Source organism: Epinephelus lanceolatus, chromosome 14 (assembly GCF_041903045.1).
Source record: "Epinephelus lanceolatus isolate andai-2023 chromosome 14, ASM4190304v1, whole genome shotgun sequence".
NCBI lineage: Eukaryota > Metazoa > Chordata > Actinopteri > Perciformes > Serranidae > Epinephelus > Epinephelus lanceolatus.
This window is the reverse complement of record NC_135747.1, coordinates 45,314,900-45,444,736: the sequence shown is the minus strand read 5'-3', so window position 1 is coordinate 45,444,736 and position 129,837 is coordinate 45,314,900. Positions and strand designations below refer to the sequence as shown.

Here is a 129,837-nt window from a genome sequence, read left to right as displayed (position 1 = left end):
AAGAAACACAAGTAGAGCAAGAAAATACACAAAGAGTGAAGAATAAGAAGTCAAGAAAAGACTAGAGAAACACAAAGCAAGATGAAAACAGAGCAAGAAGAAACACAAGGACTGAATAGAAGAAAATTAAGAGAAGTCAAGAAAAGACAAGAATAGAAACACAAAGAAGATGAAAACAGACTAAAGAAAAAAACACAAAGACTGAATCCAAGTATAAAGAAAATGAATAAAAGTCAAGAAAGACAAATAGAGTAAGCACAAGAAGAGTGAAAGACAGGGGGGAAGAACAAACAGTGTACCGGACCTGATGAAGACACAATAAAAGGTCGAAACGTTGTCAACGGTACACTTAATACTTGATATAACAAAGGCTGCACAGAGAAGACAAACAGATCACAGATGGAAGACAAATAGATAGCAGAATAGGAAAAACAGAGGGACAAACACTAAATAGAGAAAGAAGAGTCACATAAAGTACAAATAATGAAGGATGGACAGAAACACAAAGACATAGAGGTCAAGGAAGACAAACACAGCAAGCACAAAGCAAACAACAAAGAGATAGATAACAAGAAGGACGAACAGGGAGAAGAAGACAGTAGGAAGGAAGAACAGAAGACTAGAGGCACAAAGAAAGCAAGTACAAGCACAAAGAAGGAAAGAAGGCAAGGGGGTCCGGTCTAGCGGGGAGTCCTACGGGGTGATGGACAGTGCACCAGTCCTGTCCCCCTAGTTCGGGGGACAGGACTTTCAGTTCCCTAATCCTAACCCTAACCCTAACCCTAACCCTAACCCTAACCCTAACTCCTTTCGTCCTTACCCTAACCATTCCCCTTCCACTGCCTAATCCTAACTCCCTCTTCTCCTTTTCTCGCCCCTTACCCTTTCCTCCCCTCTCTCTACCCCTCTCTCGCCCTTTCGCCCCTTCCCCCCTTCCCATCCTCAACGCCTCTTCACTCTCTCTCCCCCCTCCACAGCAACCACACCCAAAGCTGACCACAAGGACACTGTCATCAACAACAATAAACTGTTTTTCAACCACCTTGCCCCTTTCATGCCATTTCAAATCAGGCACTTCATACAATAGCATTCTTTGTCAAAATTCACTGAATGAGCCCTTAAAGTATGTGTTTTAATTGTTTTATTTATTTTGCTGTTCACCTTATTATTGCCATTACTGCCTTCTATTCCAATTTATTAATTCTGAAAAAATCCTCTGGGTCTACTTCTCATTTTTATTTCTTTATTCCTTCTTTTACATTTTTCCCCCCTTTCTTTGTTGTTATCAGCCCCCCTGTTTTTTTCTCTCTCCCTCCCGCTCACACATATACACCTCATGAACTGTTCCTCCCATAAACCCAGACACACTGGGTCCATCATTATTTGTATTACTATTTTCCACCATTTTTTTTTTTTTTTTTTTTTTTTTTTATTATACTTTTATTAATCCATTTATTTACCCATCCACTGATTTATCGGACACTCACCTCACTACATACCCTCACTTGCCATGGACCCAGGTAAACACAAAAAGTGTAGAAAGGACAGATGTGGTTCCTGGGCCCTTGCGCTGGAAGCTGCTCCGCTGGGATTCGAACCCGGGCCCCCTGGGTGAGGTGCTGGGTCTTGCCAACTGAGCTAAACATATCTGACAGCTTGGTTGGCACATCACAGAGTTGATCCTGGCTCCTATATTGCCCCAACATAAAGGAGCGACTGCTCCTGGCGGGGATCGAACCCGGCTCCCCCGCGTGACAGGCGCTTGCCCTCTCCACCACACTATCCACACAGTTCATTTCATCCACTTCTTCACTTCACTTTTTATTACAGTCTGGGCAACCCAGTCGGTAGGCCAGTGCTTTATAGGTCTACATTTGACCCCTGAACCCCAACCCTAACCCAATCCTAACCCTAACCCTAACCCCAAGACCCCTAAGCCCTATCCCTGTACATTTATAAATTAAGCTAAAAAAGGCGCACTAAATTAAAAACACTGAAGGACAAATAATGAAAACCTAAAACAAGGTAAACAAAAATAATACTAATGCAGGAACAACAACATGTACAAGGGAGAAGGTGAGGGGGCAGCATGGGACAAAGGACAATAGCATAACACAAGAGGGAGAAGTCAAGAAAGACAAGATATAGACAAAGATAGAAGTCAAGAAAGACAAAGGGAAGAAACAGAAACATAGAGAAAGATAGAAGTCAAGAAAGACAAGACAAATAAAGAGAACAAATAGAAATGTAAAGGACAAAGAGAATAAGAAGAAACATAGAGAAAGACAGGGGAAAGAGAAAATAACAGTGTACCAGACCTGATGAAGACAAAATGTATGGTCAAAACGTTGTCAACAGGTACACTGTTTTATACTTCATATAACAAAGGCTGCACAAATAGAAAGGGACTAAACAAGAAAGAAGAAAGTACAAACACTAAAGACAGAAAGGGATATAAAAAGCACAAACAGGGGGAAGGAAGAACAGAGCGAAATAAGCACAAATACAGCAAGCACGTAAGTAAGAGCACAAATAGAGCAGACATACAGAGAGTATAAAAGGGACAAACAGGATGAAGGAAGAACAGAACGAAATAAGCACAGATACAGCAAGCAAGCGAGTAAAGAGCACAAATAGGGAGAGAAGGCAAGGGGGTCCGGTCTGGCAGGGTATCCATCGGGGTGATGGACCGTGCACCTCGTCTCGTCCCCTATTCCAGGGGACGGGACGTTCAGTCCCCTACTCCTAACCCTGATTAATCAATTAATTGACCAAAAATACATTCTCTAAAAATATTAAAAAATATTAAATATGGATGGCATTGATTAAAAATACACTCAATTCAGGGGACACAATTAACCCTAACCACTTTAAATCCTAACATATTGATCTAATTAGCATCACCACAAATTAATTAATTAGTTGACTAAAAGTACATTCTCTAAAAATATTTAAAAGATAATAAAAAGATTAAATATGGATGGCGTTGATTAAAAAAAACACACTCAATTCATGGGACACAATTAACCATAGCCACTTTAAACCCTAACACATGGACCTAATTGGCATTACCACAAATTAATGAATTAATTGACTAAAAATACATTCTCTAAAATTCTTAAAAATATTAAATAGGAATGGCATTAATTAAAAACACACACAATTCATGGGACACAATCAAACAACAGAGGACAAGCAGGATTCATACACAGGAACACAAGCAATTTTATTCAGGATAAATTAAAAACATGATTGGCAACACTAAAAACATAAATAGGAATCAAAACATTAGACAGATAGTTCATTTGGCATTATTCATAGAGGGCAAATCATTAATTAGGGGATTAAAATTAATTAAACTCATCCAGGGATATGTAAACATAATTGATCATACTTAAAAACATAAATAGGGATCCATAAATCAGACACATAATTAATTAGACACTATCTAAAACTGGGAAATCATTAATCAGAGGGTTTACACCTGTAAAACTCATTATTTGGCTACATTAAAAACAAGGGAAGGGAAGCGGGGACTCACAAGGGGTTAAAAAATCTTGGCAGAGCACATGACTGATCATTGGTGACTTTATTGTTATACAATAAAATTAATTTCAGCAGGTTTTACTGTAATTTTCATTCGGAACAAGCTCAGGCTTATTCCTCCATTAGTGTGTGTGTGCTCAAACCACGTGGGAGGAGCCTGGACACTCACTCACTCTCTCACAGAGCTCACTTCTACTGCAGCAGCCAGAGGAGAAACAGCTCACTGTCTCAGCTCCAGTAGTGGGTCCAAACTTTGCAAGAGTGCTGGTCCTGAGGAAGATCCATATGGATCGAAACGTCGACAGACAGCACTAGATTCATTAGGACTAATTAAGGCTCAGCAACAGTTTTTTTCCCCTTGAGGGCAAACTTTTTCTCCCTCCCTTTGTCTCCTCTCTTGCCTTTTCTCCTCACTTCTCCCTTGAGGAAAATCCTTCCCTTTTGGAGTTTTTTTCAGTATTTCTCCCTCTTTCTGACTGCTTTTTGATTACTTTTAACCTTTAACCTTACCCCTTTTCTTTTTATTTTAGACATCTTCCTTTCCCCTTTTGGGAAAGCGCTTTTTGTTATTCATTAATTTTTTATAATTTCTATTTTCATTTCCACTATTGTTTTCTTTACTTTGTTTATATTTTTTATATAACAAAGGCTGCCCCAGGGGAACATTAAACACAAAAACAGTAAAGGACACTTACACACAAAACACAAACATTAAAGGACACTTACACACAAAACACAAACATTAAAGGACACACACACACACCAAACACAACATTAAAGGACACCTACACACAAAACACAATATTAAAGGACACATACACACAAAATAAAAACAGTACACACGTGCACACACATCTACATTAAACATAAAAAAACAAGAAAAATAATAAAAAAATACACCAAATAAACAAAAAACGTACAACAAAACACCACAAACACGTACACAACCATGGCTGATGGTGCCTGGACAACAGTCCAATATGGCAGAAAGCGCCACAACAAATACAGGGGGGGGCAGCATGGCTGGGGTGCCCCTAGGAGGATGGACAGTGCACCACCCTTCCCCTCTAGCAGGGGATGGGGTACAGTCCCCTATCCTAACCCCCTAACCCTGAAAACATAAATATCATGCATTTCATTTCATCAGGGCAATATGAGGTTAAAATTGAATAAGAAGAGTTTAAAAAGTATGTCAAATTCATTGTTTAAATTAGAACACTATAAAAACTAGGAGGGAACAGAGGTTATAAATTGGGAGGAGCAACAGAGCTAGCTCATTTCTGCTCTGATGCTCGAAGGAGACACATCTCTCTGCACAGCCAGATCCATTGCTTTTTTTTTATATAGCTAGCTTAGTGTGCCTGACCTGAGAAAGACCCTTACAGGGTCGAAACGTTGTTCCGAGGCACACCTTTTTTCTTTTTGAACTCTTTTTGAACTCTTTTGATTTCTTTTTGAACTCTTTTGACTTCATTTAACATAATTACATTTCATTTTTTGCTTTAAAAACAGTTTATTCTTTCCAAACATTAGAAAAGCACTTTCAGTTCATAATTTCAAAAGAAATTCATTTACTTTATATTATTTCAGTTTAAAACCAGTTAAAAACAAAGACATTTTCCTCTTCTAAAATTTGGAGAGCACTTTTAGTTTATATTATTTTAAAACAAATAAATAAATAAATAAATAAGGCTTCTTTATTTCATTACACATAAATAAAGAAATAAATAAATACACAACAATAAAAATAGCAAAGCCTACATTAAAATCAAAAACACAACGAACATGGACGAGGGGTGGACTGAGGTCCGTTACGGCAGGAGACGCCAACCCACCCGCCAAGTTGCAAGGGACCAGGGGTATGGGGGGGGTCCTTCGGGTGGAAGGACCGTGCACCTCCCTTCCCTCGCAAGGGGAGAAGGGCTCAATTCCCCTATCCTAACCTTCCTTGAGGGAGAGTGTCTTGTCATAAGTGGTCGAAACACTCGTTGATCCCAAGGCACACAACTGACGATGTGTCCCAGGGGTGGGTGAGTACTTTGCAGCGTCTTATTCCAGACTGACACTCATTCGGAAAGCGCCACCCGTTTTTCGCCTTTGGGGCCTCGCAGGAACAAACTGCCTTCGTGCCCTTAAATCCAGTCTGTTGCAGTAGTTGGCCTTCACTGGTGCAGACCACATGGGGGCATCTGCTGTCACCACATGTCAGCATGGATGTGGCGTTGTGCTCTGTTCACGCTCACTCAGCTACAAATGTCAAACTCTACCCTTGGCGGTTTATATCATTCTTAATGCTATGCCTAACCTGGTAGTTTTTTTCCCCCCCTTTGTTTCAGCTTTACAGCTCACTTGAGTGCAACTGACTCAAATAGTTCAAAATATCAAATACTTCAACTTTCCCATAAAAACATTACCAATATATCACTTACACTGTACATGGCACTTCCATATTAAAATTATCCTTACCCGTCATAGCTGGCTATTCCTCTGGGGGTACACTTGGCCCCTAACCTTTTGTTTGGCAAATATCTTTAGGGAATTAGGCTGTGTGCTGTCATGCCAAGTGGCACCGTGGTGACCTCGCATTCCCATCCTCCTCCCCCTCCTCTCCCCCCTCCCCCTCTCTCCTCTTCTTTCTTCTTTTCTCTTCTAATATGGCTCAGGACAGCAAGTGGGAGGTGGCTGGGGACTAACCTGCGCCGGCCAGTGCCTTGCCTCTGTCTCCCCACACAACTATGTTGTCGTTGGTCAACATAGGGAGAGACTCTGCGTATATCCCTTCTTTCCTAACCCTAAATTATATTAAAAGAAAGTCAAAAAAGACACTCAAAAAGGACAAACAAGTCAAAAGAAGGTCAAGAAAGACATTTAATAAGGACAAATAAGTCAAACAAAGAACAAATATAACAAAGACAGACTAAAAACAAAAACACAACAGAAAGAAAGTCAAAGAAGACATACGTGAGAACAAGTAAGAAAGAAGAAAACTTAAACAAAGAAATCAAAGAAGACACACATACGAACAAAGCACGTACGAAGAAAACTTAAAGACACAGGGACTATAAATACAGGGTAGGAAGATACAGGGAGGCAGATGGGGAGAAGGAAAGACAGGGACAGGGTAGAAAGGAGAAAGGAAGGGGAAAATAAAATACAAAAATACAAAAATTAAGCCTAAAAAAAGTGAAAAAAAGTAAACCTAAAAAAAGTGACAAATTAAGACTAAACAAAGTGACAAAATAAGACTAAACAAAGTGACAAATCAAAACTAAACAAACGGGAAGAGTGTGAGAAGAGGCCAAATGAGGCCCTCCCCATTATTAACAGTCGGTTCGCCTGATGAAGGTCAAACTCAACTGAAATATTGCGCAAAGGCCGACTTTACTAAGGCTACAAGCCTAATTTTTTGAAAACCCACCACCTTAGGGTGGTTGTACCAGGGGGTCAGCATGGAAGGGAATGTCCTGGAAGTGATGGACCGTGCACCATCCTCTCTCCAGTTACAGAGGGGATTTCTATCCCCCACTCCTAACAACGAACTGAGAGGGATCTCAGTTTGGCTTAATACCTACCTACCAAGCTAGGGCTGGAGCCATCTACGGCTGGAACCACCTAGGGCCTGCTCAAGCTAGGGCTTTAGCCACTTAAGGGAAGGCTTCGACTGGGCTTAAAGTGCTTAGGCTTAGGGAAAGGGGCGGGGGGTGGGCTTTGGCCAAAACGTGTCTCCAAAATAGGTACCATTCAACTCCAAATGTTAGGATTGCACCTGGTTTTTCCTTTCCCTCTTCCCTTCCCCCCTCCTTTCTGTGTGAGTGTGAGCAGGTGAAGCACACTGCAGCAATCATCTCCACATCTACAATCATTCAGCAATCTACCTGGAGTATTTGACACCGGCTCTTCTCTGCAGTCGTCGCCAGTTCATTGTCAACCTTCGTATGTTTGCATCTCCGGAACTTCAGCTGCTGACCTGCCTCACCTGCTGTTGTCTGTGCCCACTGCAGTCCAGCCTCAAGCTGCATCCTCCTCAGCCTGCTCTGCTCCACTGCCTGCCCCACTCCTCTGACACCCAATCCTGGATCTCCCCCCACCCTGCGTCGCTCCAGCTCCGGCCTCTCCCCTGTCCTTGTTATCTGTGGTATCAGCCAGTGAGTACTACCTGTCCATGTGATCCAACAGCAGTGTTGCCGCCTTCAATGCAGAAGACCCAGGTTCAAAACCCACTCTGTACAACTAGTATAATTCTCTCAGTGGAGCAAATAAACCCTTTTTGAACTGAGCTCTGTGGTTGTCTGCATTATTGAGTCCACCTGTCGTTCTTTAACTCAACACCAAATGGCCTGAAACGTGCTCCCAGTGACTTTCTGGAGGGAGGATTTTGCCCTCTACACTTTGTAATTTTGGACTACTATGGAATTTTATTCATTTACATTGGAAACGTTTTTTTCCCAATAACTCCCAAACGCTACGTCCTAGAGACTCGGAAGTGGGTGGTGTCAGACCTAATTTGGGGCCACTCAACACGCCTGTCGTGTCCGCATCGTTCTACGACCTTCCGTTCCCGAGGTACAACCAATTTAAAAATAAAAACGCCCATATCTCGGCAACAGAAAGTCCTAGAGACTCGTGGGTGGTCTCGTTGGAAAGCAGGTACATGAAGATGGAAGGGTTCATTCAGTTTTCAAGACAATCAACCCTTCCCTTGATTTTTTTTATGATTTTTTCAAAACATCTTGAACCAGGGGTTCAAGGGTGGCAATCATCCCCTTAACCCTAATTATGTTCTTTGTGTGCAACCCTCACACTTTCATATCATTTCATTTAACATCTATGTTTTCTTCACAATATTACACAAACACAACAATAAATACATCAATTCATAACTTATCAAGTTACAGACAATTCCTGTTCAAAGATTTTGACTTCATTCTCATAAACATTTCCATTTACACATTAAAGTCAATACACACATCACCGTGAAATGCACAACATTCATATGACAAAACACATTTAACTTTGACCATCTTGTACTTTTGACATGCAAAAAGTACATTATTTACAAACCAATATTATCACATTTAAGGTATTTGGTATCCTCATAATAGATGTGACCCTTCCCATCTTTAGTGACAATGTGCAAACTACAACTTCTCATACCCACACATTATCATCACAAAATGGACACTATCTCTCGGTAAACATTCAGACAATTAACATGTAATAAACACATACAGAACAATCCTGAACTCTAATAACTTCCTACAACTTCAATATAGGACTGAAACACTGACTGAATGACGGAGGAAAAGGTAGCTAAAAGTTTGCTAATCTTCATCACTATCCATCCTCACCATAACTACATGCATATTGTCCTCTACGCATCAGGTTCTGATTATCAGCAAAGCAGTATACTCTTTACACCACCTATGTGTAGCATCACAGCAAATGCACACACCTACGTCACATTATATTGTACTTGCCCTAACGATTACCTCTTTGTACAACTCCTAACGGGTCCACCCTCAACATGTAAACGTGATGCGTTATAGCCAATCACAGCACACAATAGGATCCGTGACAATGCATCATAAAGATGGGTGTGGCCAAATACCTGCAGTTTCACTCATCTCACCCAGGTGCAAAGACATACTCTATAAAATTGTGTATTCCTGTTCTGTATCAGGAACAAATCTGTTTGTCTGAAGTCTGAACCACCTGACTGCACAAAGTCTGAAATTCACTGTGCAAACTGCCACTGAGCAAGACAGCCAGTCTGGTTTGTCCACAGTTAACATAATGTCACATTACTCAGGTGATAATAGATCTGAAAAAGATAATCAAGAATGTCAACAAGTATATTTACAGGAAATATGTCTGAATGTCCTGAAATTAAAAAATATCTCCATTACATCCCATCTGTGAAACTTGGTTTAGACAAAAGTCTGGAGTGTGCCTGCAGGAACTGACGGCATGTGGTACCTCAGATTCTTCCAGAAATTTCTGTTTGAGCTCACTCTGGATAGTTTGTGACTTTCAACAGAGGGTTTCTTCCACGTAAGAGCTCCTTGTTTCCTCTTGATATATCGCAGAGACTCAGACAGACAGCTGTAATCCACCGTGCTATCTCCTAGAAAACAACACAATATTGACCAAATGTTCAAATAAACATGTTTTGACTTCTTAATTCTAACAAGCCCTCACATATTTGTTCATGTTTCTCAGTGACAGTTTTCAGAACTCCTGCCTCCCAGTTGTCAATGATTTTCTCAACTTTCATTGTAGCATAACAACTCCAGAAATTTGGACCCTAACTTGAAGACCAATGTGGCTCATTACACACCAAAAAACAACACTGTTAGATGAATAACATAGTCCAACATTTTAGGAGAAACATTTCCTCACCCATTTCCACCAGAATCACTTGAGGTTCATTCTGGATCAAAGCATCATACAGCCCAACTTTCTGCTCGTAGCACAACTGATTTTGATTCTCATACAAGGGCTCTTCCTCTGATTTGCCATCAGCTGACGACTTTATCTCAGGTGATAGGATGATTATCAGTCTGCGGCACTGGCGCACTCTAGCAGCAATGACGTCATGCACCGCTGGAAAACATTAAACACAGAAAATGATTACAGTCTTAAAAATGGATTATTAAGGAGATTACTTCATTTGTTTTTGCTTTTGTTTGTTTTACCATTTCCTAACAGAATGTGATGTGAACAACCATCACTTTAATTATATAGTTTTCTGATAGAATGTTCTGAATAGCCTCAAGCAGCACAGCACTGAGATTTGGAGATGAGCATTTGTCAGACAACATAATTCTATTTACTCCTGTCAATCTAATGGAATATTTAACTCTCCCAACACTGCACATATACCAAACAAATTTAGTTTCTGGCTTTCTCAGCCCACTGAATATGGGAAGTACTGTTCCATCATGCCTGTAATCCAGCTCTGCTATGTCAACATGTGTACCACCTTCTACACATGGATGCACTATTTACAACTGCACACAGCAACACCGCTCAGCATGGCAAAAGGAGAAATTAGAATTATACTATGGAGGAATTATAGCTTACTGTGTATAAACAGCATCACTTGCAAAAGTGAAAGCCAACCCCAGATTCATTTCACTTGGACTTTCACCTCGCTATTTGTCTTTTTTTTTTGTTGTTGTTGTTGTTGTTGTTGTTGTTGTTGTGGTGGTGGTGTCCATGATTTTTGAGGCATCCTCTTGAATGTGTTCTACTTGTGATCTTCAACATGGTCACTACCAAACTGAACTGCACTGTGACCACAAAACTTCTGCACACAGTAAAATAGGTGGACATGAAGAATATAGAGTCAGAGAGCCTCTGGTCAGTTTTTGTGATGGGCTGAAATTGTGCCACACTGACAGTTTTTATTGTTGCAATGCCACAAGTTTATTGTACCTCTAAATGTGAAGCACCTGAGTGTCGCTCACCTTCTCCAGGGCAGTCGTCCCGTCCTCTGATGTACAGTGAGTAGCCATGTTTTTTCTCCAGCTCCTCAGGCAGAATCTGCAGGGCCAACATTGCTGTCTCCGCTGAACTCAGGCTGTCAGGATGGAGAAAGCTCACATAGGCATCATAGAGCTTCCCATCTGGAGCTGTAGAGAAGACAGTATTGTCTGCATAAAGCTTCAAACAAGCTGACAGTCACCAGTCTGTCATTTATTGCCCTTTTAGATTCCTGTTGATTTTACTATCTATGGAACTTGTTTTGTGTTCATTCAATGTTGCTGACAACCGTGTTTGCTTGTTTTATCCTCCCTTTTCATCGACAGTTTACAGTGAAGTTTGTTGTTTCCTGGCAGTATCTCGTCACAAGATTCCAAAACACCTCATATAAATACAACATGTACCTTGTTGTTTGGAAAAACGTCTCAACAGTTTCCTGTAAGCCAACACCAGGTCTACTTTAAAGAAGAGGAAGGCAGCCATCACAGCCAGGACAGCCAGGGAGGCAACAAGGCAGAGAGCCAAGCTGGTGTAGAGAGCACTGCGATCAGCTGCAGACAGAAGGAGACAGACAACTTTAAACATTTGATTTGTGAACACATATTTACAACTACAATAAACAAAGACTCTGAGAAGACTTTCAGGGATGATCCATCATGTGGGACCCCTGAGGCTGCTGCTCTGTGCACTTATTGACATCATGACAGGAAAAAGTCATTTTCTCCTGATAAAAAATGGAGTCTCCCCAGCGCTAATGACAAACCACCAAGTGGCAACTTCCAGGGCTGAAAATTGAAGCCAACTGGGAAATCCCAAAACCGGTAGTTCCTCTAATGGCCAACTGAGACTGGCTCCAAGAGTGAGTCAGCCCCCAACCCCCCGCCCCCTCCCCCCATGTTAAAACACCCAACTTAACAGCTGAAATAAACATGTAAACATGTTGACAGCCTAGTACAAAAACACTGTTCTGGCCCCTGTAGATAATTTCAACATTCATAATGACTGTACGCAGTGAAATTTTCATTTATGTAGCCTGTATAAATGTTAATTAGACCTAATGTTCCGCATTATTAAGGGCATGGCTGTATTAAGTGACAGGTGGGTGCTGACTGTTGACAAGTTGCCACCGCAGTCACAGTATTTGTTAGGGAACACAGCCATGGTGTAACTCCAGATGCACACAGTGTGTGCCCCTAGCAGTCACTATTTCAGTGAATAGAATAGAATAGAATAGATCTTTATTGTCATTGTACATTGTACAACAAAATTGCAGAGCAAACCCGTTAGTGCAAATTTATAGATAAAACATAAAAACATAAGAACATTGGTACTAAGATAAAAATAAATAAAAAACACATAAATACCAAGCACACAGCTCACACGCACAGACACAGCTCACAGACACATAGTCATGAGATTATTGCACAGCCACTCTTTTTATGCCTTGATTGTGTTCAGCGACACTATTGCTCTTGGGTAAAAACTGTTCTTGAACCTGTTTGTCCGGCATTTTATCGTCCTTTATCTCCTGCCCGAGGGTGTTTTCAGTTCATCAATCTTGGTCGCCTAAAAAGTTCTTCTTCAGTGTCTAATTGTACTAAAAGACCCACTACAAAGTCGGATATTCATTTTGTTTTAATGGTTTTAAGCCTTTTCACCAACAATAAAAATTAGCATTAACATTATCAAAAGTGACCATAGCTATAAATGCATCCAGCCAAAGTTAGCAGCTAGCGTTAGCATTATCTTGACCCTCTCAAACAAATACTTGTCACTTCTGGCTCCGAGAATTGAAGCTGGTGACGGCCAAAATGGCAATTCAAGGCTTTAAAATGGGTAACGTCATGGTGGCTACATGTCCATTATTTTATGCTGTCTGTGCCAAAAATCAGCCAAAGAGATCCTGCAGTAAAATGTGGTGTTGCTCAGGCTACCTTGTGACTACTCAAACAATGAGAAACAGTCATGGCAACTGATGATAGAGACAGGAAAGAAACACACATGGGAAACACCTGTCATTGAAGCAGCCCTCGTCAAGTGCATTGATAAATACTGCTCACATAATGCCCCTCATTACTTGATATTATATTGTAATATACAAATATCAATTAAATAGTAACGAGCATGAGAAATAAAGTAAAAGAAAACGTGATCACTGTCAGAGGGTCCCACTGTATTTATTTGTAACCAACTCTGCGTTACAAATGACCTGATGAATGTAGGAATGTTTGACAAAACACTCTAACCTGACTGGTTACTCAAGATAATCCACACACTCTGACCTCCTGTCCATGGGTACATGCACACCTCCTTCTGCATGGTAATACGGTTGGTGGGTGTAGTTCAATAGAAAGAAAATAGTTCCTACATGAAACTGCTCACAGTAAGGTCTTTGGATTATTTTGAACAATCGGGTCATTTGGCTAAGTCCAAACCATGAAAAAACAATGCAACCTGCATTGTTTGCTAAAATGTCTGTATGATATTAGTTCAAAACCATTTTTGTTCTTTGAGTTGATGTTGGACTCCTCCGAGAACCGTCACCTTATCGTGGTTGAGGAGTTTGAGTGCCCTAATGACCCTAGGAGCTGTACTGTCGGGGGCATTTCGCCCCTGGTAGGGTTTCCCATGACAGATTGGTTCTGGGCGAAGGGTCAGACAAAGAACGGTTCAGAAGACCCTTCATGATGGAAGATAATGAGAGTTGGTGTACCCGGCCCAGAGGGTTACCGGGGCCCTGCCCTGGAGCCAGGCCTGGTGCTGGGGCCCATGGGCGAGTGCCTGGTGGCTGGGCCTTCGCCCATGGGGTCCGGCCGGGCCCAGCCTGAACCGGCTACATGGGCTCGTCCCCCTGCAGGCCCACCACCCACAGAGGGATCCAGAAGGGTTCGGTGCAGTGTGGATCGGGCAGCAGACCAAGGTGGGGGCCTTGGCGGTCCGATCCTTGGCTACGGAAGTTGGCTCTTGGGACATGGAACGTCACCTCTCTGGTGGGGAAGGAGCCGGAGCTCGTGGAAGAGGTTGAGCGCTACCCGCTAGATATAATTGGCCTCACCTCGACACATAGTTCTGGCTCTGGAACCTAAGTCCTTGAGAGGGGTTGGACTCTCTCCTTTGCTGGAGTTGCTCCGGGTGAGAGGCGGAGGGCCGGGGTGGGCTTTCTGATAGCCCCCAGACTCTCTGTCTGTATGTTGGGGTTTACCCCAGTGGACGAAAGGGTTGCGTCCCTGCGCCTTCGGGTCGGGGAACGGGTCCTGACTGTTGTCTGCGCTTATGTGCCAAACAGCAGTTCAGAGTACCCACCCTTTTTGGAGTCCCTGGGACGGGTGCTGGACAGTGCCCCAACAGGGGACTCCATTGTTCTGCTGGGGGACTTCAACGCTCACGTGGGCAATGACAGCGGGACCTGGAGGGGCGTGATTGGGAGGAACGGCCTGCCCGATCTGAACCCGAGTGGTGTGCAGTTATTGGACTTCTGTGCGGGTCGCAGTTTGGCCATAACTAACACCATGTTCAAACATAAGGATGTCCATTGGTGTACGTGGCACCAGGACAGCCTAGGTCGCAGGTCAATGATTGACTTTGTAGTCGTATCATTTGACCTGCGACCATATGTTCTGGACACTTGGGTGAAGAGAGGAGCAGAGCTGTCAACTGATCACCACCTGGTGGTGAGTTGGATCAGGTGGCAGGGGAGGATGCCGCGCAGACCTGGCAGGCCCAAACAAGCAGTGAGGGTCTGCTGGGAACACCTGGCGGAAGAACCTGTCAGGATGATCTTCAACTCCCACCTCCGGGAGAGCTTCGACCGCGTCCCGAGGGCGGAGGGGGACATTGAGTCCGAATGGGCCTTGTTCCGCTCTGCCATTGTCGAGACGGCTGTTGCGAGCTGTGGCTGCAAGGCCGCGGGGGCCAGTCGCGGTGGTAACCGAACCCGCTGGTGAACACCAGAGGTGAGGGGAGCCGTGAGGCTGACGAAGAAGGCCTACAGGGCATGGTTGGTCTGTGGGTCTCCAGAAGCAGCTGACAGGTACCGGCAGGCCAAGTGGAGCGCAGCAGCGGCATTCGCGGAGGCAAAAACTCGGGTGTGGGAGGAGTTCGGTGAGGCCATGGAGAAAGACTATCGATCGGCTCCAAAGAGGTTCTGGCAAACTGTCCAGCGCCTCAGGGGGGGAAGGTGGCAACTTGCTCACACTGTTTACAGTGGGGGCGGGGAGCTGCTGACGTCAACTGGGGACATTGTCGGGCGGTGGAAGGAATACTTTGAGGAGCTCCTCAATCCCACCAACACGTATTCCAGTGAGGAAACAGAGTCGGGGGTCTCATTGGCGGGTCGTCCAATTTTGGGGGCAGAAGTCGCCGAGGTAGTGAAGGAACTGCGCGGCAGCGGGGCCCCGGGGGTGGACGAGATTTGCCCTGGATATCTCAAGGCTCTGGATGTTGTAGGGCTGTCCTGGCTGACACGCCTCTGCAACATTGCGTGGTCATCGGGGGCAGTGCCTCTGGAGTGGCAGACTGGGGTGGTGGTCCCCATCTTCAAGAAGGAGGACCAGAGGGTGTGTTCCAACTATAGGGGGATCACACTCCTCAGCCTACCCGGTAAGGTCTACGCCAGGGTGCTGGAGAAGAGGGTCTGCTCGATAGTTGAACCTCGGATTGAGGAGGAGCAATGTGGTTTTCATCCTGGACACGGAACCGTGGACCAGCTCTTTACCCTTGCCAGGGTGCTGGAGGGGGCATGGGAGTTCGCCCAACCAGTCCACATGTGTTTTGTGGATTTGGAGAAGGCTTACAACCGTGTCGCCAGGGGCATCCTGTGGGGGGTGCTCCAGGAGTATGGGGTTGGTGGCCCTTTGCTAAGGGCCATCCAGTCCCTGTACCGAAGGAGCACGAGTCTGGTTCGCGTGGCTGGCAGTAAGTCGGACCTGTTCCCGGTAAGGGTTGGACTCCGCCAGGGCTGCCCTTTGTCACCGGTTCTGTTCATAACTTTCATGGACAGAATTTCTAGGCACAGCCAAGGGGTGGAGGGTGTCAGGTTTGGAGACAGGAGGATCTCGTCCCTGCTATTTGCGGATGATGTGGTCCTCCTAGCTCCATCGAACAGTGACCTCCAGCTCTCGCTGGGACGGTTCGCAGCCGAGTGTGAAGCGGCTGGGATGAGAATCAGCACCTCCAAGTCTGAGGCCATGGTCCTCAGCCGGAAAAGGGTGGATTGCCCACTCCAGGTCGGGGGGGAGTTCCTGCCTCAGGTGGAGGAGTTTAAGTACCTCGGGATCTTGTTCACGAGTGAGGGTAGGATGGAGCGGGAGATTGACAGGCGGATTGAGGTGGCGTCAGCAGTGATGCGGTCGCTTAACCGGTCCGTTGTGGTGAAAAGGGAGCTTAGCCAGAAAGCGAAGCTCTCGATTTACCGGTTGATCTACGTTCCAACCCTCACCTATGGTCATGAGCTCTGGGTAGTGACCGAAAGAACAAGATCGCGTGTACAAGCGGCCGAAATGAGCTTCCTCCGCAGGGTGGCTGGGCTCAGCCATAGAGATAGGGTGAGGAGCTCGGACATCCGGGAGGGACTAGGAGTACAGCCGCTGCTCCTCCACATCGAGAGGAGCCAGTTGAGGTGGTTCGGGCATCTGGTAAGGATGCCTCCCGGACACCTCCCTTGGGAGGTATTTCAGGCATGTCCAACCGGGAGGAGACCTCGGGGCCGCCCCAGGACACGCTGGAGGGATTACATCGCCCGGCTGGCCTGGGAACGCCTCGGGGTTCCCTCAGAAGAGCTGACGGAGGTGGCTGGGGAGAGGACTGTATGGGCTTCTTTGCTGAGGCTGCTGCCCCCGCGACCTGGATCCGGATAAGCGGAGGACGACGAGACGAGACGAGTTGATGTTGCACATCACAGTAATATTTAAAGATCCAGTACGTAGGATTTACAACCAGACATGGAAGAAAATATAATAAGTCTGTTTTCTTTATAATCACCATAGAATAATCATTTTGTTCTGGTTCCCTCAGAATGAGACGTTTGTATCTACATAGGCAGCAGGTACAGAGATCACCATGTTGCACCACTATGTTTCTACAGCAGCCCAGAACAGACAAACCAAACACTGACTCTAGGTAAAGACATTTGCATTTTTTTGAGTCAGCCATAGTAGTTAGCAGCCCCTTCACAACGAGAGCGTTGGGGTAGCACTTTTTTTATGTGAAACTATTACAGCATTTTACTGGTTTAAGTCAATGGTTCTGTTTGACTTGAAAAGGAGGGGACCTGTGAGGAAAATTTGGCTCACGTTAAAAAACCTCCTGGACATCTGGATCAGAAAAATGGTGAGCACTAGTTAAGTTATAAGGGAAAAAGGCTGAGTATATGATAGCATCTAGTAGGAAAGATGCCAAACAGCATCAGAGATACTTTGATTTGTACCGTGAAACTGCTTTATTCAGTGTTTTTACCTATTTAAATCACCAGGTCTGTTTGTTTTATTTGGCTCACGGTGAAAACCTGCTGAACAATGAAGGCATTCTGACCGAAAAACTTTTCGATGGTTGCAATCTATAATTTAATGTTATGCCACCAAATTCTCCCAGATGTTTCACACTTCACCTTTGACAGAAAGAAAAAATAAAAGAAGACAATACCTTCCTTAAGCCACATCACGCCGACTTTATGTCCAACTAAGTTTGATACATAACAAGAAATGGGGACATTCAGGAACTGGCGACGAACTTTAGAGATGGACAAAGTGGACCGACCAAACACCTTGCCGCTGACACGAGTACTAAAAGAGAAAAGACCAGTCAATCAGTTTATCAGTCAGTGAGTCAAGTCAAATGATAAATCATTCAACCAAAAAAGCATAAACATTTTTTCCTCATGCTTTTTATAAATGATACTTTAATTCATTCTCAACAACCAATCACCTCCTGTTTACTTTTTTAACCCAAACATTAAATGTTGATTTTCAGACCTCTTTGATGTCTGACAAATGCAGTGTGGTGATTTTTTTTTTCCACCAGTTCAACTTCCACTATTATCAAGCAGCGTTTATCTTCTTTTGCCCCCTCCACGTCTATGTGCAAGCTGAAACAACATGACAGGAAACAGGAACTCACTAGTTCCAAGACTCGCTGAGTTCCTCGTAATCTTCAGTGTCAGCCCCATCAACAGTCCAATACATGAAAGTCTCATTGTCCTCACTGTAGCCTACGTAGGCTAAACACTCCAGCTGCACTCTCGTATCTGGTAAACAGGAAGAAAACAAAGCAGCTGTGACTTCACACATCACTGTGAGTGGAAAATCTCTCTAACTTCACTGTGAATCGATTGCAGATGTAAGTCCTATTAAAACTTCTGAAAAACAGGATTAAAAAGTACATTAAATTAATTATATATTTTAACACCACAACCCAGCATTGCACACAAACAGCCTGTTTACACCTGATATTAATATCTATCTTGGATTGGTTAGGGTGTAGCGGTTTGACACATGAAACAAATATTGTCTCTACTCAGTCAAACCCCACAAAAGAATCATAAATACAAATACAACAGTGATCAGTTTCAAGGAAGTATTTTATTGTTTTTTTTTTCACCAAAGAAAAGAAATGTTCTGTTTGGTTCAGTCAGTTCAATCCAGTTCAAACAAAAAACTCCACTCCGGGATATCCAAATAACATATTACCATTCAATTCAGTTCAATCCACACAGTTCGCTAAACAAAAGAAAACTCCACCCAGTTTTTCCCGTAAACAAGGAAGTAAAGAAAATCCACTGTTTGCTCTGACTCAGTTCAGTTTTTAAAAAAATCAACCCAGTCCGAAGGTAGCAAGTAAGGAATAATGAACCGAACAGTAATCCCCGGCTTTTGCCAACTCAAGGGACTGCGGGTGAATGCCGTAATGCTCCAGCGTTCCCTTGATATCCGTGGCAGGTAATCTGACGTGAGGCCAGTGGCCAGATGGATGATATTCCACAAGGAAGCGCACCTATTTCGCGGACTTTGACCAGTGTAAAGAACTGTGGTAGACCGAATGTGCAGAGGACTTCTGGCTCATTATTCACTTGCCGGCGTCTCTCGCCATACTGCCAGGAGCGGCATAATGTAGGGGCCGGTCTACCTGGGCTCAGCTGATTGGAGCCATCTCACTGGCCGATAGCACCAGTGGGTGTGTCTGGAGGTGAGAAAGCCATCAGCCAGTAACCACCACCTTATAAAAAAATATATTCGTAAAATAAACAGGATCGCCACAAGGCTTAGGATTGCCTTCACCACACGACCTGCCAAGTTCGAGCCAGGCTGGGCTGTATAATTTCAATGTATTTCCCCCGGGTTTGAATAGAGTCAGGCTCTCACCAATTTAGCAGGATTGTTTGTTTTTTTTTGTTTGTTTGTTTGTTTAAACTGGTGGTGGAGGTGAACCAACAGAGTAATACGGTGGAGAACCAGGAGAGAGGGCTGGAGAACAAGGTAACTTAGTTGGTTGGCAGCGTCTTCTTCTGCCTCCCCAGCTGTGGGACAGATTGGCATAAAATGCAGTGAATAGTGGTGATCATCATGTGCACGCCACATCGCCGTGGACTGTTGTGTGCATTATGCACTGGAGGGCGCAGCTCACTTTGCCAAATCTGTTCTACACGACACAACACAACAGACTATTGAAATAAAGAAGAGAAGGAGAAGAAGTGGCGCCATTAGCTTGTATTAAATGTTTTAGTATTAAAAAATATATAATTCTTTTACAGTAGAAATTTGGGTTTTTAATCGGGTTTGGGCCTTGACCACACCTACTTGGCTCAGGTTGGGCTTGGACAGGAACTATGTGGGTTCATGTCAGGACTGATTTCCGTGGGCGCAATCAAAGCTGCAGTGTCTCTTCACACCTTGCATTAGAATTCATCTGGAATGACCACTGATCGCATCATCCTTCACTGCTCAACTTGCAAATAAATTGTAAATCATTTCTATTTGCAAAGACTGAATGGGTTGGGGGGTTTTTTTGGTAATCATAACACAAGGTTGAACATCCTGACGTCCTTCAACCTCTGCCGCTAAGAGACTACTGCTCTGGTAGTTGACAATTATTGACAGTCCGCCCACCTGCACACACCAATATGATCTCACTCCCAGCTTATCAAATACTGCAGCTTCATCAGTGGCTGTACACTTCAAACTCTCTTCGAGCATCAGTTTCAGTTGTGTCACTTTGCATGTTGATTTTCATTAGTTACCAGCTACAGTGTCTTTTAAGATAAACCATCTTCACAAGAAAGACTACTTTAGGTTCAAGAAACAATAGTACTTGGTTAGGCATATAAAACAATCTTGGTCTGGGGAAAAAAACTGTTTCTTACAGTAACTAACAAGTGTGTAACTTGACAAACAGTTACATACTTTTCAAAAGCTTGACTTTTGCTTTCACAAAAGAAACAAACAGCAGTCTCCTGCGTAAAAGTCCAGTTTGTTTTTGACCAATCCAGAATGATCCCTCTCCCACCCTACTCAGACTTTTTCACTCTTTGTACTATGTTATTTCCGCAGACAGGATTACACCAAAGTTCGCCTATAGCCTGATGCGTCTCATAAAGATGCCATAAGGTGCCTCATGCGTCAGTAACAGAAGCCATATTTGACACCCCAGTAATGCTGTACGTACACAGTAACAGGGCTAGCTGTTAGCATCACACAGCTACCCCACCAGCTATTAATGGGTTGAATGGCAGACTTAAACTCTGCTCAGATTATTCTGCATGAGCTGAGTGGCAGTTTGTTATGTGGTCTCCATCTACTTCCATTAATGAAGAATGTTCACCATTTTTGGATTCTCCGTTCATTGTGTAAGTGTTCAAGTAAAAAAAAAGTTTTCTTCTTTACGTTACACACAGATATACAAATAGTAAAGTATTCCTTTAACCTGGAAGACTACTTTTTCTTGACTGATAGGAACTACAGTAGGATATGATCCAACACATTTTTTATATGATCACACAGAACAAGCTGAACAATACTACAACTTGTTCTTTTTACTTCTGAGGACTAAATAGAAAACACGACACAAATAAACCTGCAGCGATTCAAACCTGACACACACGGTTTGTGACAGACACACAGTTTGTGTGTCTGTCACAATGACAGTGGTTATAATTTGTTAGAGACTGTTACTTACCCTCTTCAACCACGACCACTTTCCCTTTAGGGAACATCACCTCAGGCTTTGCAATAAATGTATCTGCAAGCACAACATGCATATATAATCATTGAGACAGAAAATAATACAACATAATACAATCTACTGAATCTGTATCAGAGGGGAAACCCAAGTACACAAAGATGATCCTGTGGGGGTGTTAAAGTCTCTGTGGGGATGGCCCACTGGTAAATCAGAGAAAACACAGTGGGAGTTTGTGTTACTCTTTATTTTCACAACCTGCACCTTCCTAATAATAGCCCTAAAATAACTTTTACAATCAGTGTTTCTTTTACTTCAACTGCATTAAAGTTAATATAACAAATTCTGTAAGAACTAAAGAGGTCTTTTAATTAAATGGAAAAAAAATGTATGTTATGGTGGAAAATTTAACACAAAATCATAAAATAATAAATAATTATCCCTCAGACTACAGTGACCTACAGTACATACTATTTTTAATATTCAGCTGGATGCTGCGTGCAGCTGTGTACTTCTTTCCGCCCAAGTTAATGTCCACCAGGCAGGTGTACGTCCCAGCATCCTGTTCTGAGGCTGCAGACAGTCTCATTAAACCGTTCTCATCCACAGAGACCCTCTTCCTCTGCCCCTCCACTGGGTGGCACTCCTGAACACACAAACACAGACTAATTATTTTTTACAGTGCGATGATAACAACAAATTTTATTTATTTCATTATTAAGCACTAATAACTAAGATGTGTGCTTCACTTTATGTCACTACTTAAAAGCCAACAAAGGTAAAGGACAATAAATTAAAACTTAAAACTTAAAACATAAGCCAGTAAAATAAAATAAAAATAAATAAATGAAACAACTCATGTAAAAGCAAAAAGGAAATCAAATTCAAATCAGGACAAGCTCTCTAATAAAAGTTTGTTTTAGTTTATAGGACCTTTTCATTATGTAGAACCCAATCAGATCAACGTTTCTAAAGTGACGTAGTATCTGAGCTGATATCATCATCAGAAGGTGGAGGGGACAGTGGGTGTGTGTCACCTTGGAGAGATGAGCTGCAGGTCAAAGTTCAACACCAAGAACAAAGCTGTTTTTTAAAGTTATGTGGATGTTTTTTAGCAACCTGTTGCTGCGTTTTCAGCCGAGGAAGCATCACCAAAACCTTTTCTTTTTTTTTAAGCCTAAACATGATTTTTCTTGACCACAACCAAGAGAGCAGAGATGACCCAGCTCGCTAACATTAGCTTACCATTATTAGCCTCCTCTGTACATTAACTGTTAGATCACATTTATTTTGAACACTTCAGGACCAACAACGACAGATTAAACTGACCTCAACTGACCTTAGGTAACCTCAGTAGACCTCAGTTGACCTCAGGTAACCTGAGGTGACCTCAGGTAAAGGTGTTAAACTCACAGTTTAGCAATTCTAGGACATAGAAAAACAAACATCAACATGTCATCAGAAATTAAACATGAACAGCAGGTTGTTCTCCAGCTGTTGTCTGTCCTCTCATCCATCTCTGCCTCCGTCCCATACAGTCCGTCCATTCCTTTATTGCAATGCATGATGGGATATATTGCTCAGTCAGTGACCATCAGTTGCTCACTACTTTTCATGGTTCATTGTGGGATACTTTGAGTCGACTATAGTTCAAATAAACACAAGAAATGTGTTCTCTAGATAAAGAATCACTGTTCGGTGAATAACTAAGCCCTATGATAAGCTATTATGGCAAGGCTTAACTATACAGATCAGTGAGCAGTGATAACCTCCTTTACCTTACTTACAAATGGCTTTATCAGCCCAAAGAGCACTGCCTACTTCAACAAACCCAGGCTCCGTACATGTGAGCTCCAGGTAGAAGCAATGCTGACACTACCTTTCCTAGCACATTCACCATACTCTATTTCACAAGCTACATAGCATAACTCCAATATAAGCTAAAGTTAAAGGAGATAGATAAACTCACAGGATCAGCAAACACACTCACCTTGTAGCATGGTCTCAAACAAAATGGATTCAAATAGGCCACTCCCACACTTAAATAACCTTCCTCTTCCTGGATTTTCTCCTGACAGGAAGTGGATCTCTCCACCTGATCTCAAGGAGTTATGTACCCTGCTTAGTAGTTCCCCCTGCTGGCCCCCAACTGACATTATTCCTCCTCATCCAAATCCACTGACTAGATCTAGCTGCTTCATCTGACATTTCCTTCACTGTCTTCCTCAAACTCTGTCCCTGCACTCCGAGTTCCCCCAGGAGCCAGACAGCTGATCTTGCTATGAATCTCCTACACCCCACATCCATCTCATGCTCTATCCTTCCTAATGGAGGGATATCTGGTGGGAAACCTACTATCCTATTCTTCTCTAAATCTGAATAGGTATTTCTCAAATATTCTTGCTGCCCTCCCTTTTCCTGGCTAAACAATCCTTTAACGAACTTAAAAGGGTCCCTGAAAAAACCTGTCCTTGCATATTCCTTCTTCCTCCTCTTTTTCCCGAGATGCTCTGCCCTTCTAAGAACTGCTAGCCTGCTTCTCAACTCCTCTTGCAACACATTAATTCCCTCCCTTTCTTCTTCTGTAGCCTTTTTCCACTGCTTTCTTAACTGTCTCCTTTCCTTGACTAGCTCCTCTATTTCTCTTTGCCGCCTAGATTTACCTGACTGTGCCCTCTCACCCCTCTTTCTCTCATGCAACCCAAACCTCTCTGCACCATATGAGTAAATTTTATCTCCCATCTTTTCTAACCTTTCTATTGCATTTGCATCTCTAAGCCTGCTTAAGATTACTGACAAATCTCTATTAACTATCTCCCATTCTTTACTGTCATTTGCCCTAGGCCATCTAATTCTAAGCTTTTGCTCCATGGTTCTCTCTCTGACTGGCATACTGACCTCAGTGTCACCTGCATCCTCTCTTACTACCCCCTCCTCCTCCTCCTCCTCCTCCTCAGTGGCAGCGTTACTGATATCCTGCGAACTGTGGTTTTCTACCTGTCGCTGGACTTCATCCGACTGACTCAACTGACTTCTGATATAGGGTATAATGATTCTGATTATACATTCAGACAGCAACACAAAATGGCAAAGTCACAATATGGTGAACCATGGCAAGAGTAGTGAGTGATTTCGGACCAGACAAAGTTTCAGCGTTTCTGCTACATGATATTGCACAAATTAAATATAACTGTGGTTTGTAGACATGTACGATACCGACATTTCATCTGGTGATTGGGATGTAATCAACGACAGTTAGAATAATAGTCAGGCTAGTTTCCCCGTGCTTTCACTGTATGCTTACCGTTAGCTTAATTTCAAGCAGACCGATGTGACCGTAGTATCCAGTTTTTTCATCTGCTATAATTCTCAGCAAGAAAGCAACTAAGTATATTTCCAAAAATGTCTTGCCAATGAAGAGTTACAAATCATTGTTTAGTTTTTGGAATTTGCAGAGAACATTGTCTTAATTTTAAAGGATGAGGCTGGCTTTATTTTACTTTTGTAAACAACATCCATCACTCAGAGCTCCCCGTCATGTCTGTGGTGCTCAGCTCCAAACATTTTCAACTCTACTGAAGACTTAAATCTTTAAAACAGCTTACAAATATACAGTTTTATTTTTACCAGCTCAATAATTTCCTTAAACACTGTGACACCGCGGTTTTGTAAAATAGTTTAATAAATAGTTCAATAGTGCATTTGTTGGGTACAAGTTTGAGATTTAAACACTTCTGTTGTTTGTGAGGTTTAACACAAACTGCAGTGACTGGCACTACAGTGTGACTCAGTCATGTGTTTGTAACAGGTTTTGGCAATCACCAGAATGAATGTTTCCAAACCACAGATACGTTATATTTGTATGTTATTATGTAGTGAATGTGCTGAAACTTTACATTTTCAACAATGCTGTGGTGTGGTTTGATTAAGGCATGAAAACCATTTGGTTAAGGTTAAAGAAAATATCATCTTTTTCCTTAAAATATCTGCTTTTCATGGCACTATCCCAACAGGAAACACAGTGACATCTCTGTCGAAAACAAACACTTTTTGTGGCACTATCCTGACAGGTAACGCAGCAACAGGTTGCTAAAACACACACACGTTTGATGGCTAAAAGGCTGCAGGAAATACAGCAGTTTTGTCTGTCTTGAACAGCGGTCTGAAGCTTGGCAGGCATCTCGCCTCTCTGTCATCCCCTACCAATGAAAAAGTCAGCTTATATTCTAAGTCAATCTAGAATTGTTGATATGATTCATGAAATGCACAAATGTAATGTATCAGGTGTTTGCAGAAATGTACAATGCCAACATTACCTTCTGTCCACTGGGCTGTTATTAAACAACGATTGAGCTTTGTGGCACTGAGGAAAAAGGTGAGGGGAAAACACCTACACGCAGACGTTCCTAACGAATGAACATGACTAACAGCTGAAGGTTTTCTGTTGCAGCTGAAAATAAAGTATGCATCATGTACAGGTAATGTTTAGACATACACCCTTCATCTTTCCACTGTTTCATGTCTAACACTGTAAGGGCCTCTTAAAGACGCAGATGTGTACTCACTTATCATGTCCACAGACTTTGACATATTCCTGATGTGAACAGCAGAGGGCAGTGTTGCATTTATCAAGCCAGAACTTACAGAACATGATGCAGAAATCTCAAAACTAAAATCCATTTTCAAGAATAAATGAGGAATAAATCTTAAACTGTGAAAATGAATTAAATAAACTGACCTAATTCCATTTCTTTGCTTTCACTGATTGTTTCTCTGTTCTGAACGGCAGCTTAATAAAGTAAAAGACATACAATATCCCACATGTGTCTGTTTGGAGCCGCGTATACCTTCATCCATCGTATTTTCCTTGTGTTTTTCAGTCTGAAGATCTCTTTCTGTTTGCAAGGAAGACCCTCATTGACTCCCCGAATGATGGATATGGTTTCAGGTGGATCAGGACACTCTTTATTGGACACTGACACCCCAAACGTCATCCTCAATAATCCAGTCGTGCCCCTGCAGAGGAGATGAGCTATGAGACAGTTGAAGGACAGGCCAACCAGAGCTCCAGAAATGTATGACTTTATAATGTAACGGTCCTTTTTAATTGAATTGCTAAGATATTCACTTTGGGGAAAAATTTAATACTTTTACATATTTATCTACTACATCATTATTCTTTCAGTTTAAATTATTGATATAAATAGGGTGACTAAAATATTAGTTCCCCCCCCACCCTTTGGGCTCTTAATGCAGTCACAATCAGATGTAGTCAAACCTACAGGAGTTTCTATACCTTTTCTCACAGGTGTAGGATCCATTATGAGACACCTGCACAGGTAGAAACCACAGTAACCCATCCCTGACTTCCACTCCGGTGGGCAGGCTCTGATCGTGCCTCCCCTCTCTGCTCCAGGTCACATTAGTGTGAGCATCAGCGAAGAGGCACCTCAGCAAAAAGAGGCGGCCAACGCTTACATGGTAGGTGTCTGTCTCCCCACTGTGGTCTGGATGTGACAGTGCAAAGAGAAACCAGTCGTTAAGCGCCAGAGGTAAAAACTACCTAACCTCACCCTAACCCAATGCCAGAGGAAAAAACTTACAGACATGTCTGGTAGAGAAGAGAACAACATTTCAAAGGCTTCAAGTGTCCTTAAATGAGCACTTTGCATACATGAAAAGGGTAAAGGAACCATAAACAGGGATGCTGGCGTCCTCAGCCAACATTACCCTCTTTCAGGGGCTGTGGTGGCCAGAGTTTTACAACCAGAGTTCTCCAAACAGTGTTTCTAAGTTAGGCTAAATTTTGTTGAGGGAAAAACTGACATGTCCTTTTTTTTTTACAGAAGTCCATTCACCTCAAGATATCTGAATAAAAATGGGCTCTATGGGTAACTCCCCTGTACAGACACACCCACTTTATGCTAATCTCATGCAGTAAAAATGTGTATTATTTTTGTCTATTGTATTTGAGTATTTCTGCACACTGGGGTCCGTAACAGTGTTAGAATGGGTCTGCCTGGAAAGTTGACTTTTACAGATTGAATGAGTTGAAGTTTATTCATGTGTGATGACACCAGACCCCACAGTGGTCGTTTCATTGTAGTGAGACCATTTTATTAAGCATCAGCCACTGAAACTCTCTTTACACACAAAGGTTTATTTTCCAAAACTCAAACTGCAGTTAAACACGAGGTGAAGAGCAAACACACACACGCACACACATTTGAATCTGAAACACAAAAATATAAAATCAGAACTTGAGTCAAATCAAACAAATGTCCATCTGAATAAGGAGAAAAAATGATTTCCATTCATTCATCTTCTAACCGCTTCACCCTCTTGAGGGTCGCGGGGGGCTGGAGCCTATCCCAGCTGACATTGGGTAAGAGGCAGGGTTCACCCTGGACAGGTCGTCAGACTATCGCAGGGCTGACACATAGAGACAAACAACCATTCATACCTATGGACAATTTAGAGTCACCAATTAATCCATCCCCAATCTGCATGTCTTTGGACTGTGGGGGGGGAAGCTGGAGCACCTGCAGAAAACCCACACTAACACGGGGAGAACATGCAAACAGGAACCCTCTTGTTGCGAGGCGACAGTGCTAACCACCACACCACCGTGCCGCATTCATTAGGATTATTAGCATTAGTGGAGGTACACTCTCTGACTGCTTTCATACACTGACACACATGCTGCTTCCATATGTTTATGATTTTCTGCTTTTCAAAAAAGCACTGGCAAAAAGTTGACAACATGAAATAAACTGCCGGACATTTTTTCATGAATAATCAGCTACATTAACTGAAAATTTAAAAAATAAATAAAACACATTTCTGCTGTTTCACTTCAGCACACCTCCCAAGTACTTATGATTTCAGAAATCAGGTGTATTCACTTTTTAACTTAAAGTTGACGGCGACACCTGGATTCAACAGCAGAGTTTATATCCAGCCCTCGGGTGGACCATCTGTTTATTTGTTTGTTTGTTTGTTTATTATTTGAAAATGAATCACAACAAACAGAAGAAGTGTAATGTTAAAAAACAAAACCATCCAGTGAAGGCAGAAAACAAGGGATCAAACTGCCTTACTCTCAAAATGACTGGAAACATTTATTCACATAAAAGTTTCACTTGGTCGATATTGCCTCAAGATAATTTTTTAAATAACGAATTACTTACAAAAGACAAATAAAAGGTTCTTGTTGGGTTTTTTAGAGGTACTGTAGCCTTTTTAATTAATAAAGATTATTATGATTATTTTAGGGTTAGGGCTACTCTGACCCCCGCACGGTGGCCCTGCTGCACACTGCTGTTACTCTGACCGCCACACGGTGGCCCTGCTGCACACTGTTGTTATTCTGACCGCCACACGGTGGCCCTGCTGCACACTGTTGTTATTCTGACCGCCACACGGTGGCCCTGCTGCACACTGTTGTTATTCTGACTCCCGCACGGTGGCCCTGCTGCACACTGCTGTTACTAATGCTGCATTCACAACAAATCGGCTTAATGGGAAGATCAACCTGCCTCCTTTAAATAAAAAAAAACACAAACTGCATCCTGGGTATTTTTGTGATCCTTACATTTCACAGCTGTCATACATCTACCACATTTAATAATTATATTATTTACAACTAGTAAACGGAACTGGATTCAACGATCGGATTCTCCGATTTACAGACTCACTTGAACACAGTGTGACCCAGATCTCAGATGGCGGGTTAAAGAACCAATGGACACAACGACACAGAGACTCAGAGACTGTGAGGACACATTCTGGGGACATATAGTAAGGACATGTTGTGAGGACATCACTGAGAACTGAAGCAGCAGAGTCAGGGGCGGAAATCCCGGGGGGGACAGGGGGGACATGACTCCCCCTTCAGTAAAGCTGTCCCCCCCTAGAATAATTTGATACACAATTAATAATTTTTGAACAATGCAGTAGTATTTATTGAAAGCACAATGTAAGTGGTGCTCATTATAAAAGCGCAATAATGTGCTATCTAAGTCTTAAGATTTAGTTCCCCCCTCCCATTCCTAGTAGTGGTAGGCCTATATCCCACACTCTTTCCAATGGGCAGGGCTGCTTGGCAGCAGTGGCTGGACCCGGCTGTCCACATCGCGCATCGCAGGGTAAGATGCTCACTCACACAGACACAGTTTAACTTACACAAGTTACAACACATCCCATTTACTGTTACAACAAGCCCCAGGCCCAGGCTGATGATATAAACTGTCTGCAACATTTCTCCTGCATTGTTCAAAAGCCTACTCAATTACGAGTGCTGCTAAGCTAAAAGCTAATGATTAAGCTCAGAGTTTAGTGATAGAGAGGACAGGAGAGAAAGAAGAGGGAGAGGACAGGACAAGAGCAGTCAGTGGCAGAGCGGCTCGTAGCTAATGGGTACCTGTCTATAGGCTCTCCACCTGTCAGTGAGACATGAAAGACGTGCAGTCTAACAGATGAGGAGTGGTCATTACGTGCGACTATTACGCACGGTTTTGACGGAGCATAGCTAATGGGTTCCTGTCTGTAGGCTCTCAACCTGTCAGTGAGACAAACATGAAAGACGTGCAGCAGTCTAACCAACGAGGAGCGGTCATTACGCGCGACTATTACGCACGGTTGTGGCGGAGCGGCTCGTATGGGTACCTGTGTGTAGGCTCTCCTCCTGTCAGTGAGACAAACATCAAAGACATGCAGACGAGGTGCGGTCATTACGTGTGACTGTTACGCACGGTTGTGAGGTGCGCAGCGGCAGATCTCACAGCACACTGTTTATAAACCAGTTTACCAGTTTAATTGCAGGAAATGTTTAGTTGTTAAGCCATTTCTCATAAGTATAGACATTCACTCTGCTTGTTGGAGAGATAGAGAGAAGACTTAGCAGTCAAATTGCGGTAAAAGATGCTGTATAAAAGACAGGCTACAACTTTTTTTCCTTGTCCCCCCCTGAAATTATTCTGTAAAATTTTACTGTTTATTGTCCCCCCCAACTATGAAATGGGATTTTCACCCCTGAGCAGAGTTGTTGTCACTGACCCGGCTGTTGGAGCTGAAATAATGTGAATCTTATTTTCATGTTGGAGATAAAAAGAAGAGCGGAGAGGGTCAGGGTTTAGGGGTAAGGGTTAGGGTTTAGGGGTCAGGGTTTAGGGGTCAGGGTTTAGGTGTCAGAGTTCATGGGTTACCTCTCAGCTCTTGTTAAAACTGAACCGTTGAATACAAAGTGTTCGGATCTTTTTAAATTTTAGCCCTCCGAAAAGGCTCGACAGGCAGCACACAAAGTTATAACTCGTGTTTTTTCTTTTTGTCTTCTTTATTTTGATAACAAAATCACCACAGGTCATAAACCAACGGGCTGTGTGCTCCTGCCGAAGGTCTTAATACAATGAGCCGTCACTGTGAAAACAAGAATACTTACGTATGCAACCACTATTAACCCCTTAAAGGGTCTCAGGCATACAACACAACAAAATGAATGTTTTAACCAAACAATTTACATGGCAGGTATCTCTGTTAAAGGAAGAGAGTGGCTGCAGCAGCTCAATAAATTATTTACATTTCTTATCAGTAAACATAATTTAGTCCCAATAATTTTACCAAGTGACCAAAGTCTTGACACAAAGGTTGTTTGTACTGAGAGAACCACTTCCTGTGTGATGCAGCACTGTGACGTGTTTCCTGTCAGAGACTTCCTGAAGACATTATGTGTTCGACCTGTTTAATGAACTGAGGAGTCAGAAACCTGCTGACCTCACAGACGACTGTTAAAACTCTTTGATGTTATGAGTCTGAACGACGCCCGGCTATGTCTGACCTTTACACTGTCGGGGGGGGGGGTTGTCTTATCTGTTGAGACATGCTGAACTTTATCTGTACCTCTGCATGTGAGTGGACAGGGCACAGCAGAGACTGTGGGAAACTAACGAAGGACATGTTGTATATATTGTTTGTTAGAAATCAAACATGTCCATGAAAGATGTCCATTAAACATGTCCATGGTGTGATTATGACATGACCTGCTCTCAGAGAACAAACGGAAGGAGAAGACAGGTCACAGCACTGGTACATTAACTAGTAAAACATGTTTGTCTCTGGACGATGGAGAGACATTGGGTGAGAAAAAAATACAGACAGACGGAGACCATCTTTGATTCTGTTAATCAGATTCATTTATTTGTTTGTGTTGTTGATGGGCTGATTTATGTTATTGTTTTTAATTCACGAAGGTTCAGTGTGTTCGGGGTCGGACACCAGCACCAGCCAGATGACTAAATATGCTAATTAGCTCAGTTCATTAATGAATTAAAAACAAAGGTGATGTGTTGATATGGTGGGTTTGGGTTAGAGCTTGGGTCAGAGTTTGGGTCAGAGCTTGGGTCAGAGTTTAGAATCCACTGTTCACAGGGTTTGGGGTTTTAGTGGCATTTAGCCGTGAGTTTCAAGGCAGAACTGAAACTGAGAACGATGGCAGCCTACGTGAAACTGCCAGTGGCCTTTTCTGGAGCCAGTGTGTGGTTTGTCCGTTCTGGGCTACCATAGGAGGACATGGTGGATTCACTCTGTATGTAGACATAAACTGAAGGTGGACCAGGTTTGCCTGATCGATCTGCGCCAATAGGTAGTTTAATAAATTGTCATTATGGGCAGAGCTTGGCTCTGACAGTAATCCGCGCAGCCTCCATCAGTGACGTGATGATGTCACATTCTGGAGCTGAAGACGTGAGGTTGTGTTAAATGATCAGTGCATCCCTTCTGCTCCATGAGTCTGTATAAATGTAATGTTCTGAATTTTAACATGTATTCACATGAAGTTTTTGGTCAAACCAGGACAGCTGGTCCAGAGCTGAGGTACTGTGAGCACTGGAGCGACCACCCATCAGTTATTGGTCACTGGCTTTTTCCTGTTCCAAACTATCAGAATTATATTGGCCTTTTAAAATACAATATCAGTCAGCTTTTAATAGAAATAACTCATTCTGACTCTTTCAAGTTATTATGAATAAATAAAAACATAGTTATGAATATTATTTACCATTTAGGTGCTCCTCAATCCTATAAACTGGACCTTTAAGAGATATCTTTTATCTTATATAATAATTATTTGGTCTGTTATAGAGCGCATATGCTGTCTTTTCTGGACGTCTCACTTTTGGAGGAAACCCCTGAGAAGTAAAGCTGAAAGTTACAACTGTTACTTTCAGTTTATTATTTCAGATATAAATCTGTCCCTGTCTGATGAACTTTATATCTTTATACCTTATACTTATCTGCTGCTCAGGTTAACGGCAGCCATCTATGTGTAATTCTGTCTTTACCCAACAGAGGTTCAGTAGTTAGGTTTTTGTTTTGTTTTTTTCAGCCCACAAAAACCATATTCATTGTTTTTAGGAAGAATACTGAAACCTTTGAGTCAGCTAATATTTCAAATCAACAACTGTACAACAGCTTCATGTTATACATTTCCTGTCTAGTTTTATAAGTGATTTCTAAAAGCAGAATCTTTTTAAGCTGTAAAGACAAGAAGAATTAAAAAGAGAGAAAACACAATACTCACTGTGTCCCACAGTAAATCCCAGAGACATCAGAGCAGCCATCAAGACAAAACAACCTGCCGCTGTCATTGTCCTCGTCTGTGGGAAAACACAGGTTACATTTCATTATAGTCCTCTGTGATGTCTCAGACATGGCTCATGTTCTCAGCCACAATGATTTTCTGCAATAACAAAGGTCTCTTAAGACATTTCCTGACAGGCGTCCGACTTTAACAACCCCCAATAAGGGAAGTGAGACATTCCGTTTACAGAGTGACACAAGGAAGGCAGGGCCGAACACTCCCAGTAAAGTCCCAGGAAGTTCACTTTACAGAGCAGACAATAGGAAGAAGGGAACAAACACTCCCAGTAAGGTCCCAGGAAGTTCCACTGATTGATGTTTGTTGGGAAAAGGTCCACTCTCTGTTTCTCTGTTTTAACAAACACAATCAGCTGAATTTATTAAACCTTTGGACTTTAGGCATTTTTGGGGTATTTTTCCTGCCTTTACTTTTAAGCTCATATTACAGCCATTTCATGTCCTTCTATGTGCCTGTATTTTATATTCATTTTTATATCAATGAAAAAAAATCAGTGTTACTAAATTCTTACATTTTTACATGTATCTCACCACAGCAAGTTGGAAAATGACATATTCTGCCATATATGAAGAGGGGAGACTCTCTGGAATCTGGCAATATAAGAACCATGATGCTGGGACATTCTGTCACTTCACAGTTGTCCAAAACATGTGGTTTGTGCCAGGCGGACATGATTGCCAGTATTTTTTCATTATTGCAAGAAATTCCATTGACTCATTCACAAGTCAAAAATGTGTTTTATCTGACAGAAACATGCAATATTTACATCTAAGATAGTAATAATATTATTCCTCACTATATGAAGTGACTGATAACAAGATCTGTATAATGGATTGTAAAGAAATTCGTCAGGTTTTTATTTTGTAGACAATTGATCTGTATTTATAGCATGATGGGATCACAGCACAATAATGTGTTCGGTATCATCGGAAAGCTCCGGTCCTGCACTTTCATGTGATATGTGTGGCATTCCTGTGCGACCCTACATTCACGAGTAATCCATCCAAGAGTAATGTGTGTGCAAAGCTGTATGAAAGATTTGCACACACATCTTTGAGTGTAACTTTATCTTTTTTTTTCGCTGTGAAAACATTGGACTTGCTATGACGAATGGTCGCAGAGAAAATCCGTAGAGAAGAACAGGTGTGAATTTGGATGCACTATGCGTCGTTCGGGCCCATAGGGTTAAAGTACTTTTGTTCTGGATTTGCAGTTTAGTATCTTTATAATACTGTGTAGAAACATACAGTGGGGATGGACTGTACGCTACTGACACTCGTGGCCAGCTGTGTCACCATCAGATCCTCGACCCTCGGAGGGGGATGGACTGTACGCTACTGACACTCATGGTCGGCCGTGTCACCATCAGATCCTTGAGCCTCGGAGGGGGATGGACTGTACGCTACTGATACTCGTGGTCGGCCGTGTCACCATCAGATCCTCGACCCTCGGAGGGGGATGGACTATACACTACTGACACTCGTGGTCGGCCGTGTCACCATCAGATCCTTGAGCCTTGGAGGGGGATGGACTGGACGCTACTGACACGCGTGGTCGGCTGTGTCACCATCAGATCCTTGAGCCTTGGAGGGGGATGGACTGGACGCTACTGACACTCGTGATTGGCTGTGTCACCATCAGATCCTTGAGCCTTGGAGGCTGATGGACTGGACGCTACTGACACTCGTGATTGGCTGTTGAAATGAGAGGCTGCCTCCTCCAGTCACCTTACCCAGCACAACTTCACCACCTGCACTCGTGGATTATGTAAATAGTCAAAGATGGCGGGCTGCACTTTTTTATAATTTCAGACCGGCTGCCGCAGCCACCAAACAATATGTGCTTTCTAACCTCCACCTCATCAACAAGTACCTTGATTTCTGCATCAGATAAATTGCTTTTCTTGGTTTTCTGTGATTCATAAAAAGAAACTTTGATCATTTGTATGCATCAACAGGCATCTTACGATATGATTTGATTCAGAGAGCAACAATCTGATGATTAAACGATTAGTGATGAGTCAAAACTTTGGAACTCAGGGTTTTTCCTGCACAGAGAATTAGGAGACGGCCGTCTCTGTCAAATTTTGTCCCACCTCCAGCTCTCGAAAGTTCTCTGACATATCATATTGGAAAACATTATTTTCTAACAAGGGTTGCACTTGATGGATATCTGTCTTTTGTAACTGCAGTTACGGCGATGAGGTGACGCTGTCATACCAAACAGTGCAAAGAGAAAGCTGCTGCCAAAACTATCAAAGAGAATGAAAAGAGTTGTCTGCAGCAGAATGTTCTTCAAACAAACCAACGTTAACATTCACTTTAAACCTGCTAACACAAGATCTGTGTTTTTAGGTACATATATAATTACTGAGAAAAAAACAATAAATTATTTTTGGTTTCCTTGTGTTTTATTTGACAGGTTTTTTTTTGCCCTAAGTGGAAAGTCACAAAGCATTGTGAAGTCACTGAAAACGTTAATTCATAGACACAGGAAGACTCTGAGTCCCTCAAAAATAAAACTCCTGAAACAAACCTCAGCTTTAATCTAATAAATGTTGGAGCTTTATAACAACAATTTAATGATTCCAGTGGATTTAAAAACTGTCGGATATAGATTCAGTGTTCAGCACCAGATGGCACAAAAATATTTTCAATATTAGATTTTTTTCACATAATAAGAGATGAGAAAGGACAGTCAGTTTGACACCCGTTTCACAAACACTGACAGCATGCATATATAAGAACAGACTCTACCTGTAATGTTGAAGGTAATAATAACTCACCAGGCTGAGAGCTGATGCTTAAAGACAGCTGCTTGTTACTCACACTAACCTTCTGAGTAGCTTCTGGGTTTTCCCTCCTGTTATCATAGCATTTCATCCTTTTCCTCTAACCCTGCATGAAATTTCCTCTCAACAGAAAAAAAACCCACTTGTTTTGCATACAGGTACATCGCTATGATTCATAACAGCTCAGTAGAGCTTTAGTTGAAATATAGGCCACCAAACCTCAGCTGCTTCTCATATGAAAGTGACAGCTGTATATTGTCTCAGTGCAACAGACTTATTTTCCTATACATATGTTTGACATTATTTTTGTATTTGTGACCTTTGAAATACTTCCATAAAGATATGCTTCTTCCTGAAAGCAGAATATATGAACTGATGACCTCACAATGTGGGAACTGATGAAACCTCTTTAAATGCACTGACAGGGACAGTTTTCAGTGAAGGTCCTGTTTGTAAGTGCCTGACATCGTGGCTTCATGTAACACTGTCTTTGGATTAGAGCTGGGAGATATGGACAAAAATTTATATCTCTGTATTTTCAGGCTGAACGACGATACACCATATATATCTCAGAATTTAGTACAAAATGAGCTCCATGTTTTCAGCTGCAAGTCAGAGCCACATTTGAGACGTCACAAGCACTTTTATAAAAACAGACTGATCAAAATAAGATGCAAAGACATGGATTTTTTTTCCTGTTTGAAAATAAACAGCTGCACAACTTGGAAATGAAAAATGATATAAAATAAACAGCAGAGCTGTACATTGACTGTAGACTAATGAACAGACAGATTTAACAGAGGAGCAGCTCCGTGAGTGTTGATGGAGAAATGAATGAGTGAGGGGGCGGAGCTGTGAGGACAGGTGCACACTGGGGTGCATTATTTGACACAACTTGACCCTATATCGATATAAACTGTCTAATTTTATATCTTGCTTGAAAATAAATTGATATACATCTCACATGGCCGTTATATCACCCAGCCTTACTTTGGATTTCCAAAATGAACTGGTAAAAATTTTGACCACATTAGGTTAAAACAAACCTTCCATTATGCTCCGTTAACTGTTCAGCAGACATGTGAAGTACATGACATTGGTCAGATAAACATGGTAAATTATTTTTATGCAAAAGGACAAAACAATGTAAAAAGTGAAGAAGCCTTTGACACAAGATTTTAATTTGTTGACAGAACAGTTTCTCTCCTGTGGCTGCCCATAGTCGATGATATGAACATTTTAACCTGTCACTTTGTGCTGCCTCGTTGTATGAAAAATGCCTCATAAATAACATTTTATAAAATATAAATACATCTTTAATAAACTCAATCACCAGAATAAATGTTGGCATTATGTTTAGGCAAACCACGGATACGTGACATTGCACAAATAAAACTTTACATTTTAACAGCACTGTGGTTACATGTGGTTTGAAAAAAAAAACACACATGGTAAATGTTTAGGAAATTATCATATTTATACCTGACCCGATTTTTGATGTCACAACCACGGAAGGAAACGCAGTAATGTCTCCGTTTAGAAGTACAGCCTTTCATGGCACTGTCTCAACAGGAACGGAGCGACATCTCGACATTTCCTCCACCTCCCAATGACATGGATATGATGCATATGAAACATGTAATGTAATTGTGGTTTGCAGAAACGTAGTGACGGGGCAGTTTGTCTTACAGTGCCTTATCTGTAGTTTAATCACTGTAAACAGGCACGGTGCCAGGATTTTTTCTCTCCCGGGGCTAAGGGGGAGCTTGACTGATATGTGGGGGTGCTAAGAAAATAATTGATTTTCATGACTTTACTTTTACTTTACTTTATAAGGAGGTTCGTGTTTTTTCAATAAAAGCAGCTATGATACACAGTACAAGCATGTTCGATATAAACACACACACACACACACACATACACAGAGGTTATGGTACACCAGTCAATGTGGTACAGGCGCAGCACAAACATGCAAGCGAGGATTGCATTGGAACAAAATGGCTACTTGTGAACTTTTTAATGTTTTTTAACTTAAAAATATATATTATAAAATATAAAATAAAATGCTTGAGGGGCTTAACGGGGGCTACACAGATTTTTGACGGGGCTTTAGCATCCCCTAGCCCCGGTGTAGCGCCGTCCCAGACTGTAAAGTTAATATAAAGCTCACAGTTTGCTGTTTTTCTGTAACATTTTTACACTTTTCATTATACAAATGTACATTGTTATCTGACATATGATCACTTGGTTTGATCGGTCCTTCTTTGACAACATCGTTCTGATTCTTCAGTCGTTCATATTCACAAACGCTGTGACGGTCTGCACACCAGGTGGGAATTACTGTCATTGTCTGACAGTCTTTGAACACAGCATCTTCAGCACCTCCTTCAGCAGAACCTGTTCATGGTGTATTCATGGACCTTTTACTATCAGACTTGAAGATTAGAAGCTTCCTTTAGTTTCTGTTTGTGTAACCCGTTGAGGTGACGTTTGCAGTAAAAGTACCTTCTGGTTCTCTTGTACCATGCAGCCTCTGATACGACACAGTATTTCTGAATCATCTGTGTGCGACAGGATTCATCACTGTACACATTTACATTAGAAACCAGCTGATCTCTGGTCCAAAACCTCACAAGTTCAGCAGGGCAGTTTTTTCGGGGTACACCGCCCTCTTGCCCCTCACCGGCATACGATATCTGATCTCCTTCCAAAACCTGGAGGAAGGAGAAAGGGATGGTGACAGCTGCGTCTCCTGTCCACCTTTCTCCTCATCCTCTCCACTCCTCGTGCATGTTGTCCACGTTTTCTTCATCCTCTGGTTCTTCCACCAACACACGGCGCCCTGCTTCTTCCTCAGGTGACGCACTGACTCTGGGAAGAGAGCCAGCTGAGCCGGGGTGATCTCTTCCAACTCCACCAGAATCACCTGTAAAACAGAGCTCGAACTAGAATCAAGACGCCTTTTTTTAATCATTAATCAAATCATCACTAATTCACTGTGAATGTTTTTCTCCCTGTAACACAGTAATGCTCAGGTACACGTCGTGTGCTGTGAGCGATCTGAGAAGATTAACTCTGATCTTCACAGGTGAATCCACAACCTGTTGTATCTGCAAAGCAAAGATCAACGTACGAGACATTTATCGAGCAACCACTCATTTTTAGCCAGTGCTGACTCGGGCTCGGACAAGATGCTTATTTACAGATTTGATACGTTGGTGTTGATTAGTTATGATTTGATATTAAGATTTAATGCAGTGTTTGTTAATTTTTTAACACTTGACCATGGGACAAAGTGACATCATACACCTCTACAGATATCATTAGACATATTTCCAGAAACAATACACATCACATCAGGCGATCCCTTGCTTATTTCAGCAGCATCAAACACTACATAGAAAAGTGGTATATAAACCGATAACTTTTTCAGTTTTATTCCAGTGAAGCATTTTATAGGCAGAAGCTCAGAAGATGGAGCTCACAGTAGCGGCCGTGGCACCTCAGACTCAGCGCAAACCACAGTGCCTGGGTTCGCAGTGGGCGGGGTCTAATCTGCGTAAATGCAGCAACAGAAAGGTTGTGGATCCAGCGGGGAGTTGTCTGAAGGTCCGTCCTCTGACCATCCTCCATTGTCTATGTTCCTACTTCAGCTTTGTCATCGAGACATTAAACATCAGTTTCTCAGTTAAAATAAAAGATGACTAATGAACGTAGCAGGAAACACCATTAGCCAATCAGCACGTTGTGACTAACACTGTTGTCAAGCATGATTAAGTGGTACATTGGAACCAATGAGACGCAGTAACAACAATGGCGAGTGCTAAAGAGAAGACAGGTCACCTGACATCGTAGTTCGTTTTCACTTTGCGCGGCCTGGCTCTTAAAAGCCTGGTAAAACAGGTACGTTGGCATGGCTGTGAGTTTGGACTTAAAAGTACGTTAGATTCGTCTCTAGTGATGAAATCGACCTTCACAGAAACGTCAGACTGAAAATGGAAACACAGAGTTTGGTCTAATGTCAGTCAGGATATGAGTCTAAGGTGTCAGCAGAAACCCAAACTCTGCTGCTGGGTGTCTGTTTGATGTGAACGTCCGCCTGACGCTGCAGGAAATGGGATCAGCTCAGTGACACGAAGCGTAATGTAAATATTGACCAGTGGAGCCTTAATGGGCCTTACTATCAGCTGTGGGTAGACTGACACAGTAAATCAGGTGTGACTGGACTTTATGTGTGGAGTAAGAATTAACAGCTTCATTAAGTTTTCTCACCTTTAGAGATTTCTCCAGCAGCACTCTGTGCATCGCCGCCACACACTCCAGCTGCTGCCTGGCGTCAGGATAGATTTCTTCACCTCCGTCTAAACTCTGGTCGCTGTTTTTACTGTCGCTGTTGTCGCTGTTGTCACCGTTATCACTGCTCTTTGAGTTGTTGTTGTTGTTGTTGCCACTGCTGGTGCTGCTTGTGTGTCTTTTGGTGGTGAAAGTGCAGGCGGTGTAGAGCAGGAGGAGGCGGCGACTAGCTTGTATGTTCTCTTCCACTGAGTCCACGATGGCTGAGGAGGAAACAGAAGACGAAGGCACGCAGTGAAAAACGTGAGCGATGAGCCCCAACATAGCGACACGTATGATCTCTGATCAGACAATGTAGACCAGTATTTCATGATCCTAATATATCAGCCAGTTTGATCTCTGGAGTTTCCTGTTAGTTATTCAGATGTTAGCTCTACAATTATGTATTGTTTATTTATTCACACAAGGCTTCACTAATATTATTAGTATTATAGTCTTTGCAGAATTAGACTCCAGTGGTGTCTGTGTAGGATTGTTTCCATTCAAAAATGTCCAGCACTTTCAGAGCTCTGTCATTTACAAAAGCCAAATATATTAAAAACATGTAGATGTAATCATTTCCAAAATTTACAGTATGTTTTTGTCTAACTAATATTCTGCTTCAATTTATATTTGTCAGCGTTAACCTTTAAAAAACAACTTTCACTGCTGGGAAAAATAAAGTTTGCTCTCCTGCTTGCCGTAGACAAGCAGAGACACACCTGTATCAACGGTCGGTCCAGCTGCAATCGAACATCACTGTAAATTACATTTATATAGCCTAAAACTATAACACTACTTACACAACCACAACAAAATCATTAAAAAAAGATTATTTTAAGGAGGTTATTTGTGTTCGCTCGGCACGCTGTCAGGACGCTGTCACTTTCAGGGGCGGAAATCCTGGGGGGGACGGGGGGACATGACCCCCCCTTCAGTAAAGCTGTCCCCCCCTAGAATAATTTGATACACAATTAATAATTTTTGAACAATGCAGTAGTATTTATTAAAAGCACAATGTAAGCGGTGCTCATTATAAAAGCGCAATAATGTGCTATTTAAATCTTAAAAGATTTAGTCCCCCCCCCTCCCATTCCTAGTAGTGGTATATCCCACACTCTTTCCAATGGGCGGGGCTGCTTGGCAGCAGTAGCAGCGTGTGGCTGGACCCGGCTGTCCACATCGCGCATCGCAGGGTAAGATGTTCACTCACACAGACACAGTTTAACTTACACAAGTTACAACACATCCCATTTACTGTTACAACAAGCCCCAGGCCCAGGCTGATAATATAAACTGTCTGCAACATTTCTCCTGCATTGTTCAAAAGCCAGAGTGTAGTGATAGAGAGGACAGGAGAGAAAGAAGAGGGAGAGGACAGGACAAGACCAGTCAGTGACGGAGCGGCTCGTAGTTAATATGTGTAGGCTCTCCACCTGTCAGTGAGACAAACATGACAGACGTGCAGTTTAACTGACGGGGAGTGGCCATTACAGGCGATTATTACGCACGGTTGTGAGGTGCGCAGCAGCAGATCTCACAGCACACTGTTTATAAACCAGTTCACCAGTTTAATTGCAGGAAATGTTTATCTAACTGCCGGTAAAAAAAAAACGAAAAACAAACAAAACAGTTTGCTCCTGCAGCCAGCCAGAGACGACAGATCCATTTCACACACCTGAGCCAGAGCAAAAAGAGGGAAAGAAGGAGAGACATGTTTTCTCCGTTTACTTAATAGCATAAATATTCACACTACTGCACACGGGGAGACAGAGACCTGCTCTGCTCCAGACACACTTAGCACCTTGAACAGCACGGCGCACCTGACTGTTGTCGATGTGTACATGTTAATTTGATTTCAATCATTTTGTTTTAAATCTGGACATGTGCAGGTGGACTCAGCCAGTGCTAAGAAAGGTCCTATGCCTGCCTGTTGGAGAGATAGAGAAAAGATTAAAGCGTCAAATTGCAGTAAAAGATGCTGTATAAACGACAGGCTACAACTTTTCATCCTTGTCCCCCCCCCCCCCCGGAATTATTCTCTAAAATTTTACTGTTTATTGTCCCCCCCCCAACTATGAAATGGGATTTTCACCCCTGCTCACTTTCATTAGTAATCAGAATTTACTTTATTGAAACTGAGGATTTTGATCAAGGGTTGTTTTTTAGGGTGATGATGTCATAAAATTTGACAAAGAAGTTCAAAGTTTAATTCAACAACAGAAGCTTCAAATATTTTAAAAACCTCTAATAAGTAAGTCCGTCTGCAGTCTGAGAAGTAAAAATCAAAGCTGTGTCTCATGTTGTTTATTTTATCTATATTGATAAACTAAACAAAAGTACCACAGGTGACGGCCTGCAGACATAATAGCCTGTAACATAGATAAAGACTCAAAAGTCACTTTTCTAATGGAAATATGAGCATGTGACACTGTGTCACTCATAAATTAATAAACAGTTATTTAACCTGTGACATCTCGTTCTGTCCAAATGTGGCGCTACATTCAGCATTAACCAGCACTACCTTCAGTGACCATGTGACAAATAACATGTTTGATACATGTTGACTTTCACTGGGTTGTGACAGAGTGATGTGATGAGCTAAAAAAAAAGTTCCTCTGCTTCAACTTTTCATTAAAACTCTGAAGGTTGAAAGTTTTTTTTAAATCACATTTTATCAGAGCAGAGTTTTGTTGGTGACTCACCCCCCCCGGGAACACAGTCACGGCCTGCGATGAAGAGTTTGTAACCGCAGGCCTTTTCCAACACTTGAGGTAGTGTGTGAAGGGCGAACACCTCCACTTCCTTACTGAGCCCGATAGCACAGGACTGTGGGTATGCCACATAGGCATCGTACAACTTCCCATCCAAATCTGACACAGAAAACAAACAGAAAGGTCCTTACAGATATTTTCAGTGCTTCAGTCTGCACACATGACTTCATTCTTACATGGAGATGATCCCTGTCATGTCACACACAAACGTCATTTTACACCAACAGGCTTCAAACTAAATGTCAGCGCACAGCAGTGAAACGTTCATCTGTTGCATAAGAAACCAGCAGATGACATTTCATGAGAAATACTGCAGGCAGCTCTGTGGTTAATTTGTTTCCTTTGTTTGCTCGTACTGTTGACACATGCGGTCAGGTACGGGGCAGAGCTGAGTTTCCATCTGGGTGTGGTGAGTGTATTTTACTGTGAGCTTACATTATCATTGTGTATTTAAAGAACATAGAAATAATTAGCTGTGAAAAATTACCTGTGTTAGTATAGAGGACTGGAAATGCTCTCCTGAACCACAGCACGATGTCCACCTTAAAAAGGTAGTAGATGACGACACTGGTAATGAAGAGAACCGTCACACCACCAAGCACCGATCCAACGGGAAGCATGACGTCAGGATCTGTAGAGATGAACATCAGTTTAAGATCTCCGCCGTGGACATGAGCGTTATAAGATGGAGTAAGAATGAATGAGGTGTTCGTGGTCTCATCACAGAATATTAATTTATCGACATACACTGATTCTGAATATTTGAAATGTTTCAATTCTCATTTTTCACTTTCTCTTGTCTGCGACACTGCTGACATGCACACCGCTGCAGTGCATCCACCATAACTCCGCCTCCTGTTGCTGACTCACAGTGCTGTCCTCTCGCCACTCGTCCCATTTTCCCGCCAAGGTTTTTGTGTGTGTGTGTGTGTGTGTGTGTGTTCTTAAAGTGCAACAATCTCAAGAGTCCTCAGAACATTTACACTGCTGCAGGAAGTTTCCATAAATTTAAAGCTTTAATTATAATTAATGTTTATTAGTTGTTCTATCCTTATATTGATCTTTTCAGGGTTTCACACACATTCATTTATTTGTGGTGGCCACCACATTCAAAACATCCGGATCTGAACTCGATCTGAACTGGGTCTAAACTGGGTCTGAACTGGGTCTAAACTGGGTCTGAACTGGGTCTAACTGGGTCTAACTGGATCTAACTAGGTTTGAACTGGGTCTAACTGGGTCTAACCCTCTGCATGGATCGGATCTTATCAGCACTGAACGGACCCCCAAAACATTACTGTTGTAAACAATAATACGACTCTTTAAAACAAAAAATAAGATTTAAAATTTTGTTCACTTTGTTTTTTTAAAAGCTGTTTTACAGTGATTTTTCCTTTGTCACGATGTGTCTGAGCAGAGTGGCATCAAAAGACCTGCACTTTTTATTATGAACACTTTTTCTTCACCAAAGTTTGAGTCGAAGTCTGTTCAGATCATGTTTTAATGGCGTGGGGAGGGAACGTGTCCGCCTGCGCCCTCTGCTGGTCGTCTGTCTGCCAGATTAAAAACCGAGAAGATTAGTGGATCAACATACAAGTTGGTCGCCAGAAAACTGAGTGCCAAGCATTCTGAAAATCACTGATGTTTCTGTGGTAAAATCTCAGTCATCCTTATCATTATTATTAAATGTCAGAGGGGTGATGGATGATTGAGTCAGAGTGTTCTGAGGCACAGATGAAACTGATTCTACAGTAAAATTTAACTATCATTAACAGATGCTCAAACATAAATAAAATGTTGTAATTTAACTTAATAATTTTGAAATTAAGTTTCAAAATGAGCCTTTAATTGATATTTTACAGACCGCTGCAAAAATAATGACACAATCAGTGAAACAGGCAAACAACATAAAAACTATTTCACCTGTCTCTTAACGTCTATTAAATCTCCTCCTCATCGTATCACCTGCAGGTCAAAGTGTTTGTACGCCTGGTCTGAAGTCGTCCTTAATTATTATACGCAGGAAAAGGTGAATCGTGACGTCTGAACCGTTGAGTTGATCATCGAGAGCACCCAGTATCATATAAATCAGATGTGATCAAATGATTTTGATTTCATGTGACAGTTTATAAAAAATCTGTATGAATTTAATGATTCAACATTTTGAGAAATCTGCTCATTTTCTTTCTCTCTGACAGTTTCAGAGTTTTACTCTTATTCATTGAGACAATGAACAAGACGGTATCTCGTTAATAATAGGTGACTAATTGGTGCAGTGATACTGAAACTGTAAAGCAGTCATAACTGTGTTTATAGATTATTTTACAACAGCTTCAAACGCAGCTCAGCAGATCACAATCAAGGACTGAAACCAGGGTTTTCCCTACATGCATTCAGCAGCGGCGCTCTGCTGAGAGTAGGTACAAGGGTATCAGGCAGTGCCCGACGTCACATTTACCAGGCAGTAAAGTTGAAGCATGTGTCCCTGCCCTTACTCCGTGTATATACCTTCTTGTAGCAGAGTAAAGTAGCCTTCAGGAAAGCCCCTGGCACTGTATGCTCGACAGGTGTAGTTGGTGTCAAAGTCCTTCTCCTTCAGCTCAGAAATTATCAGCACCTGCTCCAACCATAAACCTTTTTTAGGTTTATCCTGGCGCCACATACTGGTGAGGACAGACAGATGATAAAATGTTACGGTTCAGTTCGAGCTTAGTATTCTTCCTCTGTCATGCCTGCTGGGAGAAAAAAGGTTGCTTAAAATAATTGTTTAAAAAGGATTCATGCTCCACAGGAAGTAATAATGAAGAAAACGAAAACATCCCCAGAAACGTGATTAATGTCTTTGATATTTTGAAGACAGGCATATAAACTTAAGCTGTATCCCAGAAGACGGAGATAAAAGAAAACAGAAAAAGGAAAGGTAAGAGTGCTGACCGTTCTTCTGTTGTGTAGATGCGGTCGGAGGGGTTGGTACTATAAATTAACTTGTTTCTGACCAACCAGGTGATCTCAACGAAGGGACTCCCGACACACGGTACAAACACTCGGCATCGCTTGCTGAAATTTGACCCTAAACACAAACAGTAACACAAATTATAATCAACAAAACTGATGCGTGGCCAATAAATCGGTATGTCCCTGCTGTAAATTTATCAAAGCAACAATCATTTTATTCTTCAATTTGACCCACAGCTTAAATTTGCGTTACAAAGCATTTTACTCAAAATATGCATTTACTCACGCTGAGAGTGGTGTCACAAAAAAATGAAAAAAGGCTCCCAGTTTATTCAGTGACAACGTTTCGATCAGCAATAGATCTATGTCAAGTCAAATTTGTTTGACAAACAGGAAATACCAATTTATATACACACCTCTGGGTGCTATGCACCCTCTAGTGGTCGGGAGTGTACCCAACTTACATTTACAGCAGTGTCGACAAAACACATGGGTCTTTGTCAGCTTTGGACACTTTAAGTTCCAAAATAACATGTTTCTCAGAATATGATGTAGGCACAGACTCACCCATTGGTTTCTTGATTATTTCATTGGCTGGTTCGTGGACTTCTGGGGTCAAAGTGTACATCTCTGAAAAGACAGACAAGAGGTTGTGTTTATTTAATCACAGAAATATACTGTTAATGATACTGTTAGTAGCTCCCCGACTCTGTTATTTAAAGCATTTTAGGCTCATGGGCATTATTTGTATTTAGCCTGCTGTGATGTTTGTGTTACTCACTAGTGTCTGCTGATTTTATTGGTGATGTGGAAAAGTGAAGTGTGTTCCAATAAATAAATCTATTGTGAACAAACAGCATAAAGTTTCAGGTAGTGATCTCCGCTCTAACCTGATACCCATGCAGCAATGGTCTCTGACACAGATCCCATAACACCACCCAGAGTGAAGTTCAGAGTACAGGTGTAGGAGGAGTTGTGTTTAAGGTCCACTCTGGCAATCTTCAGTCTGGCAGGATGTATGTAGGTATACCTGCCTACCCCGTCCACTATGGGCTCACAATCCTGGATGAGGAAAGGACACATGAAAGTGAAGACATGTAAAAAAAAAAAAAAAGAAAGAAAAGAAAATACTTATTTGTCATGATGGTAGAAAGTAGATTTTGCTTTTGATAGGCCAACACCCATTGATCAGTAACTCACTGGTTAATTTTTAAGAAACAAAAAAGGCTGTGAAATACAAGAGGCCTTTCCCTTTAAGTCGGGCACTCTGCTGCCTCAGTGAGCTTTAGGGCTGCACTTCAATGCACCATCCATTTAGAGATGATGAAATATTTTAGTATTCATATATTAGTCATTATTCATTTATTTTTATATTCACGGCAATTAACAGATTAACGGTCATCCGTTGACATCCCTGATGGTAGACAGCCACATGGTCAAAGGAACAGTGTGGTAAGCAGAGCTGGGTGGTCTAAAGCCCACCGGATCACCCACTTTATCTGGAGAGTAGCTAAATCCAGTTCAGGCCAACTGTTTGACAATGACTTTAGTTGTTCTTTTATCTCAGATATGTTAGGGCGTTACATACATTGACATGTTTCTGCGGAAACTTCCGCCTTCCTCAGAAGTGTCACTTGATGGTGGTTGTGACGCGTCTTTATCAGCTGAGATGTCAATCAACCGACACTAGAGGGGCGTGACCGTCCTGTCCGCCGCCTCTCCAGGATGCTGCTCCAGTTGTGGGACAGCATGTATGCCCCCTCGTCCCTGTTCATTGTCCCTGGACCCCGCTTCCTTATTTCAATGGCCTCCCTGATCCAGGTGGCGTGACCGACAGGATGGTCACGCCTCCCTAATATCGGCTGATTGACAGATCAGCTGATAAAGACGCGTCACAACCACCACCAAGTGAAACTTCTGAGGAAGGCGGAAGTTTCCGCTGAAACATGTCAAGGTATAGCCTGGTTCCAGACCATAGACCCCGCCCACTCAACTGAGTAGGCTTGCATCTCTGGTCTGGCAGACTTTAATGAATTTGCGATTTATCTCGTCCAAACAATGGACGGACCAATGAACGCCGGGGGTCTAGCGATTAGCCAATCAGCGCCACGCTGATGTCAAGCTGTACGCCGGTGGGTAACTGGTGAGGATAGCAACAATGGCGACCGCTACAGATCCTACAGACCACATTAACGATGCTATCGAGGTATTTTGCCACTACTCGCGTTAATGGAGGACCAAATTAAGGAAGCTGCTAAACTGGATTTAACGGCGATGCAGCTGGGCGTGCACGACGACGGAGACATTTTAAACGTGCAATGCTCGCTTGTTTTTGGCACCCCCGAGGCATGGATACTAATGACGTCAGATTCTGGGTGAGTCGTTGATCTCTACTGATTGGTTAGGGAAAAAATCAAATTCCCTCCCCCTTGTAAATCGCTTTCAATGGAGGCGGGATACAGCATGACGGTTAAGTGAGGAAAAAGAAAACACACAATGTAAACGTCCTTTTTGCTGTAGGAGCCGATGACACGTGTTGTCGTATCAGTGGGCTGAACGGACATGATGTGTTGAAAAGAGTCATGTGGCTAATCAGCCGCTTTTGGAAGAAGTCATCTGAAGATAAACTTGTATGTGACTGCACTCCCAACCAGGGGCGGAGACATACTTCTTTTCTAACTGGTCCTGTAACGTTATCGCCACCACTCGCAGTCACCGTCACTCAGCTGCCTGTCTCACCAGCAGACACTGACCTCTGGTGGTGCTAAATGTGAACTACATCACCTCAGTACAACATCTCTCCATCAGTTAAAGAGAAAAAGGAGTGTGTGTGTTTTTGACTGAAAATCAAACCTTCAGGATTTCTAAATACCCAGGTATACCCTAATACCTTGATGTGACCCAAGCCTACAAAGTAGTTAGCATTAGCAGTGATAGCCGTCATGCTGGCCAGAAAAAAGAAAGAAGAGGCCCCAGTTTACAGAAAGTCTAAGTTTTCAACTGCAAAAAAATCCTTACAAAGAAACAAAGCTCATTGAAATGGTGTCTGAAGATGGTCGATCCAGTGTATGATGTGTGAGCTGCACTGAAGTATCTGTATGGATCTGACCCAGCAGGACTCAACAGGTGCATAACTCACTTTGTACCACTGGATGGAGGAGCTGATGTTGTAGCTGTCAAGTTTATTCATATAATCCTTCAGAGGGCAGCTCAGGATGTCAGTGACTCCCTTTGTAAGGGACTGACGAGCTTTTCTTGGTCGTCCACACTCTCTGGCGATGGGTCGTTCCACCACAAGCTTGGTGGCCTGTCTGTAGCACCAATAAGGAGTTCTGTTGAAGATGAGATTCATTGTTCATGTTAAACAAAACGTTTTTTCAGGTTGAGGACAACAAGTCAACAGAGTCAAACATTTCACTCATTAAAGGTTTATTTAAAACAGATGGAATAGACATTTACCTGATCCATAGATCTTTATCAGTGTATCGATTTAATGATCAACGATCCAATATCATCAAGGCCAAATAACAACATCTATATATCATCATCTTTAGGTTATGCTTTTATTTTGAAATTCTGTGTCACTGTCAAACAGCAGCAGCCAAGAAAAGGATGATGAGCATAAGGTTATGTACTCAGGAATAAATCAGCAGAGTGGAAATAATTTGTAAGTGAACAGAGAGAAAACACCTCGTATGTAAACAATGCCGTTATGAGACAAATCATGACGTAATGTTACCTGTCTGGACGGTATCTCACTCCACTAACCTCTCACTACAACAACATCAGCTGCTGTTTCAGCAACGTTCAGCTTCATTCATTCAGGCCAAATTTCAACCAAGCTGTTCGGTCTGAAGACGCAGACACTTAAACCAACAGAGAGTAAATAAAAGATAGTGCATAATAATAATTTGTTTATCCATTAGAAGAGGAAAATTTCACTATGCAGAGGTGCTTAAACTCATAATGGGTGATTGGTAAGACACAGAGAACCTGGACAGTTCTTACTGAGCTGACTTTAATACTTCAGTTACATGATGTTGATTTATGGCTGTTTGGAGACGTTTGTCCTCAGGACTTTAAGACAGAAGTTTGTCTTCAGGACTTTAAGACAGAAGTTTATCCTCAGGACTTTAAGACAGAAGTTTGTCCTCAGGACTTTAAGACAGAAGTTTGTCTGCAGGACTTTAAGACAGACATTTGTCCTCAGGACTTTAAGACAGAAGTTTGTCTTCAGGACATTAAGACAGAAGTTTGTCTTCAGGACTTTAAGACAGAAGTTTGTCCTCAGGACTTTAAGACAGAAGTTTGTCTTTGGGACTATAAGACAGACGTTTGTCCTCAGGACTTTAAGACAGAAGTTTGTCTTTGGGACTATAAGACAGCAGGACTTTAATACAGAAGTTTGTCTTCAGGACATTAAGACAGAAGTTTGTCTTCGGGACTTTAAGACAGAAGTTTGTCCTCAGGACTTTAAGACAGAAGTTTGTCTTCGGGACTTTAAGACAGAAGTTTGTCCTCAGGACTTTAAGACAGACGTTTGTCTTCAGGACTTTAAAACAGAAGTTTGTCCTCAGGACTTTAAGACAGAAGTTTGTCTTCAGGACTTTAAAGCTATAGTTGGTAATCCTGTTCAGAAACACTTCTTGTTATACTGGGTGAAATGGTCCTTCATCCTGAGAGGAGTTAATACATAATGTGTTCAGGAAAAAGGAACGAAAAAAATCCGACCTCTGTGGCAGCTGCAGGCCTGTAAAAACTCTGACCAATCCCTGCCATGCGGTGCACATGGAAAGAACCAATCAGATGCCTTCATGTCTCGTCCTGCCCGAGCCCCCCGCCGTCCCTCCCTCCCTCCTCCCTGCGTGCACTCCTCATGTGTCACTGTTGCCAGAAATATTCAGCACACTGCTCAGCAGAAATACAGAGTTAGCAGGAGTTTGCTGAACAATGGCAGAGAAAATGCAGCCAAAAGTACCACTTCCAGCATTACTTGTAACGGCTCGCCCCACTAAACAGGCTGAGAAAAGAAAGTCGGAGGCAGAAAAGGCTGCAACAAAAAAGGCTTTGGATAAAGCGTGAGGACAAATCAGAGTCAACCAACATTGCAGCTTTTGAACGGTGGAGACAACTGAGGGAGCTGAAGGGCCTGAAAAGTGATGCAGAGGTTGCTGTCTTTCTGTTGGACAGGTAATTATTTGTTTGCTTCGGGGGGATTTGTTATTTTACTCGGCTCTCCTCTGCTCTGCTGACTCCTACTGCAGGATGCGCGTTCAAGTTTGTGGAGGCGTGGCTTTGGACAGAGCACTGACGGGAGGGGGAGGAGGGGGTGGAGCTTAGAGGAGGTGCCGCTTTCAAATCTTGCTAGCTCTCCAACATTACCAACTATAGCTTTGAGACAGAAGTTTGTCTTCGAGACTTTAAGACTGATAAGTGAGAAGATTTATTCCAGAAAGGTCTCTCTGACAGAAAGGTCTCCCCGACAGAAAGATCTCTGACAGAAAGGTCTCTCTGACAGAAAGGTCTCTCTGACAGAAAGATCTCTGACAGAAAGGTCTCCCCAACAGAAAAATCTCTCTGACAGAAAGGTCTCCCCGACAGAAAGGTCTCTCTGACAGAAAGGTCTCTGACAGAAAGGTCTCTCTGACAGAAAGGTCTTCCTGACAGAAAGATCTCTCTGACAGAAAGATCTCTGACAGAAGGGTCTCTCTGACGGAACGGTCCTCCTGACAGAAAGATCTCTCTGACAGGAAAGTCTCTCTGACAGAAGGGTCTCTCTGACAGAAAGATCTCTCTGACAGAAAGGTCTCTGACAGAAAGGTCTCTCTGACAGAAAGATCTCTCTGACAGAAGGGTCTTCCTGACAGAAAGATCTCTCTGACAGAAAGGTCTCTGACAGGAAGGTCTCTCTGACAGAAAGATCTGTCTGACAGAAGGGTCTCTCTGACAGAAAGATCTCTGACAGAAAGATCTCTCTGACAGAAAGGTCTCTCTGACAGAAAGGTCTCTGACAGAAAGGTCTCTCTGACAGAAAGGTCTTCCTGACAGAAAGATCTCTCTGACAGAAAGATCTCTGACAGAAGGGTCTCTCTGACGGAACGGTCCTCCTGACAGAAAGATCTCTCTGACAGGAAAGTCTCTCTGACAGAAGGGTCTCTCTGACAGAAAGATCTCTCTGACAGAAAGGTCTCTGACAGAAAGGTCTCTCTGACAGAAAGATCTCTCTGACAGAAGGGTCTTCCTGACAGAAAGATCTCTCTGACAGAAAGGTCTCTGACAGAAAAGTCTCTCTGACAGAAAGATCTCTCTGACAGGAAGGTCTCTCTGACAGAAAGATCTGTCTGACAGAAGGGTCTCTCTGACAGAAAGATCTGTCTGACAGAAGGGTCTCTCTGACAGAAAGATCTCTGACAGAAAGATCTCTCTGACAGAAAGCCCTGAAGGTTAACTGAACCCATGTGCTGTTTCCTGTGTGTTAGTGGAGTCAGTTTAAAGGAAACTTTGCTGCTCTTATTATTTATGTGCTGTTGTGTTTATCTTTTATGACCTAAAGTAAAACATAAAGCTGCAGCAGCTCCTTCTGTGACAGACTGTGTTAAATGATATCGGCTCATTGATTGCAGGTCCCTGAATCACATCGTACCCAAATCGTATGGTGGCAGATTTTGTGATATCGGCAGATATCGTATCATTGTCCGAAGAATCAATGTGATATCGCATTATTATGAAACAAGTATTTACACCCCTCCCATTTACAGTATCTCAAACATGATGCATCATAAACAACACGTTAATTAAAACACCACAAAGAGCGTGTTTACCAGCCCGAACATCTTCAGCCTGTTTGTTTGTTTGTTTTCTTTGAGTAAACGTAAGGTGTCGAAATGAACCAAAGAGTAGGTGCTACTTTTTCAATAGTGGTCAGTAATTCCTACAGTGAAGACAGACACACAAACCCCCTATTGATTTTTATACTTTTTGCCTTTTTTAATATACAGGACAGTGTGAAATGGGTAGACAGAGAGACGACATGCAGCAAAGGGTTGCAAGCCAGAGTCTAACTCACACCTACTCAACTACAGCGAGGCATCACCTCTATACATGGGGCGCCAGCACTAAGCTACCGACGCCCCCACATTTATACTTTAACTGATGCTACCGTACCTCAGTATGCTCACATATTCTCCGTCGTCGTCCAGCCTTAAGTTAAGAAACCACAAAGTCATCCCGAGCACCAGGATTCGGCCGGTCTGGTTGGTCATTTCTCGGCCTGTCTTTGAGTCATACCAGGAAATGTTGTACGGGACAGACGTGAAGTTGAAGACGTCTGAAGACACCAGGGTGCTGTTCAACATAGCCACGTCTCCAGGAACAGAGAAGACCCTCTCAAACTGGAGATTGAAGTTGGTACAGTTCTCTGTAACACACACATCAGTGGAGAGTGGGTTCATCATTTATTCATCCAGTCAGTGCTGACAGAGCTCCCAACAAACCTGTTGATGTCAGATTTTTTTGTTTTTTTTCCAGCAAGATGAGCACATTTATTCATGTAGCACATCTCATCACAACAAACTCAGTGTGCGTTACCAAACTTTAAAGTGAATCAAGAAAAGGTTTGTCGTCTTGACATGTGTGTACTCTTTATATTTGCTCTCTCAGATATTCTTACTTCCATGTCATCAGAACATCGTAAATCTGCATCTGCAACAAACTTGGTGCACCATCATATATAATGTAAATGTAGAGACAGTTTAGTCTGGAACACCAAAAACACACCAAGCGTCAGATAAGTGTGACCTGTGGCGAGCTGCCACACAATGGCTCTGAAAATCTGCAGCAGCTGGTCCGAGCTGTGGCTGTTTGATTCTGCGGACAAGAAAACTAAAAGCTGGGGAGGATTTAACTTTTAGTGGTGAAGTGGAGCCAGAGGATACCTGCAGCCAATCAGAAACAGACTCCTGTGACATGTTACAATGAATTTCTTCCCATCTGCAGCTACAGTCTGATAAGTTCAGAAAATGACATCACTTCACTGTAACCCAGCCTTAAAAACCACGAGAAGACAACACTTCGATATCACGTCTCGTCTCATATCACAGTATTGATATAATATCGATATATTGACCGGTCCAAAATGGTGATGCTGTTGATTAGTTCAATACTTTGCTCTCTGACACTTTGTTGTCTTAAAATATATAAACAAATAAAACCTAATTAAAAATGTACAGTTATAAAATAAATAAATCCTTGAGCCATCATTAAGAGTTAAACTCTGTAGGTTGGTCAAGTTATAATCACAGAATCTTAATTTATTAATTTATACATTCAGTTTATTAAATGTATTAATTTAATTGAAGCATTTAATGCATCTTATTAGGAATGATGTGTTTGTAGCCCAACTGTCCACTGTCAGGCTACAAACACACACGGTCAGAGATACTGACAGAGACACTGAGGACGGACAGAAACACTGACAGAGACACTGAGGACGGAGAGAGATGCTGAGGATGGACAGAGACACTGACAGAGACACTGAGGATGGACAGAGACACTGAGGACAGACAGAGACACTGACAAAGACACTGAGGATGGACAAAGACACTGAGGACAGACAGAGACACTGAGGATGGACAGAGACACTGAGGACAGACAGAGACACTGACAGAGACACTGAGGACGGACAGAGACACTGAGGACTGACAGAGACACTGAGGACGGACAGAGACACTGACAGAGACACTGAGGACGGACAGAGACACTGAGGACTGACAGAGAAACTGAGGACGGACAGAGACACTGAGGACGGACAGAGACACTGACAGAGACACTGAGGACGGACAGAGACACTGACAGAGACACAAGTCCCTGCAGTCACAGCAGTGTCCAGAAGAGGGCGATAAAAGCCTTCTGTACAGACAGGAGACGGACGTTAGACTTGGTAAAAACATTTGACATGTAATAAACATGATGAAATAAAAGCACAGTGTAAAGATATAAACAGATAAGTATAAATATGTTATCGATGCAGTGACCTTGACCTTGACAGTGTCAGTAGTTTTTATAGAGAGACTCAGCTCACCCTGTTTAAGTCCTGAACACAGCCCGAGGACAAACAGAAAGCTTCCCAGTGTCCACCGCTGGTCCATGTCTGAAAGGACACAGAGAAACAACAGTCAGAGACGAACCAGAGTTTCAACAGTCAGAAACAAACAGTCAACAACTTACTGAAAGTGTCCAGATTTAAAATACAGCAACACTCAGCACAAACACTTTTCTGTCCTCTTAAAACCAACTTCATGTTCCCTAATATTTTAAACTTGTGTCTGTCTCTTCTTCTCTCGACTCGTCCCCTCCCCCGTCTCCCACCCTCCCCCGACCTCAGGAGTCCACTCTGCACAAACCTCTGACAAAACGCTGCGTAATGCTTTGAAACTGGAAGGAGTCCCAGCATTCCTGAACACTGCTTACGCAAGAGAGCGCTCAGCCTGCTCAGCCCTGCCTGTAAATTTCTGAGTAAATGCTCTGATCCCTCGGGGGGGGGGGGGGGGCGTCCTGACGTCCTGTTTGTGTCCAACCTGTAAAACTACCGCAGGTTCAACTCCAGGGCAGAGCTGCGTGAGGCTGTTACTGCCCTGTTACATCAGGTTTGCATCACATTAGCAGCAGGCACAAAAACACTGGTGTTTTTCCACAAGTGTGACATTCTCATGTCTTGATTTAATCATTTACAGGATATGTTCAGGGTCAGAGCATGTTCATGGTTACAGAAGCTTTTCATTTTGGTAACTTGAGGAGGTGTAAAATCTGTGAAAGGAAACAACACACTTGAGGTTGAGGGTAGGTCACGCACACACCTGTGGTACATAAAATTTGTGGTACGCTGCTTCTGAGGAATGTTAAAATATTTTCAGACACCTGCACAGGTTCAGTTATGAAAACAATGCAAACAGCTGCACAGGTTCAATACCGACCTGTACTGTTGTTTGACCTCTTTCACATCTGCCACTGACAACCTCGCTATTATTAATATACCTATGACATCATTCTCTGACTGCTGCCGTTCATGAGCTGTGATTAACCTAGAGGTCACAATAGGTCATCTCATACAGTGAGGTCAAGTTTTTAAGAATGGTCTCACTACAATGAAACAACCACTGTGGGTGGTGACATCATGACACATGAGCACAGTCGGACCTGTTGAGTCGCAGCGCTCAAGTCATTCCTGAGTTATGCAGCTCAAAGACTGTTACAGACCCCAGTGTGCAGAAATATGGTGAGAATAACACGTGTACTGTGTGAGGAAAACTGCAAGAGACAAGCACAAAGTGGGCGTGTCTGTAAAGGGGAGCATTATGGGTACCCACAGAGCTCATTTTCATTCAAGTATCTGGAGGTGAGAGGTGAACGGACCTCTGTGAAAATGGCCATGACAGTTTTCCTCTCACCAAAATGTGGCATAACCTGGGAGCGTTATGTGACCCCCTTCTCATGACACTAACATGACCTGGTGTCCTAGTGTCATATGGAACCAGTATCTTCACTCAGCAGAGGTCGCCGGCCTCCTCCAAAGAGGAGGTTCTGTTTATTCTAACCACCTCCTCCTCATCAGCCTCCTCATCAGCCTATGAATCATAGTTTATCTGATCAGCTCGACAGTGCTGCCCAACGAGGAGCGCTCCAGACGGTCAGGTTCACTTTCAGACAGACAGCAGAGGAGGAGCAGAGGAGCAGAGGAGGAGCACTCCAGACTGTCAGGTTCAGGGACAGACAGACAGACAGCAGAGGAGGAGCAGAGGAGGTGCGCTCCAGACGGTCAGGTTCAGGGACAGACAGACAGCAGACGAGCAGAGGAGGAGCAGAGGAGGTGCGCTCCAGACTGTCAGGTTCAGGGACAGACAGACAGCAGACGAGCAGAGGAGGAGCAGAGGAGGTGCGCTCCAGACTGTCAGGTTCAGGGACAGACAGACAGCAGAGGAGGAGCAGAGGAGGAGCAGAGGAGGTGCGCTCCAGACTGTCAGGTTCAGGGACAGACAGACAGCAGAGGAGGAGCAGAGGAGGAGCAGAGGAGGTGTGCTCCAGACAGTCAGGTTCAGGGACAGACAGACAGACAGCAGAGGAGGAGCAGAGGAGGTGTGCTCCAGACGGTCAGGTTCAGGGACAGACAGACAGCAGAGGAGGAGCAGAGGAGGTGTGCTCCAGACTGTCAGGTTCAGGGACAGACAGACAGACAGCAGAGGAGGAGCAGAGGAGGTGTGCTCCAGACAGTCAGGTTCAGGGACAGACAGACAGCAGAGGAGGAGCAGAGGAGGTGTGCTCCAGACAGTCAGGTTCAGGGACAGACAGACAGCAGAGGAGGAGCAGAGGAGGAGCGCTCCAGACGGTCAGGTTCAGGGACAGACAGACAGCAGAGGAGGAGCAGAGGATGTGCACTCCAGACAGTCAGGTTCAGGGACAGACAGACAGCAGAGGAGGAGCAGAGGAGGTGTGCTCCAGATGGTCAGGTTCAGGGACAGACAGACAGCAGAGGAGGAGCGGAGGAGGTGCGCTCCAGACGGTCAGGTTCAGGGACAGACAGACAGCAGAGGAGGAGCAGAGGAGGTGCGCTCCAGACTGTCAGGTTCAGGGACAGACAGACAGCAGACGAGCAGAGGAGGAGCAGAGGAGGTGCGCTCCAGACTGTCAGGTTCAGGGACAGACAGACAGCAGACGAGCAGAGGAGGAGCAGAGGAGGTGCGCTCCAGACTGTCAGGTTCAGGGACAGACAGACAGCAGATGAGCAGAGGAGGTGCGCTCCAGACTGTCAGGTTCAGGGACAGACAGACAGCAGAGGAGGAGCAGAGGAGGTGCGCTCCAGACGGTCAGGTTCACGGACAGAAAAGTAAAAACACATCTGCTTCTGTGTGTGTGTGTGTGTTTTTGTGTTTGTGACGCCTCCTCTGCTCCTCCGACAGACAGATGGACAGGTTGGCAGGCAGGAAGCAGAGGAGCAGCAGAGGAGCAGTGTGCACCTAAAAATGCAGTAGGTACTCTCAGCATAGTTTCTTTTTTACATGGCTAACAAACACAAACAAACATTAACAAACACTAACAAACATTTAATTTCAGTCCCTGGCTACATACACATCCAAATTATGCTTCGAAAACCAAAATAACAGAAACACAAATAACCAAATACACAAATAAACCAGCGGCTTATTAAAAAATGTTAAATTCAGAAGAAGGTGTAATTCAGAATATTTCAACAGAAGAAGCTGTTGACTCAAATCCAGAATATTGTTGTATTCAGAATAACAGTAAATTATTACACGTAGTCAGTGATTCGTAGAAATAAACCATGATATCTTAAATAACTGAAACTCTGTGTTGAGATAAAATCGAACATCTCATTCATAACACGCTGGTTAACAAACTGTAATGATGTGTTCGATGTCGGTGTTTGGCCACAGTCAGGTCAACTTCACAGTCTCTGTCAGATCACATGATCTACTCTAACCACATCTTTCACCACATGTATTCACAGCTCTGAATCAAACATCAACGTTTCCACTACAACGAGCTCTTTATGATCTGTGTGGTATTTTCTGCTGCAGCGCTGGAGCATCACCGGCAGTTATCACAGTGCGAACGTCACGCCGTAGCACAGAAGTGTTTCATGTGCTGCAGGTTGTCAGTGAAAATATTTAGCATGTGATACTGTTTTCACAGAATGGTGCAGACATTAAATCTGCTATTTTGCTCATTATTAAACATTTTATTTAAGGAAGTATTGGAACAAACATGAATGATACAAATGTATTTTTAAGGTAGTTCAGGTGATATTTAAGGGATAAGCTGTCTTTAAAAGCTCTTACATTTTAATCCTTGAAAAGATTTATTTTTGTATGAAAGATGAAAGATCAAAAACTGAACAATCAAAACTGAAGATGCTGAATTCTCACAGATTTACTCTGTGACCTTCGACTGAAGATATCGATATTGGTCCGTTTGTAGTTTGTGTTCTGTCAGAAGAGTTTTTAACAAAAGACCTCACAAAGCAAACGGTAGCAAAAAGAAGTGTGAAACTGTTGCGGGGAGAAGAAGAAGAGAAAAAGTCCAAACCACAGAAGCTGCACCTCTTCATGTCGCTACAGGAAGAGCTGCTGCTGAAGAGGCTGCAGAGGTGGAGGTGGAGGTGCGCTGGTGGTTTCACAGGCTGCAGTGAATATGAAGTGATGCAGCTGCTGTGGTTTGACTTTCACCAGCCTCTACGCTTACAACTTTCATATGAGCATCTTTTTGCACTTTGACTGTCAGTGCCCTGAAACGTGCACTTTCACACCTGCAGCTCAGTTTGTTTGGTCTGAACTGTGATGGAAAATTCGGGTATTTAAACATATTTAAACTATAATGTGTTGTATAAGGTTATTTGTTTTGATTAAACTGAACTTCTAGCCTAATGATATGTGTTGCTCATTCAACCCCTACTGTGACAGCAGTGAGAGACACCAAGATTATGAGCCAGGGAGGACAACAAGTGTCCTTGTTAGTCTGAAGAGATGTTGTGTTTTAGGAATGTCAAGGCGCCACATGTTTTGTGTGTTCATAAAATATCAGACAACAAATCAACCACACGTTAAGAATAATGTCGACCAGGTGGAGACAAAAAAAAGACATGGGAGGTGTTACTGTGGACATAATTAAATCCAAAATAAATGTCAAATATTAGTTTAGCTTTTAAATCATGCCAAGATCACACATCAAAAAATATGTAGGTCACACCACTGATATTGATAATCCTGTAGATTTTTGTTTTTGATCCATTAACTAACCTCAGTCCATAAAATGTCGTGATTTCTGAGAGGTCAAGATGATGGTCCAAAATCCGGCAGGGAAAACCACTGAAGCTCTGATGTTACTGTAGCTGGAGACATGTTTGTCATTTTACTTGACAAACAACTTATAAGATTTATTGTTTATCAAAATTGTTCCCACTTCAGTTCCCATTGATCAGCGGTTTCTTAGTCTTACCGATGCAATATAACAATCTCAGTGTATTAAAATATTTATTCAGATGGTTGCATGTTCACATGCCCTGCGTCTGGATGTTGTCAGTGATCCAGAGTCTGAGTAGTGTTAGGCAGCATAGTTGTGCTCTGGGACAAGTCCAGGCAGAGAGGAGCGTGGGAAGAGCTCAGTGGGCTCAGTGGGCCGTGCTATGAGCAGAGACGTTACTCACTGAGTCACATGCAGGAGAGAAACGTTTGGCAAGTGCTTTCCCTCGCTGCTGGAGGCCTACAGGTGTTGGTGGTTGAACAGTGAGTCAGACAACGTTGTGTTTTCTTTGTTTACTAAGGTTTGGATGACAGATCACACATGTTGTGATTTTACTCTCATTTGATTCAGTATCAAACTTAAAAGTAAAATGACTTGTGGCTACACGCAGCTCATGATCATTAATATTTCACTTCATCTTCCCTTCAGCCTCAACCTTACTGGTAACCTTTTCTGCACTGAACTGCAGACAACTGCCAGTGGAAATATGGCTTCCTGACAGGAAATGGTTAAAAGAAAAGCAGTTTCCCTGCCAAGATCATAGTGTTGATGTAGTGCCTTTTTATATCCATGCCTGCTTTTTTAACCTTGAGGCTACCAACACTGACACTGTCTACTTGAACATGAAGGTTCAGGTTGTGTGTGTGTGTACATTTCTGTTATTGTAAGAAAACAAGGCCGTCACATCCAGGACCTGCTTTCAGCATCTATGGATCCTCTGAAGCACGTGACCTGTGACAGAGGGTTTCTCCGAGGAACTGAAGGCCAGGCTCAAGCTGGTGTATGGCTGTATGTTAACTTTCTGCACACAGCACCGGAGCTACAGACGTTTAACGGTTTGCGGCACAGGACGCTAAACTATAACATGAGTATAAAAATATCAAGGAACTTTAAAAGATTAAAAATCTTTGTGGGCGGACTTAAAAAGTGGTTTTCCATCTGTTGGCCTTTCCAATGAATCTAATGCTAGAAAATGATTTAAATCTTTAAATCTTATTTCTGCACAGAGCATCAACAGAGAGGCCGAGAGAGAGAAACATTTAAGACTGAATTATCAGTAAAATAACAAGCACAAAATAGTTTCAACCATTTGCTAGTCTGCAGGAGATCAGACCTTGGGATGGGAAGAAACTAAGTTGTGTCAGATTTGGAGGAAACCCTGCTGGATTCTTTTAAAAGCAGAAAACAGGAAGCGATTGTTGTCCTTCCACAGCAAGCAGGTCAAACACTTCTGTTTCTGGTGGCAGCAGATGGTGAAAGTAGTGGAGGGCTGATGTAAACATCATTACCAAAGTGTTCCTCCTCTGCAGGGATCAGACACGGCAAAGCTGACGGGAAATGTCACACATTTTAAATTATTAAAGCAATAACTGCTCTACAGATTTTAGATGGCGGCAGCAAATACTGTCTTTTCTGTTTGTAAGATTTAGGATTCATGTGACAGAGTGCCGTGCTGTAAACTGAGGTCTGAGGTAGTGTTGGACAGAAACCAGGCAGACCCTGTTGGGAAATGGGCCTCACTAACTGAACAAATTTGTGCAATGTTTGATGACAGCGAGGAACAAGTGTCCATGTATCTCTGTTTGCATACGGCTAAGTGTTGGTTGACTGCCTTGGCCTACAAATCTGCTCAGTTGTGCGAACTTTGTCCATCTGTTTGTGGGACAGAGGTTGCATAACAGACTGAGGAGCAATCACAGATCCAAGGTTGTGATAACATGAACCATAGATCGGACAAACAACATGGAGTTTTTATTATTTTATATTGGCAGTACAGTTCATAAGAATATTTACTGTTTATTGGGGTTGGATACTGAACTGCAAACTTTAGAGGGAACTGACTAGGACTGTGTCCAAAACCATTTTCATTGAGAAGTACCTGCAAGGCTGTCCACATCTAACCTGAGGACTCAGGTCAAACACAGAAGATGAACAGTTTTACATTCTTTATTATTTCTTACCACTGAAATTAGATTTTTGTTTTAACAGAAAGCTCAAAAAAGGTTCCAGTGGGTACCGAAGTCCAGGTTCAGGTATCAGTTCAAATGCGAAGGGTACTCAACTCTAATCTAATCTAATTTAATCTGATCTAATCTGATCTGATATTTTACTGTCATTGTGTAGTAACAGTACACATATGAAGCAGAGTTATGCCACAGCAACGTACAGAACATATTCACACACAGTTAATGGTTAAACTGGAAAGAAACAAAGGAAATAATGAAGTGAGAAGGAAGAGTTGCAGTGATTTGGTCTGAGCGGCGGTTGAATGCATTGCTGACATGAGTCACTACAAACATGGAGATTCCAGTCATGATTTACTGACAGCAGCGGGACAAACGAGAGGCAGCAGCAGCAGCATGGTGCACTTTCACCTCATGTTCTTTAAATAGTTCAAACTGAACAACTGACAGACTGTGAAAGAGTGGAAACACTCCCTTGTTTGTTTCTTTGTTTTTCTAACCAACAGTCTGAAACCCAACCATCTTTAAATTACTGTGATATGTTAAATCATTTTTATCCAACTATAAGTCCAAGACCCAACAATCTTTAAATAACAGTGATACTGGGGTTATTTTTACTGTTAATTTATCTGTGGTTTTATTTCTTGAATAATTGATCAATTATCTATAAAATGTCAGAGAAAATGCACATTACAGATCTGAAGGTGATGTCCTGAAATTATTTTGCATCCAAAGATATTCAGATATTCACATCGTACCGTTAACTGGCTCTCCTGCAGATTTGAACACAGATGTGAAACTATCAGGGAGTGTAATATTCTCATGTCAGTTAAAGGAGTGTAATATTCTCATCTCATGTCAATTAAAGGAGTGTAATATTCTCATGTCAGTTATAGGAGTGTAATATTCTCATGTCAGTTAAAGGAGTGTAATATTCTCATGTCAGTTAAAGGAGTGTAATATTCTCACATCAATTAAAGGAGTGTAATATTCTCATGTCAGTTATAGGAGTGTAATATTCTCATCTCATGTCAGTTAAAGGAGTGTAATATTCTCTTGTTCCTAGAGAGAGTGCTAAGTGCTAAGTGCTAAGCAAGCAAAAAACATGTTTTTTTTAGGGGAAGAGGATGTGATCCCAAATGATAATGAGAATTGAAACAGCATGTCCTCAGTAGAAGCTGAAATATAAGCATCACACCCAGTATGCCAGCGTACCAGTCACACAACCAGTCAGGACCAGTAAAGCTTTGTTATTTTTCTTCGTGGTCATAATTGGCAAACAAGGACATGCTGTTAATTTCACATGACATGTTTCACATTACATTAATACACTTTGAATGTGTTTTACAAGAGGTTAAGATTCCTCTATCTGCTGAGAGGAAATATGCACATTCTCATGTTCTGCCTCTAAACCAGTTTATTTTTAACTTTCTCTGAGAAATGAAAGATGCAGGACCATCACGCTGTGGAAACACTGAGATACAACAGCGAGTACTGCTCTAATGGAACGATTAGAAACAACATGGAAAATATTCTGATATCAACGACAGATTTCAGCCCCTGACTAAGAAACCCCTGGTATTATTGGTGGAAATGCCCCCCCTCCCCAGTGTAGATTAGAATGAGGATTGATGGAGAGTTGAGGCCATTTAGCTTGTGGGAGGATTTTAAGCTACATGACTCATTTAGTGCTGAAAAGGGAAAACAATGGGAGTTACCCTTCCTAGCAGAGCATGAGAGAAAATGACAAGCAGGACCGAACCTGATGTTTCTCACAGAGGTCGTTGTTGTTAGTGTGAAGTGACAGAAAGTTCTCAGTCACCATCATCTCTGGCATTTTTGGTTTTGTGGTGAGATGCTCAACATGACTGCTGGCAGGTTTATTCACCTCTGCTTTTTCCACTGTTTGTTTTTGTTGTTTATTTAATTTAAAACTACATAAAATAAATGAGACGTGTTTGGGGCGGCTGCACCTGCATGTTTCACCATAATATTGTTTGTCTGTGAATATGACTTATTGATGATAATCAGCCAAGTTTCAGACCTCTTTAACAAACTTTGCCATCGATGCTCTGGTCCAGACTTTATTACAAAAAAAAACTGGTCACTGGAGACGCTCGTCATTGGTGCTACAGTCAGAGTCTTTTTAGATTTTGTCAAGTCAAATCTAAAGTCATCTGTGACTCAAGTCTGACTTGAGTCCAAGTCATGTGACTCAACCACACCTCTAGTTAACAGTAAACAGTCATTAACAGAGTTAATCTGACCTCAATTAAGAGTTTAGTCATCAATAAACCCACAGGTATCAAAGTGTGACACACGTAGCGTGGCCAACCTTCAGTTTCAGTTTTATGCTGTTTTGATAACCTCAGAATAATAAAGTGATTAATAAACTGCTGCACAACTTTACAGTTGAAATACAAGCAGAGAGAGGTTTCTTCACACGTTTGACATAACCTGAAGGATTCAGACCAACACTGAACAACCATCCAAAATACACCCGAGGTAGTTCATTATACTTTTTAGTTTAGTATACTATAGTTTCATTATAGTTAATGATAGTTTCATTATAGTTAATAATAGTTTCATTATAGTTAATGATAGTCATTTCTGATGGTTCAGTAAATACTGCTCTCCATGAATAGATTAAAAATAGTTGATCTTTACTGGATACAGCAGGTGTCTCTGGTGTAAAAGGATGTGTGTCTCCTTTGTGGACAGAATTACAACATACTCCTTAAAAATATGCAACTCTTAACGGTGAGTTCCTCCAAGCCTGGGAAGTCCTAGTATTTCTAACAAGGTAACGAGGAGCTGATCTGAGACAGACTCTGATTCTCCTGCAGTAGCAGAGTTTGTACTTTTAAAGTCAGAGACTGTAAAACAAACTTTAGTCCACTGATGACAGAATAGTGCATAATAAAAATGACTCACCTCAGAGAGAGCGACACAAAGAGGCACCGAACAGACGAAGGAAGGATGAGAAAGTGTTCACAACACTGCAGAGCTAACCAGAGGAAACCTCACCTCTGACCCTCGCGTGCAGAGCGAACACTCAACAGCGCGGCTCAGCCAATGACTGAACAGCTCTGTCCCACCTCCACGGGACGAAGGCACAAACAACTCAGACAAAGAGGAGGAAGACTGTGTTTGCATTTCACCCTTCAACAGTCTGTTCACCTTCCTTTGCGTTTCAACACACTTGTTAAAGGGACAGGTTGGATTTTACTGAGGAGGAGGCAGAGGTCCCACAAGCAGGCAGGAGAATCATCATGAGGATAAGCGACGTTCTGCTGTGGACCAGGCAGCAACAAAATGTGCTTTAACCACCAAAAAAAATTGATATCAGTTAAAGTTAACAGATTAGAATATTTTCTCTGCTTTATGAGGGTCATAAGGACAGAGGGATGTCGTATGCTTACTCAACTCCAATGGCGTTGGTTATTTCTTTAGCGCAATGGTCAGGGAAACGCTCTTTCTTTTTAAACGACGACGATATCGTAGTTTGCAGCAGATTGCTTTTTCTAGTCGTGCCGGTTAACGTTCAAACTCGGGTGGTGTCGCTTTAGATGCGTTAGCATGTTAGGCGTGTTTCCAAGTACATATCCGACCGCTGTTCTGCAGTGTCGGCACACTGCTTTTGTCTTGTCCACTTGTTTATTTCCATCTTCGTATTTTACCCTGAAACCAAAGTGTTCCCAAACGGAGGACTTAAGGTTTGCGGGTGGGTCTTCAGGTTCGTCAGGCTCACTTGCCATGTTGTCAAAATGCGAGAATGCGCTGCACAAAGCGAAAGCGGAGATTTACGGGACTCGGTCCGTCACTCAATTATGTCCGTCTGGGAACTAGATATTTTAAATGGTTTGACTCGCAAAAACGGAATTAAAATAAAACAAAATAAAATAAAATAATATTCTGCGCCCAATAATTCGGTACAGGGTCGTGCCGAACCGAAAGTCGCGTACCGAACGATTCGACACAAATACATGTACCGTTACGGCCCTACCAAACAGTTGTTTTAATTTATCTATCTAAAGAACATAATTACATGTTCCTGTAAATACTGACATGTGGAAAAATGAGGCGTTTCTAAAACTGACTCCTTTTCATGTGCTGTCTGAACCACTGCTCAGACTGGCAAAGATTTATATACTCTATAATTCAGTAAACTACCTGTGACCCAAAACACTGACATGGAGCATCTGACAGAGACATTTTTGGTTCCCATCACTGCAGTTGACTTAGTTGGGCAATTCTTCCAAAAACCACAGTAAAACCAAAGTGTGGTTCTGCAGAGATGTGAATCCGCCTCGTGCAATCCCCACAAGACACAAACATTCATTCAACGAGTTTGTCCACATCGACCACGGTCCCCAAGTAAATGTCCCTTTTCAGACAGAAAACAGTCACAACATGAACTACACACTCAGTCACAACATGAACTACACACTCAGTCACAACATGAACCTGAACCGTTCCTCTCAGAATGTCTCTGTGGTCTTTATTAACAAAAGTGTTTCATTATCAGGATCTGTAGTTATCTGCTCAGTGACGATGATGTGGGGTGATCAAGCCTGTTTATTTTGGATTTCCACTAATGGACTTTTACTCAGCATCCTGACATCAAAGAAGAATTGGTGACCAACCACTGGGTCAAATATAGACCTTCACTCAACTGATAAGCTCTCAACAACCCACACATCACCAGATGTGACGGGAGAGTTTACAACACTTCGCAAACTCTGGAAAGGAAACAAAGAGACAGACTCAGCCACATGGTCTGAAAGGTGTTTCAAACGTAACTTTATTATTTAACATGTTGGTGTTGGTGTTAACCATGAAGAAGATTCAAGTTGAGATGCCACTCTGACACCAGGTCCCCTATGGTGCAGACGTGTGTGTACTGTATGCTAATGTGATAACACCCACCTTTCCCTGTGGTTGTCTTTTAAGAGGACAGACAGAAATGCGGATTCCAGGAGCCAACATGTTGATTGTAATTTTATGCTTCACCTTTCTTTCTATTTCAGTGCATATATATACACATGTACATATATATATATATATATACAGTACAGGCCAAAAGTTTGGACACACCTTCTCATTCAATGTGTTTTCTTTATTTTCATGACTATTTACATTGTAGATTCTCACTGAAGGCATCAAAACTATGAATGAACACATGTGGAGTTATGTACTTAACAAAAAAAGGTGAAATAACTGAAAACATGTTTTATATTCTAGTTTCTTCAAAATAGCCACCCTTTGCTCTGATTACTGCTTTGCACACTCTTGGCATTCTCTCCATGAGCTTCAAGAGGTAGTCACCTGAAATGGTTTCCACTTCACAGGTGTGCCTTATCAGGGTTAATTAGTGGAATTTCTTGCTTTATCAATGGGGTTGGGACCATCAGTTGTGTTGTGCAGAAGTCAGGTTAATACACAGCCGACAGCCCTATTGGACAACTGTTAAAATTCATATTATGGCAAGAACCAGTCAGCTAACTAAAGAAAAACGAGTGGCCATCATTATTTTAAGAAATGAAGGTCAGTCAGTCCGGAAAATTGCAAAAACTTTAAATGTGCAAAAACCATCAAGCTACAACGAAACTGGCACACATGAGGACCGACCCAGGAAAGGAAGACCAAGAGTCACCTCTGCTTCTGAGGATAAGTTCATCCGAGTCACCAGCCTCAGAAATGGCAAGTTAACAGCAGCTCAGATCAGAGACCAGATGAATGCCACACAGAGTTCTAGCAGCAGACCCATCTCTAGAACAACTGTTAAGAGGAGACTGCGCCAATCAGGTCTTCATGGTCAAATAGCTGCTAGGAAACCACTGCTAAGGAGAGGCAACAAGCAGAAGAGATTTGTTTGGGCCAAGAAACACAAGGAATGGACATTAGACCAGTGGAAATCTGTGCTTTGGTCTGATGAGTCCAAATTTGAGATCTTTGGTTCCAACCGCCGTGTCTTTGTGAGATGCAGAAAAGGTGAACGGATGGATTCCACATGCCTGGTTCCCACTGTGAAGCATGGAGGAGGAGGTGTGATGGTGTGGGGGTGTTTTGCTGGTGACACTGTTGGGGATTTATTCAAAATTGAAGGCACACTGAACCAGCATGGCTACCACAGCATCCTGCAGCGACATGCCATCCCATCCGGTTTGCGTTTAGTTGGACGATCATTTATTTTTCAACAGGACAATGACCCCAAACACACCTCCAGGCTGTGTAAGGGCTATTTGACCAAGAAGGAGAGTGATGGAGTGCTGCGGCAGATGACCTGGCCTCCACAGTCACCGGACCTGAACCCAATCCAGATGGTTTGGGGTGAGCTGGACCGCAGAGTGAAGGCAAAGGGGCCAACAAGTGCTAAACACCTCTGGGAACTCCTTCAAGACTGTTGGAAAACCATTTCAGGTGACTACCTCTTGAAGCTCATGGAGAGAATGCCAAGAGTGTGCAAAGCAGTAATCAGAGCAAAGGGTGGCTATTTTGAAGAAACTAGAATATAAAACATGTTTTCAGTTATTTCACCTTTTTTTGTTAAGTACATAACTCCACATGTGTTCATTCATAGTTTTGATGCCTTCAGTGAGAATCTACAATGTAAATAGTCATGAAAATAAAGAAAACGCATTGAATGAGAAGGTGTGTCCAAACTTTTGGCCTGTACTGTATATATGTATATATATATATATATATATATATATATATATATATATATATATGATGTTATAACATGATTACCATGTATAACATTTAAATCTGAATTAGTAGTGTCTGTTGACCACTTATTTATAAGTTGGTAATATCCTGTTGCAGACAATGTGTGTTTGGTACCATTCAATAGCAGACAGCGCCTCGTTGGTAAATATGGAAGCATTAGAAATGTTCCAAGTTTCATTAACTATCTAGGAAGCAATTAAAGTAAATTAAACTTTAAACTAGCAAAGATACAGGAGGGGAGGAGTGAAATGTCCCGCCAGTGACAGTGAACTGCTCCTACTGGACATCAGCCAGAGACAGACAGTTGGCAAGGCCAATCACAGCACAGAGGGCGGAGCCTGCCTGCCAATTCCAACCCCTTTTATCAACTATAAGATGAGAAGAGACTTTTTGTCTTGTTAAGTAAAGTTTCTTTAAGAAGTTAAAGAAAAAGAAGAACTTGAAGTAGAACTTTTCAGAAGCTGGCGGGCCATGCTGGGCCCCATCCAGCGTGGCCCCGCTGGGCAATTTGATTGCATCCTGAGCAGAACTGAACATGCTGAAACCCAACAGAAAGAACTTTATGCCACAAGGTCTGCCTAACTCCTGTGTCCTGGACCAACAAGGTCAGGACTGAAGAAAGGCAGACTCCTGCATGCCCACACTGGGTGTGTAAAGATGACATGGAGGGCCAAGCTCACCTGAGCCAAAGTTGCCATGTAGGCTCAAGAACGCCCAAAAGTGCCCAAGGGCTCAAAGAAGTTCGACCGAGGAGGACCAGCTGAGCAGGCTGCCCCGTGGGACAGCACCAGGAGCGGTTCACACCAAGGAGCAGCGCTGCTTTCTCCTCTTCCCCCTCCAGAGCATCTTCTTTCTGGTCTGCTACAACTCAGGTGAAACAACATAATTTTCCAGTGCTGGGGTTTGATGCGTAGTTTAATAAGTATGGTAGGGAGCATTAGATAAAACTAGGATTTCCCCTAAGTTTTCAGATGATTCCCTTTTTTTTGGCTTTCCATGCCTCTCAGCTGTTGAATGGTGCTTTTCACAGGTCCATGTTAAAGTTTCCTCTGATAATTATCTCACCATTGCTCACTGCTTCATCTCGTTCACTCTGGTCATTCATTCATTAGCATCGCTGTATTCATTTCATTCCACTCATAGTTGCATTTACTCATTGCCTTGTCTGTTATTAGTTGTATTGTGTCTTGGTCTTCTGTGTCAGTAGTTTAGAATAAATGTTTGTCTATAAAGTCGTTGTCTTGGTTTTCTGTAGGATTACATTCAGTCACTTTACGGTTGCAAAGATTCTGGCTATTTGAGCTCTATTTGAATTGACAAGTGATAATTAATAATTTCCCCAAAGTGCGTTAAACATTCTTGTCTGATCAGCAAGAGGTGTGGTTTTATTAGTCTGACTATGAAATTATATCGCTGGATGAATAATTAAAGTGGTTATGTTTAATAATTCTTATTAACGTCACTTTTTCCTAATATTGAGCTAATCAAACCCTACAGTATTCATGGTGAAAAACGTAGGCACCTGAATAAACTGTTTATAATCAAACAAACCTTACATATGTAATAGTGGAGAATGCAAACCCTAAATGAATCATATCAATCAAACTTTTCATACAAAATGGTGGAGAATGTCGGCAAGCATTTATTTAATAAAAGCTGCCACAGAATAAATTATAAATTAGGTAACAATCAATATTTCCTACAATGATGATCATGATGGTGATGTCTTCTGAGTTTTGGATCTTTTGAGACCTTTTTAATGAGAAAAAACGAACAGCTTTTTTTTTTGAGTAATTGATGATTTGTAAACTGCAGCAGTGGTGAACATGCACGTGTGTGAGTCAGCACTCACTTCCTGCTGACAGATCCTGACAGATTTAAACATGACTCATTCAGAGTCACAGCAGAGCAACATGACTGAACTGTTGTTCTGCCCCACTGTAAACTTCTGTTTCTTCCACCTGTAAAAAAAATCATTTTGTGTCTCCAGTCGAGTTCAGGTTTATGAAAGAGAAGAAACAGATGTGGAGCAGGTCGTCCTACAGTCAGTCAACAGCGAGGACAGATGTGTAGCAGGCCGTCCTACAGTCAGTCAACAGCGAGGACAGATGTGTAGCAGGTCGTCCTACAGTCAGTAAACGGCGAGGACAGATGTGTAGCAGGTCGTCCTGCAGTCAGTCAACGACGAGGACAGATGTGTAGCAGGTCGTCCTGCAGTCAGTTAACGACGAGGACAGATGTGTAGCAGGTCGTCCTGCAGTCAGTCAACGGCGAGGACAGATGTGGTTGCACAGAGTACTATAATGATCCCAACTCTCATGTTACAGTGTTCAGAGAACTCACCCGTCTGACTCGAGTCGTCCTGTAAAGGCAGCAGTCTCCTCAGGTCACATGACAGTCCTGTAAAACATCTTTTAAAAAAAGAAAAACACTGAAATCTGAGTTCAGGTCTGTTCCAGCTGTGACTTCCTCTTCTGTGGAGACTTCAGCACATGTTGCAACTTCCTTTTCAGGATCTGTTGAAAGCCAGCGAGTGTCCTAATGTGTGAAGCAATAAGAGGGAGGAGAACAGGCTGGATCCTGCTGCTCAGATGATTCACACCCTGCTACTGTTTTAATCTGAGAGGACACAAGTTAATTCATATAAAGACACAGATTGGTGTTTGTCCCACTCTGTTCTGTCACAGTAATCCTTAATTATACTCATTAATCCTTAATGACACTCATTCATGTCAGGTTGATGAGAGCAGCCGTCTGGAGTTCATGGTTTATGTTTCTGTCTCTGAAGGCTCCATGTAACACTCTGTCATGTGGAGCCCTCTGGTGGTTGCTCAGGGAAACGTGAGATTAAAATACTGCAGACAAACTGATCAAATCGTCCTCTAAATAAAAAAACACAGATAACTTGGACTTGTGAATCACTACTAATATATGTCATCACTGTTTTAAATATGAAACTATTTTTATTTTCTGTAAATAATTCTGACTTTATATTTACATTTAACCACAGGTTTAAACATATATATATATATATATATATATATATATACATATATACAGTACAGGCCAAAAGTTTGGACACACCTTCTCATTCAATGCGTTTTCTTTATTTTCATGACTATTTACATTGTAGATTCTCACTGAAGGCATCAAAACTATGAATGAACACATGTGGAGTTATGTACTTAACAAAAAAAGGTGAAATAACTGAAAACATGTTTTATATTCTAGTTTCTTCAAAATAGCCACCCTTTGCTCTGATTACTGCTTTGCACACTCTTGGCATTCTCTCCATGAGCTTCAAGAGGTAGTCACCTGAAATGGTTTCCACTTCACAGGTGTGCCTTATCAGGGTTAATTAGTGGAATTTCTTGCTTTATCAATGGGGTTGGGACCATCAGTTGTGTTGTGCAGAAGTCAGGTTAATACACAGCCGACAGCCCTATTGGACAACTGTTAAAATTCATATTATGGCAAGAACCAATCAGCTAACTAAAGAAAAACGAGTGGCCATCATTACTTTAAGAAATGAAGGTCAGTCAGTCCGGAAAATTGCAAAAACTTTAAATGTGTCCCCAAGTGGAGTTGCAAAAACCATCAAGCGCTACAACGAAACTGGCACACATGAGGACCGACCCAGGAAAGGAAGACCAAGAGTCACCTCTGCTTCTGAGGATAAGTTCATCCGAGTCACCAGCCTCAGAAATGGCAAGTTAACAGCAGCTCAGATCAGAGACCAGATGAATGCCACACAGAGTTCTAGCAGCAGACCCATCTCTAGAACAACTGTTAAGAGGAGACTGCGCCAATCAGGCCTTCATGGTCAAATAGCTGCTAGGAAACCACTGCTAAGGAGAGGCAACAAGCAGAAGAGATTTGTTTGGGCCAAGAAACACAAGGAATGGACATTAGACCAGTGGAAATCTGTGCTTTGGTCTGATGAGTCCAAATTTGAGATCTTTGGTTCCAACCGCCGTGTCTTTGTGAGACGCAGAAAAGGTGAACGGATGGATTCCACATGCCTGGTTCCCACTGTGAAGCATGGAGGAGGAGGTGTGATGGTGTGGGGGTGTTTTGCTGGTGACACTGTTGGGGATTTATTCAAAATTGAAGGCACACTGAACCAGCATGGCTACCACAGCATCCTGCAGCGACATGCCATCCCATCCGGTTTGCGTTTAGTTGGACGATCATTTATTTTTCAACAGGACAATGACCCCAAACACACCTCCAGGCTGTGTAAGGGCTATTTGACCAAGAAGGAGAGTGATGGAGTGCTGCGGCAGATGACCTGGCCTCCACAGTCACCGGACCTGAACCCAATCCAGATGGTTTGGGGTGAGCTGGACCGCAGAGTGAAGGCAAAGGGGCCAACAAGTGCTAAACACCTCTGGGAACTCCTTCAAGACTGTTGGAAAACCATTTCAGGTGACTACCTCTTGAAGCTCATGGAGAGAATGCCAAGAGTGTGCAAAGCAGTAATCAGAGCAAAGGGTGGCTATTTTGAAGAAACTAGAATATAAAACATGTTTTCAGTTATTTCACCTTTTTTTGTTAAGTACATAACTCCACATGTGTTCATTCATAGTTTTGATGCCTTCAGTGAGAATCTACAATGTAAATAGTCATGAAAATAAAGAAAACGCATTGAATGAGAAGGTGTGTCCAAACTTTTGGCCTGTACTGTATATATATATATATATATATATACACACACATATATATCTGTGTATATTTACATATATATACATACATATATATATATATATGTATATATATGTATATACACTAGGGCCGTAACGGTACATGTATTTGTGTCGAACTGTTCGGTACGTGACTTTCGGTTCGGCACGACCCTGTACCGAATTATTGGGCGCAGGATATTATTTTATTTTATTTTGTTTCATTTTAATTCCGTTTTTGCGAGCCAAACCATCTAGTATATCTAGTTCCCTGACGGACATAATTGAGTGACGGACTGAGTCCCGTAAATCTCCGCTTTCACTTTGTGCAGCGCATTCTCGCATTTTGACAACATGGCAAGTGAGCCTGACGAACCTGAAGACCCAACCGCAAACCTTAAGTCCTCCGTTTAGGAACACTTTGGTTTCAGGGTAAAATACAGAGATGGAAATAAACAAGTGGACAAGACAAAAGCAGTGTGCCGACACTGCAGAACAGCGGTCGGGTATGTACTTGGAAACACGTCTAACATGCTAACGCATCTAAAGCGACACCACCCAAGTTTGAACGTTAACCGGCACGACTAGAAAAAGCAATCTGCTGCAAACTACGATATCGTCATCGTTTAAAAAGAAAGAGCGTTTCCCTGACCATCGCGCTAAAGAAATAATCAACGCCATTGGAGTTGAGTAAAATTGTTTAAACTGCACTTTAGATATAAGCATGTTTTGTTTACTGCACTTTAACAAAGTGGGAAAGCTAAGTAAGTTCCTAGTAAAACTGAATCTGAGCAGGCTTTAAAGCTGACCAGCTGCACTATACTTTTTATTTTAATTGAGTAAAACTGTTAAAGCAGAAATGTATATTTATATTTTTCATTCAAAAAATGTGTTAAAAAAACAGCAGGATTTTATTTTTCACTTTAATATTTCTATTTTCATTCAAACAATGTGGAAAAGCAGGATTTTATATGTATTTGTTTCATTCAAAAATTGTGTAAAAACTGCTGTGGTGGTATGTTTTAATAAGGTTACCAATAAGTAAAAGATATTTAATAGTTGTCTATTTTTTTTCATTACTGTACCGAAAAAAACCGAACCGTGACTTGTGTACCGAGGTACGTACCGAACCGAGATTTTTGTGTACCATTACACCCCTAATATACACATATATATATATATATATATATATATATATATATATATATACACACACACATACACATATATATGTATATATATATATATATACACACACACACATATATGTATACATATATATATGTTTAAAACATAAACCTGTGGTATATATATACACATATATATGTATGTATATATATATATATATATATACATATATATATATCAATCAATCAATCAATCAATTTTATTTATAAAGCCCAATATCACAAATCACAATTTGCCTCACAGGGCTTTACAGCATACGACATCCCTCTGTCCTTATGACCCTCACAGCTGATCAGGAAAAACTCCCAAAAAAACCCTTTAATGGGGAAAAAAAAACGGTAGAAACCTCAGGAAGAGCAACTGAGGAGGGATCCCTCTTCCAGGACGGACAGACGTGCAATAGATGTCGTACAGAACAGATCAACATGATAAATTAACAGTAATCCATATGACACAATGAGACAGAGAGAGAGACAGAGAGAGAGAGAGAGAGAGACAGAGAGAGAGACAGAGAGAGCGATGCAGGTAATAACAGTAGCTTACAACAACATTATTGAAAGTAATAATATTATAGTTATAGTTCTGGCTACTGTGGTACAATATGTTGAAAGTATGTATTAATATCTGACAGTATACATGTGTGACAATAGTCATATGTGTATAATAACAGTAGAAGTATGACTAATGACTAATGATGGCAGCAGCAGCAGGAGGCATCTGGCAGGACCACGGCAGCAGCACAACCACACACGTCACGCTGTCCAGGCACCGCTGCGATATGAGTTAATCATATACATATATGTGTGTGTATATACATATATATATATATATATATTAGGGATGCACGATAACTTTTCTTTTAAACCGATACTAATAACCGATGACTTTCACCTCCTAAAGGCCGATACCGATAAATGATAACCGATAACACACACACATATACAGTATGTATATATATATATATATATATATATATATATATATGTACAGTACAGGTCAAGAGTTTGGACACACCTTCTCATTCAATGCGTTTTCTTTATTTTCATGACTATTTACATTGTAGATTCTCACTGAAGGCATCAAAACTATGAATGAACACATGTGGAGTTATGTACTTAACAAAAAAAGGTGAAATAACTGAAAACATGTTTTATATTCTAGTTTCTTCAAAATAGCCACCCTTTGCTCTGATTACTGCTTTGCACACTCTTGGCATTCTCTCCATGAGCTTCAAGAGGTAGTCACCTGAAATGGTTTTCCAACAGTCTTGAAGGAGTTCCCAGAGGTGTTTAGCACTTGTTGGCCCCTTTGCCTTCACTCTGCGGTCCAGCTCACCCCAAACCATCTGGATTGGGTTCAGGTCCGGTGACTGTGGAGGCCAGGTCATCTGCCGCAGCACTCCATCACTCTCCTTCTTGGTCAAATAGCCCTTACACAGCCTGGAGGTGTGTTTGGGGTCATTGTCCTGTTGAAAAATAAATGATCGTCCAACTAAACGCAAACCGGATGGGATGGCATGTCGCTGCAGGATGCTGTGGTAGCCATGCTGGTTCAGTGTGCCTTCAATTTTGAATAAATCCCCAACAGTGTCACCAGCAAAACACCCCCACACCATCACACCTCCTCCTCCATGCTTCACAGTGGGAACCAGGCATGTGGAATCCATCCGTTCACCTTTTCTGCGTCTCACAAAGACACGGCGGTTGGAACCAAAGATCTCAAATTTGGACTCATCAGACCAAAGCACAGATTTCCACTGGTCTAATGTCCATTCCTTGTGTTTCTTGGCCCAAACAAATCTCTTCTGCTTGTTGCCTCTCCTTAGCAGTGGTTTCCTAGCAGCTATTTGACCATGAAGGCCTGATTGGCGCAGTCTCCTCTTAACAGTTGTTCTAGAGATGGGTCTGCTGCTAGAACTCTGTGTGGCATTCATCTGGTCTCTGATCTGAGCTGCTGTTAACTTGCCATTTCTGAGGCTGGTGACTCGGATGAACTTATCCTCAGAAGCAGAGGTGACTCTTGGTCTTCCTTTCCTGGGTCGGTCCTCATGTGTGCCAGTTTCGTTGTAGCGCTTGATGGTTTTTGCGACTCCACTTGGGGACACATTTAAAGTTTTTGCAATTTTCCGGACTGACTGACCTTCATTTCTTAAAGTAATGATGGCCACTTGTTTTTCTTTAGTTAGCTGATTGGTTCTTGCCATAATATGAATTTTAACAGTTGTCCAATAGGGCTGTCGGCTGTGTATTAACCTGACTTCTGCACAACACAACTGATGATCCCAACCCCATTGATAAAGCAAGAAATTCCACTAATTAACCCTGATAAGGCACACCTGTGAAGTGGACCTGGAGCCCGGCTTCTCCGTCGCCGGTAAGCCGTTATCTTGTGCCGCGGAGCACACTTTTGACAGGAATACATATTCCTATCTGTGTCTGTGACCCCCGTTCAACCCACAACCGGCAGGATTCGCCGTTTATATATATATATATGTACACACATATACACATGTATATATACATATACATATATATACATGTATATAAATAAAAGTTTTATTTTGTCTACTTAACTGTGTCTGACTCTATCTACTGACTGTGGTGTCTGAGCTGAGGAGTTAACGAGAATACGTCTTTATGAGTAATAGTTATGTGTGTTTCTGTTTCTGTGCAGGTACAGTGGCCTGGAGGGCGGGTGGAGGCCTTTCTGTATAGAGTTTACATGTTCTGTCTGTGTCTGCGACAGTTTCCTCCCACACTCAGCCGACAGCTAAGAGAAAGTAGAAACACTTGAATTACATGTTGCTGTGAGTCCACGGTATCAGTGTTCTGCCTCTGACCTCACTGAGCCCTAAAAACTGTGATAAAAAAAATTAGTAGTATCACAAAGTTTCTCACTCAGTCCATTATCTGTGGCGTTTACTGTCTACTTCTTTTCTTTGGAATTGGACATGAAGAGTGTTGTCAAAATTTATATTCAGTTCTGTTATTCAGAGCACCACAATCTGAGGACGCAGATCATAATCTGGACACAGACAGAGCACTACAATCTGAATACGCAGATCGTAATCTGGACACAGACGGAGCACCACATTCCAAGGGCGCATATCATAATCTGGACACAGACGGAGCACCACAATCTGAGGGCGCATATCATAATATGGACACAGACAGACACCACAATCTGAGGGCGCAGATTGTAATCTGGACACAGATGGAGCACCACAATCTGAGGGCGCAGATCGTAATCTGGACACAGACAGACACCACAATCTGAGGGCGCAGATTGTAATCTGGACACAGATGGAGCACCACAATCTGAGGGTGCAGATCGTAATCTGGACACAGACGGAGCACCACATTCTGAGGGCGCAGATCGTAATATGGACACAGACAAACACCACAATCTGAGGGCGCAGATCGTAATCTGGACACAGACGGAGCACCACATTCTGAGGGCACAGATCGTAATATGGACACAGACAGACACCACATTCTGAGGGCGCAGATCGTAATCTGGACACAGACGGAGCACCACATTTTGAGAGCGCAGATCGTAATCTGGACACAGACGGAACACCACAATCTGAGGGCGCAGATCGTAATCTGGACACAGACGGAGCACCACATTTTGAGAGTGCAGATCGTAATCTGGACACAGATGGAGCACCACAATCTGAGGGCGCAGATCTTAATCTGGACACAGATGGAGCACCACATTCTGAGGACGCAGATCGTAATCTGGACACAGATGGAGCACCACATTCTGAGGGTGCAGATCGTAATCTGGACACAGACGGAGCACCACATTCTGAGGACGCAGATCGTAATCTGGACACAGACGGAGCACCACATTCTGAGGACGCAGATCGTAATCTGGACACAGACGGAGCACCACATTCTGAGGGCGCAGATCGTAATCTGGACACAGACGGAGCACCACATTCTGAGGACGCAGATCGTAATCTGGACACAGACGGAGCACCACAATCTGAGGGTGCAGATCGTAATCTGGACACAGACAGAGCACCACAATCTGAGGGGCCAGATCGTAATCTGGACACAGACGGAGCACCACAGTCTGAGAACGCAGATCATAATCTGGACACAGACGGAGCACCACAATCTGAGGGCCCAGATCGTAATCTCGACACAGACGGAGCACCACAGTCTGAAGGCCCAGATCGTAATCTGGACACAGACTGAGCACCACAGTCTGAGGACGCAGATCGAAATCTGGACACAGACGGAGCACCACATTCTGAGGGCACAGATCGTAATCTGGACTGTTGTGGAAATTCTCTGCTGCTGGTGAATAATGAATGGTTAATAATAATAATGGTTTTTATTTCCTTTGCAAAGAAAAGGTCAGTCATCACACGAGCGGTCAGAATGACGAAAGACCCCGAACATAGGAAAGCCTAAACATTTTCAAACTCTTTCGTCTGCCACAGCTATTGGCTCCGACCCCCTAGGGTGTGTTTCACACCTGGCGTATCCTGCAGGATTTTGTATCTAGGTGTGAGGTTAAGAGGTCTAGACATTCTGAAGTATTTGAAAACACAAAGAATACACAAAGAAAATGAAATTACAATTACAATTCCCCCTTTTGATTATTGATTAATCACAAACAAAAAAAAGAAAGGGAACAAAAGATATGTATGTAAAAATTGAAGGAGAGAGAGAGAGAGAGAGAGACAAAAAAACAAAAACAAAAAAAGAAAACATTTACAAATTGTCATCATTAGAGTCAGAGTCTGAGCTGGTGTAATGATGGGGATCAGGAATGTGAAATGAGGCTGAATTTTGATCGGCATTGTTAACGTTCATAATATGTGTGAATTTGACCTGATTGTCAAATTTCGGGGTGAAACAGTACAGCTGAATGTTACACTTTGTCCTTCTGTCAGAGTGACAGTCTTAGCAGGTTTGTAGGTGTAGGTCTTTATCAGTATCGCATGATAGGGTCAGGATCAGGTGGTGCATGGTGTAGTCTGGTGGGAAAAGGTTTGCGTTGCTAGTCCTGCACGTCTAGTTGGTGTCTGATGAATTCACAGAGTTACTCCTCGTGTCGTCCTCTGATGAGCTCGTTCGTCCTGGCGTTGTTCGTCCTGGCGTTGTTCATCCTTGCATTGTCCGTCCTCGCATCGACAGCTGAGTTCCTCTGTTGGCTCAGGGACCTTCCTGCAGTGGCTGTATGCATTGTCAGGAGCACCTGGAATGGACCTCGCCAGCATTTGGAGTGCCAGTGTTGCCTTCTTAGGTCCTTTATCACCACCCAGTCGCCAGGTTGAAAATCATGGAGTGATGTGGAAGCTGGTGGTGGAAGGGCTGATTTCATCTGCTGAAAGATTAGAGAGAGAGTGGAAGATAAGTTTTTGCAATATTGTAACATGTCATCTTCACATAGGCCAGTGGAGGGGAGTGGCCTGGTTACAGGCTCCACTCCTAGGGATGGAGGTCTGCCAAAAAGAATTTCAAAGGGACTCATGTTCACTCTGGACCTTTTTCTCATTCTCATATGCATTAGGACAATAGGCAGAGCTTTTGTCCATGACAGTACCGTTTCCTCACAACAGTTGGCCAATTTTGATTTCGGAGTGCCATTTTCTCGTTCGACAGCACCTCCACTGGCAGCGTGGTATGCACAATGTTGTTTGAGGTCAATGGCAAGAAAATTACTGATTTGGGTTATTGCAGAATTGACAAAGTGTGAGCCATTATCGCTGCTCAGTTTAGTTGGTATTCAAATGTTGGAATGGTCTGTCTGGTGGTGGGTGAGCAGCGTGTGTGATTGTTTTGGTTTTACCTGCATTATGTGTTGCACAAACCATACATGATTGACAAAACTTCTGTGCATGAACTGAAAACCCTTTGGTGAACCAGTGCTGAGTTATGGCATCCAACATCCCCCCTTTTGACACATGGTCCAATCCATGTGTCAGTTTCGCAAAGTGAGGAAAGAAATGTTTGGGCAGGTAAGGTTTGTCATCGGGTCCCCGTCACACTGCTTCTTCCTGTGTGGCACCGCAGCGTCTCCACAACATCTTTTCTTGTGGTGTGGTAAGGACTGTATTGCTGTAAGGGAGCTGGGAATAGAGACTGGAGTTGAAACAAACAAAGTATCAAGGATAGTGGGTTGGAGTGCAGCTCTTTTTGCAGTGGCATCAGCTCTTGCGTTTCCTAGAGAGACAGAATCTGAGTTGTTAGTATGAGCAAGGCATTTACAAACAGCAGCATTGAATTTTGGGAGCTAAATGGAACAAAGGTATGCGCATTGGAGAGTCATCACAGGGAACAATTACTCCTGCTGCTTTAAGAGACTCAAAGACTGGTGGTATGCCGTTGATGGCTTCTTGTTTAAGTGGATATTGAGCCTTGCAAGGTCTAAAGTCTGATTTTGGAGTGATGAGAACAGGTTCACAGTCTTTGATGAGGCCAACATCATACTTACTGACAGCCCACAGTGTCTTAGGGACCTCCTGTGGGGCTGTGTAGGTTGTTCTTCGGACAAAAAACAAAAAAATTTCGAAGTGCTTCTAGGTACCAGCTGGATTTTTCTTTGAGTGTGCACAATAGATGTTAAAGTATTAGAGTAGCACTGCAGTGTTGGTGAAAATAAAATAGATCGATCAGATGTTTCTTGCCAATCGGCTGCGCACTGACATGATTTTATAAATGGGCCCAAATCTTCATGGTTATCTGTGTGTTTTTTGCAAGTGTGATGTGTGGGACTGAATGGTCCATGGTGTACATGTCACATTGAGCTGGTGTGAGAGAGACTGATATAGCACACTTGTGTTGTGTTCAATAAACGTGTGTCAATGTGAGTTTGTCAAATCTCTCCCTCAACCAATCTTCCTCATATGGCTCATCAGGTCCTGGTGACACATGAGAGGTGCAATGCAGGTCCTCTGATGTCATAAAATCTATTGTAGCTGATGAAACTGTTTCTCTAGCTAAAGTCACAGTCTCAGAGGCAGCTGATGGTTGCAATTTCCATTGATATGCATACTGTAGGTCTGGGGTGTGGTGAACAAAGGAGTGTGAAAAATTTGGCTCTAGATCAGATAGTCTGTGAACTTTGACACCGTCTGGGGTTGAGATCAGACAAAGGCCTAATTTGCACATCAAGTCCCTGCCCATCAGGTTAATGGGACAGACTTCAGAGAGCAAGAATGCATGTTTGGAGCTTGTATTTGACTCATCCGCACATTTGAGTGGGATAGTAATGCTTTCTCTAATTGTTTGACCTGATGAACCAACAGAGTACACATAATCTCCACTTAATTTTGGTTTTTTAGTGAATTCTAAAACTTCTATCACAGAAATGTGTGGCTTCTGAGTCAACTAAGAATACAACATTTTGTTCTGTGATGGTCAATGTATGTTGTGGAAACTTATTGAAATGATCAGATGTGTAGTGAACATATGTTAGAGCAATTGCATATGTGTTGTCTGAACTCTCAATAGCTTGTGTATTAATCTGCTCAGTGTGTGTGTGTGTGTGTATGTGTGTGTGTGTGTGGTGCAGTACCTTCTTCCAGCCCCACAAGTTGGCTTGGCTTGTCAGCAGGAGTCCATCTCTCTCCAACAACCCCCATCCATTTTCAGTCCAACTTGTGTACTGAGGTTTGATGAGGTATTTCTGTGACAATCACGTTTTCAATGTCCACGTTGGCCACAGAGGAAACAGACATCATTTGGAGTTTTTCTTCCCCAGTTCTTGTGTCGGCCACGTTCTTTCCCTCTAAGTTCATGACCTGGTTGTCCATGTTGTATAACTGTGTTATACATGGTTATTGCTGCCATGTGAAGCTCCTTCTGTGTTGTCTCTTCTTTTTTTCTTTATTTTAGGGTATTTGGTCATGGGCATGTATGGCGTGTCTGCGAAGTTCGGACAGGCGTGCATCATTCCAAACGATGCAGGCACTTGTAACAGCTGAGGCAATGTCCGGTTTTAGTCCATTTAAGAAACAATTGCAGAGATGAATTTCCCACACATCTGGAGAATCGCTTGACTCATCAGGTAGTTGAAGGCCGCTGCAGGTGTTGAATGAAGGATGAAATGGTGGGTTGCCGTTGAGATCTGGATCCAGCTTCAAAGCCGCCAACTGTGGAAACAAAGAAGAGGAGACCTGCGAGTCTGGTGTTCTTTGTGTGTGTGTGAATTTTGCTTTTCATTGGTTTCAACCTATTCACATTTAAAGCTTCTCCTTTCCACATCTGTAAACATTCTTTTTGACCTTCTATAATTTCAATTTTTCAATTTTTTTTTTTTTCACAGAAACTTTCTTTTTCCTTCTCATTTCTTGTTCTTTGCCCTTCAGTTTTTTTTCTAATTTTGATGTTTTTTTAAACTGAGGGATCCCCCTATTGGGAAACCAAACTCAGCTGTCCAGACATTTAAATATTTTAGACTTTTATCCCCATATTTCCTTCTCATTCTCATAACATCCACAATAGGCCCCTCCAGAGGTCCAACCTCGACGGAAATCTCCCCATTCCAAATGTGACACCTTCTGACACCAAATTGTTGTGGAAATTCTCTGCTGCTGGTGAATAATGAAATAGAGACTTCTGCCGGCCGACAAGGTTTTTATTTTCTTTGCAAAGAAAAGGTCAGTCATCACACGAGCGGTCAGAATGACGAAAGACCCCGAACATAGGAAAGCCTAAACATTTATACCTGAGGAAGGCCTCTTACGGTGTGTTTCACACCCTTCTGTCTGCAGCAGGGAGCAGTGCCCCTACCCATTGTTTTCAAACTCTTTCGTCTGCCGCAGCTATTGGCTCCGACCCCCTAGGGTGTGTTTCACACCTGGCGTATCCTGCAGGATTTTGTATCTAGGTGTGAGGTTAAGAGGTCTAGACATTCTGAAGTATTTGAAAACACAAAGAATACACAAAGAAAATGAAATTACAATTACAGGACACAGATGGAGCACCACAATCTGAGGGCACAGATCGTAATCTGGACACAGACGGAGTACCAACGCCTGAGGAGGTATATTGTATTTTCTGCCTGTGCTGCGTTCAAGGGCCCACAGAAACCTAATTAAGTAAATAAATAAATGTGCGTCATGTAAAATCAGATGTGACATTTCCACACTCAGCTCACAGTTTGAGGTTTGTGGTATTTAATGGATCGTTTCTTCTTCACTGTGTTAGAAGGAAACATTGAACCTGTCACTGCGACATCAAGTTGTAGCGATGTAAGAGCAGTCATCACAACAGTTAAACCATCAAATACTTTAAATATAATAATCTAATGTTTATTTTTTAAGATTATAACTTTAAAATACTTCATTTAATCAAACATAGACATGGATACAGAGCTTTTTCACACATCACTCCTTTATTCAGATTTGATATATAAATGGTCAGACATTTAAAAACAGACTTAACTTTCTACTTTTAACGTACAAGATGTTTCCCTGAGAGCTTTACTGCATTTTAAAAAATAAACTGTAAATATATACTGTAAAATCTAATGCAGTCCAACACAGCAGCTTGCGAGCCTGAATATCAACAGGATGGTATCTGACTATCAACAGGATGGTATCAGACTATCGACAGGATGGTATCTGAATATCGACAGGATGGTATCAGACTATAAATAGGATGGTATCTGACTATCAACAGGATGGTATCTGAATATCGACAGGATGGTATCTGAATATCGACAGGATGGTATCAGACTATAAATAGGATGGTATCTGACTATCAACAGGATGGTATCTGAATATCGACAGGATGGTATCAGACTATAAATAGGATGGTATCTGACTATCAACAGGATGGTATCTGAATATCGACAGGATGGTATCAGACTATAAATAGGATGGTATCTGACTATCAACAGGATGGTATCTGAATATCGACAGGATGGTATCTGAATATCGACAGGATGGTATCTGACTATCGACAGGATGGTATCAGACTATAAACAGGATGGTATCTGACTATCAACAGGATGGTATCCGACCATCAACAGGATGGTATCAGACTATAAACAGGATGGTATCTGACTATCAACAGGATGGTATCCGACCATCGACAGGATGGTATCTGACTATCAACAGGATGGTATCTGACTATCAACAAGATGGTATCAGACTATCAACAGGATGGTATCACCACCAGTGTGAATATTGTCTCTGTGTTTGTAAGAGGGATGCAACACACGATTATTTCCATGGTTGATTAATCTGTCAATTGTTTTGATTAATCAGTAAATGTTTCATCTATAAAATGTTTCTCTTAATGACGTCCTCACAGATGTTCAGTTTACTGTCACAGAGGAAAGAAACCAGGAAATATTCAGTCTGAGAAATTAAATAATTATCAAATGAGTTGATTAATTTAATAGTTGGAAACTGACTGATTAATTGCTGCTGTGAACGAGTCAGTGAGAGGTGTTTCTAATAATCTGCCTCCTTTGTGTTTGTGACTTTATAAATGTCTCTGACAGTGTTGGACTGACATGGTCACTGAACACATCATCTGATGGAGTGTTTGAACGACCTCATATTGAACTGTGTATTGGACACGTGGACGCAGATGTTACAGAAGACTGAACTGAATTTGTCCACATATAGGCCTAGTTTTGGGTTAAATTCCAGCAGGATATTTCTGCCTCAGATTCGACATGGATCCATGAAAGAAAAGTTATGGCTGTAAAATAATACTTAAATGAAACAGATGCCTCATTATTGAAGCGATAACACATTGTTGAGTAATGCTCAGTGGAGAATAAAGACATGACGGACACTGAGTAACAGCACGTTACTGGAGCTGAATGTAGCTGCTGATTTACAAACATTAAGTCTCTGTAAAAGGAGTGTTGGACCCTGAACACATCCTGGTGATGTCACTGCATGAATTCACATGCACACAGTGCATGACAGACTACTGAAACACATTAAAGGGGTCTGTGTTAGAAGGTGCTGTTCTGTCGAGCCAGGATGTAATCCATCTTCTTTTTCCTTTTAGGTTTGAAGAGGACGTACAGGAAGACAGAGACCACAGACAGGAAGCAGGACACGCCCACTGCAGCTACCACCAGCCATGTAAATGTGGAGTCTGCAGAGAGAAGAGGAGGCGAGTGATTCAGAGGGTTAGGGTCGTCTCGATCATCACTAAGGATCATGTCAGTGTCAGGAGACGTTAGTCTTTATGTTCATTGGTTATTTACTGAGATCTATTTGTCTCCGTTGTTAAAACAGAATCAGACGTGGTCAAAAACACGAACAGTCGGACATTAAGACTGTAAACAAGACAACAAAGTCAAGATAGAACATAATGGTCTGTATGGTTGGACATCTTTGGGGTTTTTACACTGGTGCTAAAATGATTCTTTTAAAGCGGCACTGTTCCATAAACGGTGTCTTAACTTATACTTAAAATAAAAACAAGCACAAAACAACATTCAACAAAATTAAAGAACAGCTGCTTTAATGCATAGAAAAATTTAAACATTATACTGTTAACTGTGTAAAATACACTTAAACATATAAATATGAATTAATATAAAACACTAGGGCTGTAGTCTCCTGGTCGACTGGTCGATTATTTGGTCGCTATGCTCTCGTTCGACCAAATTCTCATTAGTCGAATAATCGCCGTGTTACTTTCATAAGGAGAAAAGTGCTACATCAACAGCTTTCCAGGATTAATCCATTATTTCCTGCGGGGGGGGGGGGGGGGACAGGCTAAGTTACTTGTGAAAATGGGGGTGTTTTCAAAACACGCCCTTTGTTGACAGAAAGTTGAACTCGCCCACCCTCACGCTCAGCGTCGCGGTGACGCAGACCTCCTGTCTGTCTCTGTAAGCTGACACCATTTCCCTCAGTGGAAACAAAGCTTGTATTTACTTGTATTTCACACATAAGAAACAATAAATTGTGAAGACAGTAAAGCCTCCACTAAAATAGCATTTTAAGTCTTGTGTGTGATTTATCCTTCAGGGATTTATACTTCAGGGATTTATCCTGGCTTCATATGAGCAGAGGAAATCTCCGCTCATCACTAGGCTAATTTTTACAGTGTAAAATGCCATAGGCTGGCGCTAATAATGTTAGCATGTTGTATTTGTTTGGAAAACGTGTTTAGTATAAGACAGTTGTTTTGTCGGTGAATGTTGTGAGTTGTAATGGAGCCAAATTATGTGCCGTTACCTTTGTTACACGTTGCTGTTGTCCCTGGTTTTATATGAGAAGAGGAAAAGATCGCTAGCTGCTAGGCTAATTTATACAATGTAAAACGCCATAGGCTGGCGCTAATAACGTTAGCATGTTGTATTTGCTTGGAAAACATGTTTAGTATCAGACAGTTGTTTTGTCAGTGAATGTTGTGAGTTGTAATGGAGCCAAATTATGTACCATTACCTTTGTTAAGTGTTGCTGTTGTCCCTGGTTTTACATGAGAAGAGGGAAAGATCGCTAGACGCTAGGCTAATTTATACAATGTAAAACGCCATAGACTTGTGCTAATAACGTTAGCATTTTGTATTGGTGGGGAAAATGTGTCCAGATAAAGACAAGTGTTTGTCTGTCAGTTCTGCGATTTATACTGAAGCCAGTTTGTGTACTTGTGTTTGAAACTGTCTCTATTAAACCATGTTTAATGTGTGTTTAATGTGTGTTTAATGTGTGTTTTGAATCAACTATATAAATAAAGTTTGATTTGAACTAAACTTTACAACTCTTAACACAGTCCTCCACCGCCGACTAGTGTTTTGGAGGTGTAACTGCAGAGTGACACAGACACACCACTGCAGAAGTAAAAATAACGTGCAGATTATTTTTCCCCCACGACTAATCGATTAGTTGAAGATTATGTGCGACTTTAGTCGACCAAGATTTTCTTTGGTTGACTACAGCCCTACAAAACACCATCAGAAAATTTACATAAAGAATAAAACCTGATAAACAACAACAATAATCTGACTCCAGAACAACAGCCACAGATAGATAGAAAGAATGAACTTTGTTATCACAGTTGGTCCACCTTAACAGTCCACCCTAACCGTCCACCTTGACAGTCCACCTTAACAGTCCATCTTAACAGTCCACCCTAACCGTCCATCTTAACAGTCCACCTTAACAGTCCATCTTAACAGTCCACCCTAACCGTCCACCTTGACAGTCCACCTTAACAGTCCATCTTAACAGTCCACCCTAACCGTCCACCTTGACAGTCCATCTGTTTTTTGGGGAGTTTTTCCTGATCAGCTGTGAGGGTCATAAGGACAGAGGGATGTCGTATGCTGTAAGGCCCTGTGAGGCAAATTGTGATTTGTGATATTGGGCTTTATAAATAAAATTGATTGATTGATTGATTGATGTGAGGCTGTTGAAAAGATTTTTCCCGTTGACTTCCATCAGGACACAGATGTCTGTTTTGAGTCTCGTAACTTTAATTAACATCTTGTTTCACTGGGTGCGGTTACATGATGGCTTCTCATTCGGAATTAAATAAATCTGAATGAAATCATTCAGAATTAAAGTCTTTCCAGGTAGTTTACATGAGAAATATTCATTCTGAATGAGGGTTTACACGGAGATAAGTTTAATCGCCTTTATTCGGGTCTGCGCAAGGTTTGGGTCAGGGAAGGTTTCTGATTGGATAGGGGGCGGGGCGGATGTTACGTGTTTACGTTTACCGGAAGAAAACACTGTAGTCTTCGCTCCGGATAACAAGATGCTTGATGATGCCGTGCTTAGTGCCTTTTTCGGGCTTGTTTTGCTTATATTCTTTAAGCAGCAGTACGACAACAACCTTGTTCTGCTAATGTTTAATTTGTGTTGTGATTCGATCTAATCCACTGCATCCTGAAATCCAATGATAGTCAAAGTGCTTCAGTGGCCATACACATGCACACACACACACCTTCTAGTTGAAGCTGTGCGACCACTTCCTGTCTCCCTCCTCGATTCTGAGCGACACACTTCAGCTCCGTTTTCACGTCTTGTTCTGTCATCTCGACCACAACGAGCCTCATCTCAATGTGGCAGCCATCAGACACTCTGGTTACCCTGGAAACAAGAGACAGACACTGTGGTTACCATGGAAACATGAGACAGACACTGTGGCTAACATGGAAACGTGAGACAGACGCTGTGGTTACCATGGATCGTGAGACAGACATGGTATGACTGCGGTGGGTGAGGAGATGTATATAAAATAATATTCTGATGTCATCAGCTGACATCACATCTAAAAGGTTTTCTGTTAAAAGTTAAAATATTCAATTCATCAGATTCAAATCATTTCAAATCAAATTGATCTTTATTTGAAAACAATAATAATAATATTTGATAATAAAGATAATAATGACCGGATGTCGATTTATAAAATCTGAGATTGATGTTTTAACGCAGGCTCATTTCCACAGATGTGAAGCTTTAACCGCGTTAATCTCAGCGGTCTTTAAATTATTAAGTCTTCGTTCCTCAGATGCTGTGACGTAACTGTTCACTTCCTTTTCTCCGTTTTGCTGTTGTTATCATACAACCAACATTTAGTTATAATTTATTCAGTTTTATTGCTTATCTGAATTTTATCTCCTTTATAAAATAATTCCTTGTAAAGTTTAAAGTTTTATTTCTCTGAGTCTCTGCAAGATTCTAATATACTGACGTCTCCCATCGAGTGATGTCGATATCAGATGAATCGGGAGCTTGTGAATCAGTGTTGAATGGATTTAGGAAATCAATACCCAGGATGATACCCAGGGTGATACCCAGGATGATACCCAGGGTGATACCCAGGGTGATACCCAGGATGATACCCAGGGTGATACCCAGGGTGATACCCAGGATGATACCCAGGATGATATCGAGGGTGACACCCAGGGTGACACCCAGGATGATACCCAGGATGATATCGAGGGTGACACCCAGGGTGACACCCAGGATGATACCCAGGATGATATCGAGGGTGACACCCAGGGTGATACCCAGGATGATATCGAGGGTGACACCCAGGGTGACACCCAGGATGATACCCAGGATGATATCGAGGGTGACACCCAGGGTGATACCCAGGATGATACCCAGGATGATATCGAGGGTGATACCCAGGATGATACCGAGGGTGATACTGAGGGTGATACCCAAGATGATACCCAGGGTGATATCGAGGGTGACACCCAGGGTGATACCCAGGATGATACTGAGGGTGACACCCAGGATGATACCCAGGGTGATATCGAGGGTGACACCCAGGGTGATACCCAGGATGATACCGAGGGTGATACTGAGGGCGATACCCAGGATGATACCCAGGATGATACCGAGGGTGATACTGAGGGTGATACCCAGGATGATATCGAGGGTGATACCCAGGATGATAACCAGGGTGATACCGAGGGTGATACTGAGGGTGATACCAAGGGTGATACCGAGGGTGATACCCAGGATGATAACCAGGGTGATACCGAGGGTGATACTGAGGGTGATACCCAGGATGATATCGAGGGTGATACCGAGGGTGATACCCAGGATGATACCCAGGATGATACCGAGGGTGATACTGAGGGTGATACCCAGGATGATATCGAGGGTGATACCGAGGGTGATACCCAGGGTGACATTCCAGGATGATAACCAGGATGATAACAAGGGTGATACCAAGGGTGATAACCAGGGTGATACCCAGGATGATACCAAGGGTGATAACCAGGGTGATATTCCAGGATGATACCCAGGGTGATACCCAGGGTGATAACCAGGATGATAACCAGGATGATAACAAGGATGATACCCAGGGTGATACCCAGGGTGATAACCGGGGTGATAACAACGATGATACCCAGGGTGATAACCAGGGTGATATTCCAGGGTGATACCGAGGGTGATACCCAGGGTGACATTCCAGGATGATAACCAGGATGATAACAAGGGTGATACCCAGGGTGATACCCAGGGTGACATTCCAGGATGATAACCAGGATGATAACAAGGGTGATACCAAGGGTGATAACCAGGGTGATACCCAGGATGATACCAAGGGTGATAACCAGGGTGATATTCCAGGATGATACCCAGGGTGATACCCAGGGTGATAACCAGGATGATAACCAGGATGATAACAAGGATGATACCCAGGGTGATACCCAGGGTGATAACCAGAATGATACCCAGGGTGATACCCAGGATGATATTCCAGGATGATACCGAGGGTGATAACCAGGATGATAACAAGGATGATACCCAGGGCCTGTATTCATAAAGAATTCTAAGACTAAAAGTAGCTCTTAGTGATGTCATTCTAAGAAAAATCTTAGAATTCCTTAAATTCCAAGATTTTTCTTAGAATTTTCTCTTGGTAAGATAAAATTGTTCACAAAGCATCTTAGGCCTTAACAGAGCTCCTAAGGTGAAAAACTGTTAAGAGGAGGGAGGAGGTACGAGGGGTAAAGTAATAATTACCAGAGATTTTAGTCCCGTCCGAATGTGCCATGTCAGTAATCATTACCACATGATGTCAGTAAAGATTACCATGACTTTTACCTTCTGTAAAAGGGTCCCGGAAAATTACCTCAGGTAATACTAATCCAGTGTGAATAGACCAGCAGTAATATGTGTGTATTTCCTGTTTCCAAGTGGTTTTTCACGGATTTTCAAGCATGGAGGCTCTTGAAGATGCACTCATTTTTGCACTTCACAGTCGGACAAGTCCGTGTGAAACCTCAGGTACTGTGGGTCTACGACGAACACGATTCAAAACCAAAAGAAGGTCGCAAGCACTTGTCCGAGGCACGGGACTTCTGATTGCTTTAGGTAGTTAAGTATGCAATGTAGCAGGGCTATGTGGCTAATAAAAAAATGACAATAAAATCAACCAATAGGCTAATCAGTTCATAATAATTCCATGTTGTAGGCTATATTATTTTATACATACAAGGAGTGTGGTGGTGTGGTTTTTTCTCCATTTCATTTGTTGTTTTGGTCATTCTGCCAAATCAAACCGCTTTTTACAAGGAGGCCAGCAATCACAGTAACTGCTGACAGCTGAGTCTGCATCCACCATTAATATCAAATAGATTAAGTAGTAAAATTACCAACATGGCGAGTAAACATAACAATAAGCAAATCAATATGATAATCGGCATGTGAATGAGGTACGTTCAAACATTTTGAAGCTGTGTAACAATTAATTTAATTTTGCTGAGTTACATCATCATGACATAAAATTATTTTAACGATTACACATTTCTTAATACAGTCTAAGTTCTATGATCGGTTCATTTCACTGTCCATTCATTACTAGGAGTGCATTTGTTTTTTTGTTTGTTTTTTTCTCCTTTTTGTAACAACCAATCACAGCTTTTAGAAGACTGCGTCATACCTAGCAATGGGGTCAACCACACCTCCTCACTAAGATAAAAGTTTCTGTCCCCTCCTTGCTCAGAGTTGCTCTCAGAAACTTCCTGAATCACTCTTAAGCTAAGATTCCTTGCTAGGAATTTTTAGGCTAAGTTAGGAGCTCTCTGAGAGGACTCTGAGAATCTTTGTGAATGTGGGCCCAGGATGATACCCAGGATGATAACCAGGATGATAACCAGGGTGATACCCAGGATGATAACCAGGGTGATACCCAGGATGATAACCAGGATGATACCCAGGGTGATACTGAGGGTGATAACCAGGATGATAACCAGGGTGATACCCAGGATGATAACCAGGGTGATACCCAGGATGATAACCAGGGTGATACCCAGGATGATAACAGGATGATACCCAGGGTGATACTGAGAGTGATAACCAGGATGATAACCAGGGTGATACCTAGGATGATAACCAGGGTGATAACCAGGATGATACCCAGGATGATAACCAGGATGATAACCAGGATGATACCCAGGGTGATAACCAGGGTGATAACCAGGATGATAACCAGGGTGATACCCAGGATGATAACCAGGGTGATACCCAGGGTGATACTGAAGGTGATAACCAGGATGATAACCAGGGTGATAACCAGGATGATACCCAGGGTGATACTGAGGGTGATAACCAGGATGATAACCAGGGTGATACCCAGGATGATAACCAGGGTGATACCCAGGATGATAACCAGGGTGATACCCAGGGTGATACTGAAGGTGATAACCAGGATGATAACCAGGGTGATAACCAGGGTGATACCCAGGATGATAACCAGGGTGATACCCAGGGTGATACTGAAGGTGATAACCAGGATGATAACCAGGGTGATAACCAGTGTGATACCCAGGGTGATACCCAGGATGATACCCAGGATGATACCCAGGGTGATACCCAGGATGATACCCAGGGTGATACCCGGAGTGATAAATATTAACATCTTATCAGATGTTAATATTTACTTTAAACATATTGTACCACAATAGCCAGAATCATAATTATAATATTATTACTTTCATTAATGTTGTTGTAAGCTATTAACATTATTGTCTGTCTGTCTGTCTCTCTCTCTCTCTCTGTCTCTCTCTCTGTCTCTCTCTCTCTCTGTCTCTCTCTCTCTGTCTCATTGTGTCATACGGATTACTGTTAATTTATTATGCTGATCTGTTCTGTACGACATCTATTGCACGTCTGTCCGTCCTGGAAGAGGGATCCCTCCTCAGTTGCTCTTCCTGAGGTTTCTACCGTTTTTTTCCCCGTTAAAGGGTTTTTTGGGGAATTTTTCCTGATCAGCTGTGAGGGTCATAAGGACAGAGGGATGTCGTATGCTGTAAAGCCCTGTGAGGCAAATTGTGATTTGTCTTATTGGGCTTTATAAATAAAATTGATTGATTGATTGATTGCTTAATTGATAACCAGGGTGATACCCAGGATGAGCCCTGTTCAGTATGTATTTAAAAAGTTGTTGTTTTTTTAAATTGTAAAATGTGATTGTACTAAAATTCATCTTAAGTTGAGGATTAACCTTTTTCTGCCACGTCAGGATCCCAGAGTACGAAGTTAATTCCTACTCGTAGCTTTGTTTTTTTTGTTCGTGGCGACGTGAAGCTTTGTATGTGTTGAGTTTAAGGTTAAATGAAGTTGTTAAGTCACTTTTTGTGACCTCCTGTCTTTATAACGACAGAGCGTATCAGCAGTTACCTCCTTCCTCCCTGCAGAGCACGCCCATCGAGGTATGATGACTCCACTGATTGGTAGTTGACCAGCCATGTGACCACAGTGGAGTCAGCTGTTTGACACTCAGTGAGCGCTGTACACGACAGCTCCAGTGCTGAACCTTTAGAAGAGTTAATATAGAGTTAATATAAACATCCTGTCTGTTCCTTAACGCGTGTTTAACGAACCTTTCTATCACTCACCATGTGAAGTCTCAAAGATGGAGCCATTCAGCGGGGACACAATCACAGGAGGTCGAATCATTGGCGCTAAGACACAAGAAGACACGTTAAAGTTCTAACTTCAGTTTTATCATCCTGACATATAAAAATAAATAAATAAATAAATAAATAAACTCACTGTTGGCAGTGCTGCTGCTGATCGGTCCGGGGTCAGAGGTCGACGACAGGTCAGGTTCAGTGATTTCAGGCTCCCAATCTTTATTTATGTTAAAACAAACAAAAAAAAACTTATTTATAATAACAACAACTACAGAAACAACAATAAGACTATGATGGTACTGATTGATGGCAGCCCACAGTGTTTTGTGTGAGACAGTTGTCTGGTTTGTGTGTTACATCTGTCCCACCAGCAGAGGGCGACAAAGGCCAACTAATGATGTCTCTTATTGACTAATATTTTCTGATTATCACTACGATCCTGTAACTACAATTTACGTATGATAGTTGTTTTGTCTAAATTTGTGATTTTTTTCTTTTTTTATATAAAAAATGTATTTTTATCATGAACCTGTGAAACAATAAAGAAATATGAAAAGATATTTACATTCATCCAGAAAACAAGTTAACACCTTACAGGTGATACAGATGGAGATATAGATATAGATAAGGGCCGTCCACACCAAGAATGATCATTATAAATATACTGTTTAAAAAATCGTCCACACGACAACAGTAACGATGAGCGCTGTGGAAAACGACATTGTTAGGATAGTGTTCAGAGCGGTGTGATAAACAACAGGAAGCATAAACTGTGCGCTCGGCTGTCAGTGTTCACAGGACGTTGGTATGGTCATGGTTATAGTTATGGTTCCAGTTGTCCTTTACTCTACACTCATAAATCAAAGAGTGATGCGTGTCATGACGTCACCCACCTTCCACATGGAGCACGATGGTTCTGCTGACTTTGTAAGTCTGGTCGTTGATTAGCGCTCTGAGCTGACAGGTGTAGACACCTGCATGGGACCGCCTCACAGTGGGGATTATGAGTTTACCTCTGTTCTGGCTGAAGGAGCTCGCTCTGCCTGGCCGAGGCGAGGTGGGACTGGAGTCCTGTCAGGAAACAACACACTGCATCACTTACAGGAAACACTGAGAGCTTTCGACTCTATCCGAGGCCATCTGAGGTCCAAAGAGTCACAGATCTGGTGCTGTGTGAGTTTAAAGTCTGAGGTATTCATAAAACGGGAGGATGATTAGTGTGTTACAGTGTGAGGTCTGACATCAGACCTCCACCGGCAGGAAGTGAAATGATATATAACCAGTCTGCCCTGTAGAGCTCGTACCTGCTGACATCACAGTATCTGACAATGATAAATAGATTTTACTTTAAACACTGTTGGGCTGAGGATGTCGTTACGCTCTCTGACCTTGTGCCACTCGATCCATCTTCCCGTCTTGTTGAAGTGACTCAGAGACGGACATGAGAGTCTCAGATTCTCTCCGACCACGGCTCGGACTGGATACGACACTTTCTCCATGTCAACGGCGTTTGACTCGTACACCTGCAGCCTGATACTCCCAGTTACACAGTAGGTTTCATTTCTGGAGACAAAATGGGGACAAAATTCTTCAGTCGCAGGAAACAAGAAGGTGTAGCACCTAAAAAAAATCATTCTTCAACCAGAAAGTTTGAATCCTGATGATGGTGCTGAGAAATCTGCTGTCTGTACATTAACCTCCGCGGCAACAGAGGGACGACTTAGAAAAGATGTGATATAAATCTGATCATCAAATGAATTCAGATTAACATTTCCCACCATGTGATCGTCACCACAACAACAAGCAGTCAGAAGAAGACGTATAGAAAAATGTGAAATACTTAATTTACTGAAAAAAAATCTACCTTTGAATATATATATCATCAGAATATTTATTTATTCAGCTGTCACATGGTGTGGTGGATTTTTTGGAGAAAAAGCTGAAGGCCCAGTGCACTGACGCACACATGTTGAAGTACGTCGGTTGTTTTAAACACGAACTGAAAACACTCTGAGGTGAGTCAGACTGTTTGGACGTTGCTACTCTGACTTTGATTTGATTTTAGAGCATTGAAGTGAGCAAAGAGATGGAGAGACACCGCGGTGGATGAGCTGAGGTTAGCGCTGTTAGCTTAGCCTAAACCTTTATGAACAGTTTGGTTGTAATTCTGCAGTGCTGAACGAAAACAACTCCCGCTGCCAGCAGCTGCTACAGATCCATCATATTTCATCACATTTCGTCACATCAGATACTGAAACTAATGAACATAAACAGACCGACCACCTGTTGTCTATCAAGGAGGATGTCTGACATCTGCGGAGTTTTGATGAGCTATACTGTATGTGACTTTAAATACAAGATGAAGTGACCGCTGCTTCTCAGTGTTTCTCTCCCTCCTGCCTGATGTCACCTTATCGGCTGCTCTGATGGAAAAGTACAAAAAATAAAGATGGTGTCTGTAAGTAATACGATCTTGACCCCGCCCACATATTTCAGCGACCGACCGCCAGTCCTATGGTGACACCCACAGTACGTCATCAGAGCTCCAGCTGAGCTCCAAATAAGGCGTGTTAGTTATTCCTGTCAGTGTGTTTGTGCCTTTAAAGGAAATAATGTCGTCCTAGATTTATCAGCGCTGCACTTGGAATAAAAAAACACAATTTCTGTGTTGGCTGTAAGAACAGGTGAGTTTTAATGTTACCTGTAAGAACAGACATATTCCCCTGAGTCTGAAGCCTGAGCTGGGAGGAACCACAGTTGTTTGTTATGCTGCTGAACGCGCCCCTCGCTGTGATAGGCCACGCCCTCTGGCCCGTTGTCCTTGGTGATGAGGTACTTCGCTGTTGGGAGGGCAATGTTGTGTTCTCGGAGCACGGTCTCAAACATGGGGAAGAAGAGGATTATGGCCTCGCCCTCCACTCTCGAAATGTTCAGCTCTGTAGACACCAGCAAGCAGCCGTCTAGAGACGAAATCATTCAAATAAAAACTTTATTATTAAGGTTACAGAAACACGTCGTTTACCTGTCCAGCCAAAATCTGTTCGCTCTTTAAATACAGGAGAGTCTGAAACTATCGAAGTTTAACTCAGTGATGTTTTTATAATGTGCACTGACATCATGCAGAGCATGCTCACCTTTGACTGACAGAGGAATCAGAGGAGGATTTCCATAAACGTGTTGGACGATGACCACAAACATAAATGCCAAATGCACCATGACGACGTCTGCAGGGACACAGAGAGAGATCAACCATCAGCTGACATAACGGTGTCGAACCAATGAGCCGACACAGACAGCTGCAGGTGTTCAGGTGGTTTCAAGTTTCAGGTTTAATATTCAAAGTTTAAAAGAAGAACAAACGGCAGTAAATTCACTCACAGTGAGGACGACACAATAATTAAACAGGAGGCGAACCGACATCTGATGTTTCCTCCACCAGCTCAGAGTTTAAATGACGGCTGGCTTTAATTTAAACTCTTCTGTAGATTGTAAAACTTGTGACATCACATGAGGCGTCACCGAAACACTCCCGTTCAGCCCGCCCCCATGCTCAGCGGACAAATATAACCACGGGGCTTTACCATGAGTCACTTTAAGGCCACTGATATTAAAGGTCAGCAAATCTGATCACTCACAGTGATGATGGGAAAACACACACGTTTTTATTTATATATGTTTTTAATTTATGATTAAAATACAAACCTTTAACAGAATTAATGGATAATTTTAAAGATTAGAAGAGTTCATTTTTGATCTGTGTTCTGATTTATGGTGGCAGAGCTTCACCATAAATGGTCTCATAAAAAAAAAAATCATGAACTCTGTTTTAAGTAGAAAATATAATTAGTTGTATTAAAAAGTAGAAATAGTAAAAAATAATGTTAAAAGTGTTTAAAAATATACAAAATAGTTTCGTTATATTTCGACTTTAAATCATTTTTAATTTTGATGAAATATCTTGGAAAATATTGATAGTTAATTTACATCAGGAAGAGATAACTGACTTTGAGCTCTATATAATTTAAGATTTGTTTTTTAAAGATAAAACTAACAAAGTGCTGAGGCCAACAACAGAAGGAGTAAACATCAACAATGAATCAATACTTGTGCTGTCAGAAATGTTGATTTAATATGATTGATTACTTATTTATTCTGAATATTTGAAATGTTTTAATAATCATTTTCCTCAGAATGGATACAGCATCTGATCTCTGACACTGTCGTCTTTATATTTATATTAAATAATAATTTAGATTTTTTTTATTTAGTTTTTTTTTAGTTTTTCCTCCTGGTGTCAGATATCGATTTATTTTAAAGGTATCGACATTACACATTTAAAAACACTGATCACAATAAAACTGTTACAGATATTCACTATCAATATTCATTTGATAAAAAAACTGTACACACACACACACACACACACAGCAGGAGAGAGTACTCACAGTGTCCAGGTGAGCGTGGTGACCCCGGCAGTGTGACTGTCAGACAGACGTGGTGACGGTGGCAAGTGCAGCTTCATGTGGTCGGTGTCCTGACAGCTCAGAGGGAACCTTCGCTCTCTTTTTAAAGTTTCCTCTGAGATGGAAATTTCTCAGGTTTCTCAATGTAACACAGCAAACTGTACAACTCACCACACACAGCTGCTGACTCCTCACACACACACACACACACACACACACACACACACGCTGTACATTGTGGGCGGAGCTGCCGGTATTTCATTCTGATAAAAATAAAAAAAAGTTGGAGTGTTTACGACTGTTGTGGACGTTTGTCTGACATCATCTGTCTCTGACATCAGCGGAGGACATCTCCATGTTTGTTTTAGCACAACACACACACGCGCATACACACACACACACACACACACACACACACAGATGATGAGTTGGGGGGGGTTTCCTCCTCCTACATTATGAAACCACCCTCCCACCAGCAGTGGTCTCCACACACAGACAGTTTGGGTTTTATTTGCTCAGTATTGGAGGGACGAAGAATTTAATGTTAGTTTTTTAGTCTGTGGTCACAGTGTGTTTGTTTGTTTGTGTACTGAAGCAGCCAATCACATGACTGAGAATGTGACTACGAACACTAGTTGGGTTTCCATCCACCTATTTTTATTTGCATTTTCAACAATTGCGAAAAAAAACTTGAATGGAAACACCTGAAATTTGAAAAAAAGCCGAAATATCGCAAAAAAAGTTTTTATGCTTGGAGGAGGTGATAAAGTCAGTGTATGGATATTAGGAAAATGCGACTTTTAGCAATGGAAACAGATTTAGCAAATAAACGATGACGTAGGCTACCAGATCCTACTTCTACTTCACTTCCGCTCCACGAGTCCACAGTCAAAAAATGGCGGCAGAGGAAGGGAGCGTGAGATATGTCTGGAGCGACAACGAAACTGAATGTTTCTTTTAATTAATAAAAGAAGCGAACATTAATGCCATACTAGATGGAAAACAGCAAAGGAACGCAACCATGTATCAGGACCCACAGAAACAAAGGATGAATAAAGGCTTTGACAAACCATGGCAAATACTTCGAAGCAACTGGAAGAGTTTAAAACAATGCTACATGAGTAAGAGGCATCGTATGTCTACCAGCCGAGCGGGAGGGAAAGCTAAAACCAACTTCAGATATTTTCATCAAATGGACGATATTCTTGGACAAAGACCGCTGGTTACGGCTATCAGCCCGTCGATAAACAGCTAAGGTAAGGTAACGTTAGTATATTGTGTGAAATATTAGCTACATCTGACTGGTAGCTAGCTAGTTTTAAATCTCCTGACTTCAATGGTAACGTGTAGCTAATAATGTACATTACTTTCATTTCATTAGGTAACGTTAATGGCGAATCGAGCATGGAGGGACATGAGCTTGAGAACTTGGACATGCCAGAAGATAATTCAGAAGGTAACATAACGTTTATAAATTTTAAAACGTTTTAAATAAATTCGCTTAAAATCTGCGATACATTTGGATGGAAACCCAGTTCCTGATACACTGAGTATCTGTGTGTTTGATTTGTTGTTATCAGTATTTGTCATGTTCTCGTGTTGTGATGAAAAAAAATTGTATTTTACAGACTTTTGATAAAGCTGAAGAACGGTTTTATTTATTCGCTGCGAACAACACTCAACTCTGTAGCTCCTCTTAAAAAGAAGTTAACAAAGCAAAGAAAGTTCGCTCCTTGGTATAACTCTCAAACCCGTAAATTAAAACATATATCGCGAAAGTTTGAAAGGAATTGGCGATTAACCAAACTGGAAGAATCTCGTTTAATCTGGACAGACAGTCTCAAAACTTATAAGAGGGGCCTCCGCAATGCCAGAGCAAACTATTACTCAGCATTAATAGAAGAAAACAAGAACAACCCCAGGTTTCTTTTCAGCACTGTAGCCAGGCTGACTGAGAGTCAAAGCTCTATTGAGCCTTGTATTCCTTTAGCCCTTAGCAGTAATGATTTTATGAGCTTTTTTAATGACAAAATTCTAACTATTAGAGGCAAAATTCATGACCTCCTGTCCTCAGATAGTACCTATCTAACCTCAAACACAGCTGTAAGACCTTATATATATTTAGATTGCTTCTCCCCAATTTCTCTTCAAGAATTGACCGCAGTGATTTCTTCATCTAAATCATCAACGTGTCTCTTAGACCCCATCCCAACTAGGCTACTTAAGGAGGTCTTACCTTCAGTTAACACTCATATATTAGATATGATCAATATATCCTTATTAACAGGCTATGTACCACAGTCTTTTAAGGTAGCTGTAATTACACCTCTACTAAAAAAGCCCACCCTGGATCCAGAGGTGTTAGCCAACTATAGACCAATATCTAATCTTCCCTTTATGTCAAAGATCCTTGAGAAAGTAGTCGCAGACCATGTGATTTTCTCCATGATAATCATTTATTTGAGGAATTTCAGTCAGGATTTAGAGTGCATCATAGCACTGAGACAGCACTAGTTAAAATTACAAATGACCTACTGATTGCTTCAGACAAAGGACTTGTCTCTGTACTTGTTTTATTAGATCTTAGTGCGGCGTTTGACACTATTGACCATCAAATTCTACTGCAGAGACTGGATCACTTAATTGGCCCAAAAGGTTCTGCACTAAGCTGGTTTAAATCTTATTTATCTGATCGTTTTCAGTTTGTTCACGTTCATAATGAATCATCCTTACGTACTAAAGTTTGTTTTGGAGTTCCGCAAGGTTCTGTGCTCGGACCAATCCTATTTACTCTATATATGCTTCCTTTAGGTAACATCATTAGAAATCACTCTATAAATTTCCATTGTTATGCGGATGATACACAGTTGTATTTATCGATGAAGCCAGAAGAAAGTAATCAATTAACTAAACTCCATAACTGCCTTAAAGACATAAAAACTTGGATGAGCACCAATTTCCTGATGTTAAATTCAGACAAAACTGAAGTTATTGTTCTTGGCCCCAAACAACTCAGAGACTCTTTATCTGATGACATAGTTTCTCTAGATGGCATTGCTCTGGCCCCTACCACTACTGTAAGAAACCTCGGAGTAATATTTGATCAAGATTTGTCTTTTAATTCTCATTTAAAACAAACCTCACGGACTGTATTTTTTCATCTGCATAATATTGCGAAAATTAGGCCTATCCTGACCCGAAAAGATGCAGAAAAATTGGTCCACACTTTTGTTACCTCAAGGCTGGATTACTGTAACTCTCTATTATCAGGTAGCTCTAGTAAGTCCTTAAAAACTCTCCAGCTAATTCAGAAGGCAGCAGCACGTGTACAGGAACTAAGAAACGACATCATATTTCTCCTGTTTTAGCTTCTCTGCACTGGCTCCCTGTAAAATCCAGAATTGAATTTAAAATCCTACTGTTAACTTATAAAGCTCTAAATGGTCAAGCTCCGTCATATCTTAGAGAGCTCATAGTGCCATATTATCCCACCAGAACACTGCGCTCTGAGAACGCAGGGTTACTCGTGGTCCCTAAAGTCTCCAAAAGTAGATCAGGAGCCAGAGCCTTCAGCTATCAGGCTCCTCTCCTGTGGAATCATCTTCCTGTTACGGTCCGGGAGGCAGACACCGTCTCCACATTTAAGACTAGACTTAAGACTTTCCTCTTTGATAAAGCTTATAGTAAGGGCTGGCTCAGGCTTGTCCTGTACCAGCCCCTAGTTAGGCTGACTTAGGCCTAGTCTGCCGGAGGACCCCCCATAATACACCGGGCACCTTCTCTCTCTCTCTCTCTCTCTCTCGTATTCTATTACTGCATCTTGCTAACTCGGCCATTCTGGATGTCACTAACTCGGCTTCTTCTCCGGAGCCTTTGTGCTCCACTGTCTCTCAGATTAACTCATATCACAGCGGTGCCTGGACAGCGTGACGTGTGTGGTTGTGCTGCTGCCGTGGTCCTGCCAGATGCCTCCTGCTGCTGCTGCCATCATTAGTCATTAGTCATACTTCTATTGTTATTATACACATATGACTATTGTCACACATGTATACTGCCAGATATTAATACATACTTTCAACATATTGTACCACAGTAGCCAGAACTATAACTATAATATTATTACTTTCATTAATGTTGTTGTAAGCTACTGTCATTACCTGCATCTCTCTCTCTCTGTCTCTCTCTCTGTCTCTCTCTCTCTCTCTCTCTCTGTCTCTCTCTCTCTCTCTCTCTCTGTCTCATTGTGTCATACGGATTACTGTTAATTTATTATGCTGATCTGTTCTGTACGACATCTATTGCACGTCTGTCCGTCCTGGAAGAGGGATCCCTCCTCAGTTGCTCTTCCTGAGGTTTCTACCATCTTTTCCCCGTTAAAGGGTTTTTTTTGGGGAGTTTTTCCTGATCAGCTGTGAGGGTCATAAGGACAGAGGGATGTCGTATGCTGTAAAGCCCTGTGAGGCAAATTGTGATTTGTAATATTGGGCTTTATAAATAAAATTGATTGATTGAATTGATTGACATGTTTCACTCTTCAGAACAAGATGGTAAATGGACCTGCACTTGTATAGCGCCTTTCTAGACTACGAGTCACATTCATCCATTCACACACACTGGCCGAGGTTACCATACCATATTACCATTACCATATTCCTCTCTAGTGCGCATGCACCCGCGCGTGCAACCTGTTGCAGTCGCTCCTGCTTGTTTTCTCGGTTTTCTTACTTTTTTGCTTTATTAAGTTTGGTATTTGTGCTGGCTTTTTGTGATTGTCATTTTGAAACTGCACCCTCTCAAAACATGCTGATTGAGAGAGTTGTACTGGTTTTCCTCACCCTGGAATTACTTATTTCATTCGGACCCGGCACCATTGTGCAACAACTTCATGGCTGCATTGTTTACTCCAGAGATCAGCTGATCGCGCTGAGGCCGGCCGGCTTGGCAGCTGGAACATCGGAGATACCAGCTGAACTGTGGAGGAAAACACACAGAGGATGCAGGGGAGGAAGTAAACAGTGGCGGAAAAAAGCAGGGTTGAGACAACGGAGGCTTATGGAGAAGAGAAGATATAAGCCGTGTCTCCCCTCTCTCATCATGGGCAACGTGAGGTCACTGGCAAATAAGATGGATGAGCTGACAGCGGTCGCCAAAAGTCAGAAGGAGTACCGGGAATGTAGTCTTATGTGCTTCACTGAGACATGGCTTCACCAGGACATTCCCGACACCAACGTCTCCATCAGCGGCTTCCAGACTGTTCAGGCCGACCGGGACTGCACCGAGAGCGGTAAGCGCAAAGGAAGGGGGCTTGCCATTCTAGTAAATAACCGCTGGTGCAGTCCTGACCATATTTCCATTATCTGTTGCCCGGACATTGAACTATTTGCTGTTGGACTCAGGCCGTATTATTTGCCCAGGAAGTTTTCACATGCCATTATTCTAACTGTTTACATCCCCCCCTCTGCCAACCCGACGTCGGCATGTGACGTCATTCACTCCGCCATAGCCCGCCTGCTGACTAAACACCCGAGTGCCTTCATAGCTATCTTGGGTGACTTCAACCATGTCACCATGGCAACAACATTGCCCACATTCACACAGTATGTGAGCTGCCCTACCAGAGAGGAGAGGACACTGGACTTGCTGTATGCAAACGCCAAAGATGCATACAGCTGCTCCCCCCTCCCCCCTCTGGGTAGGTCAGACCACAACCTGGTGCACCTCAACCCCTGCTATGTACCACTAGTCAAGAGCCAGCCTGCGACCATGAGGACAGTGAGGAGATGGTCGGAGGAAGCTTATGAGACACTGCAGGGCTGTTTTGGGGTGACAGACTGGCAGGCACTCTGTGATCCACATGGGGAGGACATCGACGGGCTCACAGAATGCATCACGGACTACATCAGCTTCTGTGTGGACTCCACTGTCCCAGCCAGGACTGTCCATTGTTATCCAAATAACAAACCGTGGGTAACAAAGGACATCAAAGCCATCCTCAACTCAAAGAAGAGGGCCTTCAGAGCTGGTAACAGGGAGGAGGTGAGAACAATACAGGGGGAGCTGAAGATGAAGATCAGGGAGGCTAAGGAGAGATACAGGAGGAAGCTGGAGAGGAAACTCCAGCAGAACAACGTGAGAGAGGTCTGGAGTGGAATGAGGACCATCACTGGCTTCAGGACCAACAACCACAGAGGAGTTGAAGGCAGCATGGACAGGGCCAATGAACTGAATCTGTTTTTTAACAGATTTGACACTGCTGGCCCTGCCCATCCCCCCCTGACTCTTCTGCTGTCTGTCTTGGTCAACCATCTCCCACTCTGCCCTCCTCCCCCACTCCTCCCTCTCACACCTCAACACCCTCCTGCTTGACCCCCCCTCCTCCTCCTCCTCCTCCTCCTCCTCCTCCTCCTCCCCCCGTGGTCAGACTGACTGCTCTCTCCATCATGAGGACTACACCCCTCCCCCACGTGTCGTCACCTCCACAATGTGCTTCACTGCTGACCATGTGAGAAGACAGCTGATGAGACTCCACTCAAATAAGGCTGCAGGCCCTGATGGTGTCAGCCCCAGGGTGCTCAAAGCCTGTGCCCCCCAGCTATGTGGAGTACTTCAGTATGTCTTCAACATGAGCCTGAGTCTCCAGAGGGTCCCCGTGCTGTGGAAGACATCCTGCCTCGTTCCTGTGCCAAAGACGTCATGTCCCAGTGGCTCCAAGGACTACAGACCCGTGGCACTGACCTCCCACATCATGAAGACCCTGGAGAGACTCGTCTTGGAGCAGCTCCGGCCCATGGTCAAGCCACTTTTGGACCCCCTCCAGTTCGCCTATCAGCCCCGACTTGGAGTTGAGGATGCCATCATCTATCTGCTCAACTGTGTCTACGCCCATTTGGATAAGCCGGCGAGCACTGTGAGGGTCATGTTTTTTGACTTCTCTAGTGTATTCAACACCATCCGTCCAGCTCTACTGGGTGACAAGCTGACAGCAATGCAGGTGGATGCCCCCCTGGTGTCCTGGATTGTAGACTACTTGACTGGCAGACCATAGTATGTGCGCTTGCAACGCTGTGTATCAGACAGAGTGGTCAGCAATACCGGGGCCCCACAGGGGACTGTCCTCTCTCCCTTCCTCTTCACCCTCTACACCACGGACTTCAGCTATTGCACTGAGACCTGCCATCTTCAGAAGTTTTCTGATGACTCTGCTATAGTTGGATGTATCAGCAAGGGTGATGAGGATGAGTACAGGGCTGTTATGGATAACTTTGTCACATGGTGTGAGCAGAACCATCTGCAGCTCAACGTGGCAAAGACAAAGGAACTGGCTGTGGATCTGAGGAGGACCAAGACACCGGTGACCCCTGTTTCCATCCAGGGGGTCAGTGTGGACATTGTAGAGGACTATAAGTACCTTGGGGTACACATTGACAATAAACTGGACTGGGTTAAGAACACTAACGCTCTCTACAGGAAGGGCCAGAGCCGTCTCTATTTTCTGAGGTGACTGAGGTCCTTCAACATCTGCCGGACTATGCTGAGGATTTTCTATGAGTCTGTGGTGGCCAGTGCTATCCTCTATGCTGTTGTGTGCTGGGGCAGCAGGCTGAGGGTGGCGGACACCAACAGACTTAACAAACTGATCCGCAAGGCCAGTGACGTTGTGGGAACGGAGTGTGACTCTCTGATGGTGGTGTCAGAGAGGAGGATGCTGTCTAAGCTACGAACTGTCTTGGACAATGTCTCACACCCACTCCACCATGTGCTGGTCAGGCACAAGAGTACTTTCAGTGGGAGACTCATACCACCAAGATGTACCACTGAGCGCCACAGGAAATCATTCCTGCCTGTGGCCATCAAACTGTACAACTCCTCCCTCTGAGTGGCCCTGAGACTTTCACACACTGCAATAATTTAATTTAACTTGTGCAATAACCCCATTCACCCTGACTGTATATATTCTGTTTGTGTAAATAATCTTGTTCAGTTTACAATATATATATGTATATATATATATATATATATATATATTTATTTATTTACGTTTATGTTTGTTAATAATTCCTGTTTATTTAACTATATATTTGTTAATACTACTGTTTAAATTTCTTATATTTTCATGTATCTTTCCTCTCTTGCAAGGAGCACCTGTAACATAAATAATTTCCCCTCGGGGATCAATAAAGTATTTCTGACTCTGATTCTGATACAAGGTGCCACCTGCTACTCAGTTTTAACACACTCACACACCGATGGAACAGCCATCGGGAGCAATTTGGGGTTCAGTATCTTGCTCAAGGATACTTCGACATGCAGACTGGAGGAGCCGGGGATTGAACCACTTATCTTTTGATTGGTGGATGACCCGCTCTACCTCTGAGCCAGACACATATGGCATTCAGACACATATTGGAGGCACATGGAGCAGCGTTCACAGACGGCATTTTAACGTTTATATACTCCAGCTGGCAAAATAAAAACCATCGTCAGACGAAGGGAGGAGGAGGAGTTCTGTTTTTCTTAGTGAGATGTTAGCAGCGACCTTCGCTCTGCTGCCGCCATACACAGATGGGTTTTGCACTGTGCTTATTATGAGCACCACCACCGCCCAACCTGACCCCAACCTGGACCCTGACCCTCACCGTGACCCTGACCCGACCATCACTCCGACCCTGACCTGGACCCTAGTAAACTAGTTACTCAGCCACGAGTGTTAAAGTGGAGGCGTGACTCCACTCTGAGACTGTGGTGACAGCGTCTGCACTGTTTCTTCAGCCTTTCACACTTCATGATTAGTGAATGAATGAAATGTGAGACACTCCCTGTTCTTCCCTGTAAACAAGTACCTGAGCGTGTGCACGTTCATCAGGATCAGTGACATCTGAAACCGGAGGAGGGGCAATCACGCTGTAGCGAAGGTTTGGGTGACGCCCACCATGTTGTGAAGAGAAGCTCTGAGCTGCGTTGGTTGTAGTTTATTAAAAGTTCCTCTGTTAACTTGCGTCAGGTGTCTGCATCCGTCCACATTGTTATAAGGATGGTAGATACACAGTGCATTGTGGGACAACACACAGGGGCGGTGCGTAGACAGTGAGTCGCGTCAACCTGACTGACTGACTGACGGGCTATTTTTTTGTAGCTCAGGTCCGTCAGTTGTAGAGAAAATGTTGGTTTTGAACAACTGAAAAATCTGAACTAAAGAACAATATTTTATAAAAACATGTCCTGAACTTTAAAAATACATTTTGAGTTTTGGACTTCATGACGCTGCGGAGTTATTCCTTACTGGAAATGTTTGGATCACATCAGCTGTGCCGAGGAGCCGTGACACACGAGACGTTGGTGGAGGTCGTAGTTAAATCTGTCCATGTAAACATGATTTTTTACAGCAGAGGTAACAAGACAATTTTATGTGTCTATGTTTTATTAAAAGTTGAGGTTGACTGATGGTGGATTTAAAAAGGCTGATATAATGATGATAGAGGAATGGTTAACCAGCTGATCTGACTCTGCAAAAAAAAAATATTGTAAAAGTAATACTTCACTGAATAAATATGTAAATGTGGAACAGAATTTTTTTTTTCAGTTTTTCAGGTCCACAGTGACATCACCTCGACTTCCTGTATGGAGCCTTCATGTGTAACAGTGATCAGAGATGAGAGACGTCAGGATGATTCTGTCACTTTTATTTGAAATTTGTATTTCAGTTACTTTTGTAACCAGTAAAAATTAAAATATAATTTAAAACAAGACACTTTAGAGTCATTTTGTATTTTTGAAATACTTTAAATACTTTTTCCGTTCCCTCAGGGTCTTTTCCAAACTGACCTCTTCGCTCCGTCGTGGAGTTAAACTCCGTTTGTCGTCACCTTCACAGCTGAACGCAGCTCCGTCATTAAGTGTGTAAACTTTAAGTGTAAACTTTGGGACGTATGTGTAGCACCTGTGAGGCTAAACAGCTCTATAGGACCAGAGACTAGGTTCATCGGAGCAGTTAGTGATTGTGCAGATAAGGTGCACGCTATCCCTCGTGGTCATGGTGATTTCGAGAGGCAGACAAGAACGCCGTATGCTGTTGGAGGGCTACAACAATAGCATGTCTTGTCTGTTACGGGGTCATACGCCAGCGCGGGGGGTGTGGAGCATGTGCACATGCATTGTCTAGTTTAACTCCGATTAAGGTGTATACATGCCGGAGAAAATCGAATTCCAATCGCATTATCTGGGTGTCTTTATCGGAGTTGGAGAACTCCGATATTAGTCGGAGTAACGCGTTTACATGCACTTCAGTTTTCCAGTTATAGTCGGATTAAGGCAATAATTCGGTTTTTTCAAGTGTCATGTAAACGTACTGAATAAAATGTAGGCTGTAAAGCCACCAGTATACCTCTATGTGTATGTAGAATGAGAAGGTGTGTGGACACTCTACTAAATAAATGAGTAACCCGACCCGACCCCGACCCGACCCGGCGAAGTACAAACCCGCACCCGAACTGCAAACCCACGCATCAGGCCAATTAGTACCGTAACCCGGTCCAACCCGTTGAAACACAACCCGCAGCCCGACCCGTAACCCGGATTTAAAGTAATCATTTTGGGTCATATTGGCTGAATATTGAACAGCATATCACCACAGTTAAGGTGCCAGTGAGTAAACAACGACCTGAATGAAGCAGCTCTCACAATAAAAACCTGACTTCAGCTCCATCATCAACCCTCTGTGTTCTTCTCCCATACGAGTGTAAAAGCACTCGTTTGTTATGTTTAATGTTTTTAAACTTTTAATTTATGTAAAGGAACTTTACATGTGTAATAATAGACTTACTTTCTGTCCAGAGCGATGTTCAGCGGTTACGAGCCGTCACGTGTTTTTAGAATCCATTGAGGAGAGAAGTAATCCATCAGGGAAACACTTCAGAAACATTATAAAGTGATAGTTGTACGTTTTATCCACTTATTTCTCAAATACCTAAATAATTATTTACTGTTTTGGAAGCGGCGCTTGTTAGACGGTGGCAGCCATGTTGATTCTGTCTTCCAATCACAAATTGTGTTATTAGATGGTGAAACGCGTGTAAGCAGTTGAACCTGAACTCCTCAGGGAGTAAATAATGACCAAGATAGTTATCTGTAGTTTACCGAACTAATGACTGATGTGTTTATCTAAAACCCGCGATCCGACCGGCATGTCATTTTTTCCACCCAGATCCGAACCCGGGAAAAAATGCTTTTTAAAAAAACCACCTGCAAATCAGCTGTTTTTGCGGGTACCCGACCCAGTGCAGGACTCTGGTCTGAATAGAAAAGTTTATAGGCCAGTATTTTAAAATCAGATTAATTGTTTTTTCCTCTTGTATCCTGGATCTATCTCAGACCAGAGCAGAGGGGCCGAAACAGCCACACCTGAAGGTTTTCCCCAGGACTCTTCAAGGAGAACGAAGAAGGATACATCCTGTTCATTTTTTCTGATGTATGTTTTGTGACAGCAAAATAAAGCTGTATTGAAAATTATTTGAAACATTTTTGTGTTTTTCTGAAATGTTTGTGTGTTTCTCAAACTTGAGGTAAATGTGTTGAATGCATATTGTCTTTTCAATGAAAAAGAGTCAAGGGGAATGCAATACACAGCCACAGACTGGAGCTGAATCTGAGTTGCCACAAGAAGGACCATTTTGGTGTGCCAAGATTTTCACTGGCCCCATCTGGCCCCCCCTGTGAAAATGTTCTGGGGGCGCCACTGAAGGGATAATGTATAGTGTGCCGGTGACTGTGCGTCGGGGTTCACCGGCTCATTATACATTATCCCGCTTAGAACATGGCTTACTACTAAAACATTCAAATGTTACAACTGGCATCAATATTATTAAATTGCTGGCAGAGTGTATTGAGAGAGAAGAGGCGTTCACCAGACAAACTGCGGCTGTTTTCTGGAGTGGAGGAGAGGATTTTACTCTACTTCTCCCGGTCGGAGATGCTGGGTGCCCAGTAGCTGCAAAGGCTGCCCTCACATTTATGGCCAGTGACCGACATGATCTCCCTGCTCTCCAGGACAGCTTGGGAGAGCTGTGTGGACTAACATTAACTGATTTTGATGCTCCTCAGTCTAAGGCCGTTGCTATGGCGTCCCTAGCAACGGAGCAGCAGAGCAGCGGTGATACCTCAAGAAATAAACACCGCAGAATTTTGTTGATTGACCAATCAGAATCAAGTATTTAAGAGTGCCATGTTCTAAAGTGGAATTATACCAATATGCACATGTAAACAGTCCCCATTCTAGAATAAACAGTACCGTATGGAAACCATGCGGCCGGTTGGAGCTCAAATTGAATGGGAAACAAAGTCCAGTGTTCACTTAGCTGGGCGTAACTTAGCTGGGCGATGTCCGTGGATAGCTGCCTCCGTGAGAAGAGAACAGAAGGAAGGGAGGGGGGTATCACTGTCCGAGGGCTGCCGTAGAATGGCAACCAGGACGTCAGCCGACCAACACTCGCTACCCGCTCCCTGGTTGCGGCGATTTGCGATGCTGGCCAGCTAGGAATGAACTAGCAGCCAGTACAGTACAGTCCTCTCTGGTCTAGCTAACATTTAGCCGTGTTACTTACTGATCCATTAGAAAGAAAGCTAGCTGGACATGGGTTTTGAAGCCTCTTTGGTCACGGAGCTCCCTCCATCTCTTGAACGCCTGACTGAGGTTTACTCTTGTTTTTCCTCTTCTTTTATCACTCTCCTTTTTGCTCTTCTTTGCCTCCTCACACAGAGGAGCTCCTTTTCTTTTGCTAGGCCGTTTTTCACTTGTCTCCAAACTTTGTCCGTCTGCCATTGTGCTCGTGACTCAACTATCTCATGCCCAACTCCTCATAAGGACCAGCTCCAGTCCCTGATTGGCCAATCTGGAAATCCATCGGTAAAAAAAAAGAAAAAAGAAAAAGAAAAAAAAACAGGAAGTTTTTTCTTCCTGTCTTGAGAGATTACGTTCAACCCAACCACATAAAACCCTCAGTATAGAAACCGTGAAAGAGTAAAGAAAAAGAGTGATGGTTCTTCTTCTTCTTCTTTTCTTCTTCTAAAAGTCCATTCTCACTGAGGGCGAATATCCGTGCGGATTTTTCTCGTGGAAAAATATAAAAGTTGATTTCATGGGTTCTTATGGAAATGTGCACACCGGGGCGGAACTTTCGTGCAGTGAAAAAAGTTTCCGCCCAGACTTTGACCCCCCGCGGAATTCGCCGGCGGAACTAACGTTACACAGCTGGGCCAATGAAATTGTTTGTTTATAGTCGCGCAGCCCGGGAGAGTCCGAAATCCAGTCAGGCAGGACAGTATGGGAGAAAGGTTGATAATTTCACAGCACCCCGTCCTTTTTGATAAAAGACGGGATGATTTTATGAACAATGAATTAAAGGACAGCGTCTGGCAGTCCATTGTCCAGCTTGGTGGCTGCAGTGAGAGTGGTAAGTGCTAAAGAAAGTTGATGTTGACGCCTGTTAAACGTTAACTTGCTAGCTCGCTGCCGCTGCTGCTGCAGCTGCTACTGCTGTCGTCCATGTTCATCCACACCCGTTCACGCAGCGCGGACTTTGAACATAACAACGCGAAATTCCGCACCGCATCCGTACCGCGCCTGTGTCTATGGTTTGAGCGCGGAAAGGCGCTGTGCGAATATTCCGCAAATCCGTCCCGCATTTCCGTATCGCGGCAGTGAGAATGAACCTTAAAGAGTGATGGTTAAGTTACAGCATCCACAAGGTTGTTGTTTCAGTTTTCTCCCTCTGTTGCCTTCCTTTGCTCCTCGCTGAACACGCAGTCGCTGTGCTCGTTTCTCTCTGACTATCCGCCATACGGAGCTCAAGCTTACTGGCTGTTGCAGTTACGTTGTTAAAGGAGCAGTACAACTATTTTTAACCTTGTAAACATTTTTAACATCACATTAAACATGAACTTAAAGGAATACTCCGACGATTTAGGAGTTATGCCCTTTCTCTATCATTTTCATATTGAGACAACATGATGGATATCTTTTTTGTGTCTGTACGTCCAGTAGCTGGGTCTCAGCGGTTAGCATTGCAGCTTAGCTTAGCGAATACAATTGAAGTCTATAGGGGTCAGTAGCCTACTCGTAAAAGTGAACAAATGAACGTTACAGAAACCCTGAAGCTGGTATTTCTGCACGTACATTTAAAATAAACATGTTTAAACATTAATTCGAAAAACGAGTCCTTTTTAGTCATTTTAGAAGAAGTTTGATACACGGAACTATAGTGTATTTACGCCCTGCGCGGAGGAATACACCGGTGAGCAACAGCTGCAGCTGGCTCTGGGACAGGTACGCTAGGTCACTTGGTAAAAGCAAACAAAGACACGACACAGACGATCATAAAGTGATATTACTCAGTCGACTGAAAGCTGTCCATCAGCTCCTGCAGGCCTGGGGCGTTTTTTCCAGTTTATCTTAGGAACATGAATAAATGTTTCAATCACGCCAGGATTATTATTATTATATATCTCTAGCCTCCCCAGCGATGGTAGCACCGAGTCCCATTCTGTGCAGCAAAATGATTGCACCTCCGTAGGCATAGGTTGGCAAGCCCCGCAGCTACACCACCAATCCTCCCCTGACCTCCGTCTCCCCTCGGCCCCTTGCTGTTCCGCTGCCTCGGAGGATTCAGCCTCTCTTCTCACCTGCTCAGCATCCAACATATGGAGATCCTCATCTGTATGCTCCAGCTCAAACAGGTATGGCTCTGGATCTGTGTCCGCTACAAGAAACTCTTCAAAATCGCGTTCAAAGTCGTCCATTGCAGCTACTATAGCCCAGAGATATTGTTAGGCTAAATAAACAACTGAGTTTTGTTTACAGGGTTGAACTCTGTTTTTAGCCTCATTGTAGCCTGTAGCTCTGACTGCCTCTCTGGGCACCGCGCTCACGTGTGTGCTTACTTTCGCTGGTCTGGCGCTGGCTGGCTGGTGCAGCCTGGACCCAAATGTTGTTGTTGCCATGTGCGGAGCCTGGGCTGCCTACAGAGACCGGACTTTTTCACAGCATACTCAGAGGACATGTAGCTAGCGGATCGTGAGGAGATGTTTGCTGTATGTGACAAAAGCTTTTCAAGCTTAGGAAGACTTAGAAAGCCTTTAAATTATTTATTTATTCATTAACTTAAAGCATTTTTTTTATTCAACTTTCACATTTTTAAAGGGCTTTTGGTAACCTAGGTTACATATGTCACCCAGTAAAATAATCAATAAACTGATAAATAAATAATACATAAATTAGTAGGCTAAGTAAATAAACATAGGCTACATAAATGGAAATAAAACATACTGTGAAGCTTCTGCGGTGGCGTCTCTTCTTTTTCTCTTGGAAACGTCTTCGGTTTTTTTTTTTTTCACAACAGTTTCTGTAAAACTTAACAATAAATATGATTTTCTAGAGACGACAGGCGTCAGTCTGATCAGTTAGTCAGATCACAGCTGATCAGATCAATAGATGAGAGGAGCAGGTGTTTGTGTGTGTCAGTAAACTTTACACCAGCGTACTGACAGTTAAGTTTCACTTTCACTGCACCTGATGCTCTGCTGCTGGCCGTCCGTGAAGCAGCAGCACCTGATAAACGTCCCACTCCAGACAACAGGCAGCAGACCTTTAAATTGTGGCACAAATAAATTAATGTGTGAAAAACCTTGTTGTAAATATAAATTGAAATTTTAGTTGTCTACCAAAATAATACAGATCAATAATTTTATCAGTCCATTTTTCTGCAGTAAAAATGAAGTGAGACGAACAGACTGGAAACTTAATATTATATAACAAACAGAAGTTGACAAAGTTTTCCTCTGGTCACATAATCTGCAGTTACACAAAGGTAATAAATCAGGAGATATGTTATTTCAGTTGTCATTTAAAATGACAGCATTACTGTATCTTGACTTCAGCGCGGTAGTGTCGCAGTGAGAAGTAGTGATGATGTGGTATCGTGGGGCGTCTGGTGACTCCTGATATGTGTGGTATTTATTCAGTTCAGGAAATCACAACATCTCTGAAGCATCAGCTGGAGGACGCTGGATGAGTCAGCGACGAGGAACGGTCTCTGTCGCTGGTCCTACTGACTGGAGGAGCAACCTTGGTTTCATTCTGTAGGAGTCTGCTGATGTGCCTGATTGTTTTCCAGGTATTAGTCAGACCCCGTGCTCTTCTTTGGAAACAAACAAACTGTGCCACATTATGAGTATCTCTTTTATTTTGTTGAAAACCATCCAACGACACATTGAGCTTCACCGTCATGACGACAGTGATGTAGATAGGAAGCATCACTAAGGTGTAATGATGCTCCAGAGGAACATGTGCTGCTCTGGTGAACCTCGCTGGTGTTGTGACAGTGTGAAGACGACTGTTGATACTAAGCAGTAAAATTCTTGCACAATCTCTTCATGCAGTTGAATCGAACCACACCTGAAGAAGAAAAACTTCCCTGTGTAAACAGATGTGAGAAAACAGCTGTGCAATAGTCGAGTGACTCACGGCTCTGTCATCTCCCTGCGTAGAAACCACGGTGTCCCCCCGCCATGCATCCTTATGAGTTACTCACTGTGGCTGACATAAAGATGGTGACTTGGCATTTTCCAATACGGACACACTCAATAAAATGACATCATCGCTCATCAGTGATGGGGGGTGGGGGGGTCAGTTGTCAAGCAAACAATCCTGTAGGTTTCAAGTTTGCAGGTCGTGTCCTGCATTTTATTGAGTTTGAGTCAGAGCAGAAAAATGTTCCTGTGTTTGAAGTTGTTTTCAGTCTGTTTGGATACACAGCGATTGATTACAGCAGAACATAAACAGGAACTACATTACTCACTCTGACCTCCGTTAATGGACGGACTTTTGGTGGATGGCTGTCAGGGTGCAGCCGCACAGTGATCTGATCATGGGTGTGTTTTAACAAATACTTTAGAGATCCAGGCTTGTGGGCTTTGATCTGGACTGACTGTACGTCCTACTGACACTGTGAGGACAGAGCTGAATACAAGCACCAGTTTAATGCAGATGACCCTTCGCCTCCATCTGAACCTCCTGGACTCAGTTCAGCCTGCCGGCAGCTTCTCAGACGGTGACGGACGTGTTTACTCAGGTCTCGTGGTTCTAAAGTATAAATTACATCATTCACCTGACTGAATAAAATCACAGAGAAAACACAGTTTGGATTCTTTGTTCATGGCAATAACACGGGGAGAGTGGTCGATGTTCCTGAGATCGTTTTGTGGGTGATGTTTTCCCTGATACTTGACTTAAAGGAGCAGTCCACAGATTTAGCACCGACAACAGTGTCAGACTGTCACCATGTATTTCCACCACCAACAGTTTGCTGGAATTCAGGTGTGATATGCTAGTAACAGCTGGTGCAGCCCCAAGGCTGATGCATCCTCCAGGCTGATGAAGCCCCAAGGATGATGTAGCCCCCAGGCTGATGCATCCCAGAGGATGATGCAGCCCCGAGGCTCATGCATCCCAAAGGCTGATGCAGCCCCGAGGATGATGCATCCCAGAGGATGATGCAGCCCCCAGGCTGATGCATCCCTGAGGGTGATGCATCCCCCAGGATGATGCATCCCAAAGGCTGATGCAGTCCCGAGGTTGATGCATCCCTGAGGCTCATGCATCCCCCAGGCTGATGCATCCCAGAGGATGATGCATCCCAAAGGCTGATGCATCCCCCAAGCTCATGCATCCCAGAGGCTGATGCATTCCCGAGGATGATGCATCCCCCAGGCTGATGCATCCCCGAGGATGATGCATCCCAGACGCTGATGCATCCCAGAGGATGATGCAGCCCCCAGGCTGATGCATCCCTGAGGCTGATGCATCCCAAAGGCTGATGCAGCCCCGAGGTTGATGCATCCCCCAGGCTGATGCAGCCCCCAGGCTCATGCATCCCAGAAGATGATGCATCCCAGAGGATGATGCATCCCAGAGGATGATGCATCCCAGAGGATGATGCATCCCAGAGGCTTCAGCCTCAAGCTTTTATTTCATTTGATTTTTTATGTATATCCCATATTATCTCATAAGAAGCTTTTAGCATCATCTGGGTCACCATAAAAACAAAAACATCACATACAAATGGGACAAACAGAACTGTTTCATGTTTCAGTGAAAAATATTTGAACTTTCCAACTTCACGCGTCTTTGCTGTGTCCACGTCTGCGATCAGCAGGAAATGTCGCTTCTTGTTGAGCGTCTGTTTATAAACTATAAACCTACTTGGTACAAACTGAATGTGCTTGATTAACTCATGTTCTGTGGAGGGCCACATATAGAATATTTTTAAAGACAAGATGGAGGCCATTTAATATCGACAACGGGCAACAGTTCACCCCCCAACTGGATTTTAGACATGCTTGGTCTCACAGCTCAGTGTGGGATGTTAGCCGCTGCTGCTAGGTTAGCTAGCTAATGTTAACCTGCAGACATTGAGTCGACCGTTCTGTGTAATGGGTTCAGGTTTCTCCCAGCAGAACCATCATGGCCTTGCCTTGGTAGGACCGTACATCGCCAATTTGGACAGCAGCAGACTCTCATCATCTCCCACAGTGCCGGAATATTATATTCAATATCTAACTGCTTGGTTAGGGTTAATTCTAACGTCTCTTGTGATGATGAGGTATTTTTAAAAGTTTTTTGTTTGTAGTCGACCTGAAAATCATGGCAGCTAAAAACTCACGATATGAATGTCTATTAAAAAAAATAAACTCATGTTCTGATTTTGGATCCAAACGGTGATTTCTGAACCTTTTTATTGTTTTTTTTTTATTTAAACAAAGTAGACAAAAAATACTGTCACAATATTAATTTGAGTAAAAAAATTATACCTCTTCCGACACAACGGCTAAAAAGGACCACAAAAAAAAGGTCCTGTGATCCTGCAGCTTAAGATTTTAAAAACTCACAGTATCAACAACATAAACCTTGTTTTACCTCGAGTGTGTGAGCAGTTTTATCATTAACTGGAGTCAGTGTGTTTGTTATTGTCTTTTTGCTGATGTGAGCACTCAGAGAGAAAAACAGGCCTTTCACACCCAGGAACAGTTTAAGGTTTAAAGGTGACCGACACAGAATGTTCCATTCATTAAACTGAACACTGATTGAGAAACAAAAAGATGTTTCGTATTTTGGGAATTCTCCAGATCTGCTCATTACCTGTGAGATCCTGACGCCCAGATGGACAGATGAGTAAACCCTTTGACAGACCAGCTGAGGAATTCACCTCCCAGCCACTCGTCTTATCAGTTTATCACACTGTTGACCTAACTAGACACATTTCTGTTCAACAACCATGAATCAGCAGGAAAGAAGAACATTTTGTGCGCTCTCTAAAAAAAAAGCAATTTTACTTGGTGACAGAGCCAAAAACCAACAACAAGACTTAAACTAAGAAAAAGGTCAGATTTCTTCAGTCGTGGCGTCGTTTGACATCTTAAAGTTTTACCATTTTTTAAAGATGAGTTACAGTAAGATGTAAGCTCGGTCAACACTTTCAAATCCAACTGAAAAAATCGATTAAAAGCTGCTCAGCTCTGTAATCACTGACTCAATCTTCAGGACTTGTTTTTTGGACTGTGTGTGTGTGTGTGTGTGTGTGTGTGTGTGTGTGAGTGTGTGTGTGTGCGTGGGCGGGCGGGCGGTTATTTTGTGTTATTCTTTGTTTATTCTTGTATGCTGTTTTTATCTGTTTTGTTATTGTGCTGTATTTTTTACTGTGGCGCAAATTAGCTTGAACCTATAATCTAGTACTGTGTATCAAATGGTGACATTTCTGTTTGAGCTGTACACTGTCCCTTTTAAATAAAATTAAAAAAAAAAAAAATCTCCTCCAGACGTCTGCTCTAACAGGAAACTACAAAGACAATAAATGCCATTGTTTCATCACCACCTGTGACAAACTCCAGATGGCCTGGATTCAACCAGACAAGTTTTTAACATTAAAGTCAAACCTCAGAAAAACAACGACTAAAGTAACGTTAACCGCACTTTCACCAACTGATCTCAGCTGTTCTGGAACCTTTGTACATGTGACAAAGACTCAGGGTTTTTACTGAAGGTCAAGAGCAAAGTGGCAGGAGAAATGTTGGTATGTGCGTTTCTGCAAACCACAAATGCGTTACATTTCTACGTTATCATGAAGTGGATATGTTGCACGGTTAATGTGGTTAGGTTTAGGCACAAACACCCACCTGGTTATAGTTCAGAAGAGATCATGTTCATAATCCCAACTGGAAACGCAGTGTTGTCTCATTTTAAATAAAGAACTGCTTCATGGAGCTGTGGCGATGTCTCCGCAGGAAACACAGTGACAGTTGCTAAAAACACCAAAGTTTGGAGGCTAACGTCAGAGGAAACACGGCAACGACTCGTTAGAAAATGACTGGTTTTGTTGTTTGTTGGTCTCGATCAGTCGTCTGCAGTTTGGTGGGTGTCTCGCCATTCACCATCCCCTCCACCTCCTGATGATAAGAGTCACCTCAGAAACGCTGATAAGATAACATACAAACGTATCTGTGGTTTGCAGAAACATTTTCTCGTGGCGACTGGGCTGACATTAGAGACGATGGTTGAAATACTGTCATCATCTAATACAAACACAAAAATAAGTTACTGTGGGTTTTTAGCAGTTTAATTTTTCATAGATGACCATTTTTTACTGAAGTCCACGCCATTGTGTCTTCCTCGGAACAAAGTGCTTAATAAATGTCCCCTTACATAAGACATCCTCAGAAAATGACACGATCATTACTTCTCTTTTCTGCCACCCACTCATAGCGAGATCAGACACATGAAGAACCGCAGGATGGATTCAACAAGAAGTCAAAACTTTCAACACACCGATACTTTTTCCTTTTAAGTAACTCTGCATGTGGTCGATCCGACATCACTGCATGTTTTGTAGTTTGAGTAATGTTAACTGAGAAGCACACTGTGGCTTCATGTGAAAACACTTTAAAATGTCACCATGGAAACATGAAGAAGCAGTTATTTAAAAAAATGTTTTGAAACCAAAAGGTGCAACTGATGTGTCAGAAGTGTTTCAACATGGTGTTTGTGTATTTGGGGAACAAACAGCAGCAGAGGACAAACTCTTCTTTTAAAATTACTTTTAAAGTTTATTCAAAGAAAAAACCTTCAGGAAAATACATGACTTCCTGTCATACACAGAGAGGACATAAGTTAGAGAAGCACGGCAGGAGAAACACCTCGCCTCACATCCAAGCCTGCAGGGAACGTTACTGCAATGTTTCCACGTTTGAAGCAGCGCTATGTGAATACCTGAAATGAACAACACACGTGTTCTTTATTGTTTTGTTGAGTGGGTTATTCTGTTGGGGGGGGGGGGGCAAAAGAAAATATCCCCCCCAAAAAAACAGGCTCAAAAACAAAGGCTGAAAAGAAGCAGATGCATTAAACATAAATACGGTGATGCACATTAGTGTAACAAAACATGGCCTCTGTAAACATTTTCTCCACCTAAGGTGAGCGTAATAATATTAAACCACCGCAGTCGCATATTTACGTGTACATAGACTTACAGAAACAATAGAAACTATTGGTAAGCTTTCCGACTAGCTCTAAAACTGAAGAATACACAATGCTTCAAGTGATCTTTTAAAAAGGATTTCAGAGTAGTGGTTTCATAACAACACCTTTTAAATGCTGCCCTCTTGGCACTTTTTCCAATGTGAGTCAGCAAGCGACTGCTTTTTCTCATCAGGTATTTCTCCTCCTTTTTTAGCCCATGAAGAATATCAATAATAACCACAATGTTTTCATGAAGTCAATACAGCCACTCATCAAGGCCTTGATGCACTTAGAGACACACACTGGGTACTACTGCACACACAGACCTCAGGCAACACAGCATTAGGATGTCCAAACAGCTTCTCTGTAAGAGGGGAGGAAAGTTTGTGACACAAACTGTTACTGAGTGACTGACAGTAACCTCTGACATGTCAAAAACACATTACCGTCAGGGGGAAAAACACACTCAAGGTAAACGTGTTTGTGACCTGACGTGTTTGGACATGAAGCGAGAGCAAAAATCGGACTGTCCTTTGCCCCTTTTTTTCAGTGTGCAATCTTTGAGAGTCGCTGTGGAAAATCAGCTGCAAGAGCTCGACGCTGCAGGAGATTGACGCTGCAGGAGATTGACGCCGCAGATCAATGCTGCAGGAGATCAATGCTGCGGGAGATTGACGCTGCAGATTGATGCTGGAGGAGAATGATGCTGCAGGAGATCAATAGATCAACGCTGCAGGAGATCAACGCTGTGGGAGATTGATCGATGCTGCAGTAGATCGACGCTGCAGATCGACGCCGCAAGAGATCAATAGATCAGTGCTGCAGGAGATCGACACTGCAGGAGGTCGATGCTGCAGGAGATCAACACTGCAGGAGGTCGATGCTGCAGTCTGCTGCCCAGTCTTTCACATATACAGACAACTTAAATAACGGCCAGAGCAGGAAGTAGAGAAAACTATTCCTTCCCCAAAAAGTGGGTTTCCGTCTTCTTCACAAACAGCTGAGTGAGGAAAAAGTTCTGCTCCGTGTTGCTCGTTCCTTTCGTCACAGTAACACTGAAATCCAGAGTCTGACATTGTGTTGAGAAGGTTTACGTCCTCATTGATGGGAAAGATGCAGGAAAACCTCGTCAGCTCTGAAGTGCTCTGAGCTTCTGCACAGATTCTCACAGCTGTTACAAATACAGAATAAAATATCTACACCTGACATAGAGGCTCCGCTGCTGCAGCTTTCAGTCGTCTTAAATTGAACATCTAGGATTGATCACTTGACAAGATACAAAGTAAAAACATCATCTCATGCCTTGGACCACCACACAGTAATAAGTCTTTCTACATTCTTGACACATAGTGCATTGCATTCATACAAATGATACAAGTGAAAATGATCTGAAATGGAAGATAGAAAAAAAAACTGCTGAAGCAAACCTGCCGACCACGCGTTTACCTCTGCCACAAAAACCTGATTCATCGATGACGCTCAACTCTCTGACCGCACGCACACATACTGAACTTTCTCCTCGACTGTATCGCTATCCGAATCTTTTTTATATCCAACTATTCACAGCAGTTCTCGAGTTGAGATCGGCCGACCTCCCGATAACCCGAGATGATGGTCACATTGGACCAGTTGAAACAGGACCACTGACACTATCTGGAAGATTCAACGAACTTTTATTTTACATAGACACCTTTAATCTTATTTAATCTTTTGGACCACGCCCACATCACTTCCTCTCGGACAAACACACAGTCTGGGGGTTCAGAGTCAAAGCAAGCAAACTGTGGGTGGATGTGCGTAAATCTTAAAAAACAAGGTTAAAGACACTCCACATGGTTACACTTATCTTCAAGGAATAATAACCATAATAATAATAATTCAAAAAATACTATTTTGAAATCCGTCTGCTTCAGCGTCTCTCTCTCTCTGTCATCCTCCTCCTTTTAAAGCACCTGTCCAAACAACACGATACTTCAACGACGCACACACACGCCCACCTGTCGAGTCCCATCGATCAGACTTACAGTAGAACCTCAAATATTCTGCTCTGCTTGTCAGTCCGTCCCTAACCCTGACCGGCTCCGTGACGAGTCAGTCTGTCCCTAACCCTGACCGGCTCTGTGACGACTCAGTCTGTCCCAGCTGACAGTCTCAACCTTGAACCAGCATGTCAGCAGTAATTGGACCAAACAGAAGTACATTAACACACACTACTGTAGCTTTAATACAACAGACTCTGCCCCTCCGGCCCCATGATACACTCATACGAAAGGGCGGAGGGCAGGAATACAGGGCAGAGGGGGAACTCTCTGATGAGAGGCAGACCTGCAGAAGGTAGTAGCAGTACTAGTAATAATAGTGGTAGCAGTACAAGTAGTTAGAAGACCTCAAGCTTACTGACCAGCCCAGGAGCACAGAGATGATGCAGAGGTACAAAAATCTGTCCCATCGCAAACTGATGAGCACCAAGAAAACCGAGAGGGAAACACAAAGTCGTTTGCCCCCTTGTCTTGAATTCACATTGAATTTATTTCTACTTCTTTTCATATATTAATTAATCATTGATTTCATCATTTCAGGGGGCGACGACTTCACGGCTTGTCGCTGCATCGCAGGCGGCCTCGGAGCTCTGATGCAAGCAAAGCCAGAGGAAGGTGAAGAAGTCTTCGCTGCTGGTTGGCTGTTGATTTTGTTCTCTTGTGGTTGTCCGAGGGTTGACAAGACATCGACGGTGGGTTCTGAGATCCAGTGTTAGCGAGGGTGGAGGACAATGAGGAGGATGAGGAGAAGGAGGAGGAGGAGGGCAGGGCGTGGACCTCTACCAGCTGAGCAGGTTGCTTCGGCCCAGAGTCATAAAGTAGACCTGGCTGGAGCCTCCAGACCGAACGGAGGCAAAGAACACCTGAAGAGGAGACACAGACGGACAGACGGACATTTTAATGTGACGTACAGCCAGTTGTCTTCAGATGGAGACATGGAAAACACCAGTGAGGGTTTTTCATCTCAGGAAGGTTTCCTGTGACCAATTCTGATAAAACATCATGTAGTTATTTCAGTCCAAGATTTGTTCCCACATTTTGATTATTTATCTACATGATTCATAACTTCAGTAAAACTGACAAACAACTGACGCACTTCATCAACAGGGACGTCAAGTTGGGTTTATTATGACCTCGTAATAAAACCAAGACGTCTCTGCAGTATAAAAAGACTTGGTGCTTCCAGAGAAAACAGAGATAAAGGAGGATTTTTGTTCAAGAGGGAGAAAACCTACAACTACCAGAATGCACATTGAAAAAACAATCTCCATCTCCATCAGGAAACAGTATGGCGCCCACTTCCTGTTAACAAACTCTCACTATTACAGCAAAACACGGCACTACAACATGTTTCTATAAACACTGTAGGCGAGAAATAGTCAATACAGTCAGCTCTAGTTCAGCCCATTGACCAATCAGAATGTAGACAGTGTTTGTGGACTCAGTCTCGACAGGATTTCTTCTTCTGATTGATGATCAAATTTAATTTGGATAATCTGTCAGATTATTTCTTCAGCAGCATCAGCTCAAACCAATACTTCCCTTTGATTGGTGGATGATATAAGAACAGCTCCACCGTGTCGTCTCAAACGTCCTGCTGTGTTTTTACTTCTATCTGTTACCTTCCCTCGTGTACACCTCCCATCTTAATAAAGTTCATACATGTACTGACACCAGAGGATCAGGAAGTGTTGTCGAATGTCTGAGAGCGTCTCACCTTGTCGTTTCTCTCACAGAGGAACTTGAGTCTCTGAGCTCTCTTGTGCATGAAGACGCCGTCCAGATGGCCGGTCTCCACCGAGCGGATCTCGATGGCCTTCTCTCCCCAGCCCATGATCTGGTTGGATCGGATGTAGGCTGCAAAGAGGTTTTTCAGTTAATCAATACGTACTGATTGTTTCAAAGCCTTTGAGTGTGTGTGTGTGTGTGTGTGTGTGTGTGTGTGTGTGTGTGAGAGAGCATGTTTTACTTGATGGTTAATCAAAGATCAGTTTGATTCATCAGGAATATTTTAACCAACGACACGCAGAGTAACAAACATTAAATTAAAATGATCACATGATCGACAGTTGACGTCTCTAGTTGCACGTGAAGTTGCACATGAGAAGAAGACAATGTGTTTCCTGTGTGTATGTGTGACTCACCCACGGAGGTCGGCATCTCCCCCCACTGCAGCACCACGTCCTTGGTGATGCGTCCGTAGGTGTTGACGTAAACACCCTCGTCCTCGTAGCAGACCAGCAGCTCGATGCCATCGGTGTTGGGCAGGATGATGATGGCGTGAGACTGGATGCTGGTCTGGATCTACAGCGACACACAACATCAACACGGTGACGACGGTACTGACGACTTTCTTTGAGACGTGTAAGAAAATAACGGAACTGTACCTGTGACACCACTGATCGACCACTCAGAGAAACACCGTCTAATACAGTTGATGATTAATACGACTGTGGTCTGTTCATAAACCAAAGACATCAGATTTAATCTGTGTGTTCTTACATGCGTCGGCAGGTAGATGTCGTACACAGCCCCAGAGTCCACGTCCACAGCATGGAAGCCTGAACACGAGCCGTAGATGACCTTTAACCTCTGACCTTCCTCCACAGTCAGGTCGACCAGCAGCGGTTTGTGAACCAGGTCACCGAAAGACTGAAACACACAGGTCAGAAAAACAGTTGTTCCTCGTGTCAGCCGTCGCTCAGAAGCTTCAGCATCAGATCAGCAGGTTTTCATGAAGCTGTCGTTAATATACAACTCTATAAAATATGACCTTTGACCTCTTTTAAACCTTCTACATAATACAGCAGGAAAAAGCCCCGTACAGTCCAGAGACAGTCCGGTGTAAATCCACCTTTACAGAGGTCAAACTGTTCGTCCACCTGTCATCATCAACACCAGGAATAAATCCACACAGACATCAGCTGATCAGTCCTCGCACTCACCTTGAAGGCCATGAACTTGTGGTAAGGTTTTGGTGCCCAGGCGTAGACCTCCACCGAGTTCTTCAGAGCCAGAACCAAGAATTTGATCCTCTCATATTTTACTGCGAACAACAAAACATTAAAACATCAGAATCTCACAAAAGATCATGGCCGCCACCATCGGGGAGGAAACAGCTGCTCGCTGATGTGTCCATCACTGTCTGCAGTATTCTCACTGTTACATCTGTCGGTGACACAGCTGCTACACTCAGTAATCACATTACTGCTGCTACACTCAGTAATCACATTACAGCTGCTACACTCAGTAATCACATTGCTGCTGCTGCTGCTGCTGCTGCTGCTACACTCAGTAATCACATTACTGCTGCTACACTCAGTAATCACATTACAGCTGCTACACTCAGTAATCACATTGCTGCTGCTGCTGCTGCTGCTACACTCAGTAATCACATTACTGCTGCTACACTCAGTAATCACATTGCTGCTGCTGCTGCTGCTGCTGCTACAGTCAGTAATCACATTACAGCTGCTACACTCAGTAATCACATTACCGCTGCTACACTCAGTAATCACATTACTGCTGCTACAGTCAGTAATCACATTACTGCTGCTACACTGAGTAATCACACTGCTGCTGCTACACTCAGTAATCACATTACTGCTGCTACAGTCAGTAATCACACTGCTGCTGCTGCTACAGTCAGTAATCACATTACTGCTGCTACACTCAGTAATCACACTGCTGCTGCTACACTCAGTAATCACATTACTGCTGCTACACTAGGTAATCACATTGCTGCTGCTGCTACACTCAGTAATCACATTACTGCTGCTACACTCAGTAATCACACTGCTGCTGCTACACTCAGTAATCACATTACTGCTGCTACACTCAGTAATCACATTGCTGCTGCTGTTACACTCAGTAATCACATTACTGCTGCTACACTCAGTAATCACATTATTGCTGCTACACTGAGTAATCACACTGCTGCTGCTACACTCAGTAATCACATTACTGCTGCTACACTCAGTAATCACATTGCTGCTGCTGCTGCTGCTGCTGCTGCTGCTGCTGCACTCAGTAATCACATTACTGCTGCTACACTCAGTAATCACATTACCGCTGCTACACTCAGTAATCACATTACTGCTGCTACACTCAGTAATCACATTACTGCTGCTACACTCAGTAATCACATTGCTGCTGCTACACTCAGTAATCACACTGCTGCTGCTACACTCAGTAATCACATTGCTGCTGCTACAGTCAGTAATCACATTACTGCTGCTACACTAGGTAATCACATTGCTGCTGCTGCTGCTGCTACATTCAGTAATCACATTACTGCTCCTACACTCAGTAATCACATTGCTGCTGCTACAGTCAGTAATCACATTACTGCTGCTGCACTCAGTAATCACATTACTGCTGCTACACTAGGTAATCACATTACCGCTGCTACACTCAGTAATCACATTGCTGCTGCTGCTGCTACATTCAGTAATCACATTACTGCTCCTGCACTCAGTAATCACATTGCTGCTGCTGCTGCTACACTCAGTAATCACATTACTGCTGCTACACTCAGTAATCACATTACTGCTGCTGCTGCTACATTCAGTAATCACATTACTGCTGCTGCTGCTACATTCAGTAATCACATTACTGCTGCTACACTCAGTAATCACATTACTGCTGCTGCTACACTCAGTAATCACATTGCTGCTGCTGCTGCTACATTCAGTAATCACATTACTGCTCCTGCACTCAGTAATCACATTGCTGCTGCTGCTGCTGCTGCTGCTACACTCAGTAATCACATTACTGCTGCTACACTCAGTAATCACTGCTGCTGCTGCTACACTCAGTAATCACTGCTGCTGCTGCTACACTCAGTAATCACACTGCTACTGCTGCTGCTGCTCCTACACTCAGTAATCACATTACTGCTGCTACACTCAGTAATCACATTACTGCTGCTACATTCAGTAATCACATTACTGCTCCTACACTCAGTAATCACATTGCTGCTGCTGCTGCTGCTGCTACACTCAGTAATCACATTACTGCTGCTACACTCAGTAATCACTGCTGCTGCTGCTACACTCAGTAATCACACTGCTACTGCTGCTGCTGCTCCTACACTCAGTAATCACATTACTGCTGCTACACTCAGTAATCACATTACTGCTGCTACATTCAGTAATCACATTACTGCTGCTGCTACTGCTACACTCAGTAATCACATTACTGCTGCTGCTACACTCAGTAATCACATTACTGCTGCTGCACTCAGTAATCACATTACTGCTGCTGCTACACTCAGTAATCACATTACTGCTGCTACACTCAGTAATCACATTACTGCTGCTACATTCAGTAATCACATTACTGCTGCTGCTACTGCTGCTGCTGCTACACTCAGTAATCACATTACTGCTGCTGCACTCAGTAATCACATTACTGCTGCTGCACTCAGTAATCACATTACTGCTGCTGCTACACTCAGTAATCACATTACTGCTGCTGCACTCAGTAATCACATTACTGCTGCTGCTACACTCAGTAATCACATTACTGCTGCTACACTCAGTAATCACATTACTGCTGCTGCTGCTGCTGCTACACTCAGTAATCACATTGCTGCTGCTGCTGCTGCTACACTCAGTAATCACATTACTGCTGCTACACTCAGTAATCACATTACTGCTGCTGCTACACTCAGTAATCACATTACTGCTGCTACACTCAGGAATCACACTGCTGCTGCTGCTGCTACACTCAGTAATCACATTACTGCTGCTACACTCAGTAATCACATTACTGCTGCTACACTCAGTAATCACATTGCTGCTGCTGCTGCTACACTCAGTAATCACATTACTGCTGCTACACTCAGTAATCACATTACTGCTGCTACACTCAGTAATCACATTACTGCTGCTACACTCAGTAATCACATTACTGCTGCTACACTCAGTAATCACATTGCTGCTGCTGCTGCTACACTCAGTAATCACATTACTGCTGCTACACTCAGGAATCACACTGCTACTGCTGCTGCACTCCGTAATCACACTGCTGCTGCTGCTCCTCCTACACTCAGTAATCACATTACTGCTGCTACATTCAGTAATCACATTACTGCTGCTGCTACACTCAGTAATCACATTACTGCTGCTGCACTCAGTAATCACATAATGTTTGTGATGTCATGTTTTTATTCAGTGCCAGTTTCACCTTTAAAAATCAGTTCAAACAAATGTTCATTCAGATTTCGTGACCTGTTGAAGATGATGATGATGTAATTTCCTGTCCTACTGCAACACTCAGTCTGTGTTGGTCCTTCAGTAAATTATTAATTGACAGAATGCTTCCACTGTATCTGTTTAAATATTTAAATCTATACAAATATAATCTTATTTTGTAATTGTCTTAAACTCGGCTTGTGTGTGGTGTGCAATGTTTAGATTCATAATTTCTAACGTGCACTAAAATAAGATTCATCTGTCACAGAAAAGTTTTCCTCACAATACTGATTTGATCTTCATCTCAGGGAACCCTGGACTTTCCACAAGTGTCGATTCAAAATATTTAATCTGACGAGGAGTCGCTGGACATGTCTGAATAAAACTTCTGGACAGGAAATGGATTTCACGACGGGCAGCTCTGGTCAGCGTTGAGGGGTTTCCAACAGGAAGTGCTGATGTTTGCTCAGCGGCACTACCATCACAAAGGACATTCTGAGTTTTAGACAGGTCCATGTTGTTACATGTCCACTCGGACGTCCTCACCGCAGTCTTACTTAATCGAGGGCTTTTCTCCCGTCACTTATCGGTGGCGTGTGTGTCTCGTACACTCACTCTGGATCTCAAACTGAGACGTTGAAGTTTGTAAACGGAGAGTCCCCGTCTGAATCCAGATGTGTCTGAGTTTATTTCTGATGGGAAACATGTCGTGGTAACACAGCAGGGACAAACAGCTGAAGACACACACACACACACACACACACCACTATTTCTAAGATAAAGAGATTTAAAGGCAGCCAGAGTCACGGCTGAGTGATTATAAATCAGACACCGATCCATCAGCCACCGACTGTCATCGGCCACGACACAATATTACTGTGATTTTAAACGTGTGGCAATTCGCTGAGTATTGAATCAACATATTCTGATTTATTAGCTTTTACAATGTAAATTAAAGGAAAACTAGATCTGTTTGATCTGATAGGACAAAGTCGTATTTTTACTGCAGAAAGATGATTCAGTTAATTTCATTATTCTAAGATTTGAATTTGAATTGCCAACAATAATAATTCATATGATAAAAAATGGATACTTGGTGTCTGTGTATCGATACGATATCACTGTGATAATCTGCTGTATCGGTTTTTCTCGCCTATATTGTATTGATTGAAACATGAGGTGTCAAATGTTACATCTGTTCTGATGTGCAGCAGCGACTGTCGTAGCGTACAGGAAGTACTTTATTAAATGTTATCATCATCATCTTACAGCTCCTCCTGTCAGCGGACGCTCAGAATAAAACTCACCTTTATATTTGTGTTTAGAAACAAGGTGAGAGGAAGTAACGTACCAACTTTGTAATGAACGCAGCCCTCCAGGTCTCCGACGGTGGTCCAGCCCTGTTTCTTCTCCACCTCAGGATCATTGTGCAGGATCTTGTTCCTCAGCCAGGACAGGTAGTAAACTCGCAGCTTGTTCTTCTTACCTGTCGGAGATCCAGACGTCACTTTGGGTTTAAATCTATTTTTATTTTTTAATAATGAGTGAAGAGGCAGAAATAATTACTGTGGTGATTTTCTCTAAAATTAAAACATAAAGTTAAATTCTCTCCTAAATTCTGTTTCTGATATTTAACACTGTGACTTCAGCATCTGTAAATCTGATGGTCACATGATCCATGTGAATAGACCCTGATCCAATCCAATCCAATCCACTCTATTTATATAGCGCAATTTTAACAAACACAAGGTTTCCAAAGTGCTGCACAGCAAGATAAAAACACAATAATAATAGCAGCACAATAAAACGATGAAGTACACAATAGGATAAAAGTAATAAAATAAAATAAAATGCACTGCCCGCACAAGATAAAAAAAAAAATTAAAAATATATGCACATACACATAAAATCATAAAATCAACACGCTACATGGTGTCAAAAGCTGATGAG

General features: G+C 42.7%; 3 protein-coding genes and 1 pseudogene across 7 annotated transcripts in view; all 4 read right to left on the bottom strand.

Annotated features, from left to right (window-relative positions):
* Window positions 1-8,445: 8,445 nt before the first annotated feature.
* il1rl2 (interleukin 1 receptor-like 2) lies at window positions 8,446-35,691 on the bottom strand. The gene is made up of 12 exons (XM_033617540.2): window positions 35,637-35,691; window positions 32,774-32,849; window positions 26,495-26,705; window positions 26,046-26,214; window positions 21,670-21,844; window positions 21,196-21,258; window positions 18,145-18,271; window positions 17,671-17,810; window positions 11,436-11,582; window positions 11,016-11,180; window positions 9,946-10,149; window positions 8,446-9,670 (listed from the first exon to the last, which is right to left on the bottom strand). The coding sequence occupies exons 2-12, from the start codon at window positions 32,838-32,840 to the stop codon at window positions 9,474-9,476; spliced, it is 1,665 nt and encodes a 554-aa protein (XP_033473431.2). The 5' UTR covers window positions 32,841-32,849; window positions 35,637-35,691; the 3' UTR covers window positions 8,446-9,473.
* LOC117251372 (interleukin-1 receptor type 1) lies at window positions 35,243-70,943 on the bottom strand. 3 transcript variants are annotated; one of them, XM_033617619.2, is made up of 12 exons: window positions 70,774-70,943; window positions 54,783-54,851; window positions 52,868-53,120; window positions 48,843-49,035; window positions 46,594-46,765; window positions 46,271-46,333; window positions 45,683-45,818; window positions 45,257-45,411; window positions 43,236-43,379; window positions 42,680-42,847; window positions 39,915-40,198; window positions 35,243-38,568 (listed from the first exon to the last, which is right to left on the bottom strand). In XM_033617619.2, the coding sequence occupies exons 2-12, from the start codon at window positions 54,847-54,849 to the stop codon at window positions 38,272-38,274; spliced, it is 1,932 nt and encodes a 643-aa protein (XP_033473510.2). In that variant the 5' UTR covers window positions 54,850-54,851; window positions 70,774-70,943; the 3' UTR covers window positions 35,243-38,271. The 3 variants fall into 3 exon arrangements, with proteins under 3 accessions (XP_033473510.2, XP_033473509.2, XP_033473508.2); XM_033617618.2 differs by lacking the exon at window positions 70,774-70,943 and adding an exon at window positions 64,633-64,805; XM_033617617.2 differs by lacking the exon at window positions 70,774-70,943 and adding an exon at window positions 54,929-55,080.
* Window positions 70,944-83,637: 12,694 nt separating this feature from the next.
* Window positions 83,638-98,245, bottom strand: LOC117251039 (interleukin-1 receptor type 2). Of its 2 annotated transcripts, none has more exons than XM_033617006.2 (10): window positions 98,075-98,245; window positions 96,764-96,853; window positions 96,331-96,589; window positions 95,018-95,192; window positions 94,523-94,700; window positions 93,769-93,846; window positions 93,612-93,677; window positions 93,394-93,529; window positions 88,193-88,338; window positions 83,638-85,384 (listed from the first exon to the last, which is right to left on the bottom strand). In XM_033617006.2, the coding sequence occupies exons 2-10, from the start codon at window positions 96,843-96,845 to the stop codon at window positions 85,239-85,241; spliced, it is 1,266 nt and encodes a 421-aa protein (XP_033472897.1). In that variant the 5' UTR covers window positions 96,846-96,853; window positions 98,075-98,245; the 3' UTR covers window positions 83,638-85,238. The 2 variants fall into 2 exon arrangements, with proteins under 2 accessions (XP_033472897.1, XP_033472896.1); XM_033617005.2 differs by lacking the exon at window positions 98,075-98,245 and adding an exon at window positions 97,008-97,062.
* Window positions 98,246-122,191: 23,946 nt separating this feature from the next.
* The window catches only part of LOC117249249 (mitogen-activated protein kinase kinase kinase kinase 4-like), a 147,352-nt pseudogene continuing 139,706 nt past the window's right edge, over window positions 122,192-129,837 (bottom strand). The window contains exons 27-32 of the transcript XR_013493306.1: window positions 129,239-129,373; window positions 124,636-124,736; window positions 124,193-124,342; window positions 123,835-123,994; window positions 123,408-123,547; window positions 122,192-122,553 (exon numbers count right to left, since the gene is read on the bottom strand). The product of XR_013493306.1 is annotated as a mitogen-activated protein kinase kinase kinase kinase 4-like (transcript). The remainder of the gene's footprint in view (window positions 122,554-123,407; window positions 123,548-123,834; window positions 123,995-124,192; window positions 124,343-124,635; window positions 124,737-129,238; window positions 129,374-129,837) is intronic.

Excerpts from the sequence above, each read along its gene's own strand:
- LOC117251372 (XM_033617617.2), bottom strand. The coding sequence starts at position 55,001 with ATGAAGTTGGTTTTAAGAGGACAGAAAAGTGTTTGTGCTGAGTGTTGC. Across the intron at positions 53,121-54,782 it reads GTGTTCAGGACTTAAACAGG|AGAACTGTACCAACTTCAAT; the intron begins GTGAGCTGAGTC and ends TGTGTGTTACAG. Across the intron at positions 42,848-43,235 it reads AGTCCTCTATACTAACACAG|ATTTGGATGGGAAGTTGTAC; the intron begins GTAATTTTTCAC and ends TTTCTGTGTCAG.
- LOC117251039 (XM_033617006.2), bottom strand. The coding sequence starts at position 96,845 with ATGGTGCATTTGGCATTTATGTTTGTGGTCATCGTCCAACACGTTTAT. Across the intron at positions 96,590-96,763 it reads GATTCCTCTGTCAGTCAAAG|ACGGCTGCTTGCTGGTGTCT; the intron begins GTGAGCATGCTC and ends TTTCGTCTCTAG. Across the intron at positions 88,339-93,393 it reads GCTCTGCAGGGAGGAAGGAG|GGTAACCAGAGTGTCTGATG; the intron begins GTAACTGCTGAT and ends TCTTGTTTCCAG.
- il1rl2 (XM_033617540.2), bottom strand. The coding sequence starts at position 32,840 with ATGACAGCGGCAGGTTGTTTTGTCTTGATGGCTGCTCTGATGTCTCTG. Across the intron at positions 17,811-18,144 it reads CTCAGCGAGTCTTGGAACTA|TACTCGTGTCAGCGGCAAGG; the intron begins GTGAGTTCCTGT and ends TTTCTCTTTTAG. Across the intron at positions 9,671-9,945 it reads AGTGATTCTGGTGGAAATGG|GAGATAGCACGGTGGATTAC; the intron begins GTGAGGAAATGT and ends GTTGTTTTCTAG.